The sequence below is a fragment of the Pituophis catenifer genome, unplaced genomic scaffold, assembly GCF_029215685.1.
Source record: "Pituophis catenifer annectens isolate HBS135680 unplaced genomic scaffold, rPitCat1.0.hap2 SCAF_2, whole genome shotgun sequence".
Taxonomy (NCBI): Eukaryota; Metazoa; Chordata; class Lepidosauria; order Squamata; family Colubridae; genus Pituophis; species Pituophis catenifer.
In genome coordinates, this window is record NW_027256882.1 from 278,742,332 (window position 1) to 278,886,510 (window position 144,179).

Here is a 144,179-nt window from a genome sequence, read left to right on the forward strand (position 1 = left end):
CACTGAATTGCATCTGCCTCTTAATAAAATGTTTGCCAGAAAAGATTCTACAGGTCCTTCTAATTTTTAACATGATTTTCATCTGTGTGGCCTTTAGAGAGCACCACATTGGGGAAGACAGGTGTAGACCACAAAGGCTTCTAAGTCCATACACTAATTTCTCAATTGGGGAAAAAGCAGAGACATTGTTGTCCCAGGGAAAAGGTTTGTGATGCCATCAAATGCATCAGACATCTTCCATTTTATCTTCTCTTTTTCGTCTTTTTCAAATGCTTGTTCCTCTCTAACCCTTCTGGCTACAATGCTATTTTTGAAAGTGTGCAAATGGTTAGCTGAAATCCCCAAAGCAAGGAGTTTAAGATTCTGAATGGGGAGAGAAATGCATGGCTCCTTTGCATACTGGAATGAATGAAATCTGCATACCCATTATGCCGTTTCCTCTCATAGAAGAGTGATCTTGTGCAAAATGCAAAATTAAGCCAATGGAATTTTTGTTTTGAAAAAAAGTTAAAACAATTTACCTACATATTATTGCATATTGTGAGAGAATCGTTGAAAACTTGGCAATTTTTGAATGTATGCAAAATACAGTAGCTTCCTTTGTCTTTTCTTTCTGTTGTAAAATTCTGCTTTCCATATATAGGATTCAAGCGTTTATTTATATTTAATAGAACTGTAGAATCCTTATGATTCAATTTCAGAAGTAATTTCAGAGTGTAGGTGCACAAACAGCATTTGTCTGCGGCCCTGTAAAGTAACTGTGTTTTTTCCCAGATCATGAAATTAAGCTAACTACCTCAGAACTTGCTACTAGGTAATAATGTGTTATTTTAAAGCTAAGCGCATCATTCCAATAATTTGTAGAATTGGAAGACTAGTGGAGAAGGGATATGGAGATACCTGCTTGGGATATAAGAAGAGATCATTTGTTGTATTTTTAGAGGTGATAAGTTACTAAAATTCTTTATTTCTGTACCTGCAAGCAAATAAAAAAAGAAAGTGAAGAGCATGTGTTCTCAGACATAATATTGCATGTTTTAAATATGGGATTACATGTGATATACATATATAACCCAGCTAAGAGACTTAGCACAAAACCAACTCCTATAATGTAGGAAAATATTTTCGTAAGAGGCAGTGTAAGGAAATTCCCTCCCCAAAATTCTTTAAAGAAATTTCTTGAGCTTATTTTGATTGGCAAATATTATTTAAAATTCTATAAAGTCAATTTCACTCAAATCTGAGATATTTTCAACTTTCTGGCAACATCACCCACCATTAACCATGCAACTCAGAAGACCTCCGATAACATACTTATTTTTAAATTAAATTTAATTGCAATGTAATATTTGCATCTCATCGGGGACAAACACATTTTCCCCTACTCAAGCCTCCTTGTAAGATGCGGTTACAACCCAATTCTCTGTAGTGCACATTTTACTCATTGTTTAACAACTGCTTTGTAACTATTTGTATAAAACATTATTTTAGTGTCCAAAGTACATAAATGTTTCATGATTTTTAGGGTTTTTCCCCACTTTTTCTAATTTTATTGTTTCCCTTCTTTTTTAGACTCTTTTAATACTGTTTAACCTTTTAGGTATATAAAATACTTAACAATTTATATAAAATACATTTTCTCCTTTATCATTATTCTTTGTATTGTTTGTATTTTTACTTGCACTAATTGAATGATTAACTGTATTGATCTAAAATATAATAAAATCACTACCTTTCAAAAGAAGACTACAGCAATAACAAAAGGGCCAATTGATACTGGCAACTGTTCCCATGTCAGAAAACAACATATGTTTTGCACAAGTTGCTTTTTTGAAATAATCCTCAACATTAACTACAGAAATCCAACCACAGAAAAAAAAATAGAATCCAGTTAAGTTATAAAACCAAGACACCAATGTTTTAATGATATTATTGCATAGCATGATAAAACAAAGAGAGATGGATGTGTGGGCATCACATTTATTAGTACAGCTCAAGAATTGACAACTTGTTTTTCATTTTTATTCTTTGTGGGTCTTTTCATAGAAATCTGGCAAGCCTTTAAAGCAATTTACTTTAAAAAAAAAACAAGACAAAGGACTGACACATTTATTACCATGAAATTGCAAGACAGAAGTTAAAACAAAATAACTCAGATTATTCACATTTTTAAAGTGATTTCCCTAAGGCCACAAAAGGAATTTAAAAGGCCAAGAATAAAGTTGGAGGGGCAAGTGTTGGGCTTTTAAACTAGAATCTGATCTCGGGGTAGAAATTTTACACTACAAACTCTATTTCCCAGCCCCATAGGAGTAGAGTTATGGCAATTACAAAGGATTATGCCCACAGCATAGATAAAATAAAAGATTTTAGGTCAAATTTTCCTTGTTCTAATATTAGAACTTATACATTGTTGAGTTCATGGTGAGCTGAGCTTGGTAGTTTTCTTGTGGACAATTCTATACCAGGATAGGATGTATCCCTGGTGCATATGGCCACTAATGAGAATGGCAGAGGTCATTCTAACATGCACTGATGATGTTACCCAAAGTACTAACGAAATGTCTGCAAGAATATACCCTCTAACACCAAGAACTCAAAAGTACTGTAGAGAATAAAGATGACGACTTTGATGGAGATATGCAAGTTCCATTGCCAGGACAACGAACAGTAACACATATTTTAAGTCCACAACAGGCAGATAATATTCAGAAGAGAAAACTTTCTAATTCTCTGAAGTAGGAAGAAAAGGTATAACATAAACAGACTTGCAAGATTTTGTTGTTATTATAGTTTTAGCGGTCTGGTTTGGTCTATCTAGTGGACAAATATCTTGCATCATTCATGTACTTTCAGCAGTCCCATTTTTATTTCAAGGCTGGGTAAATCCTATAGCAAGGACATTTTTTCCACCTTTTTCCAATGCTTACAGAAGCAGCAATTTCAGGCAAAACATCCAAGTACAGGACCATTCTTCATTATAATAAAGCTACTTTGGGCTGATGGATCTTCATACATACATACATACATCCAAATGGCATCATCAAATAATTAATGATTTGATGTGACCAAAATGTCACATTGTACTAAACTATTGTTCTATTAACTGTCACTTTACTGACTGCAAATCCTGGCTTCACAATACACAAAACCAAAATAAAGGTACGTTTTACTTTTATTTACTTTTACTTTTATTTAATTTATATACCACCCTACTCCCGAAGGACTCGTTTTAACATTTTAACGTTGCGATATGTGAACCCAGTCAGTGATAGGACTTTTTCACGGTTGCCAATTTAAATGTTTATAGCATTTGGCAGTAAAGTGAATATTAGGTCTCTGCAGCATTGCAGATGCAAAACGCCACTTCAGGATGTCCAGGGAACGTTCGTTTTCCTATGACTACCAACAAAAATAAAGGATTCCCCTTTCCAGTCGTGTCTGACTCATCTCTGTTTTTTAGCTAAAGGAGCCAGCGTTGTCCGAAGAAAATTTCCATGGTCATGTGGCCAGCATGACTATATGCCAAGGTGCACGGAACACTGTTACCTTCCCACCAAAGTGGTACCTATTTATCTACTTTCATTTGCATGCTAGGTGGGCAGGAGCTGGGGCAAGTAACGGGAGTTCACCCATCACGTGGCGCTCAAGTCTCGAACCCGGGCTGCCAGCTTTCCAGCTGACAAGCTCAGTGTTTTTAACCTCTAAGCCATTGTGCCTACCAATAGAATTGGATGGCTACTAATTCTACTGGATGACTACTAAAAGAAGAGCTTATTTGTAGTTGGACTGTGGGATCCTTGGTGCTCTCTGAGCTTGGTTGTTTTCCTGCAGATGTTTTATTATCAAACTAGGCAATCTTATCAATGCTAGAAGGGAGTGAAGTTATAAGAAAACAATCAAGCTCAGAGAGTACCAAGGATCCCACAGCTTCCTACAACTATACAGTAACTTTAAAGGTCAAATGTACAATCTGGGAAAAGATGCAGCTACTTTAAAGAGTCAAACTGGAGTTATGTTAATGTCCTGTCATATATTCCTGAACACGTTTTTGCCTGTGTCTGAAACCACCACACAGCCTTAATGAATAGTTTCCCCTTCTCAATATAGCTGGATTCATGGTTAGTCAAACTCTGAGTTTAGTTGGTTTGCCTGACATTGTGAGAAATGGAAGTGACTCCCACATATTTATTCAATTAGGAGGGGGGAAAAAAAACAGTAGCCACAAAAATGGCATATTTTGCTTGTCGATTATATGCTGTGAAATCTAAGCTATGGTCGCAAATTCTGTAAACCTGTTGCTTTTATTACAGGCTATACACAAAACCATGAGGGTTTAAACTATTGGTATTTAGGAAAAATGAAACGGTACATTACTGGCACAAAAAAGTGAGTGTCAAATATATTGTATCAGATGTGTAGGCATCATGTGCTTTCTAATATTTTACTGAACAAGGGAACTGGAACTCCTCTATAAATATTAAATTTAAAAAGCTGCAAAGCATATCATATCTTTTTAAAAACCATCCTCCTTACTTTTCATAGCAGTGTTTCTCCCCCTCAGCAAATTTAGGATGTGGGGATTTCAACTTCCAGAATTCAAGCTAGCTAGGGAATTCTGGAAGTCGAAAGTCCACATATCCTGAAGTTGCTGAAATTGAGAAACACTCTCTATAGTTTTCTTAGACTGCAAATCCAAATCAACAGAACATTTGGGACTGACTGATGATTAAGGGAATTTAGCAGGAGCATACAGTTAGTTCTCGATTTACAACTATTCGCTTAGCAACTATTTGAAGTTACAATGGAACTGGAAAAAAGTGACATATCCGTTTTTCACACTTACAACTGTTGCAGCATCTGCTTAACAACTGTGGTAGGAAAGGAGTAATAAAATGGGACAAAACTCACTTAACAATTGTCTTGCTTAGCAACAGATATTTGGGGCTCAGTTGTGGTTGTAAATTAAGGACTCCTACATTTTCACTCAAGCTAGGCTAGACAGCTAAAGGCTTTCGTCCTCCATGTTATTACATTACAGGTAGTTCTTCCTTAACAGCCATTTTTTTCCGCAACTGTTCAAGGTTACAGCGATGCTGAATGAGGAGACTTAAGACCACTCCTCAAAGTTCCATCTGTAACAGAGTTCTCAAGGTCACATGATCATGTTTTTTAGGCACTTGACAAACTTCTCACAGTTCTATTGCAGCATCTCACAGCCACTTGATTGCCATTTGCAACCTTCACCGCTGGCTTCCAACAAAGTCACTGGGGAAGCCAGCGGGAAGTTGAAAACGGCGATCACGTGATGTCGTTGCTTGATGACTGCGTGAGATTTGCTTAACAACCCCAACTACACAACTGCCATTGGTTAAGTTGGCACAATCATGTAATGCCGTGCTTTACAACTGTGTTGTAAAGCAGAGTTGCCAGTCCCCAATGAGTGTTGTTAAGCAAGGACTACCTGTATAAGTGCAAGGCACTAACTCAGATAATATCATTGTGGGTCTTGATTTTCAAGCTGGTTTGATAAAGCAATGCAGCTAGAACACCACTGTTGCAGAAAGGTGCATCTTATAACCTTAATCAAAACTACATTGTTCAATTCTTCGTTAGAAGCATTTGGCTGTCTTTGTGAAATCATTCGCAAGAAGGGACTTTTTAACAAATCATCAGTAACTGTTTGAACTGCTGCCCAGGTAGGATGGGTGGGAGATGGGAATAATTTGAAGGTGGGTACAAATTGGGCCAAGAGGTCCCTTGCACGAAAGGTGTAATAAAAACTAGAACTCTCAGTGTAGTCAAGATTCACAGCTATGAAACTATTCTCCAAAGTATTTTCAAAATAAGCAGATCCATTTTTGTCACTAATGAGAAAAAGTGAACACAAAGTAGAAATTAAAACAATTATTTGCTAACAAAACAGCCAAGAGAATCTTGTCTTCCCTAAACTGGTTTTAGACCATAATTCATGTAATCTCCACCCAAGATGCCCAAAAGACATTTTTGGCTGAAAATTTGAGGAGATGAACCAGGTTGGGGAAAATGGATATAATACAAAAAAAATATCAGTGTGACTCAATGAAGGCAACTGGGCTGCCCACAGTTAAGATTGTAACATGAAGGGGAACAAAACAAATAAAATATGGTTTTCACGTGTTATGTAATATTATCTGCAGACAGGGAGATGTTTCAAATATATTAGTATCTCTTCATATAATTATGCTGACGAGTTGTCCGAGGCAATTCCAGATTCTTTTATGATTCCCGTTTCAGAAGTACATATGCCCCCATGACAGCTAAGAGAGCATACTGTGAAAAAACAAACACATGGAATATTACTGCGTGTAGGCACCACGTTCCATAGCACATCTCATAAACTAAATATGTTTTTGAGGAACGCTATCTGAAACGTTTCCTGATGGCTTCTCCAGAAAGTCAATGGGGAAGCCAGTGGAGAAGGTAGCAAATCACTGGTATCCTCCACCTGGTTTCATCTCCCTACACTTATGTCACACCCAGTCACTCATGCATCCATATACACCCTGACTCGCACTGTATCCCCACGCAATGTCCCTGACCTGCAAGGGGCCACTTGTGCATCCTCCTGTACCCTCCACAACTTTTTCCTTTTGTATACCCTCTCTTAACCTGCATGACACCCCTTGTGCACTCCTGGCACCCTTGTCTACCCATGCCACATCTCCCATGCACCCTCCCTGATCTGTGCCTCTTATACACCCCATCACATCCTTTCCGACCCCCACAAACCCCACCTCTGACCAACAGTGTCTCTTATGCATGTCTTCACACCTTCCCTGACCAGCACCTCCCACCCACCGCCCCAACTTATGTGTCACACAAATTTCTCCCAATCCGTGTAGTGCCTCTCACACACACCCTTGCACCACCTCCCATGTTCCTCCTTGCATATTGGTGCACCCTCCCAGGCCTTCTCTGACCTACGCAGCACCTCATGTGCACCCTGCATTCTTGTGCGTCCTCTCCAATCCACATCTTACACCCTCAGTGAACCACCAAGCATCTCTCACACACCCTTCAGTAAACTAGTTTCAAATTGCTGACAATGTGCAAAAACTATGTTCTCCTCAAATCTACCCTGTTTCCCGCAAAATAAGACATCCCTTGATAATAAGCCCAATTGGGCTTTTGAGCGTATGGCAATAAGGCCAAGCGCTTATTTCAGGGTTCAAAAAAATATAAGACATGGTCTTATTTTCGGGGAAACACGGTATTTGTTTAACTATTAAATTAACATACAGCCTGACTCCTAACATCCCTTTTGGTCCCACCACATGGGTTGAAAATATGACTCCCATAATTCTCAGCCCGAAAGAGAAAACTATGTGAATGGTAAACGTCAAGCAACAGGATAAAAATTATTAGATATTATTTTCTCTTCTTGCCTAAACAATAATGTTCATTCTAAATCTAAAGATCATTTCATAGATTCTCAGCTAAATCTGTACCCACCTTAAATTTTGGATAGTCATTCATGATTATGGTTACCATTCCAACATATGGCAAAAACCTATTTGAGAGAAATTAAACATAGTTGTCTTATTAATCAATACAGTCATTGACTAAACATTGGTGAACAGTAAATGTCAGGCATGATTGATTTAATATATTTGTAACTGAATTTAGATCCTGTCACTCCATATGAATAGTATCAAGGTTGCTAATATTAAATATAAGATACGGTATTAGGGTAACACATAACCACAAAGAGTTTAAAAAATACACAAGCTAAAATGTTACTTTAGTAAACCTCTTAAAACACTGAAAGCTACAAATGTTGCTGCCTGCATGAAGCCACATACAGTTAGTCCTCGACTTACAACCAGTATGACGCTTAATGGCTTCAAGGTTTGCTTAACAACTGTAGTGTTCGCTTAGCAACATGGTGATTTGCTTAATAACTGCCAGGGGGAGGAAAAAGGCACCTGAAGGCCAGAAAAGGAATAATGGATGGAAACTGATCAAGGAGAGATCAAGGAGAAATAAGGAGAAATTTTCTGACAGTGAGAACAATCAACCAATGGAACAGAAGTTGCCTTTGGAAGTTGTGGGAGCTTCATCACTGAAGGCTTTCAAGAAGAGACTGGGCTGCCATTTGTCAGAAATGGCGTAGGGTCTCCTGCTTGGGCGAGGGGGTTGGACTAGATGATCTACAAGGTCCCTTCCAACTCTGTTAATCTGTTAATGTGATGATCCACTTTATGACCATCACAGGCAGGCTCCATTACGTTTGTAAGTCAAGGACTACCCATAAGACTGTATTATTAGCCCTGTTAAACCAAACCAAAACTCATCTTAATTCACCATTTTGTTACACCAGATATTTCTGGGGTTCTTTTGCCACTATATCCCCTGCAAACTGCATTTAGAAGCAACTTCCTATTTCCTCTTTGTCTCTCCTCCAACTACCAAACAGATTTGAAGCAGATTAACTTTCTGAAGATCTGCCAAGATCTGGAAGGCGCCGCTACCTGCTGCGATTCTCCCTCAAGCTAGACATGACTTCTGGGAACTCCTGGACGTGTCCAAATATTTTTTTTTTCTTGGAAACAGTATGGAGGCTATTGTATTCTTTCTAGATTTTTTTTTTTCAACTTCCCAATCTAGACTTCGGGTCTTGGATTTCCTAACTGTTTCTCATCTAGAAATACTGTTATTTGCTGTGGACATCAAAATAATAATTTAAACCAGTGGTGTCAAATTGGCGGCCTATGGGCCAGATGGTCAGGCGCAGGCCACGCCCACCCTAGCTCCGCAAAGGGGAAAAAGGTCTCAACGTCACATGACAACAACATGACGCGGCGAGTTTGACACCCGTGATTTAAACCCAAGTTAGGGTGACAGGCAGTGGGGGCATTCAGCCAGTTCTATCCGGTTCAGGTGAAGCGGTAGTGGCGGTGGCGGGAGGCTCCGCCCACCCACCCGTATGTAATCACGCCCCATTTTTGATTCTCTGCATCATTTTTGATGGAGATGGCGCGTGCGCTCACATTTGTGAACCAGTAGCGAAGGTAAGTGGATACCACCCCTGTTGAGAGGTATTTCCAGCTCAAAATGCTACCAATTTTCAGACAATCCTTGTTGTCAAAAGGGGCTCCCGGTGCCCTTCAAAATAATTTGGAGGATTGTACGTGGCCCCGAAGCCTCTGGTGACTCATCCTGAAATAAATGTATTTTCCAGATCAGACCACGATGCTAGCAGGGGAAAAACAAGGAGAGAATTCCATCTGCGTAAGTCACTGATATTCCGGCGTTGACAAGATAGGCTGCTTGCATAATTCAAGTTTACTTACCCTCGTGCTCTGCCTACGACATCCTTCTTTTCTAGCCAGTTCTGTCCTTCTTTGTACAAACCTCTGTCATCGACTTCATTATTATCACCTTTGGTCAAAAATTTGATGTTGCCATTTTCTCTGCAAGCAAGCAACAGGACAGGGAATGGATTAGTTGATAGCAACTAACTGTTGACAGCAATTTTGAAACAGCTCACTAACCACCTGAAGGTAGGGTCAAGTGATAAGATAGCAATAGGTACATATTGTCCTTCCTGTATTTTCAATAAATGTCCAGGTGTTTTAGGACTCCTGCTATCAGAGCTAAACAAGTATTTGGCTCTCCCCAGGGCCCATTACAGGTAGTCCTCAACTTACGACCACAATTGAGCCCAAGATTTCTTGGGTCGGGTCCTAAGTGAGACATTTGTTAAGCGAGTTTTGCGCCATCTTACGACCTTTCTTGCCTCAGTTGTTAAATGAATCACTGCGGTTGATAAGTTAGTAACCTGGTTGTTAAGTGAATCTGGCTTCCCCACAGACTTTCTCGGTCAGAAGGTCGCAAAAGAGAATCACATGACCCCGGGATGCTGCAAAAATCATAACTGTGTCATAAGTCACATTTTTCATAAGTCACATTTTTCAGTAACTTTGAACAGTCACTAAACAAACTGTTGTAAGTTTGTAAGTAACTGTTGTAACTGTTGTCTGTTGTAAGTAAGTTGAGGACTACCTGTATTTACTACAGATAATCCTTGTTTAATGACTGGTTACTTAGGGACTGTTTAAAGGTACAATGGACCTCCACAGAGCTGCTCGCGACCTATTTTCAAAGTTCCAACAGACATCCAATGTTCACTTGATCTCATTTTGAGCCTTCCACCAACTCCATTTACGTTTGCAGCATCCCACAGTCATGTGACCGCGCTTTCTGGCATTTGTTTTTGCTGGTTTCCAGTCTTCTGGTTTCCACCCATTGAGGAAAATGGATTTATTTAACAACTGTCGGGTTCACTTAACAACTGCCACAAACAAGATACTGTAGTAAAATCGGGCATGATCATGTAAGATATAAGTTTATTGTCATTTTTTTTACTGCGAGCACACCGGCCCACATTAAAAATGAAATTCTGCACTAAAGTGTGTATCTACCCAAACACATACTTAACATACATATACACATGTGTATGTTATACACATAACATACATATACACATACTTAACATACATATACACATAAATACCGTATATACCTGCACCAGATATACACCTACACACACACACATATCTTAATGAGTACAATCTGCAACCATAATCCTGGGGCTTAAATTGTTAAAACAAGGACTACCTCTTTAAGCCAAACAAAAATGACAATGCTGTGTAACAGCCAAGACAAAAATGAATATACTGTGTAACGGCCAAAAAATAAAAAAGAGTATGCTGTGTTTAACAGCCAAACAAAAATGGTTATGCTGTGTAACAGCCAAAACAAAAATCGATATGCTGTGTAACGGCCAAGAAACAAAAATGAATATGCTGTGTTTAACAGCCAAAAACAAAATGGTTATGCTGCGTTTAACAGCCAAGAAATAAAAATGATTGGTTTAACAACAAAGATAAAGATAAAGATGCGGGGTAGTATAGCAAAAATAAAATGTGGTGGGATAGCCAAAATAAGGAGGAGTATATTGAGATTAATAGTTAACATGAAACGAATAAATTAGGTTTAATAACAGAAATAAAGATTATAAATGTTGAGCTCAATAGTAAGAATAAAATGATTATGTTGGAATTTAATATTTTATGAATGTTTATAACGATTGTATGATTTATACTTTAAAAATATATCCATCTAAGCAAATATAAGAGAAAAAGGGAATGACAATGGGTTAAGATTTAAGATTTAAGTAACGGGTTTTTGGGGATAATGGCATAGATAAATAATAGATTTGAGGGAAATAACTGAGTAAAATAGTTGTATTAGAGTAAAAGTTGTATTAATTGAAAATTAAGATTTGTTAGTGATTTGTATGAATTTGTGACCGGATCAAGAGCTTTGTTTTGAAAAGATGTGTTTTATGTTTATGTTTTAAAATAATAAAAAACTTTTTTTTAAAAAAAGGACTACCTGTTTAGCCATAGAATTACCTTAAAGAACAACAATAAATGACTAGATTTCTCATGTTTACTTGGTCTAGAAAGAGGTTATCTGGAAAAAAAGGACTCATTATATGTGAAAAAAGATTAAGTTTCTAAATAAGTTATTCTGTTATCAAGTAAACTCCTTTATGCCATTAATCTTTCCCAGGTGCTTAAAACCAGAAGCTAATTCTTTGAGCCAGATTGAATGGTGGAGGCCCAGGTTTTATCAGTGATTATCAGACTATCAGTCTTAACTGCCTATCAGTGACTATCAGTCTTAACTGCTTTCAGTAACTCGATATAGGCAGCAAAGCTTTTGGCCTCCAGTTGTTGCTGAACTGCATCTCAAGACTGCATTCCTTCCACCACATCGGCTGGCACTGCTGAAAGCTGAGGTTCAGCAATGCCTGGAGGGCCACAGATTCACCATCTCTGGCTTTTGGTGAGAGCTTAGGATCTGGCAAAGAATATGTCAATGAATATTCTCAGCCATCCCGACAGGGCTGTCTGGAAGTTTGAGTCATGGGAACTGGGCTTCTTTTTTGGTTTGAAAAGTTTTGCTAGTATCTACTTGGATAAACAGCAAAACGTTTCAAATCAAAAAAGAAGTTCAGTTGTCATGACTCAACTTCCAGAGATCTGACAAAGAATTTTCTAAACTAAATGGGTCAGGTAGCTAATTATGGAAACTACCGTTACCTATTATCCAGAAATGCATCAAAATGGACAAGCAATCCATTATATACTGTATTTTTCGGAGTATAAGACTCCTAAAAGGGGGTGAAAATTTGGGTGCGTCTTGTACACTGAATGTAGCTCTCCTACCCACTGGCCTCCACCCTCTGGTCTCTGCCTCACAGCAATTTACCTCCTTGCAGCAAGCAGCAAGAAGAAACAGCCCATTTCAGCTTCAGCACAGCCTAATTTTTTTTTAATTTTATTTTTTTTATTTATATGCCGCCCTTCTCGGGAGACTCAGGGCGGCTTACAATGCGTTAAGCAATAGCCTTCATACTTTTGTATATTTTATACAAAGTCAGCTTATTGCCCTCACAAACCGGGTCCTCAAGTTGATTGTCAGGCTGCAGGGATTGCCATTGCCTATTGCTGCGCGGGCCTCTGCTGCTTGCTGCAAGGAGGTAAATTGCTGGGAGGCAGATTTTTTTTCTTGCGCTAATCAAGCTATGCTGAAAACGAAAACGAAAGTAAAGCAGGCTGTTTGCTGCAATGAGGCAAAATTGTTGGGAGGCAGAGGCAGATTTCTTTTTCTTGTTTTCCTCACCATAAAAGGTAGGTGCGTCTTATACTCCGAAAAATACCATATTTATCAGTATAAATTGTTGGGGAGGTTTGCATTAATCTACGGTGATCCAAAAACAGGAGTTCGGTGGCACTTTTTCAGACCAACACTTTTCATTAAAAGGAGAAAACTTTTGTGAGCTACAGTTCACTTCCCCATTAGTTTTGCCATTCCACGCGTCAGATGAAGTAAGCTGTAGCTCACAAAAGCTCAAGTCTTCTATTAAAATTGGTTAGTCAGAAAAAGTGCCACCAAACATCTTGATTTTCATCTAATATGGAGCAGAGAGGTCTATACACGTCTCATTTTAAAGCTGTCGCATCACTCTGGAGCAATGTTTAAACAGTCATGTTATAAAAAATAATCTTTTGAAAATGTCACAGTGTTATAAGGGCAATAACCCACTAGAAAAATCAGGTCTGACATTTGTACTACGAAGGATGCTTGGAAAACACCAATTTAGGTATTCAAGATGCAGAGGAAGGAAGGAAAACAAAATTGAAAGTGGCACTGGTGGCTCAGCAGACTGATAGCATTGTGATTAACACCAGCTGTCTGCAATTACTGTAAGTTCGAATCTCACCAGGCTCAAGGTTGACTCAGCCTTCCATCCTTTCTAAGGTAGGTAAATTGAGGACCCAGTTTGTGGGGGCAATAAGCTGACTTTGTATAAATATACAAAAGTATGAAGGCGATTGCTTAATGCATTGTAAGCCACCCTGAGTCGGAGAAGGGCGGCATATAAATCAAATTAAAAAAAAAAAAAGAGCACAAAGAAAAGCCTGCCATACAGCAGTTAAGATAATGTGGATGGTTAAATTGCCAATGCTTGCTTTCTTCCCCATCCCCCTTAAATGTGTGTTCTATTTCCTTTTAAACCCAACACTCCCTAAAAGTTTCTGCCAGATTAGGAAAAAAAAATTTAAATACACAGAAGCATATCAGCAATTCAACTTTGCTTTACTAAAATTTAAGTTCCAATGTCTATGGAGATGCTCAGTCATCCAGGTCATGGTTGTCCCAAATGTGTTTTTTCCAAGAGGCAACTGGACTTTCTGGTTTTTCTTTGATGACGTTTTGCTTCTCATCCAAGAAGCTTCTTCAGCTCTGACTGGATGGTGGGGAATTAAAGTTCCCACCATCCAGTCCTTTAATCCTTCCATTCCCCACCATCCAGTCAGAGCTGAAGCAGCTTCTTGGATGAGAAACGAAACATCTTCAAAGAAAAACCAGAAAGTCCAGTTAAGTCCAGTTGCCTCTTGAAAAAAGCAGTACCAGTATCCATCGGTATTCATCTGGCTAGTGTCCTGTCAGTGTGTGAGACTGTTTGGAAACTGAAACAGTATTTGCTGTGTGAGCAACAAGGAAGGAGACAGCAAGGAGCCTGGGTGTGGCTCAGGTCAATTGTTCTAAAGCTGCATGCTGTGCTGATCTCTGAACTAAACTAAAACTAAAACTCTTCTCCTCTGCTTGTGTTTTGCTTGCTGCTGCAAACTCTTGAATCTTTGCAGCAAATAGCAAACAGCCAGGTCAACTTCAGCACATTATTGCAGCCTGATTCAGCATGAGCAGCTGATTGGCGGGTGGATCGGCCTCCCGGAATACCCCCAATCAGCTGTTCCAGGCTGCAGGGATTGGCACAGACCATCGTGATCTCCGTGCCTCGCGTTTTTGGCTACATTCGGTATATAAGATGCACCCAAATTTTCACCCTCTTTTAGGGGGGTGAAAAGTACGTCTTATACTCCAAAAAATACGGTAGTTTTATTTTTTAATATTGTAAGCCACCCAGAGTTACCTAAACTCAATGAATAATAAATAATTCATTTTTGTCCTGATTTTGTCCTGCTCATTTCCTCATCTTAACGCCACCCACTAACTTGGAATCCAACTCTGAAAACCCTCAGCTACCCAACACAGGCCTTTCTCTGAACCATTTTATCGACTGTACTTTGTGTGACCAGCATTACTTTTCATGAACTTTAATCACTCTGTGCACGATTGGAATATCTCTTCCTTCGACTTTGAAAACCACAATTTCTCCGGCTCTGATGGGGTCATCTCGGAAATTTGTCAAGAACAAGAGGTCTCCTCTGTGGAAGGCTGGTTCCATACTACCACTAGAAAAGGAGAAGAGAAGAATGTTTACGATTAACACAATCATCATCTTTTAATGACCCCACAATCCCTTGCGGGGTGGAGTCTGGGCAACTGAATGGAGCTGAGTGTTTACTGGCTGGATGCCCTTCCTGTCACCAATGCAGAGCTATATTCAGTAAATATATACTCATCGTGCCGAGAGAGAGAAATATCTGCCTCTACCTAGGATCGAACTCACAACTTCCTGATTGTGAGGCGAGAGTTCCACCTCTAGGCCACCGCATCACTCAATGAACACAATGATTACCAAAAAATAAATAAGCACAGGATATTGGATGTGGTTTTGTGTTACAAGCAGGGTGGATAAAAATCAATGATTTTTTTTAAAAAAAATAAAAAAAAAATTGGATTTATTTGATTTAAATTGGATTTTTTTGATTTAAATCAGATTTTTTTTATTTTTATTGAATTTATTTTAATAAAAAACTTTTGGGGTAAAAATCTATCGTAAGATAGTTTTCTATTTAAGATACATAAATAATTTAGTTTATTCAGCATGAAATGGAGCTTAGTTATGTAGCACACGGCTGTATATTCTGCAACACTGGGACTATCGGTGAGTCAACAACGGGTCAAAGGAGTAGCAGAGATGACAGTTGCTCTTTAAAAATTATGATTTAAATCGAGTTGATTTAAATCAAGTCTTTTTACTAGTGATTTAAATCATGATTTAAATCATGATTTAAATCGACTCGATTTAAATCAAATCCACCCTGGTTACAAGGCCTAAAATGTTTCCAAAGTTTACCCACAACAGATTTAAATGAATCAAACTATCTCGACAAAGGAATTCTGTAAAATTTTATCAAAGGTTTCCTCTGTCCAGTCATTTCCAACTCTAGGGAGTGGTGCTTATCTCTGTTTTTTAGCAGAGGGAGCCAGCATAGTTTGGAGACACTTCCGTGGTTATGTGGGCAGAATGATTATATGCTGAGGCGCACAGAACGCTGTTACCTTCCCATCCAAGTGGTACCTATTTATGTATTCACATTTTCACACTTTCAAGCTGCTAGGTGGGCAGGAATTGGGCCATGTAATGGAAGCTCACCCTGTTACATAGGGTCTTGAACCTGGACTGTCCGCTTTCTAGCTGACAAACTCAGTGTCTTTAACTGGTGAGCCATTGCACCCCCGTAAAAATTTTATTTATAGGAGCCCAACATCATGGTATGTTATTGGAAAAGTTCAATAAATACTTATTTCAATAGTAAGGAATATATGTGGAACTGGATTAAACTGTTGGGTTCTTGAGTGTTCTCTCAGTTTGGACACTTTCAACCAACATCAATGATGATGTTATCCAAGCTTGTAATGAAATCTCTGCAGAAAAGCAACTAAGTTCAAAAAGTACTAAGAATCCAACAATACTTATTTTTAACATGTGCAAATTAGGGTGTAGGAATAATCTATAATCAATAATTACCCATGGTTTCTCAGTCTGCCATCATCGTATATAAAAGAACACACATATGTTATTAATTATTAAGGCTGCTTAAAGCTTTTTATAGAAAGAAGATCAAAAAGGAATAGGTAGGTTACTATGACCTAGTCAAATTTCATAACACAGTTTATCCTAGATGGAATTTACTAAAAACAAGGGAACATATTAAAGAAATGATGGTTATAAAAATCACAACCTCCCACTCTCTCTCTCTTTCCCTATTCCCAATTCGGGACAGGAATGAGACAAAAATTGAGGGCTGCAGACTACCCCAGCAAACAAATTCTTGATAAAGAGACATACCTGAGCACTACTACAATTGGACTCTCGCTCCCGGTGATAACAATAAGGCCTTTCCATATCATTAGGGCTGAAGACACGATCATGGCAAAATTTAAAACTTGGTAATAGAGCTACAAGAAAAGGAAGAGCAGAATGAAAAGAACAAATCTCATATAAACTCTTTGATCATGTAATCACCGCTGTTGCTGTTATTATTTCAAGAGTCATTGTACTCATTTTCGGCTTTTACAGGATGCATCGCTGAACATCTCCAAATTCAAATATTAGGCACAAATTTAATTTTCACCCACACAACGTCAACAAAAGATCTTAATAACTTTAGATAAAGGAACTTCAACTAAAATATTAAAGAATATTAAATTGGATATGAAAAGTAGATCCAGTGGATGTAAATGGGTTTTGAGAACAGGGAAGCTGGTTTTATTTGGTGTATTGTCCTTTCAGGTTTCTAGTGGCTCTATAAGTCAAAAGACCATGTATTGCATCTATCATAATTAGAACTGATCAGAAAAAAAACCCTGCATTGTCCATAGATAAAGGTTTCCCGTATCCAGTCATGTCTGGCTCTAGGGAGTGGTGCTCATCTCAATTTCTTAGCCGAGGGAGCCAGGCTTGTCTAAAGACATTTCCATGGTCATGTGGTCAGCATGACTATATGCCAAGGTGCACAGAATGCTGTTACATTCCCACTGAAGTGGTACCTATTTATCTACTCGCTGTCAGCGTTCCAAGTAATGCACCCATAGAAAGCAGCACTCCGAAGCAGGTAGATTTCTTGAAGACCAGTTTTATTGGATACATCATATTGGCACAACTGGTGAAAACCGACTCTGAAATTCCCGTGGTTTTCATCTAATTAAAGAGAAAGTTTTCCCCCTTTCCCCAAGTCATCAGTCACATGATCCAATAGAGCAGTGATGAAATCTCAAATTTGTTACTACTGGTTCTGTGGGCGTGGCTTGGTGTGGGGGAGGTAATGTGACTGGGTGGGTGTGGCCAATTTTTTTTTTTTACTTTTAAAACCATTTTTTCTACGATCTCTTTGGCGAAGAGGTTGTAAAAAAATGCTTTCAAAAGGCTCTGACGATCCCAGCTGAGTTGCCTGATCGGCAGAGACTTTTTTTCTTTTAAATGCCTCTGACGATCAGGCAACTCAGCTTGGATCGTCAGAGGCATTTAAAAGAAAAAAGAGTTTTTTTTCTTTTAAATGCCTCTGACGATCAGGCAACTCAGCTTGGATCATCAGAGGCATTTAAAAGAAAAAAACCCCTTTTTTCTTTTAAATGCCTCTGACAATCCAAGCTGAGTTGCCTGATCGTTAGAGGCATTTAAAAGAAAAAAAGGGTTTTTTTCTTTTAAAAGCCTTTGATGATCCCAGCTGAGCCGCACGATCATCAAAGGCTTTTTTTTACTTTTAAAAGCATTTTTTCTGCCAAAGAGGTTGTAGAAAAAAATGCTTTTAAAAGTAAAAAAAAAGCCTCTGATGATTGTGCGGCTCAGCTGGGCATGGGGGAGGGGGCAAGGATTTTTGTTACTGGTTCTCCGAACCACCCGCCTCCATCGCTACCGGATCAGGCGATCCGGTCCGAACCGGGAGCATTTCACCCCTGCAATAGAGGTGCTGGCCAGTTGCTTGGTTACTTCGCTCCTCCTCTCCCAGCCACCTGTTGGAATGACCTTGGTTCCCACAGGAAAACCTTTTGTTTTGACTGCAAAACCCCAGTTAATTATTTCCCTCCCCCTCCCATCTAGTGGCAACCCGGAAGCCTCAAAGATGACCCCAGCCAGGTTCGCTTCAGGGTTGACACTCGCATTTGCATGCTTTCAAACTGCTAGGTGGGCAAGAGCTGGGGCAAGTAACAGGAGCTCACCCCATCACGTGACGCTCGGGTCTTAAACCTGGGCTCTCAGCTTTCCAGCTGACAAGCTCAGTGTCTTTCACGTGTTTTAAGGAGTTACACCTGACTGCCTCAACAGAACGAAGAGCAAGGGGTTGAATGACAAAGTGTTTCAGGCAGAACAGGGATATGTATATGAAATCTTATTCTGTTCACTGCCCTGAGTCCTTCGGGGGAAGGGCGGTATAGAAATTCAATCAATCAATCAATCAATCAATCAATCAATCAATCAATAAAAATAGATAATTTTTAAATAATCTTTACATTCAATCGGCACCTGTTTCTTTCCTCAGAATAGTCACTCTTCCCATGATGCTGCATTTGAATAATGAAGGCAACAGTATGGCAGGTACACGGTTTAAGTAGGGCAATCCAAAACTGGTGAACAAGAAAAACAGCACAGCAGCTGGAGAGCCATGAAGTAGATCAGCACATGGGAAAAACACGACATTAAGCCTTTCTTGTCCGCATGGGGTAGCACTGCAAAGCTGCATGCCAAGAGGTGGCCCAGTTTTCCATTTGTTTAAAAAACAAATGAATGGCTAATAAGGGAAACAGATTTATTTGTTCCTATTTCTATATTTATTTGTTCCTATTTCTATATTTATTTGTTCCTATTTCTATACCGCCCTTCTCCAAATAGGACTCAGGGCGATTTATTGCCTTCCGGTACTAGCCCAGTAGAATGACTAAAGCAGACCCATTGATTTACAATAGCAATATCACTTAGACTTATATACCGCTCCACAGTGCTTTTACCGCCCTCTCTAAGCGGTTTACAGAGTCAGCCTACTGCCCCCAACAATCTGGGCCCTCATTTTACCCACTCAGAAGGATGGAAGGCTGAGTCAACCTTGAGCCTGGTGAGATTTGCAGGCAGCCGGCAGTCAGCAGAAGTAGCCTGCAGTACTGCACTCTAACCACTGCGCCACCGCGCCACCGCGGCTCTTATCAACTTGTTAAAAGGTTATTTAGGACCAGCTCATGCCATGTATTTGTACCCATCCATAAACAGGTTCACGATCCTCCCCAGAACTGGCTCTGAAAATTTTAAAAAAACCCTCACACTTCCTAGAGTGAGAGAGACCTTTGCAAAGTTAGAAGTACTACAGCAGACTGCTTGATTCACACTACTTATTACCAACAGAAAGAATACATGCAGCTCAGAGTTGGAATCCATGGTGCTCTCTGGACTTGGTGATTTGCTGGCAGATGTATACTACAGGTAGTCCTCAATTTACAACAGTTCATTTAGTGACCGTTTGAAGTTACAAAAAAGTGACACTTTTTTCACACTCATAAACATTACAGCATCCCCATCAGAGGTGGGTTTCAGCAGGTTCTGACCAGTTCTGGAGAACCAGTAGTAAAAATTCTGACTGGCCCTGCCCCCATCTATTCTCTGCCTCCTGAGTCCCAGCTGATTGGGAGGAAATGGGGATTTTGCAGTAACCTTCCCCTGGATTGGGGAGGGAATGGAGATTTTACAGTATCCTTCCCCTGCCATGCCCACCAAGCCACACCCACAGAACTGGTAGTAAAAAATTTTGAAACCCACCACTGATCCCCATGGTTATGTGATTAAAATTTGGACACTTGGCAACTGATTCATATTTACAACCGTTGCAATGTCCCGGGGTCATGTGATCAACTTTTGCGACTTCCTGACCGGCAAAGGCAATGGGGAAGCCAGATCCACTTGACAAGTGTGTTACTAACTTAACAACTGCAACGATTCAGTTAACAACTGAGGCAAGGAAAGTCGTAAAATGGGGCAAAAGTGACTTAACAAATTCTCACTTAGCAACAGAAATTTTGGACTCAATTATAGCCATAAGTGGAGGACTACCTGCACAACCACAACCATCACCATAGCACACAAGCCAAGCTCCCCCTTTCCCCTTCCCCCAAGCCAAACATTTTAAGTAAACCAAGACACTCAGTAGACCAAGAAGACAAAGAACAGGAGTCGTCATAAAGTGGAAGGACCATAACAGCCACTGTGTAGGACAAACTAAAGACTAGTAGAGCTCATCCATGAACGTCAATTAGCAGTCAGAAGAAACAATGAAAATTCCTTAATTTCATAGCAGATGGACAGTTTTAACCATAGTTTCAAGTGGGAAATTGTGAACATCCTAGAGACCTAAACCAAGCTAAATCGAAAACACTAGGGAAGCTTATCACTCAGACAAATCAGCCATCAATAGACACATAGAGATAAACCATATTTACACATCATTCAAAAGAGATAATAAAGAAGTTAAGAAGTAAACAAAAAGATCACAGCCTCTTCAGCAGCTAACACCCAGATAAGCGGAGAGTAACACCAGACAAAAAGAGAGAAAACAATTACCCTAATCAAGAAACTATCACAGAAACAAACAATCAAGCAGAAAACAATATCTTATCAAGGAGAAAACCACATTCCCACCAACACAGGCAGCATATAAACGAAGAGCAAACCTCACGCTCACTAGTTTATTAACTTTCAGTGGAAATCTGTGTTGCCCCAAACAGTGCTGATTCAAGGATGTTCAGGCAGCTGTGCGCATATGCCCGGGGAAAACATGAAGTCCGCAGCCTGCCAACTTTGATCTAACGTTAAGGTCATTCAATCTTTTAGAGAGAGTCAGGGGGAAGGATAATAATGACAGTGGATGAGGCCAGCATGTATTTTCCCTCAGCTTTGGCACAAAGTATCAGCATCTGCTTAGGGAATCAAGATGGCAGACGCAGCACTGTGATCCTTATGTCATAACGCCACTTCTACCACTTCTACCATCTCACCTTTGGACTCAGCCCTGTGAAATGCCACTGGGAATTCTTGAAGTTGCCGGTGTTTGAGAAATACTGGATTTAAATTGTTTTTGCTTTCATTTACATTAAAAGACAAGTGCTTTTTAAAAAAAATAAAAAGGCAAACAACATAGGACACGTAGACTGTAAATGTGGGAGAGGGGGAAAAAAAAGGGGGGGGATTCTAGAAGCATCCAAAATCTGATCTTTTTCAATTTACAGATTTTCAAGACATCAAGATTTATGTAGGGCCGCGATGGCGAACCTATGGCATGCAGAGCCCTCTCTGCAGGCACGCAAGCTGTTGCCCCAGCTCAGCTCCACCGCGCATGTACGCGCACTTCCCACTGGCCAGCTGATTTTTGGGTTTCTGCTGCGCATGCATGGGGCGCATGTGGGAGACACTTGCTCATGCATGGGGGCGGGGGGGTTGCGCATGCATGGACGGGGTGGGAGAGCGTGGGGGGTCACCTGCGAACATGCAGGGAGCAGGGGAGCACAGGGGGTCACCTGCGCATGCGTGGGGGTGTGTGGAGAGCACGGGGGTCACCAGTGCATGCGTGTGGGGTGGGGGGAGCGTGTGGGGTGTGGGGGTGTCACCAGTGCACGCGTGGGGGGGTGGGAGGAGCATGGGGGGTGGGGGTCACCAATGCATGCATGGGAGGTGAGAGGAGCATGGGGGGAGCATGGGGGTCACCAGTGAATGTGTGGGGGTGGGAGGAGCGGGGGCGGGGGAAGCATGGGGGGTCACCAGTGCATGTGTGGGGGGGTGGGGAGAGCATGGGGGGTCACCTGCGCATGCGTGGGGGTGGGGGGAGTGCAGGGGGTCACCAGTTCCAATGAGCAAAGCCAATGGGGAAGTGGCTTCCTTGCAAGAAGTGGCAAGACATGGTTGGCTCACAAGCAGGCCTTTGGCCGAGTAAGTGGCTGTAATACCTTTGTGCTAGTGTAGTCAGACTGGGGGTGGCTGTTGCCAGAGACAGGAAGGGGTGCAACCTGTCCTAGGTTTCTGCTGGCCATTACCCCCAACTGATCTTCATTTTCTTCTTCTTCCCATTGCTGATGAGAATACCCAGTCTGGCACTTTATGAAGCTGCAAGCGCCCCAATCCAGCCCAGCACTGAGGTACAAAGCTGCAGCGGACTCAGCCCAGTTTAGCGCCATAAAGTCCAGCATTGCAGCACGAAGCCCCAGCTGCAGATGCCCTCCCAATCCTGCCCTCCATAGCCTGCAGCTGATCTTCACCATTTTCTTGCTCCTGCTACTGCTGAGACCTGCCCAGCTGGGCTCTTCATGAGGCAGCTGCTGGCCGCACAAGACTTTCCTTCCTTCTTCCATGCCACTGCCTCATGAAGGACTAGTGTGTCTCATCGAGAGTGGAAGCAACAAGATGGCATAGGTCATCCAGGTGTCAGAGCACAGGGTGGCAAAGGTTGTGGAGTGCAAAGGGTCCACATGCAGGGGTGAGGAACAATGACCCTTTTATGATTTGTGAACTTCAACTCCCAGAATTCCTGACCCAGCCATGCTGGCTCAGGAATTCTGGGAGTTGAAGTCTACAAGTCCCACAAGGACCATGCTGGCTCAGGAATTCTGGGAGTTGAAGGCCACAAGTCACACAAGGCCCATGCTGGCTCAGGAATTCTGGGAGTCCAAGACCACAAGTCACACAAAGGCCATGCTGGCTCAGGAATTCTGGGAGTTGAAGTCTACAAGTCACACAAGGGCCATGCTGGCTCAGGAATTCTGGGAGTTGAAGGCCACAAGTCACACAAGGCCCATGCTGGCTCAGGAATTCTGGGAGTCCAAGACCACAAGTCACACAAAGGCCATGCTGGCTCAGGAATTCTGGGAGTTGAAGTCTACAAGTCACACAAGGGCCATGCTGGCTCAGGAATTCTGGGAGTTGAAGGCCACAAGTCATACAAAGGCCATAGTTTCCCTTCTCTGATCTAAAGCGAAGAGATGAGGGGAGCTACTTGAGTGGGGATTGTTAAAGGGTACCCTGTGGTCATAAATGCAGGTGGGCTGCCAAGTGCCTGAATTCTGATCATGTGACAACAGGGGCATCCTAACAGCTGTAACTTTGAGGACTGGCTATCAATGCCATTTGTTCAGCACTATCGTAACTTCAAAGAGTTGCTGAATGAATGGTCATTAAGCAGGGACTACCTGAAATTGAGAAGACATCAATTTCATTAAATTGATTCTGACTGTGGATACAAACAATTGTGAAACAAACAAGCTCAGTCATTGTTCACAAGCCAACATTGCATTAACAAACTGTAACTCCTCTTTTACCTGGCGTTTGTTCATTCGCCGCAGGTCTCCAAAAATATCCATTTTGAGAGCTATGAGGAAAGAAAACAAAGATCTTATTCTTAAACTGGAGTGAGTGTGAAAATGCCAAGCGTTTTCTCACACAATCAACGGGTGGTCCCAATCCAGAATGTAATAAACAGGGCACGAGAGTTGGCACCAACTTAACAGTTGTGTTGGTAGAAATTCAGTTGTATCGCTCCGTATCAATCCACTCCACCTATTTTATTATTTTTAGATTAAGCTGGAAATAGCCTTATTTGTTACAGTAGTTTCTTCCAAGATGCTGCCCTACAGATATATTTCCTATAAAAGCTCCAGTCAACACTTTTCTGCTCTTAACGAATCCACAGTGTGTTGCCCAGTGGCCCTGTTTAGGGTTACCCAGAGTCTTTTCAGGAAGGGGAAGGCCCATCTATAAGGCTGTGCAGAGGAATTTTCTGTGCATCTGGAGGATAAAATTGCTTTGATTTGTTCCCAGTTGGATACCAAGCATGGTGGAAGAAGCTCTGTGGAGATGCCTAGGGAGCGGACTACCCCGGGTGCCAGTTTGCTTCTGGATCCATGCAAGGTGTTGGTTGTGACTTATAAATCCCTATGTGGCAACTGGGCCAGGTTATCTGTAGAACCATCTTTGACCCATTATATTAATCATCCCACTTGGTCAGGCAGGGAAAGTATGTTGCAGCCCCCATCAGTTAAAGAACTCTGACTGGTGGGAGCCGTTGCCCTCTCCTGAACTTCCGTAAAGGAGTTAAAACATGGCCCTGTGGGCTCATATGGGGAGCCCAGAGGAGCATCCAGACATGTGGCTGGTTAGTCCTCTGAAAGCCGTCCCCTCAACTTTTCACTAGTTTAATAATATTTAATCACTCTTGCCTCCTCCTAAATTTTTAGAATAGAGAGATAGAGAGATAGGTAGGTAGGTAAGTAGGTAGGTAGATACTGTGTTTTCCCGAAAATAAGATCCTTATATTTTTTGAACCCTGAAATAAGCACTTGGCCTTATTGCCACGCTCTCAAAAGCCCGATTGGGCTTATTTTGGGGGAAACAGGGTAGATAGTTAGTTATATATTTTTTAACATTGTAGGCAGCCCAGGGTCTCTCTTTGAGGGTCATGGGCCATTAAGAAATGTGAAAAATAAATAAATAAAATAATAAATAAATAAAATAAAATAAAAAAACACTGGCCATGCTAAGTACAGAATTATTCAGGAGTTATGTATAAAGGGCCAGACTGAAGAAGGATTTTTACAGCAGTTCTTTTGGCCATTACCACATACCACGTTGAACAAAAAAGTAATACTTTGTGGTCATATAACAAGCTTTATTAGTACTCTGGCTAAAAAGGAATATATTAACCCTTTGCAAGAGGAAGGAGAACAGGGACAAATTGTAATGCTCTTCTGAAGGGAAGTACACTTCATGGTGTGGAAGCAATGAGAAGGCATTATGAAGGACCTAAAATCAGACATTCAGCTTTGACACAGAATTTTCTAAATGGATATATGAAGTCACTTTATACCATGAGAGACCACTGTGGCATATCCCAGTATTATTTTAATTGCTGCCAGCTCTTTAGTTGTTTCCCAAATTTGTTGCATGGGAACACTTTTAATAAGAGATATTACATGGCAAAAGGAGCTCAACCAGAAGGCAACTGCCTTTGCAACATATGCTAAAACAAAGTTATGAATACACACAGATTCAGAAATTAGCAACTTTTTCTAACATGAAGCTAAGCAGCCGGAAAAAGCTGCAGAAATAATTCTGTTCAGAAATCAAATCATGGTTTCCAAAGACCTCAATGGATTGAATTTAATCCCAATGGTTGTAAAAGAAATTCAACTGTATATCTAAAATGCCCAGTTAATGCATACCAGTGGTGGGTTTCAAATTTTTTTACTACTGATTCTGTGGGTGTGGCTTTGTGGGCATGGCTTTGTGGGTGTGGCAGGGGAAGGATATGGAAGGATAGGGATCGGGAGGGAATCTCCATTCCCTCCCAATCAGCTGGGACTCGGGAGGCAGAGAATAGATGGGGGCGGGGCCAGTCAGAGGTGGTATTTACCGGTTCTCCGAACTACTCAAAATTTCCGCTACCGGTTCTCCAGAACTGGTCAGAACCTGCTGAAACCCACCTCTGACGCATACCCGAATCTTTTTAATGAATTGCATCTCACAATCAACCATATCAGGCTTCCTACAGGTTACACAACTTAAGTGCGGTGTCTGATGTAACAGATACAAATACTAATGGTGGTATGTATAGACTGCGAGATAAGGCTTGCTTAATCCGTTACTGAACAGTTGCTAACTGGCTGAATTCACAACTTGCCATAAGCAAACCACAGTACAAGTAGTTCACTTTTTTGTACCCAGTCAAATCTTGCAAGGTTCTCAGCACTGAACACTATGGCTGGGTTTAGACTAATGCATTTAATTTGGTGATTAGACCATCAATTTCTTTAACTTGCTTAGCTTGAAGCTTAATCTTTATTCAGGTTTTCTGTGGTATAGCATGTTGTAGAAAACCAGTGTGAAAGTTTGCAAGAGAGACTGAGAAAAAAAAATGGGAAGAACAATCAACAAAAGGAACAATAGTTTGTTATCTCACATTCTGTCTCCATTTGATGGGGCAAAAAAATAATAACTAAATGACAGCTTAATCTGGGTTACAAGAAACTCAAGAAAAGATTCAAAACTTAATGAACGCACCAACAAGAGAAGCCTGGAGATTCCTGAAATTTTGGAAGGGAGAAGCCTTACCCTAATTTCTTTAAAACTGCAGATGGATGTCTATGGAATTGTTGCTTCCTTCACCGTGCTCTGTGGGATGGGGCCAGGTGCCCCACCTGTTTGAGAAAGGTATGAGTCTGTCCCTTATACAAAGCCAAATATTGGGTCAATCCAGTCACCTGCTTCAGTGAGTTGCAATGGGTTCCCAGAGTGGATTGCACCCACTTGTTTCAATAGAAGAGAATATCTGCAGCTCAGGGTTTTGAATTGTGGAGATCTTGGTGCTCTCTGAGCTGGGCTGTTGACTTGCAGACATTTCATTACCCAATTAGGTCATTTCATCAAGCCAAATCCACAAATGCCAGGGAATTCACAGAAGTTTGGCATTCAGACAGATCAGTAAAGAGATGAAACCACATTTTCACAGCCTTCAGTGATCACACATCACATGTGTTTTATTTTGGTCACTGAACTTTTATGGGGTACCATTTAATGCAGAGTCTTTCATGTCCTTGTGAAAAATACGTAAACTGAATTGCATTTTAAAAATAAATGTACATCATTTAATCATTTGATTTTGATATTTTTATTAGAATATGCTTTTTCTTTTTTTGAAAAAATTTCGTAGTTTGCTCCCAGGAACTTCTGGGATCATGCCAGGCCAGCCTTTTCCTATGCAATCAAGTCACAGGTGAGGATGGTCTTATTGCAATCCCACCTGAGGTTCAGCAGCAACATCCAAAGCCTGGACCGCTGACCATTTGCAGGTGTATGTGTGTGTAGCACCAGAAAAACCCCTAGTTATCAGGGCGTGATCTATTGGGGTAGACTGAAAGGTGCTTTTTTTCAAGAACAACTGGACTTTCTGGTTTTTTTCCTTTGAAAACGTTTCGCTTCTCATCCAAGAAGCTTCTTCAGGGGTAATAATAATAATAATAATAATAATAATAATAATAATAATAATAATAATAATAATAATTATTATTATTATTATTATTATTATTATTATTATTTTATTTCTATACCGCCCTTCTCCCGAAGGACTCAGTACAGCCTATTTAAAAACACAAGACAAAACAGCAATTAAAATTTAAAATGATTAAATAATTTGGCTCAATTAAAACCCCAGAAATTTAAAATACCCCAATTTAAAACTATTCTGTTGATAGCCCGGCCTGGCGGAACAACAGGGTCTTCAGTGTGCAGCGAAACACGCAGAGGTCGGAGATCTTACATATTTCCGGAAGCAGTTCATTCCACAGGGCTGGGGCTCCCACAGAGAAGGCCCTCCCCCTGGGTGTCGCCAGCCGACATAACTTGGCCAATGGCACCCTGAGGAGACCCTCTCTGTGGGAGCGGACTGGTCGGTGGGAGGCTATTGGTGGCAGAAGACGGTCTCGAAGGTACCTGGGTCCTATGCCATGGAGCGCTTTAAAGGTGGTAACCAACACCTTGAATCGCACCCGGAAGACCACCGGGAGCCAGTGTAGCTTGCGCAGGAGGGGTGTCACGTGGGCACAACGAGTTGCTCCCATAACCACCCGCGCGGCCGCATTCTGGACCAGTTGGAGCCTCCGAGTGCTCTTCAAGGGGAGCCCCATGTAGAGAGCATTACAATAGTCCAACTGGGAGGTAACAAGGGCGTGAGTGACCGTGCACAGGGCATCCCGGTCCAGAAAGGGCTGCAACTGGCGGATCAGGCGAACCTGATAAAAGGCCCCCCTGGCCACGGCCGTCATATGCTCTTCTAAAGACAGCCGTGCATCCAGGAGGACACCCAGATTGCGAGCCCTCTCCATGAGGGGCAGAGCTCACTTTAGTGCCAAATCGGAATTTAAGCACACCCAATGGTTGACAATGCAAGGTCTGCAAGCACACCACTCAGCTCGGGGAACACCAAGGACTAAACACCCACGAGCTTCTCATCATCCCAGGAAGAGCCTTGGTGGCTACTTTAACGTAGCACCAGCTGCCTGCAATTACTGCAAGTTCAAATCTCACCAGGCTCAAGGTTGACTCAGCCTTCCATCCTTTCGAGGTAAGTGAAATGAGGACCAGGACTGTGGGGGCAATAAGCTGACTTTGTATAAAAAAGAACACTGCTTAGAGGGGGCCGAAAGCCCTACTAAGCAGGTATATACAAAAGGTATGAAGGCTATTGCTTAACGCATTGTAAGCCGCCCCGAGTCTCCAGAGAAGGGCGGCATATAAATCGAACCAATAAATAAATAAACAATAAATAAATGATTAGGGGACTGGAGGCTAAAACATATGAAGAACGGTTACAGGAAACTGGGCATGGCTAGTCTAGTGAAGAGAAGGACCAGGGGAGACATGATAGCAGTCTTCCAATATTTGAAGGGCTGCTACAGAAAGGAAGGGGTTCAAGCTATTTTTCCAAAGCACCTGAAGGCCAGACAAGGAATAATGGATGGAAACTGACCAAGGAGAGATTCAATCTGGAAATAAGGAGAAAATTTCTGACAGTGAGAACAATCAACCAATGGAACAAAAGTTGTGGGAACTTCATCACTGGAAGCTTTCAAAAAGAGACCTGTCAAAAAATGGTGTAGGGTCTGCTTGGGCGGGGGGTTGGACTAGATGACCTACAAGGTCCCTTCCAACTCTGTTAATCTGTATCTACCTGTATCCCCAGCCAACCTCTCCAGAGGGTCCCATGGACCGCTGCCCATCCCGTCCCAAAGACTCCCACCTAAGGAAGGCTGAGCTTGGGCAGTAAAGGCAGGCAGAGTTTAGCCCAGAGAGATCCACCCCCACCCCAAACAACCCCTGCTGAAAGCACCCCCCGACCCTTCATCCCCAGCCCAGCCAGCCACCTGCTCTGCTCACCTTTCTCCCCCTTCCTCTTCTTCTTCCACCTGCCACAAGGGAAGGCAACCTAGGTCGGAACTTCTACGCGTCCCCCTAGCCCAAGACTGGGGGCAGCCCCACTTCCCGCCTCCTGATCCAGCCAGCCGCGGTCAAGCAGGTGCCACCGCCGCGGACGTCGCGCTTGCCGCCTTCCGCTTCTCAAAGCCTATTCCCATTCCCCGGGGATGCTCGCCAGGTCCAACGGAGCCACAGATTCGGCCTAGTAGGCATCTGGGAGTTGTAGTCTCCTCCCCTGCGCACTCGCGCCCCTCGATGATGAGCGGTGAAGTTTCGGAGAACTACCCGTCCCAGAGTGCAACGGGAAGCACAAGGCGGGCCTTTCCATTTTCCATTTTGGTGTCCGACTCAATTGCCTGAACTATTATCCTTTCGTTAGGAGAATCGCTGCGGTGAGGTGCGATTTTAAAAAAAACGTCACAGAAGTCTGATAGAAAAGGAACGTGGGAGAAACTTTTCCGAGCTGTTTGCGGGGAGATTAACTCGAATTCTTCTGTCAGGCTATTGGGACGCCAGCTAATTATTTGTGAGGTTCTCCTACCCGTGTACATTGTTGATTGGAGAAAAGAAGAAGAAGGGGTGGGGTTTAGTCGAGATGAGTGAAGGGAGAGGAGGCGTGGCAAAGATGTGGAAGGCTGAGGGGGTGGAGCTAAGAAGTGGGCAAAGAAAATGCTATATATAGACTGAGTACTTGAACTTGCAAATTTAGGATGGTTTGTTGTGAGTTGTGGAAAAATCGACCTTTGTCCTAATAAGTTAATAAGTTAATAGTCTTAATAAGTTAGTAATGTGTGTTGCATTATTTCATTATTTCATTTATTTTATCGTTTAGCATTTATCCTGGCAGTAGTTAATCAAGAACACGAAGTGTCTTTAAGCATAACTCAGAAAATTTTGATTTATAACTCCTTTTAATTCCTCCACTCACACCATGATTATGTTTCCTTGTATACTTCACTTGGGCAGTGAGTTTATCCATTTTCTGCTATTGCATAAGAACTTGAATCATAACTGGATGAATTTTATAGATCATTGCAAGTGACACACCTACGAAAAAGTTGTAGCCATGTCTAACAGTGATTTTCGGTGACTTTGAACCAGTGGCACTTTCTCAGCCCAACCCACCACACAGGGTTGTTATTTTGGGGAGTATTAGGTATGTTCACTGCTTATATATATAAGGGCAAGGACTTGAACTTTCTTTTGGGTGAGGAAAACCCGGAAGTTCTCAAATTGATATGTATATTGTCAGACCTGGACATATACATATCAATCTGAGAGCTTCCGGGTTTTCTCACCCAAAAGAAAGTTCAAGTCCTTGCCCAATCAGGTACCTTCCTCATTCTTCTCAGCACAGCTGCAGTGCACAACGACCTTGACTTTCTGGAAAGAATGTTATTTTGACTACATATCATCTTCACTTTTATATACATAAAAGTGGGATAAAAAATCTAATAATTACAATAAAAATCTAATAATTGCAACAAGGTGAGAATATAACTGGAGATTTGATTCACATGAATTGTTTTGTGTCATTAGTTTTTTAAAAAATTGTGTTTTTTGATAGGTTTTTGCTTAGTTCTGCTTATCTTATTCTGTTGCCTGATTACTTTCCAGAAGTGAGAGGTTTCCAAAGGAAAGACACATTGTATTTAAAACCACAGACATATAAGGTCAAGGGAATGTTTTGTATGCCTTAAGGCAACCGGTTTAAATTTTCCGGAAGGGAAACTCTATTAAGCAGCTGCAGCCAAACTGATAAATAGTGACAAGGCATTAACTATTGTGGACTTCAATGCAAAGGCTATTGAAAGGCTAACGTTTAAGAGGTGAAATTCTAAAGGATTTTCATCTTCATTGCATAATATAGCATAAATAACTGTATATGGGAGTTGAACACCTGTGTCCTACAACACCTGCTACTCCATTTTTTTAAGCCTCTGGAGACTTTTAAACATATTTCTCTGTGTTTCTCTGTGTTGTAGAGATATGAGAATCCAAAATTGGCAGACAAAATGATTTCTTCTCATTTTGAGGTAGAAAGTAAACCAAAACTATAATATGCTTCCAAAAAAAAAAAAAAGATCCAGAACATTACTGTCCTTCCAGAGAACAATCTGGATTGATTTCCTTTAGGATATAGACTGATCTAGACTAGCACCACAGTTTGAAAGCATCAAATCTTCAGCACTCAGCCTTCCTTATGGCCCAACTCTCATAGCTACACTTTACTACTGGTAACTGACTGACTAGGTGGCTCAGTGGCTAAGACACTGAGCTTGTCGATCAGAAAGGTTGGCAGTTCGGCAGTTCGAATCCCTATTACAGGTCTCCTGTGTGAGCAGGGGGTTGGACTAGATGACCTCCAAGGTCCCTTCCAACTCTGTTGCTGTTAAACTGGGTTGCAAAAATCCAGAATAATATTAGGCAACGATATCAAGCTATTCTCTGTCTAGCAGAGGATTTGTATGGCATAGTTAAGCAAGTTCAGGAAGGCTGTTCTACTGGATCCAGGTTCACCTTTGGCCTGTCTCTTGGTACGTGTTTCTGGTGGAACTTTCCCAGTGCTAGGGAATTTGTTCTTCTAATTTGTCCTATTTCCACCTGTTCCATATGTTCCGATATCTCAGGGGCTGCCACAAAGAAGAGGGAGTCAAGCTATTCTCCAAAGCACCTGAAGGCAGGACAAGAAGCAGTGGGTGGAAACTAATCAAGGAGAGAAGCAACTTAGAACTAAGGAGAAATTTACTGACAGTTAGAACAAGTAATCAGTGGAACAATCTGCCTCCAGAAGTTGTGAATGCTCCAACACTGGAAGTTTTTAAGAAGAGATTGGACAACCATTTGTCTGAAATGATATAGGGTTTCCTGCCTAAGGGGGTTGGACTAGAAGACCTCCAAGGTCCCTTCCAACTCTGTTATTCTGTTAAAAATGGAGAAAAACTGCTGATAGATTGACCCCTCTCTTCTTTGTGACAGTGCCCTAGATATTGGAACGCTGCTATCATGTCACTCCTAGTCCTTCATTTCATTAAACTAGAAATTAAATTATCAAGAGCCTTGATAGTACAGGGGTTTAGTGCACCCTGTTATTAACACAGCTGCCTGCAATTTCTGCTGGTTCGAATCTCTCCAAGGCTCAAGGTTGACTCAGCCTTCCATCCTTTCTAAGGTAGGTGAAATGAGGACCCAGTTTGTGGGGGCAATAAGCTGACTTTGTATAAAATATACAAAAGAATGAAGGCTATTGCTTAGCGCATTGTAAGCCGCCCTGAGTCTCCGGAGAAGGGCGGCATATAAATCAAATTTAAAAAAAAAAATACCAAATTCCTGTAACTGTTCTTCATAGGTTTTAGCCAGGGATGAAATGCTCCCGGTTCGGACCGGATTGCCCAATCCGGTAGTGATGGAGGCGGGTGGTTCGGAGAACCGGTAGCAAAACTCCCTGTTTCCCCCCCCCCCCATGCCCAGCTGAGCCGCGCAATTATCAGAGGCTTTTTTTTAATTTTTAAAAGCATTTTTTTCTACAACCTCTTTGGCCAAAAAAATGCTTTTAAAAGTAAAAAAAAAAAGCCTCTGATGATCGGGCGGCTCAGCTGGGATCATCAGAGGCTTTTAAAAGCATTTTTTCTACAGCCTCTTCAGCCGAAGAGGTTATAGAAAAAATGTTTTTAAAAAGAAAAAAAGCCTCTGCTGATCAGGCAACTCAGCTGGGATGTCAGAGGCTTTTAAAAGCATTTTTTTTACAACCTCTTCAGCCGAAGAGGTTGTAGAAAAAATGGTTTTAAAAGTTAAAAAAAAAAAGTTGGCCACGCCCACTCAGTCATATTACCCCTCCCCACCAAGCCACACCCACAGAACCGGTAGTAACAAATTTTACATTTCATCACTGGTTTTAGCCTACATTTTAGCCAGCCATTCTTCCCACGTTTTGATCTACACAAGCCACTGGAGGGTAGAGGAGAATGGTGGACAAATGTAAACACGCAGCGCCTGAAGTTCTAATTCCATTGTGGTCTTCATGGATCTGGACAGTTATTGCTGCCCATCTATCAGTAAGTAATGTTTATCTCCAGGCTGTTTGCCTTCCAAAACACTGCTTGGTTTTGAACGCCCAGCAACTGCTTAGTTGGGGGGGAAAAAAAAAGATTGACAGACAAGCTATACAAACACTACTTATTACATTTTGTAGCTGAGGTGAAGAGAGAAAGAGAAGGAAAAAAGTGTCCATGATTACAGAGAGAACATTGTAGAGAGCATTTTCATTTCCACCCCATTGTGCTGCCTTGGTAACTGCTGATAGAGGTGTATAAATCGAAAACGAAAGGGGCAGTAGTGGGTTGCCCCCTATTTGGACCGGTTCGCAAGAACCGGTAGTAAAACTGGCAGGAGGCTCCGCCCACTGACCCGGACGTCATCAAAGTTGATCTGCGCATGCGCAGAAGAGCGGGCGTGGGCGCGATGCGAACCAATAATAAAGGTAAGTAGAACCCACCCCTGGAAAGGGGCTTCTTAGCCTTGGTAACAAGATGGCCACAATTCTCCAATTTGCTCTTCTGGCCTTCAAGCAGGAGAAAAGTTTAGAGGTTTGTGTGTCTGTATGTGTGACTTATTCATCATTTATTAAACTTATGTAGGGAAACAATAATAAAGATAGAAAATAAAATACTGATATACTAGATTTAGTAAAAGCTTGTTATTCTGTAATCATTAAGTTCCTGTAACATATATATTGTGCTTTTGTATTTGTATCACATATATTATTCCTTTCTATTTGTATCTCCTGTTACAAACATATTGTCATTAGGCCTCTGAAATGTATCTGATATTTGTCAAACGTATGTCCCTGCCATTTGACCTGAACTCATATCAATCTCTTTCTGTGCCATCTAAAAGCATGATACGTATCTCAGTTGAAACTAGCCATCAACAAAGAGATAAACTACACCTCAGTCCTAATTTATGCCTGATCTGGATAAGATCTGGTCTTCCAGAGCCAGGGGCTAAGTAGCCAATTAAGTAAACAAAGAAATGCTTAAGATAAGACTAACTGGAAGTTTAGATTCCTTTGCAGGGCAACAAAGAATACACAAACATAAATTAAGGGGCCAGAGTTGGGGACCTAACTGGTGCTTTAAAGGTATAAAAAGTGGTTACATCTTCTCTGAAGGTGTGAACCCTCCCATATACATATCTCTTTGTATGTGTTTGGAATGGTTTTACCCAGCCTTTTGTCTTTGATCAAAGATTAAATGTTGATTCTTATTCAAGCCTCCTTTTAAGTCTTTCTTTTTGGTTCACTGAGAGCTTAAGCGTATAGCCGGACCTTACACTTAAAACATAGTGTCAGGGCATTTATTAAACCCATGTTTGGCTCTGGGACTAATTACCCTGGTTTAGAGGAGATGAATCGAGGCTTATTCCTTGTTGCAATAATCTGAAAAGAAACGCGAGAAAGGTTTCTAATAAAACTCATTTATTTGTTATAAAGAAAATAAAACACCTCACTAACTAAGAAAAGTTAAATTGTTACATTTTGGCAAGTGAGGTCTCCTGCCGGTCCAAGCTGGACCTTGCTGGCAGGAGAACAAAGGAAAGAGTGAAGGATTGGAATGTGGGTGGATGGACATGCGCAGTAGCTTTTGATAACAATTCTTGGCAAAGTACGGAAAGTCAGATAGTCCAGAAATAATGAGCTCAGCTGGTAAATAAAATAACACAGTGACACATAGAACACAGAATAATAGGGTTCGGAGGGGCCTTAGAGATCTTCTAGTCCAACCAGTGGTGGGCTGCTCCCAGTTCTGTCCGGTTCTTTAGAACCGGTAGTAAAAACGGCGGGAGGCTCCGCCCACCCGCCCGGACCTCATAATTAATGATCTGCGCATGCACAGAAGCTTCTGCGCAGGTGCGCACCTGTTGCGAACCGGTAGTAAAGGTAAGTAGAACCCACCCCTCAATCCAATGCTTACCCATAGCAGGAGATCCTACACTATTCCAGACAAACGGCAGTCCATTGTCAGTCCAAACTCTTCTTACACCTTCCTTTCTCAATTCAACACTTAAGGGGATTTACTGCCATTATTTCAGGTATTTACATGCTGCTTTTATTATTATTTTATTTAATTCCTAGGACACATTGACTTTAAGAATGAGCTGACTGGACTAGAAGAAAAGCATCAGGCCAGGAACAAGAGAGGTACAAGACTAGTCCCCATCAGATGTTCTTCCTGGTTAACGAGTAGATGCTCCATTTTCCCTGAATAGTACGGTTCAGTGGTGAAATCCAATTTTTTTTATTATCGGTTCTGTGGGTGTGGCTTAGTGGGCGTGGTGTGGCTTGGTGGGTGTGGCAGGGGAAGGATACTGCAAAATCTCCATTCCCACCCCACTCCAGGAGAAGGATACTGCAAAATACCCATTCCCTCCCCACTCCTGGGGGAAGGATATTGCAAAATCTCCATTCCCACCCCACTCTGGGGCCAGCCAGAGATGGTATTTGCAGGTTCTCCGAACTGCTCAAATTTTCCGCTACATAAACACTACATACAAACACCCACGAAAACATCAGAAAACAAATATATATATATATATATATATATATATATATATATATATATATATATATATATATATATATATATGTATAATACTTTTGTAGTCAGGGTTTTTTCCTATGTAGATCAAGTTGTTTACATGGCCATAGTGGGGTGATATCTCAAATCACCACTTTCAGGCTTTGTCAGACATATTGTGTTGTTTGTTCTGAGACAACACAATATGTCTGACAAAGCCTCCTCTGCATTTTAACTTGCAAAAGAAAAGATACATATATATTGTTGTTGACCTCAAATACTAATATGGCCTGCCTGGCTTACAAGTAATTCAGCAGAAGTTCGAGCCCAAATCTGCAGCTAATGTGTTAAGAGCATCTTTATCAGCTGAACAATACCGGAGTCAGTAAATACAAAGTAAGCAGGCTGGGAGATATAATCATGGCAAACTGGGTGAAAGCTTCTGTAAAATTACATTAAAAAAACCCATTTATGGACACGAAATTCAAGTTAAGTCAAGTGCGTGATCACTCAAAATCTTTTATATAAGGAAAATAGCATCAAAAGAACACTAAGAAATTAGGTGATTCACAACAATTTCACTGACTGATCCTTTATAAACTCCCCTGAGATGGCAAACATGTTTCTCTGGAAATTGACTGCCCTAGACTTAAGCAGGATTTATGTCTCAACAAAGTGGTGAATTTTAGATCATTACATTGGCCTGGGTGTGGAGTTGTCCTGTTGAATGTTGTGAAAATCTCAATCTTGGGGTGTTGTTAATGACTTAGAAATCAGTGTTTTCACAGAGTATTTCATGTGATGCATGGAGTATCATCCAGATAAAGGAATACAGATTACAAAGAATCTGTACATTCTGTACATTACAAAGAATCTGTACATTACAAAGAATCTGTTACATTCCTAGGATCATGTGATCACCATTTGTAACCTTCTCAGCCAACTTCCAATAAGCAAAGTCAATAGATTCACTCAATGATTGGAAGATTTGCATTTTTTCTACAACCTCTTCGGCCGAAAAGGTTGTAGAAAAAAAAAATGCCTTTAAAAGCCTCTGGCGATCCTAGCTGCGTTGCCTGATTGTCAGAGGCTTTTAAAAGCATTTTTTTCTGCAACCTCTTAAGGTTGTAGAAAAAAATGCTTTTCAAAGTAAAAAAAAAAAGTTGGCCATGCCCACCCAGTCACATTACACACACACACACCAAGCCACGCCCACAGAACCAGTAGTAACAAATTTTAGATTTCACCCCTGATTTACAACCAAAATTTCCATTGCTAAGCAAGACAAATGTTAAATGAGTTTGCCATCTTTTATGATGTTTCTTGCTGTAGTTGTTAAGCGAATCTTTCAATCATTGAGTGAATCTATTGACTTTGCTTATTGGAAGTTGGCTGAGAAGGTTACAAAAGGTGATCACATGATCCTAGGAATGTAACTGTCATAAATGTCATGCCAATTGTCAAGCCCCCTAATTTTGTTCACAAATCGGTGACAAGTCACTTTTTTCAGTGCTGTTGTAACTTCAAATAGTCTCTTAACAAATGGTTGTAACAAATGGTTGCTACTTGATTAAATATGTTGTGTGAATTTAGCCAGTGTCAGCAAACCAGTAATTGAATATGACATGAACATTCCTGCACTAATGAATCAATTCTCATACATGTAGCCCCAGGTCAAATAAAAGCTGGAATTCTACAGCACCAGACAGATTGCAGTATGGTTTCATATCTCATGATATGTGACTCCTGTATTGTGACCAAAAATCTTGGTTTCTGTTTGAGAAAGAGGTTAACCATTATGGGAAGACCGTTGTCTGCTCATACAACCTGCATCTGGTGATATGATTGAAAAGCAGAAGTATTGAGTTTGATTGGCATAGAAAGTTTGCTAGAACGGATTCTTGTTCTTTTTAATCTTTTGGTGCTTCTCTTCCTCTTTTCTTAAGGGAACTAAGACAGATAACCTTTTAATAGTAATCTGAAATTCAAATAGAGTCAAATCCATTCCTCGCACATCGCAATATTTGTGAAAGATTTTTGAACAAACCAGTTTTTAAAACGCCCCCATTATTGGTCTGGAATCTAAGTGTGTGTATTTGAGTGCTCATAGGGAAACAATATTAACAGAATGAAAAGGTCAGAAAATTATAAGAAATACCTTTTCAAAACTAAATATGCCCTGGCAAATCAGATTCCCAGCTGACATCATGCCCGTAGTTTTAAAACTGGCAACATGGGGCCTCTGGAGAAATTGAACTCTATGTGAGTAAATGTCCTTTAAAAAAAAAACCTAATGGTGTACATATCTCTATGGATCAGGATATAGATTAACACTTTGACTCTTCAACTAGACTCATTACAGATAGTAAAAGTAGATTCTGTACCTTTCACAACACAAGTAAGTTGACCACAAAGTAAGTTACCAGATTCAGACAATACGCTTAACTAGGTCAGTGAAAGATCTAGCATGCTAAACTTGTTTATTCTGAATATAAGTTTTGGAACATTCCTGGGTTCAATATGCTTTGTGAATGCAGTCCAATTAGTTTATGGTTCAATGTATTATGCAAATTCACAATGTTGATTAATTCATAACCAGATTAACTGTATTTTGTAAACACCTTCAATATGTCACAAAGGAAAATTGGATTAAAAAAAAAACTCTGATAGCCTTTAACATGACTTTGTGGAAATTTCGTTTGGTTTTTGCCGTTCAATAATCTTCATTTTCTTCCTCATCTGGCTCTGCTTCTTTCGACCTGCATCTCCAATGAATCAAATCACAGAAATTCCAGCAGAGGCATCTGCTAAGAATATAAGAGGAATCTGTCTGGATGGTACCAATCTAACTAAAACAGGTGATCACCAGGCCATCCTATTCAGAGGACAATCCTTGGCATCTAAACTAATTTCCATCATCCTCTCTTCACATAATTCTCTTCTGCATAGCAACATAGGTCCATATGGCCACAGAATCAGCAATGGGTCCCTTAAGACTTTGAGACACTTTCTGGGATAGAAAGTGGAGAACAGAATCCCATGAATATAAGGCCCTGAAAACGTTATTAAAGTTGCAGATTAGTCTTCTATTGGAGCTCTTTTATATAGTTCATTTAAGTAGCTGTCCATGGTCCTGAACAGTTGTTAGGTGTACCATGACTAGCTAGTATAAACTGATCTACTGGTACCTTCATTAGTAGATTATACTACCATGTTTTCCCGAAAATAAGACCCTGTCTTATATTTTTTTGAACCCTGAAATAAGCGCTTGGCCTTATTGCCATTTGCTCAAAAGCCCGATTGGGCTTATTATCAGGGGATGTCTTATTTTGGGGGAAACAGGGTAATATACTTCAGTTTTCTTCAGTCATACTTTGGTTTTTTTTCGGTATGATTGCCTTTTCCAATCTATGTCAATTAATTTCATGCATCTGCTTAACTGTCCTTATGTGTTTTGATGTCATTTGGTCCTATTCAGTATATCTATTACTTGTGGCTACCAGACTTCAAAGACATAGGGCAGTTAATATATTGCTTGACAATCATGGCTAGCCAAATGCCATGATAAGGAAGCCAGAAACTATTGTTATCTCATTGTTCCTGCCAACTAAAGATAAACTCTCCTGTCCCATTAACATCAACATCTGTTGAACTTTAAACCTGAGAATGTACACTTGAAGTTTATCTCTTCCAGTTCAAGATCAGTTCAGAACTACAAAATAGAATGATTACAGCCAGGAAATAAAGGAATAGAAAAGAAACACTGTAGTTAATGCTGTTTCTTAGTAACCACCACAAAAAAATGTCATAAATTCAGGTTGGTCCCATGATGACCTGCTTTACGACCGTCATGATTTACAACTTTTGGGCAAGCTTCACTATGTTCATAAGTCGAGGACTACGTGTATGTATGAAAGGCATACTTCTATTTACTTACAAAACAGAGAACTTTTCCCTACTTTGTGGAATAAATTTTATTTACATACTAGACTTACGAGGCAATCCAACTCAATGTGACTTTAATGCTCGGCTAGTAATTGTGTGCTGCAAAATGCACCACTTCTAAAACTCATTCGAGATCATCTTAAATGTATTCAGGGCCAGGAGATATCCTGCAGTGGGTATGAATTCATAGGTCAATATTGTAGATTTTCTAAAAGCAGAGTGAGCAGAGCTTTTCCTTTGTTTCTTTCCTTAGTTATTGATGATGTCATAAAACCAGGTTCTTCCATCACACTAAAATTATTTTTGTATTAGCATGATTTATGCTAAATCTATGATGATGATTATGCATAAAAAACAAGCCAGGAAAGAGAGTTTGTTTATCTGTAATATAAAACAGATGTTATATCTGTAAGTAGTAAGTACCATATTTTTCGGAATATAAGATGCACCGGAATATAAGACGCACCTATCTTTTTTGGTGAGGAAAAGAAGAAAAAGAAATCTCCCTTTGCCTCTGAGCAATTTTGCCTCGTTGCAGCAAACAGCAAACAGCCTGCTTTACTTTCATTTTCATTTTCAGCATAGCTTGATTAGCACAAGGAAAAAAAAATCTGCTCCAGCAATTTCCCTCTTTGCAGCAAGCAGCAGAGCCCTGCGCAAAACAGCTGAGAGCAAATCAGCTGAGAGTCGGGAGGCCGATCCAATCAACTTGTGCTAATTAGGCTGTGCTGAAGCTGAAAGGAGCTGTTTTTTCTTACTGTTTGCTTGCAAGGAGGTAACTGCTGCGAGGCAGAGGCCAAAGGGTGGGGGCCAGTGAGTGGGCGGGGCTACATTCGGTGTATAAGACGCATCTAAATTTTCACCCCCTTTTAGGGGGGAAAAAGGTACATTTTATACTCCGAAAAATACAGTAGTTTATCTGTAAGTAATGTTCATGTACAAAGGCCCTCTACATACAGAATGGCCAAAGGAAATTCAGACTTTGTTGGACATTGATGTAGTAGCTTTGTAGAAAACTAGGTCACTGTCATTACTGAATCATAGAATTATAGGGCTGGAAGGGATCTTGGAGGCCTTCTAGTCCAACCCTCTGCTTAAGGTAGAAGCCTTATACCATCCCAGTCAAATGGTTCTCTGGTCTATTTTATTTTAGTCTTTTATTATATATTGTTTAGCAAGCAAACCTCATAGACCACATTTTTTATTTTTATTTTATTTTTATATGCCAGCCTTCTCCGGAGACTCAGTTCGGCTTACAATGCGTTAAGCAATAGCCTTCATACTTTTGTATATTTTATACAAAGTCAGCTTATTGCCCCCACAAACTGGGTCCTCATTTTACCCACCTTAGAAAGGATGGAAGGCTGAGTCGACCTTGAGCCTAGTGAGAATTGAACTTGCAGTAATTGCAGGCAGCTGGATGTTAAATGCTGCCTTAGTAGGAGGCATTAGCCTCCTACGCCACTCAGGCACATAGACAACAAGGAACAAAGAAATTAGAAATAAAACTTCCCTTGAAGTTTTATTTCTTTCTCAATGACCATATTTCAACTTTTCTAACATATATGCCCAATATATATGCCCAACATGTCTCAAAAAGGACTTAAGAATCTCAGAATAAGGGCTTCACCATTTTTAAAAAAAGTAGGGATGATGTCAATTAAAAAAATGTTTTAACACAGATCCTGGAAGAACTTTTTTCTGCTAAATCTTCTTTCCTGTCTTCTAAACCCTGTGATATGGAAAATTGTAGGCAGAAATAAGTTTAAGAAAGGCATCAGAAGGTCTCCCTAGCGTCTTTCATGGTTTATTACTTTCCCTATCCAACTTACAGTTGATTTCTGTACACAATTGTTACCATACATATTGCATACCATGGATGTTGCATACTATGTTCGGTATATTATATATATTATATATTATATGTTGCAAACAGCTGCCCTATTTTATTATAGTATATTTATTATAGTGGTTATCGAAGTAACCACAGAAATATTCATCCAGATAGTGAGATGAAAGTAACAGATTGAATGTCTGAATCGCAAATGAGAATTCTCTGAAAGTATCATTTCTTTGCCCCCAGAGGCATACTTGGAACACAGTTATTCTCTGCCAGGCTACGTGGAGAAGTGGTCGAAACTTTTATCCATGGGACTTAATTAAAGTTGGAGGCAAACCTCCGGAGATGTCATTAAAATTTGGAGTCTTCAGGGACAGAGTTACATGCCAAAGAATATCAAAGGACGCTACAGGTTTTCTGGATGAAGAGAAGGAGCCAAGCTGAGAGAAATTTGGGGTGTCTAGGTTAAGCCTACTTTTGAATTACTGTGCAAATGAAACTATATGCTGCTTGGTGATCATGGGATATACACACATGCGCGCATGCACACACATACACAAATGCAGTGCTAATTGTGTACAGAACTGCAACGAAATGGATTCAGTGCAAAGAAGAAAGAAGTTCAGAAAGGCTGAATATTGCACTATCGGGACATAGAGGCAATGTTGTTGCAGTAGTTGCAAGATCCATTATGGTCATAACTCGAGAACTATCCATAATGTGCGAATATACTGCAAGACATTGTTCTAATAATGTATTTGTAGTAGACAGTCCCTTGATTGTTCTGGGGTTTTTGGTTGACTGGTGTGTTTTTTTTTTTAATGCTGTGTAAGCCACCCAGAGCAGAGGGGGTATTCAGCCGGTTCTGACCAGTTCTGGAGAACCAATGGAAATTTTGAGTAGTTCGGAGAACCGGCAAATACCACCTCTGACTGGCCCCGACCCCATCTATTCTCTGCCTTCCGAGTCCCAGCTGATCGAGTCCCAGCTGATTGGCTGGGTCTTCTTTTGTTGCCCTGCACACAGAGCTGGAAAGCAGGTTAGTGGGGTGGGGAGGGAATAGAGATTTTACAGTATCCTTCCCTTGCCACGCCCACCAAGCCACACCACACCCACCAAGCCACACCCACAGAACCATAGTAAAAATTTTTGAATCCCACCACTGAACCAGCATCATGCTGTTTGAATTGGGTGACCTTATATTGATCTTGTTAGTCATCGTCATCTTGTGTATTCTTATTCTATTTTTGAACCATTTATTTGCTCCATATTCCATTCTAACTGTTGCTTCCTCATCATCATAGAAAAAGACTCAATAGGCAGATGAGGTTGCCTGGTAACCCCATTTTTAAAGGCTTTCCGCAATTTTCAAGTACCGTATTTTTTGGAGTATAAGACGCTTCGGACTATAAGACGCACCTATCTTTTTTGGTGAGGAAAACAAGAAAAAAAAATCTGCCTCTGCCTCCCTTCAATTTTGCCTCATTGCAGCAAACAGCAAATAGCCTGCTTTACTTTCATTTTTGTTTTCAGCATAACTTGATTAGCACAAGGGAAAAAAAACCTGCTCCCAGCAATTTACCTCCTTGCAGCAAGCAGCAGAGGTCCTCGCAGCAATAGGCATGGCAATCTCTGCAGCCTGAAACAGCTGAGAGCCAGGAGGCTGATCCAAGGGACAATCAACTTGTGCTAATTAGGCTATGCTGAAGCTGGAATGCAGCAAGCAACAAGCAGCTGTTTCTTCTTGCTGCTTGCTGCAAGGAGGTAAATTGCTGGGAGGCAGAGGCCAAAGGATGGGGCCAGTGGGTGGGCAGGGCTACATTTGGTGTATAAGACACACCTAAATTTTCACCTCCTTTTGGGGGGGGCAAAGGTGTGTCTTATACTCCAAAAAATACGGTATTACTTTTTAGATCTTTGACAGTTCATACCTATGGTCACCATACTTATCTGTATCTCCAAAGCAAATATATTCAACAACTGGAACAGGAGAAGACCACTTCTAGTTAAACGAATACATGTGAAAATAGAAATATCTAAGTGTAATCTAATCACACCTGATATGTGGTAAAGGGAATATATAATCTTTTACTGTATATGGATCACATATTGTAATAATGTTATACATGTTTTAATTTTATTTACTCCAAAATAATGCATGCTTACATTTGAATATTACAGTTTCTAGCTTTTATCCATGTGGATAGTGGAATCCAGGGTGTTGAAATACAACATCTGGAGGCACAATTCCCCCCTCCAAAAAACCCCAATTTGGTTAGGTTCAGAAATTCCAGAGGAGGTCTGCATGATACCCCATCTTTCTACCTTGCTTTTCTAAAGCCTTGATCCCTGTTGGTGCATGGAGCCCAAAGACGTCTTTAACTTTTGAAGAGGAGTCTCAACCATTGCTGTTAATGCCACTCCTACCATGAATGTCATCAGGCAGTGTCCAAGGAACAAGTAGAACTAAACGGAGAAGCACAAACAAAATCAAAGCTGTTTAGTACGGTAAGGTATTAGCGGTTCTGAACGTTCAGCCATTGGAAGGGAAGCTTTAATTAAATAGTTGCCTTGAGGTAAGATGGGCAGCCTATAAATTTTATCAATCAATCAATAGTTACGGTCAGCACAGGGAAACTTAGCTATAGGCAGTGCTGAATCAAAACAAGAGGATAAGAACAGGGAAAAGGAGACCTATTTCCAATATGCATATTTCATTCTTGAAATACACACATATACATATACATACATGCACACACACACATACACACACACTATCTCTCTCTCTCTCTCTCTCTTCTATCTATCTATATCTATCTATCTCTATCTTCTATCTCTCTGTCTCTTTCTTCTATCTGTCTAGCTATATCTATCTATCTCTATCTCTCTATCTCTATCTTCTATCTATCTAGCTATATCTATCTATCTATCTATATCTTCTATCTATCTATCTATCTATCTATCTATCTCTATCTATCTCTGTCTATCTATCTATCTATCTCTATCTTCTATCTCTCTTCTATCTGTCTAGCTATATCTATCTATCTCTATCTCTCTATCTATTTCTATCTTCTATCTCTCTCTCGCTCTCTCTCTCTCTCTCTCTCTCTCTCTCTCTCTATCATCTATCTATCTATCTATCTATCTATCTATCTATCTATCTATCTATCTATCTTTACACAATATATATATAGTTCAAGAATGAATGGGAACAGATTGAAAAGAGGAATTGAACCTATGAAAGCTACCCCTTGGAAAGTCAACATGTACTGAGTTCCTTCAGAGAAATCATACACATGTAAAGGCTTCAATCACCCTACCCAGTATTTCTCAACCTTGGCAACTTTAAGATGGATGCTTTTTTTCAAGAGGCAACGAGACTTTTTTGAAGAGATGTCGCTTCTCATCCAAGAAGCTTCTTCAGCTCTTTCAGAGTGCGCACATTTGCGAACCGATAAGGAAGGTAAGTGAATTTCATCCCTGCCCAGGAGTGCTGCAAAGGCTGTAAATTCAGGCACAGTTCGTAAGTCCATTTTTTTCAGCCATGTCGTAATTTCAAACTATTGCTTAACAAATAGTCTTAAATTGAGGACTACCTGTACCAAAATGGCTACAATGGGAAATACATTTGTTCACAAAATGGCTCCCATAACGGGCACAGCGAATCCCAAAACATCAATTTATCAGAAGGCAAACTATCTCAAAAGAATGCTCTTTACCCTCCAACTAGACCTCTGGGGAGCATCAAAGCTTTTGGGCAGATCAATATGATGTTGGAAGCTGGTGCTTTCCTTCACATGTGTTTCTTGCACACTCACCATATTGATGTCTGAGTAATGTATCAAAGTTTCTTGAAGTCCATTATATAATAAGATCATCATTGGATGCACCAAATAGCAAGCATAGCTAATTCTTGCGACCACAGTCCAAACACTCCATGAAAGTATTGTGTTGATGAATCCTGCCAGGGGAAACCAACACAAATCTGTAAGCAACAAGCTTTAGTTGTTTTCCTAATGTCAGATTATTCATGAACTGGCAGAGACATGGTAACAAGGTCAACCAATGAATAGGCATAGCAACTAAGTCAGCCAATTGGAGCTGAGACAGACTGGAGCCAGGGTGTGTCTTAGTCTGCAGCTTCTGAGTCTGTGCAGAGAATTGAAACGGAATTTGTCTGCTCTGCTGAAATGAAACTAACTGTTCTCTCCTACCTTGTGTTTTGCTTGTAACTGTTGAAGAAGAATCTATATTGGTATTGTACATTTATCTTTGTGTATTATTATGTATATAAAGAAGTTAATGAATCCTGCTGCATCAGTCTGCCTGTGTGTGCTTTCTGGATTTGATTTTTGCAACAAACTCCGATACCTCAAATAATAAAATAATTGTTTTTTGGCTAGCTGGGGAATTCTGGGAATTGGTGTCCACATATTTTAAAGCTGTCAGGTTTGAGAAACCATGATGTAAATGTTAAACAGGAATGGGAAGAGAATTGAGTGCTCCCCTAATATTGATGGTTATCCTCTGTTCTAGGCAGAATAGTTTAAATACTTGTTGCAGGTAGCAGTAATGGGGGGAGGATTCTTGCCCCTCCCTTCTGGTTTGTGAGCTTCCTAAATGTATCCGTTTGGCCCTTGGATGACAGAGAATATGGAATGAAACCTATCTGTGGTCCAAAGGTGGGTTTCAGCAGGTTCTAACCAGTTCTGGAGAACAGGTAGCAGAAATTTTGAGTAGTTTGGAGAACCGGTAATAAAAATTCTGACTGGCCCCGCCCCCATCTATTCTCTGCCTCCCAAGTTCTAGCTGATCGGGAGGAAATGGGAATTTTACAGTATACTTCCCCTGGCGTGGGGTGGGAATGGAGATTTTACAGTATCCTTCCTCTGCCACGCCCACCAAGCCATGCCCACAGAACCAGTAGTAAAAAATTTTGAAATCCACCACTGCTGTGGCCTGATCCAGAATGGGTACGTTTATATCTCTTAAGCTCTTAAAGAACAACAACTTGTTTCCAAGGTGTCCTTGTAAATGTTCTCAGTTTTTATCCGTGGGCTGTCAGGCTTCTGAATGGAAAATAACTTTACAACAACATAGTACGATTGATTTGTGGGGCCAGCACAATGTGCAATAAATTCACATGGTGCAGTAGTATTGTGTGTTTGTTAGTAGGACTCACTGGGTTAGGGATTTTTCTTTTACTGTCTTTCGCTGTGAGTTGTATTGGGTTGGGGGGGTGCATGAAGGGAGGCTCAGCCAATCTCATTGTATACATGTTGTACTCTGACAATAAAGGTTCGAATTGAATTTGAGCTAAACATCTAATGGTAAAATACATAGATTCTTTCATTTGGGATCACAGTACAATGTAATTTGAACAATTGATGGCCGAGTCTACATATTTTCCTCTTATCTCTGGTACTTTGTATCCTTTACAATGCAAGACTGTAGAAGGGTGTTTTTTTTTTTTTTTTTTTTTTGAGGGCATGAAAGTCATTCTAAGAACCTTGGTAACTGAAGAGAAGACCAAAAAATGCAAGAGAAAGAAAAGAAACTCTTGGAAAGTATTTCTGAAGAACATATAGGAAGAGGATCCCGTTATTTTAATTGCTCCTTATTTTTCCAGTTCAGCAAGCCAGGTTCTAAGGTTCAACCTCAAGAAACCCACTCATAGCGCTGGAAGGATATAAATGCACCTGCTCTCATTCTCAGCACCAAGCAAGATAAATCTTGCTTATGCTGATGTTTATTTGTTTGTTTTCTTTTTTTTCTTTAATTTATATGCCGCCCTTCTCCGGAGACTCAGGGCGGCTTACAATGTGTTAAGCAATAGCCTTCATACTTTTGTATATTTATACAAAGTCAGCTTATTGCCCCCACAACTGGGTCCTCATTTAACCTACCTTAGAAAGGATGGAAGGCTGAGTCAACCTTGAGCCTGGTGAGATTTGAACTTGCAGTAATTGCAAGCAGCAGATGTTAATCTGTTAATAACAGTGCTTTAGTCCACTGTACTACAGGCTCATAAATGTTTCAGTGGAGCAGGGGAGAAAAAGAACAAAAGTTGTTCTTAAACAACTTTTACGGAAAAAGTAAAGATTTGCCTTGTCCACAGTTATGCCTGACTCTAGGGGGCGGTGCTCATCTCTGTTTCCTAGCCAAGGGAGCCAGCATTGTCCAAAGACACTTTTGTAGTCATGTTGCCAACATCACTCTATGCCAAAGCACATGGAACCCTGTTACCTTCCCACTGAAGTTGTATTTATTTATCTACTTGCATTTGCATGCTTTCGAACTGCTAGGTGGACAGGAACTGAGGCATGAACTGGAGCTCACCCATTCACGTGGTACTTGGGTCTCGAACTACTCACCTTCCGGTTGAAGGCCCAGCGTCTTAACTGCTACGCCATTGCTAGCAGTTTCCATGTTTAAAAAAGGCCCCTTTCTCCTTGGATATCATACCTCCATAGCCTTCCTCACATGCGAAAATGATCCATCCTACAGCAATCGCCCAAACCGTCCGATGAACAGCTTGATAAATGGCAAGTACAGGTGAATAGAAGCTGTGGGAGTCTTCTAAAGTGTAGGCCAAAGCAATCACCATCGACATGGAGATCAGGGCGCAGAGCCAACCAATACAAGCCTGAACCTGCAGGAAGATGAGGAGAATGTATGGTACATTTGTGCTCACTTTGGTTCTTCCCTAACACTTTGCAATACCTTAATTTCAAATGAAGGTTGAGCCAGTCTCTTCTCCCTCTCTTTAGACAGTTTCTTCTGCCCTCCATTTTGTCAGCCTTTTTGCTTCCCACCCTCGACTCTACAGATTGCTTACCTTCTATGTAGACCAGGGGTCTGCAACCTAAAACACTCAAAGAGCCATTTGGACCCGTTTCTCACAGAAAAGAAAACACCGGGAGCCACAAAACCCTTCCCATGCCTGACTATTTCTTGAGCGGCCACAAAACTAGCATATGTAGTTGAATTAAACCTTCTGTTTTCTTCTGAAACTTTTCTTTTCTTGGATTTATCCATGATTAGCCTATCGGGGGTAGGTTCAATAAATCGCGTGCCGGCAGGTGTTGCACATTGGTGGTTGTGACGCATATTTTGAGTGACAGGGAGTGGCAACAGAGGGGTGAAAGAGCCACATGCGGCTCCAAAGCCACCAGTTGCTGACCCCTGATATAGACTCTTCCTTTTTGATGTCACTCCCTTTAAACCTCCCAAAAATTGCCATTGAATTTAAAATTTTAATGTGATAATAGGAAGACATTCTCAGATATGTGGGGAGTAATCATACAAGCACAATATTAATTTATTTCTAATTTAAATTAGATATAATAAATTTTGCTATCCATGTGGTCAAGATAAGAAGAGGGCTGACACTTTTGAACTTGGACATTGAAGAAGATTCCTGAGACCACCATGGACAGCCAAGAAAACAAAGAAATGTATCATAGAACAAATCAACCCAGAATTCTCACAGAAGAACCATGAAGGTCTTGGAAAAATTACATGCTGTGATGTATTTCTACCTACAAAGTTCAGAATGGTGCAAGGCATAGCATTTGAGAAAAAAACAAATACAAGTAGTCCTCGACTTACGACCACAATTGAGCCCCATATGTATGTTGCTAAGTGAGAAATTTGTTAAGTGAGTTTTGCCCCATTTTACGACTTTTCTTGGCACATTGGTTAAGTGAATCACTTCAGTTGTTAAAAGTTAGTAACATGATTGTTAAGCCAATTTGGCTTCCCCATTGACTTTGCTTCTCAGAAGGTCGTAAAAGGGATCACATAACCTCAGGACGCTGCAACCGTCATAAATGTGAGTCAGTTTTCGAGCATCCAAATATAAATCATGTGACCGTGGGGATGCTGCAATGGTCGTAAGTGTGAAAAATGGTCATAACGCACTTTTTTCAGTGCCGTTGTAACTTCAAAGTCACTAAATGAACTGTTGTAAGTAACTGTTGTAAGTTGATCACTATCTGTAGATCATTCAACCTAGACGTCTATGGAGATTCTCTCAGTCATCCAGGTCATGGTTGTCCCAAAGGTGCTTTTTCAAGAAGCAACTGGACTTTCTTGTTTTTTCTTTGAAGACGTTTTGCTTCTCATCCAAGAATCTTTCCATTCTTCCACCACCCAGTCAGAGCTGAAGAAGCTTCTTGGATGAGAAGCGAAAGGTCTTCAAAGAAAAAACAGAAAGTCCAGTTGCCTTTAGAAAAAGCATCTTTGGGAAAATCAACCTAGAGTTCTCACTCAAGGTACAAATGACCAGTCACAAATTATGCTAATTCGGACACATTATGTGATAGTACACAGTTTTCTGGAGAAAGTTCTAATGCTGGAAAAGATGGATGGGAAGATAATATTGTAATAAAAACTACAGATCCCTGCTTCAAATCCTGCTTAGGTTTTAGTTTTTATTACCATCCTTTCTCCTGACGGCTCCGATCCCCATATTGATCTAGGCTACTTTTCTTTTTCAAATTCCTCCTTAATTCATAACATGCCTTCAACACATCTTTATGAGATCAAGAAGACTTTGCCCCAGGTAAAGATTCACATATCGTTTTAAATGACTCCAATATCAGGAATCAAAGGTACTTTTCTTATTAGACAAAATAGAGTCCTCCAGGCATCTTCAATTAGTAGTTCATGCCAGTAAACTTCTATACACCTGACTCATCCTTCTTTTGTTTTGCACAGGAGCGAGGTAGACCCAGGAGAAATGCACACCATGTAGAAATACAAGGAGCATTCCAGGAAAAGAAAAAAATAATTGGAAATGATTCCATGAAAACAGTCAGTGCTTAGAAGGCAAGGAATGCTGTTTGACCATTGCATGGTGGAATAATGGAAAGGTGAGACCAGACAATGGAAAGGAATAGCTTAGAAGATACTTTGTAGGAAAATATTCCGTATATTTTATTGCAGACGGCACTTCTTGTTCTTGGTTTTCCCGTATTGCAAGGAGACTACCATATGAAAGTTGGAGAATTTCTCTTTGACCCAGACTGCACGGTGAACCAGAAGGAAGCCATAATCTACAACAGGGGTGTCAAACTCGAATTCATTGAGGGTTGCATCAGGGTTGTGTTTGATGTTGGGGGGGGCAGGGGGCATGGCCAACTCAACATCACTCATCAAGGCTCCGTTTTCGGCCATGACGGCCTCCTGCAGCCCTCTGCCAGTGAAAACGGACCACGCGGTCCTCCCAAGCTCCATTTTCACTGGGAGAGGGCTGCAGGAGGCCGTCACGACCAAAAAACGGAACCCGGGAGGCCTGCACATGACCCTCCCGAGTTCCGTTTTCACTGGCAGAGGCACCACGGGCCAGTCCTTCGCTCTTTCCAGGGCAGGCCTGTGGGCCAGATCCAAGCACCTTGCAGCCGGATTTGGCCCATGGGCCTTGAGTTTGACAGCCCTGATCTACAATATTTGTACATGGCATGGATAATACTACAGGAATGTGGGAACAGGAAGAAGGAAGGCCCTCTCATTTCCACATTCTGGATAGAGAGGACTATTGGTTTGAAAGACTGGTAAAAGAGGCCATTTATGTTAACATTGAGCAGCCCTCTCCCCAGTGGTGGAATTTAATTTTTTTTACTACTGGTTCTGTGGGCATGGCTTGGTGGGCATGGCAGGGGAAGGATACTGCAAAATCTCCATTCCCACCCCACTCTGGTGCCAGCCAGAGATGATATTTGCTGGTTCTCCAAACTACTCAAAATTTCCACTGCCGGTTCTCCAGAACCTGTCAGAACCTGCTGAATGGCACCCCTGCCTCTCTCAACAGAGGGAGAGGGATAAGACCCCTCCTATCTTCTGTCTACAATGCAGTCCTTTCAGCAGCTCCAAGAAGGTCCCCTCCCCATTTGCACTCTGATACAGGTGACCCTGAGGGCACAGATAAACCCACAAGTGGCTTCAAGAGCTCTCAGGGAGAGTGCTAATGACCAGATGACTGCAAAGAAATATGATCCTTCCAAGCCCCCTCTTTTTTCCTTCAGGACTAATTCTTCCATTGCCCCTGCTATCCTACCAGAACCGATGAAGCTTCTTGGATGACAAGCGAAACATCATCTTCTTCCTCGAGGAAAAAGCAGTCCAGTTGCCTTTTGAAAAAGCACCTTTGAGAACTTCTAATTTTGTTAATGCATTTTGAAGATCCTACCCTTAAGGATCAACTCTGTAAACCAGAGTATCAATTAGTCGTGACTATAGATAAGCAAATACAGAATGAATCAAAATTTATTCAGAGGCATGAGACTACACTACACTATCCTATACTATAAATTACTGAGACAGAGAACTTACGATAGGCTCTCATTCAAAGCATTCCTTCCTCAATAAACATGCTGAAGACTGAAGACTGCAATTCATTCTTGACCTCAGTAACAATAGTAACCTGCCAACAATAGGACAAAGGTTCAGTGATGGGTTGCTACTGGTTTACCCCGGATTGGCCAAACTGGTAGCGGCGGCGGTGGTGTGAGGCTCCGCCCACCCGCTGGGATGCTCTGCGCATGTGCAGAAGCATTGTGCAAGCTCGCAAGTGCACCAGTGGTGGGTTCCTCCCGGTTCTGCCCGGTTCTCCGAGCCGGTAGCGGTGACGATATGATGTCACTGAACTGGTTCTCCCCCCTGCCCCCGGGCCCCCCTGCACCCCCCTGCGTTATTCTTACCTTTTATTTGGCCCCACCCCCAATCTATTGCTGCCTCCTGAGTCTCAGCTGATGGCTAGAGGGAAAAAAACTGTTTAAACTCTTGCCGCAGTGCTTCAAAGGGCCACCTTACAGCTGATCAGTGTTAAAAAAAAACAAATGAGTAGACCAGTGCCTGCAAAAATACATAAGTAGATCAGTGCCTGCAAAAATACATGAGTAGATCAGCGCCTGCAAAAATAAATGGGTAGACCAGTGCCTGCAAAAATACATGAGTAGATCAGTGCCTGCAAAAATACATGAGAAGATCAGTGCCTGCAAAAATACATGAGTAAATCAGTGCCTGCAAAAATAAATGGGTAGACCAGTGCCTGCAAAAAATAAATGGGTAGATCGGTACAGCTCTGCAAGCAGTTAAAAGCCTGGTAGACCAGTACCTCTGCTAAATCCTAAATAATTGTCACATGACCATCAAGCCACGCCCACAAAATAAGCCACGCCCACAGAACCGGTAGTAAAAAAATTTAGAACCGACCCCTGAAGCGCACCCATGAGCGAACCAGTAGTGACGGGTTTTGAAACCCACTCCTGCAAAGGTTCCAGGGAGCCCAATTTTATTCAGGCCATTTTATTTATTAATTGTTTTGTTAAGCAGATCTTTCATTTACCTTGGTTCTTAGGACTGGTGGTTGGTGGCGATTCATGAACAGTCCAAGAAATACACCAACTAGAAATGGACCATATCGGCAGTAAGGTTTTGAGTAATACTCTAGAAAATACATCACAGTGGACCTTTGCCTGAAAGCAGAGTAGAACTTCTTTTGGTGAAACTTAAACGGACAAAAAGGAATATTATGAACTAAAGCTTGTTTGGTCAACGATTGTTGAAATTCTTTGAAACTGAATAACAATAAACAAATCTAATTAATATTATTGATGTTAACTCACAAATTGGCAAATGCTATAATACTGTTGTGAATAGAAAGACTTGACATGGTATACTTTTTAGAGATTTAGACTGAAATAAAAAAACAATAAAAACCACCTCTTTATCGGCTGTGGAACATTCACATTTTTTGTCTTTTAAAAAGGTAATTAAGAGAAAAGGATCTCAGTCAACTGTGAATTAAATGGAATAAATCTTCAGGCATGCTATTTCTCATCTGCTGATCCAGTTCTACATTGGAATTATTGAGTCTGTAATCTGCACCTCCATAATTGTCTGGTTTGGCTCTGCAACCCCACAAGACAGACAGAGACTTCAACGGATAATTAGAACTGCAGAAAAAACAATTGCTACCAACCTGCCTTCCATTGAGGACCTGTATACTGCACGAGTCAAAAAGAGGGCTATGAAAATATCTACAAACCCCTCACATCCTGGACATAAATTGTTTCAACTTTTACCCTCAAAAAGACTCTATAGGGCACTGCACACCAAAACTACTAGACACAAAGACAGTTTTTCCCCGAATGCCATCATTCTGCTAAACAAATAATTCCCACAACTCTGTCAAACAATTTACTAAGATAGTATTACTATTCTTCTCTTCCTTACTAGTATCTATCTCTTCCCACTTATTACTATAACCTTGTATCTTTTAATTTATATTGTTTTTATTTGTTTCCTAGTACGATTTGATAGCTTATTAGTAACCATAACAAAGTGTTGTAACTTTTTATTCTTGATGAATGTATTTTATTCTCCTTATGTACACTGAGAGCATATGCACCTAAAACAAATTCCAACACTGACTTCCAGGCCCAAACCCCTCCCTTTCCGTTCCCCACTCCCCTGCACTCATTGGCCATCTTCCAAGTCACTCTACCCCTAATCTACTGCTCCAGCTCAAAGGAATTTCCCCCCTCCCATCCCATCTCCTAGGGGATATTATCTCCAGGGAAAAAAAGTAGGTGAAAAGTCAAACGTCCCTTTCCAGATGCCTCCGCTTCTCCTTCATATGTCAGCACTAAAGTAAATGCAGCTTGAAGTGCTGACAGAATTCTCTTCTCTTCTCTTCTCTTCTCTTCTCTTCTCTTCTCTTCTCTTCTCTTCTCTTCTCTTCTCTTCTCTTCTCTTCTCTTCTCTTCTCTTCTCTTCTCTTCTCCTCTCCTCTCCTCTCCTCTCCTCTTCTCTTTTCTCTTCTCGAGATGCCAATTTTTGTTTTTTAAAAAAATCTGAACGATTAGTTCAGACCAAGCAACTAACTTTCCTAGAAAACTTTCTTTCTTAGTAAGGATCAAGGGTTGTAAGGCTGTCCTGAATATTTTTTTTCTTTTCTCTTTCTTAGGAACTATCCAAGCATTTCGTGGTTCTTGGTTCTCAGACCTTAACTTTAATTATTACTAATGATAGTGAATGTTTGGTAATTGCCTCTTCTAAGATTAAATAAACCCTTTGGAAGAGGGTGGATAATTTAGACTAATTGCCTCATCCGTGAGTCAATTTCATCTCCTCACAAAATTCTAGTTTTCTTGCAAATAACATCCAATTGTGTTAAAAAATAATGATTTTGCAAACAGTTCCACATTCTTCAATTGGAGAACTTTTGGGTCTCACTTTAGATTTGAATGTAAATCAGATTGGGGCACTTTAGTTGGAACCAGTTCAAATCAATTGTCTTCCAAATTCCTAATTGCGGTCTGCATTTAATCTTGAAGGTTATGAATAATTTAGAACTAAGGAGAAATTTCCTGACAGTTAGAACAATGAATCAGTGGAACAACTTGCCTCCAGAAGTTGCAAATGCTCCAACACTGGAAGTTTTTAAGAAGAAGTTGGATAACCATTTGTCTGAAGTGGTGTAGGATTTCCTGTCTAAGCAGGGGGTTGGACTAGAAGACCTCCAAGGTCCCTTCCAACTCTGCTATTCTATTCTATTCTATTCTATTCTATTCTATTCTATTCTATTCTATTCTATTCTATTCTATTCTATTCTGTTCTGTTCTATTCTATTCTATTCTAATTAGTTTATGAGTGAGAGTTAGAGAGAGAGAGAGAAAGCAAACAAGAGTATTTGTGCCCTGTTCTATTTTGAATTATTTCAATTTTTGCTCTAATGATATTCAGTCCTAACCAAACCTCTGACTTGTTATAATGTTAACTTTTGTTCAGGTTCAAGAATGTCTTTTAACCCCAGCCATAGCAGCTCTTTCTTTATTTTCTATGTCCCTATTTCTTCCTACCAACTTTCCCCTTTTCCCTTTTCCAGGAAAGATTCAACTCAAGTTCACAAACAAATTTTGGATTCTTCTCAGCCTGTCAGTCAGTGAGCAACTATGAAGGAAACCATTTTAAAGCTCCTTACCTCATATCATGTGGGTTTGCTACAGGAAGCCGATAGACGAATGAAAGCAGAGCTGTAGTTGTAAACGTTGCCAGGAAGAGAAAAGTTCCTGCGATGACAAGCCAGCATTTCCTTCTGCCAAAATAAAAAGAAACAGAAGCAACAGATGGAAATGTTTCATCTATGGACCTAGAGCCCGTGATGGCGAACCTATGGCACAGGTGGCACACGTAGCCATTTTGGTGGGCACATGAGCTCAGCTGATTTTCAGGCTTTCTGGACAAGTTGACAAATGGGCCATTTCCAGCCTCCGGAAGGCCTCCCGGGGGGTGGGGAAGGCTGTTTTTGCCCTCCCCAGACTCCTAGAAAGGCTCTGGAGCCTGGTGAGAGAGAAAAACGGGCCTACTGGGCCATCACGTGCCAGGAGCGGGGGAGGGGAGCATGGGGGGGGGGCTCACATGCGCATGCACAGGGACAGGGTGCATAGAATTATGGATGTGGGCATGCGCACGTGCGATCCTCCCCCTTGCTCCTGGCACGTGATTATTATTTATTTATTATTTATTAATTCAATTTGTATGCCGCCCCTCTCTGAAGACTCAGGGCGGCTCACAATGCATTTAAAATCATTATAAAAATATTTAAGAATTAAAAACATTAAAACTCATTCACACCATTCATGGCCGGATCTCACCGGATCGCAAGAGCGAGATCAACAGCCCCAGGCCTGCCGGAAAAGCCAGGTCTTCACCGCTTTTCGGAAGGCCAATAGGGTGAGGATGGTCCAGACCTCAGGAGGTAACTGGTTTCAGAGAGCTGGGGCAGCCACAGAGAAGGCCCTCCCCCGCGGGCCCACCAGCCGGCTTTGTTTAGCTGACGGGACCCGGAGGAGACCAACTCTGTGAGATCGTACCGATTGTTGGGAGTTATGTGGTAGAAGGCAGTCTCGAAGATACCCTGGCCCTGAGCCATGTAGGGCTTTAAAGGTAATAACCAACACCTTGAATTGTGACCGGAGACCAATAGGAAGCCAGTGCAGCTCGCGGAGAATTGGTGTAATGTGGGTGTACCTAGGTGCACCCACGACAGCTCGCGCGGCTGTGTTCTGGACCAACTGTAGTCTCCAAACACTTTTCAAGGGGTAGCCCCATGTAGAGCATGTTGCAATAATCTAACTGTGAGGTGACAAGGGCATGAGTAACCATGAGGAGAGCCTCCTGATCCAAGTAGGGTCACAATTGGTGCACCAGGTGAACCTGTGCAAAGGTCCCCCTAGCCATAGCTGTCAGATGTTGCTCTAATCTTAGCTGTGAGTCTAGGAGGACATCCAAATTTGCGAATCCATTCTGAGGGGGACAATTTCTCTCCCCCCCCCAGAACCAAGGATGAACAGTCAACATAGTCTTTAGGAGGCAATACCCACAGCCACTCGGTCTTGTCTGGGTTAAGTCTGAGCCCGTTGACTCCCATCCAGACCCTCACAGCCTCCAGGCACCGGCCCATCACATCCACCGCATCACTGAATTGACGCGGGGTAGAGATATACAGCTGGGTATCATCACCCTAAAGGCTTACTTTCATGCTTTTTGAATGTGGCTCTTAATCCAGAGAAACATGATTATTCATTTTTCTGCTGTGAATAGAATGAGGTTGTACACTTGGTTGTTTTTTTGTTTTGTTTTTGCAATGCAGAGAATATGGACCCAAATGAGGCCTGATTAATGAAATGTTCATTTGTCCCAAAGGTGGTTTTCCAAAAGACAACTGGACTTCCTTGGTCTCTACTCAGAAAGTCCAGTTGCCTTTTGGAAAAACCATCTGAAAAATCATCCATGACCTGGATGATTGAGAATCTCCACAGACAAAATGTGCATTTGTTCTAAGAGAAATGCATAGAAAATCACACAGGACCTTCACTCATAACCATTTCCAGTAAATAGGGTGGGGATTTCCTACCCACCAACAGAGTCACCTTGAGGTGTCCTTAGCGCTCTCTGAATTTAGTTGTTTTCTTGCAGATGTTTCATTACCAAACTAGGATATCGTCATCAGTACTACTAAGGAATGGGATTTTCTCTCACTTTATATTCTAATAGATTGCCCTATTGGCAGGAATAGTTTTGGGGGTTGTTTGGTTGGGCTGTTAGCTTGTTTGGCAGTTCCTTGATTTGGGAATTGTTACTGAGGGGGGCCATTTCCACCCCAGATATTTCTAAACAACAAGACAACCAGATATTTATATATTTACATTTACATTTATTTCAGTATTATGGACAGTGGCAGGTTCTCACAAGATACTCACCTGCTGGAAAGAAAGACTAGCAGGGGTGTTATGAAATAAAACTGGAAATCATTTGCAAGATACCATGTCCATCCATTACACTGAAAAGCACATAGAAAACGTACGTTTTAAAAATAGGCAGCTATATAAATAAAGACAGACTATATGCACAAAGGACATTTTTGTTTCTATGTTTTAAGTTCCTCAATGTTGATTTTCCAGGATTATGGTGAGAATCATGGGATAGCCTTATAGCTATTCCATTTTTAATTTTTAGAAGAAAGGTTGCTAGGTCCGAAGTCTCCCTAGAAAGGATAACCTATTATTTGGCAGCCCTTTCCCTTAACATGGGGATGTCCAACCTTGCCAACTTTAAGATTTGTAGACTTCAATTCCCAGAATTCTCCAGCCAGCGTGGGAAATTCTGGGACCTGAGGGCCACAGGTCTTAAAGTTGCCAAGGTTAAACACCCCTGCCTTAACAGATGATTTCATTCTTTGTTTAAACTTTTCTTGCAAAGGGTAAGCAATATTTCTTAATACTGTAGTTCAGTGGTGGGTTTCAAATTTTTTTACTATCGGTTCTGTGGGTGTGGCTTGATGGGCATGGCATGGCTTGGTGGGTGTGGCTTCGTGGGCATGGCAAGGGAAGGATACTGTAAAATCTCCATTCCCTCCCTCTCCAGGGGAAGGTTCCTGCAAAATCCCCATTTCCTCCCAATCAGCTGGGACTCGGGAGGCAGAGAATAGATGGGGGCGGGGCCAGTCAGAATTTTTACTACGGGTTCTCCGAACTACTCAAAATTTCTGCTACCAGTTCTCCAGAACTGATCAGAACCTGCTGAAATCCACCACTGCTGTAGTTCAAAGTACAGATTGGTCCACCCAATTTTTCTTCAGCTTGATTCATAAAAAACTTTTCTCTGTGCACGTAATCAACATTCAATAGATTTATTAAAAAAACATCCCCACAGTTAATTTCTAAAGCACATTTCACTATGCATCTTGAGGCATTAGACACGATGAACACATTCAGGGCTAATTCTATGACCTAAATTTTACATTATATAAAAGCTGTAGTCATCTGTTCAGCTTTTGACCATCCTATATGTATGAGTGTTGTGTTAATGGCTGATGAGTCACTCGCAATTTTTTCTCTTTTCTGCCCACAACCACAATCAAGAGGACTGGAGAAGAAATTCATGGAAACCAGGACAAATTGTTGGCATTCCAGTGTTGAAAACTTACCAAGTCGGGTCCAGCAATGAAGTTGTTTATCAACAATAAGTTGGTCCACCACATTCTTCTACAATTCTCCACCTCAAGTTTCAAGAACTCCCACAGTGCTCCCCACGGAGTAACAGAATACAACCCAACCAAAAGACACACAGAATACATATGGAGTGGCTGAAGTCTACAAATGCAACGACAGTAAAAAGAGTCAATTTATCAAGCATTGTGAGCTTTATAGCTGAGTCCCCTTTAGAGAGGTGCCTGTGGGATGTGGTTGAAAAAAGTCAAGAAGCCTGGTGTGTATTTTTATGGGCACTGTAAAGCACATAAAACCAGGTGAACTTCAAATTGCACCACTGTGATGGCTATTTTGACTTTTTTTTAACCACTCTTTCAACTTTTTCAATACTCCCAACCCTTTAGCAATAGCACTTAAACTTATATACCACTTTACAGTGCTTTACAGCCCTCTCTAAGTGGTTTACAGAGTCACCATATTGCCCTTAACAATTTGGGTCCTCATTTTACCCACCTCGGAAAGATGGAAGGCTGAGTCAACCTTGAGCCTAGTCAGATTCGAACTGCCAAATTGTAGCCAGCCGGCAGTTAGCAGAAGTAGCCTGCAGTACTGCACTCTAACCACTGCACCACCGTGGCTTTAACTTATCTCCATATACCAAAGTGGATTTATTAATTTAACTTTTTAGATTTAGAATGTGTAAGTTGGTAGTATGGTGGCCTAGTATACCATAATGTATCAGAGTAATATATGTGTAGATTCAAGCAGTGTGGATGGAAATTTGGTCATTTTTCTAAGTACTGTCCAAATTTTTTTGGTGTGACATCCAGTGTGCCGATAACTCCTGGAACCAGATCTTGATATTTTGTGAACTTCAATTGTCTGCCTTCTATTCTACTATCCCCTAGAATTGCTACATCAATTAATTACACTTTCTTCTTTCAACCACAGTTATATCTATTATGATCCAGAACTTTATCAGTCTGTATTCAGAAATCCCCACAGTATTTTAACCTCCTCATTTTTTATTACTTTTTCAATTATATTTTGCAAATGAAAATTGTTCTCCCCAGAATTTTCCAAATGAACATGCTAATACACTCGTGCTTCCTTTTATAACATTCCCAAATCATGTGTGCTGTCTGTCAGCATAACATGCAAATGAAAAAAATGACTCCATGTCCACTTTGCTAGGCAAAAACAACCCCTCTTTATCCAACCATTGCAAAAGAAAATTTTGGTAGCGTGTACCTGAGAAATCGATTCCATAAGTACTTCAAAGCAATGCAAAAGTTAATGTCTTTTCCTGAGCAATTTACCATCTTCAGAAATGACCAGGAGCTTAATAAGCCACTAGAAGGAAAGGAAATCATATTAAATTTACCACTTTATTTTTCAAAGCTTGTTTCTTCCTCATGCTTTTTTATGTAACTGTATAGTTGATGAAAACAACACAAAATTAGTCACGTGCTATCAGAAAGAACCTCTTGAAAAGCAAATATTCTAACTTCATAATGCCAGATATGCCAGAAATAATTTCTCCCAAATTTATTCAATGCCAAAAAATAAGAGTGGGTTTAGAAGAATTTCTTTTAACATTAATTCATATTCCTCTGATAAATATTACCGGCAATTTTAGAACAGACCTTTGTTGAAATTAGACTGTACACAGGGTGTTGTTGAAATATAAAAATGGTGGCCATGACAGTGCAGTTGAAACTCTGGCCAGTTTGTGTGAACGTTATGCAACACACATTATAAGTAGGAGGAGCTTCAGTCATATCATTGTATCTGCCATCTTGATTTTTTTAAAAAAATATCCTATGGATAAAAAGGTAAAGGTTCCTCTTGCACATATGTGCTAGTCGTTCCTGACTCTAGGGGGTGGTGCTCATCTCTGTTTCAAAGCCGAAGAGCCAGCGTTGTCTGAAGATGTCTCTGTGGCTAGCATGACTAAACGCCAAAGGCGCACAGAACGCTGTTACCTTCCCACCAAAGGTGGTCCCTATTTTTCTACTTGCATTTTTTACGTGCTTTCGAATTGCTAGGTTGGCAGAAGCTGGGGCAAGTAACAGGAGCTCACCCTGTTATGAGGCACTAGGGACTTGAACCGTTGAACTGCAGACCTTTTGATCGACAAGCTCAGTGTCTTAGCCACTGGGCCACCGCATCCCTTTATCCTGTGGATACTCCTGGTCAAATTATGTGCAGAGACTTATCTGATTTCATTAGCTAATGAACTGATATTTTAAGTAATGAAACTGCATAAGCATATTAAATAGTTGGACAATTTAACTCATTAATATACAAGAAAACTGAAAATAACCCTTTTGGAAATTTGATAGAGAGATTCTCGATCCCCCCCCCATTCTACAAATTCATGATTAATTTGTATCATTTAATCAATGGAACCATTGGTACTAATATGTTTTTCTTTGCAGACAATGCAAGTTATCTTGTTATGAGTTACTAGGACACTGAACGCACACATATCCACACGGGAAACTGAAATGTGTCATAAATAGGTAGGCGTAGGTGTGTGGAAAGGTGGAAATTGCTGCTAATATTTGACTTACCTAATGATGAAAAATGTGTCAACACCTAAATAAAATGGACCACTTCGAGAATATATGTAGATAGGGTTTGTTAGTACTTTAGCCTCCCATTCCAGTGTATTATCTGTAGCAACACACATAAAAATAAAGTACAGGTAGGGATTTTATCAAAACCTTTTATTTTTAAACCTACAGGGACTTATAGATATAATCATAACAATCTTCACAACATCAGGTGTAATCATTTTTAAAAAAAAAAACTATTTATTTTAAGCATTTTTAAAATCTCAGATGTCATCTATCTTTAAGCAGCTATGTCTGCTTGGAAAAGAAGCCAAAGCTGGATGAATTCTGTCTCTGGAGCTTAATGGCCCCTTTGAGAAATAGGAACATATAATAATATGGCTGGAAGGGACTTTGGAGGTCTTCTAGTCTAACCCACTGCTCGAGCAGGAAACCCTACACCATTTCAGACAAATTGTACAATCTCTTCTTAAAAACGTCCAGCAATGGAGCACTGTTCTGCCCCAACTTCGGACTCCACAACTTTTGGAGGCAAGCCATTCCACTTTTTCATAGGTATGTCTGTTCATAAAAGATTGACATTTAGTAATCAAGCCAATTACAACTTAAAAAGAGAAATGCTGGAACTGCCTGTTTACTGCTGTTTATAAAATCCCAAGAACCCAAGCTGTCTTCCGATGTCACCTGAGCTGCAATTGTCTCATATAATAGCACTTTTAGAACATTTTGTTCTTCCTCTTGTCCCTTTTTTTGCCCGGAGCAGGTTTTAAGAGCACATAGAAATGGTGGCAACATTGGAATAAGTATAACCACTTCTACATAGCCAAATAAATCATTGGATTCTGCCCTGCGTTGTTTTTTCTAAAAAGGTAGAGGTGTGGTTCAGTTGTATTATTTTGAAATTCTGATATAAATCTTTTTAAGAATTTTAAAAAATATATATATTTTCTTTTTTTATTAAACATTTTTTTTAATACGAGCAAACAAACAACAACAAAACACACAAACAAATAAACAAAGATCCATCTTTACATCTTCTTTTCAACATTCAGCATCAGTAATCTATATTTATATTTATACATTTTCTCTTTCTTATTTCAATATATCTCGTATACATATATTCCTAGTATATCATCTATATTCTCTTAATCTAAATATTTAATTTACAATTAGCATAAACTGGTACCTAATTTCCTTTCCACAATTTATATCTTCTCATTTATTTCCATATCTTTTTTCCCTTTTCTGAATGGAAACAATATACAGGTCTTAAAGCAGTAACGTTCCAAGCCCAGCTTCACCTGTATGTGCTGTAACACAGCCACTTCATACCCATCAGCATCTCCCTTGAATATTTATGAATGGCTCTTGGTTACTAAAAATTTGCTTACTATCACCGGGAGATTGAATTTCTTTTAAATGAGAACTAGATTTGCTTTGGCATCTCCAGTTCGTACCTAAATTCTGCCATGCTGTCATTTGGCTTGTATGTCCAGAAATTATCCACAAAAGACTTAAGGATCTAAGACCATTTAGAGCCAAGGAGACATCCTGAGGAGATTGGGTCATCCAAATAGCTGGAAGATTGTTTTGCAGGGAAAAACACTTCATAATGCAATCCAAGGTACCTAAAATACCAAAACACAAAATATTAATTGTAGCCAGTGGTGGGATTCAGCCAGTTCGCACCACTTCGGGAGAACCGGTTGTTAACTTTCTGAACAGTTTGGCAAACTGGTTGTTGGAAGAAATCATTAGGGCAGAGAACCAGTTGTTAAATTATTTGAATCCCACCACTGATTGTAGCACAGGTTGTATTCATTCCTCAGCAACCTACGAAAACATGATAAACTTAAACACGCCAGTGGAAATATAATAAAGTATCAACATTCAGAACAAAATTATACTTTGGGAGGATGTCCTCAGGTTCTTCAAGCAGATCAATGTTTCAAGTAGATCAATGTTTTTCAATCTTGGCAACTTTAAGATGGGTAAACTTCAACTCCCAAAATTCCCCAGCAATGAATTTCCCCTAAGGAAAGCAACTTTTAGGCACAAAAAAAAGCTATTTTGCAGAGCTGGTCTTTCAGATATGATGCTCCCAATCCACTAAGAGCTTTAAAGATAAGCTTAATTGTAAGCTTGAGTAAGATCAATAAATACATCTTAAATTGACCCTAGAAACAAATAAGCAACCAGCATTATTCTACTGAAATTGGAGCAAGAAAGACGACTATTCCAGAAAATTTCTGACAGCCGAATCCTGCATCAATTAAAGCTATGGAATTGTCTCCATGGGCAATATCATGTGTAACATCCTGCAGTAATCCAGCTAGGAAATTATCAACATATGGAGTACATGGCCAGACTACTACTACTATTATTACTACTACTACCAGTACTATTGTCATATTTTATGGCCTAAAGCTTGCAGTAAGGCTTGAAGGTCAATGACCTTGAGTAGAGCAAGTAGGAAACAAGATAGAGAATCAACTCAGAGGGCACAGTCCATAAAGTTGGAAGATTTATGGTCCTTAAATCATACTTGACATTTTGTCATTTTTATTTCAAAGTATAAAAAAGCTAGCTACTCATAACTTGGAGACAATGAACTAAACTATGACAACCTTTTTGGAATTTACACATAATGTTGTATGCACATTGTTCCTGAATATACCTAAGTTTTAGCAATTTATATTAAGACTCCTACTTTGTTTTAAACCATCTACCAGTGGCAATATCTCTGATATGGATTCGTCGGTCTGTGCCTTCTCTGTTTTTGATGTACTAGTAGGTTTTTGCATTGAAGATGTGCTGCCATAATTTGCATCTGAAGGCTGTTGGTTGTCCTTAGCTTTCCTCCAGAGATCAGCACTGTAAATAGTTCCAGCAACTGGCAGAATGATGAATAAAACACTAATAAACCTAGGGAAAACAGAAGTTCATTACTGCAGAAGTTTTGATACATTGAGCAGGGGTCAGCTGCTGCTGGGGGTTCGCAGGGGTTCGGGAGGACCTCTAGCTAAGATTCTATGCAGTTCGGAGAACCCCCAAATCCCACTCCTGGTTGGCCCTGCCCTGCCCTCCCCTCCCAGGAGTCCCCATGAGGCCTGTTTTGGATGCAGGTAAGTGCAGGGCATGTGCGGAGCTCGGGGAGAGTGAAAAACGGGCCTACTGGAAGTTCGGGAAGAGGGCCTCCAGAGCCTGGGGAGGCAGTTTTCATCCTCCTGGAGGCTCAAAGAAAGCTCCAGAACCCGGGGAGGGCAAAAAACTCCCCTCCCGCTGTGGCGCAGGAGGCCAACTAGGCCACACCCACCATTGCCATGCGCATCCAGCAACCGGGCAGAGAACCCCTTGCTAAAATTTTTGAAGCCCACCCCGGCTTTGAGGCAATGGTTGGAATATCCTTTTTGACACACATTTACATCTGGACACCCAGTACTTACAAGCAGGCCCCTGTGAATGCATCAATGGTAGAAAGGTCTTTGGCACACCTGGCCACCGTGTTAAATGAAATTGTTGCGTTGAGGGCAAAGAGGGACGGTAAAGGCAACAGGAAGGAGGTGGACTTGAATTTAAATATATCTGTCAAGAAAGAACAACAGTAATAATGTCAGATCAAGAGAAGAGAGCATGTCGTACTTAAACATTTTCATTGCTTCTGAAAGGGCAGGCATAGAAACATTTGCTTTCTTGGGGTACAAAGAGTACTTGTGTGTCTCGTTCAGAGAGTTTTTATTGCATTTCTATTTGAAAAGTGGAAAACTCATGAGTCTTTTTTTTTAAAAAAAGGATCACTCACTTTTTTCTCCTGTTTTTAATCATCTGTTTCAGGGAGAGGAAAAAGAGGGATAGCTTGGTGCCCTCCAGTTTTTTTGTGCTTCAGTTCTCACAAACTCCCAACCCAGGGGCATCCAATGAGTATGTTTGTGTGTTTTTTAAAAAAATCAAGATGGCAATTACAACTTCTACCCAATCCACCCTTCCTTATGTAGATCTGGATCAGTGGTGGGTTTCAAATTTTTTTACTACCGGTTCTGTGGGTGTGGCTTGGTGGGCGTGGCATGGCTTGGTGGGTGTGGCTTGGTGGGCATGGCAAGGGAAGGATACTGTAAAATCTCCATTTCCACCCCATTCCAGGGGAAGGTTACTGCAAAATCCCCATTTCCTCCCGATCAGCTGGGACTCGGGAGGCAGAGAATAGATGGGGGCAGGGCCAGTCAGAGGTGGTATTTACCGGTTCTCTGAACTACTCAAAATTTCCACTACTGGTTCTCCAGAACTGGTCAGAACCTGCTGAAACCCACCTCTGGTCTGGATACATGAGAGGGATGGCCTATTTAAAGGTTTAAAGGTTTCCTCTATCTAGTTCTGGCTAACTCAAGGGAGCAGTGCTCATTTCTGATTCATCATTTCAATGATGATGGAACATGGACAGTTCCATCATCATTTCGCCAGCATGAAAATATAGAATGCAGTAAGCTTTCTTGACAAAGCGGTACCTATTTATCTACTCACATTTTGCATGCTTTCGAACCGCTAGGTTAGCAGGAGCTGAGGCGAGTAACGGGAGCTGACCCCGTTGTGCTTGGGACTTGAACCTGGGCTGTCAGCTTTCCAACTGGTAGTGACAGATTTTATTTTCCTGGGCTCCAAGATCACCGCAGATGGGGACTGCAACCAAGAAATTAAAAGACACTTGCTCCTGGGGAGGAAAGCTATGGCAAATCTAGACAGCTTACTAAAAAGCAGAGACATCACCCTGCCAACAAAGGTGCTTATAGTCAAGGCTATGGTGTTCCCAGTTGCAATGTATGGCTGTGAAAGTTGGACCATAAGAAAGGCTGAGCGCCAAAGAATTGAGGCCTTTGAACTCTGGTGCTGGAGAAGACTCCTGCGAGTCCCTTGGACTGCAAGACGATCGAACCAGTCAGTCCTAGAGGAGATCAACCCTGACTGCTCTTTAGAAGGCCAGATCCTGAAGATGAAACTGAAATACTTTGGCCACCTAATGAGAAGGAAGGACTCACTGGAGCAGAGCCTAATGCTGGGAACGATTGAGGGCAAAAGAAGAAGGGGACGGCAGAGAACGAGCTGCCGACCTTTCGAGCGACAAGCTCAGCATCTTAGCCACTGAGCCACCGCGTCCCTGTTATCTGTATCGTATAGCACTTAAAAAGCTTCATGGCAGCAGATATGCGTCTCTCCCTTTTAAAATGAAAAATACTCAGAATCGCTTTGGCACTCTTGTTAGCTTTGGCAGAAGAGGATCTAATTTATTTCTCCCAAGCTCCAGAGGCTTGGGAGAAAAAAATCACACTAAACTCTTTAAAAGAACTACATTTGCCTTTTGTGTGGCAAATAGCCCCAACTATTCTGGCAAAGCCCAGAGAAACAAATTAGTGAAGTAAGGCACAAGCAACACTGAGTTTACATTTACATTTAATTAATGAATTAAACATGGTTAACATGATACCCCACAGTAATGAACATTCTGTGTTTGAATAAATTATTAGGTGATTCAAAATGAACTATAATCCGTTGGTGAAAAGGTAAGGGGCTTGGATAAAAGATAACATAATGTTATGTTGGGTGGATGAAAGGATCAAAATGAAAAACCGTTGATGTGATATTTGATATTTATTTTTGCAGCAAATTAGCAAGTTTTCCTGGGACCTATAATTGATTTAATCTGCAAGGTTTAATGTACTGTACTGTGTTTGTATAGGGCACAGCCTTTATTGCACAATGCCAAATGTGAAATGTCTCTTAGTTGTAAATAATCTATCAGTTAGTAATAAATGGACAGGGTATATTTTCAGAATGAATGAAATCTGCACTATGAGCAAATAAAGAAATTTATATTTTTCCCTATGACTTACTATTGTTTTTACTGTTCTTTTTCAGCCATGAAAAATACGATTCAAAAATTAGGAAAGGAGGAGAGAGTTAGAGATTGAGTAAACTAACTTAATTTTTTATTTAGTAAATACACCCAGAACTGAAGCTTTACAAGTTTGGAAGAACAGTTAGTAGTAGCAGGTCACTACAGGTAGTCCTCAACTTACAACCACAATTGAGCCCAACATTTATGTTGCTAAGTGAAAAATTTGTTAAGTGAGTTTTGCTTACGACTTTTCTTACCATATTTATTAAGTGAATCACTGCCGTTGTTAAATTAGTAACAGGGTTGTTAAGTGAATTTGGTTTCCCCATGGACTTTGCTTGCCAGACGTTTGCAAAAAGGGATCAAATGACCCCAGGATACTGCAACGGTCATAAATTGAGTCAGTTGCCAAGCATCCAAATGTAAATCACATGACCATGGGGATGCTGCAACGGTCGTAAGTGTGAAAAATTATCATAAGTCACTTTTTTCAGTGCTGTTGTAACTCCGAATGAACACTAAGTAAACTGTTGTAAATCAAGGACTACCTGTAGTAAGTTACCATGCCTGTAAGGTGTAGCAAATGAGCACAGAACAGTCCTTCAAGAATTATTTTCTCATCTGAAAGATTTATATATACTATGGACCAAAATAAATATAATCCATTTACCTAATGTGGCTAATGCTGTGATTTCTTCTTCTTGGCAGGAATCAGGAACACAGATTCCATTATAGTAGTCAATTCTGCCCTAGGAGAATAATGGTTTTAACCCTGTTATTGAAGGATCTGGCAAAAACAGGCAAATTAAGTGGATACTCAAAATGCGTTGACTTCAATGGGACCCAATCAGTGGTGGGTTTCAAAAATTTTTACTACCAGTTCTGTGAGTGTGGCTTGGTGGGTGTGGCAGGGGAAGGATACTGTAAAATCTCCATTCCCTCCCCAATCCAAGGGAAGGTTACTGCAAAATCCCCATTTCTTCCCGATCAGCTGGGACTCGGGAGGCAGAGGATAGGGGCCAGGCCAGTCAGAATTTTTACTACCGGTTCTCTGAACTACTCAAAATTTCCACTACCGGTTTTCCAGAACTGGTCAGAGCCCGCTGAAACCCAACTCTGGGCCCAATGAGAAATCCTATGTTTATAGGTCTATCAAAGGAGCCATCAGATTAATGCAAGGGGGTGAGATTTTGGAGATTAAAAAATGGCTCTAGTTAGAGCAGGGGTGTCAAACTCAAGGCCTGGGGGCTGGATCCGGCCCACGGGGTACTTAGATCTGGCCCGTGGGGCCACCCTGTAAACAGCGAAGAACTGGCCCGCGGTGCTTTTGCCAGCAAAACGGGCTCCCAAGCTCCGATTTCAGCTGCCACGGCCTCCTGCAACTCTCTGCCAGTGAAAACTGAGTGGCCCTCCCGAGCTCTGCTTTCACTGGCAGAGGGCTGCAGGAGGTCGTGGCAGCTGAAAACGGAGCTAGAGAGACTGTTTTCGCTGGCATAGCGTTCAGGCCACCACAGTCGTCCCCGACAGGAGTGACGTCAAGCTAGCCACGCCCATCCTGGCCCCCTGAGGTTAAATGCAACCCTCAATGAAATCGAGTTGGACATTCCTGAGTTAGAGCAACAGACAATATACTATAGGTCCGTGATGGCGAACCTATGACACGTATGCCATATTGGTGGGCATGCGAGCATTGCCCTAGCTCAGCTCCAACGCGCATGAGCATGCCGGCCAGCTGATTTTCGGGCCTTCAAGGCCTACAGGAAGTCAGGAAACACTGTTTCTGGCCTCCGGAGGGCCTCTGGGGGTGTGTGGGGAAGGCCGTTTTCGCCCTCCCCAGGCTCCTAGAAAGCCTCTGGAGCCTGGGGAGGGTGAAAAATGGGCCTTCCGGTCCCACTGTGCCATCGTGTGCCAAAAGTGGGGGGAGTGCAGGGAGGGATCACATGTGCATGTGCGGGGGGGCAGGGAGCATTGAATTATGGGTAGGGGCATGCGCGTGCGCGACGCCCCTGCTCCCCCCGCTTTTGGCATGCGACGGCAAAAAGGTTAGCCATCACTGCTATAGGTAGTCCTCAACTTATGAGTACAATAGCAACTGGAAAATTTGTTGTTAAAGAGGTGAAGTCACTAAGTGAAGCACCACATGCCCGCACCCAGTCTTACAATTTTTTCCCCATAGTTGTTAAGCAAGACTTTACATGACCATGACTTGTGTCCTTCCCTGCCGGCTTCACCCACTGACTTTGTTTGCCAGAAGACATTTAGGAAGGTCAGAAATGATGATCATGTGACTGTAGGACATAGCAACCATTTTGAATGCATAATGGCTGCCAAGCATCGATATCATGACCGTATAACCACAGGGATGCTGCAACAGTCGTAAGTGTGAGGCCTGTTTGTAAGTTACTTTTTTCGGTGCTGTCGTAACTTTGAACTGTCACTAAACGAATGTTTGTAAACTGAGAACTATCTGCATTGCCTGCTTCTTAGAGCTGAGAGAGAATGATGGTCCAAGATCACCCAACTGACTTGGTGCCTAAGGCAGTACTAAAACTCATTGTCTCCGGCAACTTTTTTTTTTACTTTTAAAAGCATTTTTTCTACAACCTTAAGAGGTTGCAGAAAAAAATGCTTTTAAAAGCCTCTGACGATCAGGCAACTCAGCTGGGATTGTCAGAGTAAAAAAGTAAAAAAAAAAAAAAAGCCTCTGATGATTGTGCGACTCAGCTGGGCATGTGGGGGGGGCAGGGATTTTTGCTACCGGTTCTCTGAACCACCCGCAGCCATCACTATCGGATTGGGCGATCTGGTCCGAACCGGGATATTTCACCCCTGGTCTCCGGGTTTCTAGCTCGGTGGAGAGTTTGCAGTAGCATTATCAATATGGCATACTTTTTATTATATGTTCAGGCCAAACAGTGTACTCACTTGTTGCAACTGAAGTTTGCAATATTGTCCACGGAATTTTCCAGAAGGAGCCTCTGCAGAAATGCATTCAGTGTAAGATCCCAACCTGTCCACATTTCCATTTAGGATGTTGCTGCTATATTTCCCGACTGAATCATACACTGTGATATCAAAGCAAAGAGGCTGAATTATAGAACATCTCCACCCACAAACTGATTAGAGCAGAAAAGGTTAACTTTTATATTCTAAGTGGTTGCTTGTTCCTCCAAATAATCTGAAATTCAAGGCCATTACCAAGCACCAATACAGGAATAGTTGGGCCCTCTTGTCTATGGAAATTCTCAGACATCCAGTTCACAGTTATTCCAAAGGTGCTTTTTAAAAAGGCAATTGGATTTTGTTTTCCCTTGAAGATGTTTCACTTCTCATCCAAAAGCTTCTTCAGTTCTGAACCGAAAAAAAGATGCTTTTTCAAAAGGCATTCAGTTCTGGGTGAATGAGAAGCAAAACATCTTCAAGGAAAAACAAAGGCCAGTTGTCTTTTGAAAATGCGCCTTTTGGTTGTGCCCTCTCATAAACTTTCAGCAAATACAAATTTACAATCAAATGACAAAATCTTTGATTGAATTATATTTCCAACTTTGAACAGTATACATGGTTTGAACACGGGTGCTTCATAAATGCATAAGCCTTAATTTAGGGATAGGTTTCCGCCTTTTGGAATAAAAATTCAAAAGTACATCCACATTGTTAGACCATATTGAAATTTCTAACATCATATTAACAAGCATATAGATTTTGAACTAAAATAGGGCAATAGTAGGACAAACTCACAATCGTATGTGTCTCCTTACAATGTAGTAACGCTCAAAGCTAACCTTTCAAAATTCTTCTCTGAGGTGCCCAGTAAACATGAAAAAGAATCTTTAGTTCAATTTGTCTCATCCCAGAATGTTTAATAATGTACTTATGACTTAATAAGACCCTTACTCACTGATGTTCTAATATGTAATTTAGTTTATTGGTTCGATTTATTTATTGGTTCGATTTATATGCCGCCCTTCTCAGGAGAATCAGGGCGGCTTACAATGCGTTAAGCAATAGCCTTCATACTTTTGTATATACCTGCTTAGTAGGGCTTTTGGCCACCCCTAAGCAGTGTTCTTTTTTATACAAAGTCAGTTTATTGCCCCCACAATCCAGGTCCTCATTTTACCTCGAAAGGATGGAAGGCTGAGTCAACCTTGAGCCTGGTGAGAGTTGAACTTGCAGTAATTGCAGGCAGCTAGTGCTACTTAACAGCACTTTAGTCTGCTGCGCCACCAAGGCTCTTATTATTCGTTCAGCTCTAATTATTGCAAATAAATAATACTCTTCTTTGTAGCAGCCCCTGAGATATTAGAACACTGTTATTATGTCTCCCCTAGTCCTTCTCTTCATTAAACTAGATATACCCAGTTCCTGCAACCGTTCTTCATATGTTTTAGCCTCCAGTCCCCTAATTTGAAGCAACCTTTTTTCAATCATTTATCTGTAGACAACTTGTCACATTAAAAATGCTAACATCTTTGGCAGGGATGTTTCTCCAAAGATTTGCCAGATATTCCACTGCCGAGAACCTGGAAAAGCTGAGAATATTTTTGCCCTCTGTCTGCAGCCCTTACATTCATCTGCAGAAAGGAAGTTTGTAATATCTCATTGGTCGCCTGGTGAGAGACTCTCAACTCTAACCTTAAAATTAATTGCAAGACACTGGAACAATTTTGTTCTATAGGTAGCGGATAAATATTTCAAGCCAACAAATAGTCTTAAGTTGAACATTGTAAACTTATGATCACTTCTACTTACTTTTGATTGCGTATGGTTTGGGTTTTTCTGCATTCAGGTCAGACAGGAATTCAGTGACGTCTTCCCAACATTCATGAGTTATATTTATTGCAGGAGAAGTTGAAATCAGGAAAGAAAACAGGAAGAGTTTGAGGAGGTAGGTCACCATTTGTCCACTCTTCATGTTTATCTCTAGGTCCTTCTGCTGTTTTGGATGTGCGGCAAAACAGTACACTCGCTTTGGGGGTAGAAAGACAAGCTAATCCCCACAAGATAATTAGAAATGCTCAGTGCTCTTTGAATACACAAGCAGCACAATGGACGTTGCACCAGCGTGAAAAACCTATTTCTGCACCAGGATTGTCTTGCTTTACATGTTTGGCCCATTTTCTCTTTAACCACCTGCTGCCATTCGTTCCAGAGATCAAGCCGCTTGTTGTTTGCCCTTTGATGGTGTTTCCATCACAGCTTTGTATACATGTGTTCTCTTTGAGAGTCGGTTTATGGAAAATGTTGTTCTATCAGGATATTCTAGGATAGTTGTGTGCAGAGGTGGGCTTTATGTAATTTACCAACCGGTTCGCCCAGGACTGAAAGTATGAGCGTGTGCACCTTCCTTGCATGCGTGTGGCCTTCCGTGCATGTGCTTTGTTTGTGCGCGTGGCTTACACGCATGCATGTGGCTTAAAAAACGTGGCTATCATTGTGCCAGGGTGAGTGGGCGAGCCCACCCGCAGGTCGCAACAATAGATTCGCCCAAACCGGCTGAATCCCACCACTGGTTGTGTGCAACTGAGTTCTTTTGCGCTTAAATGTTGTAACGGCCAAATTATGAACAAGAGTAAGCACGGTCAATGCAAGCAGAAGCAGAAGAGACCGTCCGGCCTGGAAGATCATTTTTGCTAGAGCTTCAACAGAAAGAATTAAAGCTTTCTAGACCATCGTTTTAAATTATTTCATATTGTAGACTATCCATAAATTTTTAAGAAAAATAGATGAACTCACCACTCAGGATTTGAATAGTTGTACTTTTATTTTTTATTTTTATATTATTTAGATGTTTTGTTCCTTCGGAAATCTCGGTTTCCAAGGCTAATGGCAAAATGAACAAAGAAGGATGTCTATTTCAGTGAAGCAGAAGAATGCCAATGTTATGAAATAGTCTCAAGGTCAGCTGAGAAAAAGAAAGACGACAGAGCTTGAGAAACTATGAAGCGTCAATGAAAGCTTCTTAGCTTTTTCAGTCTTCTTGCCTTGCATGTGACCCTCTTAAGAACCTCTGTTTTCTGCATCCTTGGGGGGAAACGGAAGCAAACTTGCTTAAAGCATTTTCCCCCAGCTTTCAGATATCTTGGAACACAAGTCTCATAGCTATATTGTCTGGTCATTTTGGGATTTGTAGTCTCCAAGACTACTGTCAGGGTTCCTATGGATGCCCTAATTAAATCATGAGCCTCGAGCCAAGCTTCAAAAGAAATCCAGTTATTTAGTAGGAGCTTCATGTCAGCACGATCCCAAATGAAGCCAACTTTGACCCCATATAATTTACAGCTCCAATCATGACCAAATTTCCCCCCACCTCCCTCCAGAGTGTGTCAATGGAATCACATTCGCCAATGGAGCAATTTCATGGGTTGTAGAGATCACTCCCCTCCAGCCGCTGTGGGTAACCCTGGGAGACCGTCTTGAGAAAGATATGTCTGGAATGTGCTCCTGTCTTTAGCTGCCGTGCTGCTTGGTTGGTTTCCCGTACCCCTTCCCTATGGCAACTGGAAAGCAGGCTAGGATGCTTTGCGAGTTGACAACTATAGGAGGAGAACATCAATTTAAGATGCTGATAGTAAGAGCCAAGAAAAGACATACAGGGAAGTGGCTCCACTACTAAATAGAAATTACAATGGGGTGTGTGAGAAAACCAGAAGGAAAAAAATGTGAAGGCAAGTCTCATATTTCTCTCAGGGTTAAAAGCAATTACACAACTGTCTACAAGACAGGATCAACTGGAAGTTCCCCTTCAAGCTATTATTAAGGTAGATTTACTCTGGGGTTTTTTTTTGTTATGGGGGTAGATTTTTTGTATTTAAGGTAGATTTACTCTGGGTTTTTGTAGGCAATTCTACAAGCAGGAGCGCGGTGACTCATGAAGGTTAGGACACTGGGCTAATGATTTGCAGGCTCGCATTTGAGACCCGGTTTCTGCCACAGGATGGGGTGAGCTCCTGTCAAACGTTGCAGTTCCTGCTGACCCAGCAGTTCGAAAGCGGGTGACCACGAGTAGGTAAATGGGTACCATGTCAGGGTTCCTAGTAATACACCCATAGCAGACAAAACTCTGAGGCAGGTAGACTCCTCAAAGTATAGTTTTATTGGATATATCATATTGGCATAGTTCTGGTGAAAACTGACTCAGAAGATTCCTGCAGTTTTCACCTAAATAATCATAATTTTTTCCCCTTCCTCAATCAGTCATATGGTCCAATCAGGGTGTCATCTGGTCACTTGGTAATGTCGCTCCTCCTCACTCTGACCAGGTGTTAGAATGTCCTTGATGTCAGGTTTCGGTGCTATCTTAAATGAGTTTCATTTTCAAGCGCAATCTCTATAATGAAACATTTTTATTTAAGAACATAAAAAGCCGACAATCCTGATTTCATTTTTGCAGCCAAACTGGCCCCTCCTTCCAACCCCCTCCTCTTCCGCTCTCCAACCCCAATATCCCATTGGCCATCATGCAGATCCATCTCTACCTCCCGGCACGTTCTTTTCACAGGAATGTAGCCCCCACCCTCGTCTCCCAGGAAACACTATCTGTACATACAAAACTAGGTAAAAGTTCATCTTGTTATGTCAGCGCTGGAAGAGAGCCTAATTTGGAACGCTGACACTTGATTCCCAAGAGAAAGTATTTTATTTTGGCTACAAAACCCTAGCTATCTCTATTCCCCCCTCCCTATCCCTCAGCTCTGGTGTGACAACACTGAAGCATCAAAATGGCTTCTGTCCGTTTCAGGGTTGACATACCACTTTGGTAGGTAATTTAACGGGACTATGAAAGGAGCCCCCCACTAGAGATGCCCCAGGCAACAGTGATATCACCATTCAATCTTTTCAAACTGGAAGCACTTCAGTGCTCCCAACACTACAAGCTAAAATAACTGTGGTGGCTTGGTATTAAAGACAATTCAATTTCCATATTTTTCACAGAAATATGAAGGACTGTGCATTAAATAATACCATTTGTATGGTAAAAGTTAAATGACCAACATAAAGAACAAAATGTGGGGACCCTAGAAAGAGTGCAGAGAAGAGCAACAAAGATGATTAGGGGACTGGAGGCTAAAACATATGAAGAATGGTTGCAGGAACTGGGTATGTCTAGTTTAATGAAAAGAAGGACTAGGGGAGACATGATAGCAGTGTTCCAATATCTCAGGGGCTGCCACAAAGAAGAGGGAGTCAAGCTATTCTCCAAAGCACCTGAGGGCAGGACAAGAAGCAATGGGTGGAAACTAATCAAGGAGAGAAGCAACCTAGAACTAAGGAGAAATCTCCTGACAGTTAGAACAATGAATCAGTGGAACAACTTGCCTCCAGAAGTTGTGAATGCTCCAACACTGGAAGTTTTTAAGAAGAGGTTGGATAACCATTTGTCTGAAGTGATGTAGGGTTTCCTGCCTAAGCAGGGATTGGACTAGAAGACCTTCAAGGTCCCTTCCAACTCTGTTATTCTATTCTAAAAATGAGCTTTTGAAAAATAAACCTAAAGGACAACTTTCTGAAATAAAGGTCATATACCAGATGTTTAGCCTGGATTTGGCATTTTTATCCACCTATCAAGTTCTTAGGATGTTAGGATATCTGAATGATATCCTAACATCATAAAGATGCTTATGTCACTAAAGCAATGTCGACTGGTGGTTCCCAGAGAAAGAGCCTTTTCTGTGGGGGCACCTACCCTTTGGAACAGGTTACCCCCAGGGATACGAATGATCCCAGATCTTCGTACTTTCCGTCGTGCGCTTAAGACCTTTCTATTTCACCAAGCCGGGCTGGCATAAATCTCTTCTAATTGTTCTAAATCTTTATGCTGAAGATTCTTAACCCATGAACCAAATTGGCTTAATCATCTTATATTCACATTTTATATGTATGTTATTTTAACTGTTCACCGCCCTGAGTCCTTCGGGAGAAGGGTGGCATAAAAATTAAATAAATAAATAAATAAATAAATAAATAAATATGCTTATGGAACCTAACAATATAGCCTTAAACAAAGACCAAGAACAAATTATCAAGTATAGTTACTAATAACAATTACCGATAGTCCTCGACTTACAAGTTCATTTAGTGACTGTTCAAAGTTACAACAGCACTGAAAAAAGTTACTTGTGATTATTTTTCACACTTAGCATGATCATGTGATCAAAATTCAGTGTCCCAGGGTCATGTGATCCTCTTTTGCGAACTTCTGACAAGCAGTCAATCTGGGAAGCCAGATTCACTTAACAACAATGTCACTAACTTATCAATCGCAGTGATTCAATTGTGGCAAGGTCGTAAAATGGGGCAAAACTCACCTGACAAAGGTCTCGCTTAACAACAAAATTTTTGTTGGCTCAATTGTGGTCATATGTCAAGGACTACCTGTATAGCATCATAATTTCAGATGGCTCCGAAAACAATGCCAAAAAGGGGTAAGAAATTCTCAGTTTGAGATCTTTTCTTCCTATCTGTAGTTGGCATGATACAACTTTACTAATGAGTGAAAAAAGCCAGCAGGAGACTGCAGTAATGTTAAACTGTACTTCCGGCTCCAGTTAAGGACCATTTTGAGACAAGTTACATTGCAAGGTTTGTTTTCTAAAACGGCCTATGTGCTGATACCAAAAGCTTCGGCATTTGACCTTGCAAGCACAACAAGGTCATGCGATTACACAGAAAATGACAACCGATCCAAAAAAAACCCCATATCCTGTAATAAAAAGGTAACTTTATTATTCATTCACACTGTACAAAAAAACCCCCATCATTACCGCATGGCGACAACTCATTTGTTATGTTGAAAAGTGCACATCAACAAACATGAGGCTTTTGAGAGGTACACAGGGTTCTTTTTTTTTTTCCTTAAAAAAGGCAGTGATAAGCTTTTATACATCACTGACAGAAGAGTAACAGGGGTCTGCAAACTTTACTGCAGCTTTAGAGAATCCAGAAGCTCTTCAGATCCGCCCAACCCTTGGTGAATACAAATGGAGGGAAGTTACAATGAGCATTTAATGGTTATCAGAGAAATCAAGAGTAATTAAAGTCAAAAGCTGGAAGTTCTCTCTACTAAATATCCAGAAGAGGGGTCTCCAACCTTGGCAACTTTAAGACTCGTGGACTTCAACTCCCAGAATTCCTCAGCCAGCAAAGCTTGTGGACTTTTAAGAGTCGTGGACTTCAATTCCCAGAATTCCTCAGCCAGCAACGCAAAGCTGGCTGAGGAATTCTGGGAGCTGAAGTCCACAAGTCTTAAAGTTGCCAAAGTTGCTTCCCTCAATCCCCAACCCACATGAAGACTCATAGGTTGGGGAATATTCACCTCAGAGAAAGAAGTTTTTTACTCCTGCGTGTTTAAAGTTGTCAAACAGTTCATCAATAAATAACAGTTTTTCATAATTCTTTTAGGGGCAAAGCAAAAAAAAAAAAAGCCCCACATTTATTTATTTACATCTGAAATGTGTTTTAATACAATAACTATGGACAAAATGGGTACTGTTCAAGAGTGTCAACACCTTCCCTTCCCTTGATTTTTTTTTAAAAAAAGAGAACATTGACTATGCCAAGATCATGCACAAGTATCTTTCTCTCTGAGCTATACATATTTACATACATTACATACATTAGATAGAACGTTTGTTTTTGCGTTTTAAAAAAGTACAAAATTGGTAAAGGGAATACAGATGTGGGAAAAGCAAAAACACAAAACAGAAACAAAACAACGAAACGAAATGAAACGAAGACCTTTTTTTGAGAACAGGGTGTGTAAGGGATAACAATCAGTACCTTTTCCTGTCCTTTCTGAAATTCTTCTCCAGCAATAATGGGTGCGACCTGAAATGTTGTTTCCTAACCCCTCCCCTCCCACCACAAAAGGAAAAAAAAAAAAGCACCAGAAGAGGGTGGAGGAGGTTTGGAAGAATTTAAGAATTAAATGATTCTAAATTAATAAGCTCCTGCCAGAAGAATACGGGTAAACAATTACACAGTGAAGAAGTGATGATCTGCAACAGTGGTGGGATTCAACTGGTTTGCTCTGCGCGCGCTTTGCGGATCGCCAAATGGGCGATCCGCGTGCGCACAGTACATATGAAAACAGCACCTTCTACTGCAGCTCTGGTGAATAAAACAGCTGAGGGACATCAATCCGCGCTACCGCGCCGATCAGCTGAGCTTCAAGCAAAGGAAATAAAGGTAGGTATAGTGCATACCAGCTGATCGTCAGAGCTACCGATACACTTGAACCGGCAGAATCCCACCCCTGATCTGCAACCTCAAAACCTTCACAATCTTTTTTTAAAGTCTTCAGTGTCTTTCAACAACTTTGGTGTAAATGGTAATACTGACATGTACACACCCACAAGCACCTTAAATACATTTCCCTTCGCAATTCAGAGACAGCTTCCTTCAGAGACAATTCCGTGCCATCACTCAGCAAAACCCTGTCTGGGTATCTGATCTCAGAAAACATCCTGGCCAGACTCACCACCTGTTTTTTGTGTTTTTTAAAAAATGTTTTGCAGTTATCCAATTTTGGTCACCACAATATAAAAAAAGATTCTGGAAAGATTGCAAAGAAGAGCGATAAAGATGATTGGTGGGGCTGAAGGCTAAAACATATGAAGAACAGTTGCAAGAATTGGGTATGTCTAGTCTAGTGAAAAGAAGAACTAGTGTTCCAATATTTGAGGGGTTGCCACAAAAAAACTATTTTCCAAAGCACCAGAAGGCAAAACAAAAAGAAATGGATAGAAACTGAACAAGGAGAAATTTCCCAGCAGTAAGAAAAATCAACCAATGGAACAACTTGCCTTCAGAAGTTGTGGGTACTCCCAACACTGGAGGCTTTTTAGAAGGTACTGGACAAGCATTTGTCTAAAATGGTATAGGGTCTCCTGCTTGAGCTAGAAGACCTCCAAGACCACCTTTCCAACTTTTATTATTCTGTAATCTCTAGTTGAATGGACCTGATTCAGAACTGATTTCTCTTCTGATTTCTGATTCAGCCTGATTTCTAAAAGGCCTTAATGTGAAAAATAGGGCTTCAGCTACCTTCATCTTATACCTGTAGGTTATTTGTACTCTCATAACCATCAGAATCACAATCCAGAAGAGTGACCGAGAGCCAGTTTGATCTAGTGGTTAAGGCACCAGGCTCAGGAGGTTGTGAGTTCTAGTCTCACATTAGGTATAAAAAGCCAGCTGGGTGATTTTCTTAGCCTGTGATGTCAGGTTTGAGGGACAGCTGGTCAGTCAATTGGATGAACACTTGGTCGTAGACTAAAGCAGACTGTGCCCTTGTGGGAAAACACTAGGAAGAAAAAGAATCTAGAACAGTGACCTCAATTGGTCTAAACACTGTAGTCCACCACACACTGTACCATATTTAGGAACTGAATTCCTGCATGGGAACTGTCTAAAAGGCAGGTTACGCTTTTTTGGGGGGAAGGATTAGCTTTGCATTATGCATCCCATAAGATTATCATCATCATCATTTAACGACTTCATAATCCTTTGTGGAGCAGAGTCTGGGCAACTGAATGGAGCTAACTGTGTGAGTGCTAACAATGCAGAGTTTTGTTCAGCAGATATATTCTCATTGTGCCCAGAGGGAGAAATATCTGCCTCTACCTAGGATCGAACTCACAGCCTCCTGATTGTGAAGTGGGAATGCATCCCATGAGATCTGGAGCATGAATTGGTAAAGGATCTGATGTGAATCTGAGGGATAGAATCCGAATCAGCTTTGACAGTAATGATGGAAGAACTGAGAAATCCCAGATTCATATGTAACCTTGACTCTGAATTCCTGGCTCAGTAGACAAGATGCTGGCTCTGGTTCAATGCTCCCCACCTCAGCGGCATAATAGGAATAATCGCTCTTATCTCTAACAGGAATGCAAGAAATATCGAGATAATATATACGAAGCATTTGGAATAATCTAAAGCACTTTATAACTCCTAATATTATCTAGAATCTTAATCTATATGATATATATATATATATATATATATATATCTGTACATTGGAATGTCTTTTTAAAAAGAATTTATATCATATTTCCAAATTAAGAGGCCACCGGATGGCTAGAACTATTTATTTATCATTATTTATATAACAGCTTTTATATTTCAAGTGCTTTTGTGGTTCTCATTTCTCTTTCTATGATGCAATACGATGCCTGCATCACACAGTCCTATGACTAACGTTTATTTAATGTATAGCCCGAAAAAAAATCATTATTCTAAAATAGCAAACATTTCATCCATCAACCTTGGCAACCACACAACTTCTTTCATACTTTAGCCATTCCTTAAATGTGCATAAATCTCTGCCTTGTTCACATATAATGGGAGATACCCAAAGGTCTTGGATGACCTTCTTTCTAATTAGTGCCACGCTGAAAATTTCTACTGCATTTCCCTCCACTGTTCTCATTAAATCTGATGAAAAAGAAACAAGGATTCTTATCGTCATCCTGGTCAAAATAGTTGGGTGAGCTTCCCTGCCATCCTTCTGCAACTGTTCTTATAAGAGTCTTAAGCCGTCTTACTTCCTACACTTGACGCAATAAAAGCCAAGGCAAGACACCTGGAGGACATTCCTCCAACGGGAGGTCAGAAGACTGGAGAAGAGATATCATGGCAACTTCTGCCACTTAATGCAATATTAATGCAAGCTCAAAAACACCACCAAAAGAAATGATAAACCAGCCTAAGAATAAAGCAGAAATACTGCTGTGGAGGGGAATAACACTGTCAGGAAACTGGAAGACATTTTCAGCCAGGGTTAAGTTTTATCCAAAAAGTTAACCTCCATGGAAACAGCTGCATGGAATTACTCTAAATTCAAAGCATGGTAGCAATAACCTGGATGTCCCTAAGGCAGGGGGTCTCCAAACTTGGCAACTTTAAGACTTGTGGATTTTAACTCTCAGAATTCTGGAAGTTGAAGTCCACAAGTCTTAAAGTTGCCAAGTTTGGAGATCCCTGCTCTAAAGGATCAGAAGCAAGGCAGGAGGTCATGTGAGGTTCAAACACTCTGAATAGGCTGGAATTATCTAAACACAGCCAGGTTTCGAATGGGCCGCAGCCCGGGGATTGGTGACCTCTGCCTTTTACAGGATAAATTTGCCAAATATTTGCCATGAAGAGCAGGCCACACGACTTCGATTTTATAAGCTGAATTCTAGGAAATCTGAAAATCATACTCAGGCCCATGGTCCTCTGATCTTAACATTCAGCGCTTCTTATGAGAGGAAGAAACTTGCTTAAAATTGCAAGACATTTTATCTTGTTTAGTGATCTTGCATCTGTGATGAGTATTTGTTAACTCAAAGAACCGTGTGTGCGTTTGTGTGTGTGTATGTATGTATGTGTATCAGTGATGGGTTGCCCCCGGTTCGGACCGGTTCACAAGAACTGGTAGAAAAACTGCCAGGAGGCGCCGCCCACTGACTCGGATGTCATCAGAAAGCTTCTGCACATGTGCAGAAGAATGCGTGCGCGCAAGCGAAGCACAGCCCCATTGCGAACCGGTAAAGTAAGTAGAACCCATCCCTGATGTATATATATACATATGCACACACACGTAAATAAATAAAACAATTAATCATTAAATTCTTTCTCTTTCCCATCTATGGCCAACTGGACTTGTCCTTCAGAGGGTCTGAGGGCCAATGGCAGCTACCACCCTTGCAGTAAAGGTTTCTTATCATTATGGTGTCCAATTATGAGTGCATATTTTAATAAGCAATTAAATTAAATCTTTGTGAGACAGTCCAAAAATCAGCAGTATTGCATGCAGATGATCCCCAATTCAAATCTCTATTCAAGATCCAATCTGGGTCAATCACTGAAGTTTTCGGACTTCTGCTGGAGCCCATCCTCAGGGAACTTCTCTCTACCAGAATGTGTGCTTTGGGCTATTCTAGGCATTATATTTATGTGGTGCCTTCCTATTGGTTGATTGGTGTGTTTGATGGCCGGCGATTGGCTGTTGTTTCCTTGTGTTCAAAATCTCTATGATTCTATTCATATCTATGATTAAAAGAATGCTTGACATCCTATAAAAACTGCTGCTCAAGACTGACTTGGCACATGGCCTTCTTTTATCCCTCAACTTGATTGACTGTGGATACCACACATTTAAAATAATTACGCTTATTCTGCATCTTACATACCGTAACAGACAAAGACAAACTTAAAATACTGAAAAGCATCTTCAAGTGGCCTTTAAAAGGTCCTGCAACATTCAATGAGGTCTCTCAAAGCTCAGCAGAGGACTGTGAAGACAGACAAGGATTAAAATGACACATAGCAAAGTCCTCCAAGACAAAAAAAATCAAACCCACTGCTTTGATTCAACTCCGCTTCATTCCAAATGAGCTCTTGCAAAGTAGATTAACCCTCATGGGCTAAATACTGTACTCCGAATTTTCTCAATGGAGAAATTCTCAAGTTGAGTAGATTTTTCCCAAAACACCTGAAATATTTAAGCAAGAGATCGTATTAAATGATCCTTAATCCTCCTAGTCATAAGAATCAGGCTACTCATTTGCAGGTCCAACTACCACTGCTCCTTGAGTTGCAACAAAAAACATATTTGCTTTTTAAAAACCCTTCTCTGTTCAGACACACGATTCTTCTGACTTTTCATTCAGAAATGTGGGAGCTGCTTTTTCAGCACAATGTTGGCAATATCAAACATTTCTGGATAAATGGAATCCAAGGAGATATATATATATATATATCCCATGGCTGTCTTTTCCTGGGTTAACATGACCTAGTTTTCTGGAGGGGTAATGCTGGTTGGGAAGGAACTATTTCATTGGGGTTCTTCTTCCCAGGGAACACGAGAGCGAAACACAGGGGGAATTTTTCCAAAGCTACTCAGGCAATCTCAGAAAAGGATCACATCTGAATCAGCTTAATACATCTAAAGTATTGCTCCAACTTTTTAAGAATTCTGCTTCGAAATAATCTATTGGTTAGAAAAGACGTAAGCAAGAAAGACAAACAAAACAGGAAAGAAAAAAAATCCCACTAAATACAAATACAAACACGTAACAAAGACTATGAAATTCCTTTTGTTTAAATATATACAAATTCTTTTAGACTCAAATACTGGTTTTTTTTTTTTAAATGCTGTCTTTCAGGCGAGAGTGAATGACGAATGACTACTTATAAATCTCTATAGTGATATGAGGTGAGGAAGATAAAATTGAAATATAGAATAGAGTGGAATCTATTGCAACAGCCTGGGGGAGAATTGTTAAAATTTACGGTATGGTAAATCTTTTATATTCCCCCAAAGAAAAAAGTCAACTCCATTCTGAAGTAGAAAGGTTGATTTCTCCCCCTCCCCCCCCCTCCAGGGCTCTTGGAAGATGCTTATGGGATGAAAGACAGGAGCAGGTCATTTTTCAGCCGAACTCATTCGTTTGGATTTAATAAAAGCCATCCCGTGTGTCCTCATGTGGGTGTTTAAGGCAGCTTCCGTTTCAAAGGTCTTTGCGCACACTTTGCATTTCCTGTCAGAGGTGGATCGATCCGTGGATTCCTCCTCGTGGCTGGGCTTGTTCTCCTGCTGACTGTCTTCTCCAGAGCCATTCTGTTTCGAAACAGGCTGAGGTTCCTTCAGCTTATGGACAATGAAGAGATGCCTAGACAAAGAGACATGGGACGTATAACAAAGACCGCATTCCCTGCACTGATAGGAGGAGCCGTCAGATTTGTGCTGGGGAATATGTTCGTGGAACTGAAGCAGGTTCTCGGTTGTGAAGCCACAGACGGCGCATTTGTGAACTTTAAAAACATTGATTTTCAACTTCTTCAGCGGCTGGGTGATGGCCCCTCGAGGGGGCCTGAATTCCAACACGGGCTCCTCTAATTTACGCTTTGGACTGGGAACCTGAAGAAGTTGAGAACAACATTAAACATGTCCATTAAAGAAATCAAGTACAACACGGCCAGTCACTTTCATACAGAGTTCTTTGTCAGTGAAATGCAATTTGAGACAGAAGTTCAAATCCGCAGTATCATGGATGGAATGAGCTTTCCTGAGGCGGTGTTGCTAGTTCGCCTCCTCGTGGATAGCACCCTGGATAGCACGGTAGTGTGAACCAAACGACTAGCAACAACTGGCAGTCAGGCTACATTGAAGAATTGGCAATTAACAACAGTTGGTAGCCAGACATCTTTGTAGAACTCCTGTCTCTCTATATACATGGCAACGGAAACGGGCCTTTTCTGGCCCAAAGGACAAAATATCCATCACATTGTGTCCATGTATTTGCCATACGCTAAATAGCAATAGCAACAGCACTTAGGACTTATATATCGCTTCATAGTGCTTTACAGCCCTCTCTAAGTGGTTTACAGAGTCAACATATTGCTCCCAACAATTTTGGGTCCTCATTTTACCGACCTCAGAAGGATGGAAGGCTGAGTCAACCTTGAGCCTGGTGAGATTCGATCTGCCAAACTGCTGGCAGCTGGTGATCAGCAGAAGTAGCTTGCAGTACTACACTCTAACCACTGTGCCACCGCGGCTCTTTATCTATCTATCTATCTATCTATCTATCTATCTATCTATCTATCTATCATCGTCTGTCTGTCTGTCTGTCTGTCTGTCTGTCTGTCTGTCTGTCTATCTATCTATCTATAAATAAATGTGCTTTCCTATGTTATGGGTGACTTTAAGAAGGAAGTCATAGTGGATTAAGACAGGGGTGAAATCCAGCAGGTTCTGACGGATTCTGGAAAACTGGTAGCAGAAATTTTGAGCAGTTCGGAGAACCGGTAGTGGAAATTTTGAGTAGTTCAGAGAACCGGCAAATGCCACTTCTGGCTGGCCCCAGAATGGGGAGGGAATGGAGATTTTGTAATATCCTTCCCCCAGTAGTGGGGAGGGAATGGGGATTTTGCAGTATCCTTCCCCTGCCACGTCCACCAAGCCACACCACGCCACACCCTGCCCACCAAGCCACACCCACAGAACCGGTAGTAAAAAAATTGGATTTCACCACTGGATTAAGAGGATAGGAATGTCACTAATTATTAGACACAATAATGTCTATTTCTATCTTTACAACATAGGATTGTATCCTTTACAAGGGTAATAATAAACACATGACACCAGACAGCAAAGTGAAGCCAGAACCTCTGGGCCCCACTTATAAATACCTAATATAAATAGGGAGGAGCAACCTTTTTCTCAGTCCACGAGTCTGCTAGATCAGGACAAAAACAAATAGAAGGGGCCAGGAATAAAGCTACATTTGATTTAATTTTAATTAGATGCAGTTCATATGATCATTCCCTATGGACTTAATTTCTTTTCTTTTTTTTTTTTTGCTGTTCCCAAAGATGAAAATTAAGTGGAAACGTTTTGAAAGAATTCTTTGGGCTGTACCAAAAGCTCTGAGGTCAAGGTATACGATTCAGGTTGTTGAGAGATAGAAGCATGGACTTTGATGGACCTTCAGGACAACCTTTTTAAACCTCAGGTGCCTGTACCTGCGGAGTAGACTTGAGAGACATCTGTTTCTAGCAAAGCTAGTTCTCAAAGCACAGCTTGCCTCTGGCCCCTTTCCAGAAAAAAATGGAAAAGAGGCACAAAATATGGCAAATGCTCCATCATGCAGATATTTAACAGCTATATACTGAATAGGAAACCCTTCCCACCTGCAGACTTATATGATTTCAACCTGCCTTTTAGCCTTCTGGATAATCTGAAAAAGCCATAAAGTCCCAAGGGCCAGTTCTGTGCTTGATATATTGTGCTTGGAAGGGAACTACGGACCTTTTTAATCCATGGGGCTCAGTTCCAAGGTTAAATCATAGTTAATGAAGCCACAAATAAGAACTAAAGCCCACACCCTCCTCACCTTGTCTTGGCCCGTGGTGGCGGCAGTAGCCAGATGTAGAGGTGCAGGGGAAAGGGACACGGACCGGCCTGATGGCTCCGCCAGGCAACCATCTGCCCTGTTCCAGCCACATGGAATGGAGCAGGAACATCCGGTGTTGTGCATCACGTGCCTCCCCCCACCCTCTGCCTCTGCTACCGCTGCGTCTGCTTCTTGGAGGACCAGCTGTGGAGCCCCTGCTGCCGGACACCTCCCCCCCCCTGTGCACACCTGAAAGGCCAGTAAACAGCGGCTGTCCTGGAAACAGTAAGGTGCCAGACGGTGTTGCTTTGACCCGGCCCATCCCATCCCATCCGGGCCATACGTGCGAAGAAGGCAACTGGTGGACGTGCGCACAGGCCTGGCCCATGCCATCCCAGCAGGCATGCCTGAGCACAGGAGGTGGCGGGCATACATGCGCACAGGCCCAGCCTACCCTATCCTGGCATGTGCGTGTGAGCCTGGCTCCTCCTGTGAGCCTGCATGCCTGCCAGGATGGTGTGGGCCGGACCTGTGCACGCATGCGCCTGCCGCTTCCTGTGCATATACATGCCTGCCGGGAAGGCATGAGCTGGGGTGAAGCAACACGGGCTGAGCCCTTACCGTTTCCAGGACGGCCGTGCAAGCCAGATCCAACCACATCGCGGGCCGCATCCAGCTTGTGGGCCTTGAGTTTGACACCCCTGTTCTAGAGCCTTTGGCTATCCTTTTACCTTCCATAAAGGATTCCTCCCACAGAGTTTGTCTTTATGATCCATGTACAAAAGGGGTGCACTACTATGACCAATGTTTTGATTACTGACTTCCTGTGGATGCTGCTAGAAAGGGGGGGAAAAAGATATATGCTTCTACAGAAATATGACCCACATCAATGAGAAACGTGATAGCTCACCTTTGTGTCTTCCTTGACTGAACTTTCTCCCATGTTCGTTGATTCTGCCATTTCTTTCACGTCGGGTTCCTTAATGCCGTGCATCAGCTGAATATGTTTTTCTAGCATTAATCGCTTAGTAAAAGTTCTTCTGGAATCCGGGCAGTGCCTGAAGAAAACGCAGAGCAGGCTATGAACGGATAGCTTCAAATGTGCAGTATTATCCAAATGATACTCAAAGATGAACAGGCAATCAATATCTAGCCAAGATGCATGAAAGGTGAAAGCTGTCCTTCTCCATAACTTTGAAGTAAGCCCGGTAGGTAAAGATCTGACAGACTCACTGGGGGCGGCATCATACGAATGACAGCCGCAAATGATTATTCAAAGACTTTGCAAATCTGAAGGTCTACGGGAAATCTTTAACTCTTGCCTGGCCTGTTACTATGTGATACTGTCGAATATTTGTCTGCTGACGTAAATGAAAACTTTCAAAAGCAGAACTTACGAGCAGGTGTAAACTTTCCTGATGCCTTTGTGCTTGATGCGATTGTGACGGCAAAGGCTGTGCGATGAACTGAATGATTTGTCACACTGTCGGCAAGGATGTTTCTTCATTTGCTTTAACGAAAGGGAAAAAAAAACATTGAAGAAGGAGCAGATACCTTTAGATGTCAACAGAGGGATTCAGACTGCAGTTTTAAGAAGAGCATTCTGAACACCAGGGACTCTTTGAACCAATTTAGCAACGCTATGCGGATACCATTGCAAAGCAATCAATTTGTGCGCAGAGTTTAAGTTCTGCAAACTTAACACAAAACTTCTGAAAGAAATGGGAGTGAAGTTAGTCACGTCTGTGTCCAATCCCACCATGTCCACTAGAGGGAGATGCACACAGATAATTTTTAAAAATCATAAGAATAACTTCTCCCTTACCTATAATAACCTACAGAGAGTCCTCGGTTTATGCTAAGCGATTAGTTGGAATTTATGATGGACCTCCCCAGGGCTACTTAAGACCCAAATTCAAAATTCTGATGGCCATCTCCAAGGTCACATGATAGCATTTTGGGCACTTGGCAAGTCGCTCACATTTATAATTGTTTGTAGTGTCCTGCAGTCACATAATTTAAGTAGGATGTTTTCAATAGAAAACAATGTTTACTTCTGATTTCTGGCAAAACAAAACAAAACAAAACAAAACAAAACAAAACAAAACAAAACAAAACAAAACAAAACAAAACAAAACAAAACAAAACAAAACAAATACCCTGTCCATTGCAGACAATGGATTCATTTAAGTACTACTACATCTGCTTAACAAATGCAGCTTTTTTTTAATGACAGGGATGACCCATTGCCCAATTTCCAACTGCTTCCCCAGGCCCATCGAAGTCAGGGAGAGGTAACATTAATATAAACCAGATGTCAAAAAGCAGAGGAAGGAACACATAAACACAAATCCCACTTGTTAAATACAGGCCAAAACTATCCTTCCCCCATTCTTGGCAGTGAGATCTTCTGCCAGAGTGGTTTGTAACCCAGATTCCTGTAACCAATTGTCTTAGGCTTATAGGCAGAGTGCTTTAAATTCAAGGGTGAAAAGACACTTCTGAACACATGCAGCACTTTTCTCTGTAACTCCCTGAAACAGCTGCATCCTTTTCCAGGTCCCACCTCTCCAGCTGTAGCTAGGAGTGAAAAAGGAAACTGGGAACCAGAAAATGTGCTGTCAGACTTCTTCTATGTGGCTTACTAGCTTAATATCCCTTGCTCTGATACGAAACTATGTGATCGGGTTTGATAAATCGACACGTAGAGTTTGAAAATTAATGAGCAGTTATAATCTGGCCTCTACTCTCCCCTCCCCTTCCTCAGGCTGGCCGCACAGAAGCCTCTCCTGTCCTGTCCTCTTCTCTTCCTCAGGCTTGCCCCACAGAAGCCTCTCCTCTCTATCCCCTTCTCTCCCTCAGGCTTGCCCCATAGATCCTCTCCTCTCCCCTCCCCTTCCTCAAGATGGCCGCACAGAAGCCTCTCCTGTCCTCTCCCCTTCTCTCCCTCAGGCTGGCCCCATGGATCCTTCTATCTAATGTATGTAAATATGTATAGCTCAGAGAGAAAGATACTTGTGCATGTAGTAAAAAAATTTGGATATCACCACTGATCCTAATTCATGAAAATACCCTTGTTTTTTTTTATTATTATTCTAAAAACGTGATTGGTAATAAAAGCTTTCTCCATGACTACAGAGGATTACTTCCCTCCACTTCCTCTCTATAGAAAAAGGACTGCATTTGTCTAAGAAGGAAGAGGCAGAGAAGAAAGACATCTGAAGAAAAGCAAGACTGAAGGTTGGGTTCCGTTCAGAAGGAGAGGCTTTCACTCCTTAAAACTTTGCTCACTGAGATACAGTGGCCCTTCAGGGACAACTCAATCCATGTGCAGATTACATTTTAAGCCCTGTTTCAGATCACATCACCACCACCCTCATCTGTCCTAGGGATGAGACCTCCATTGATCCCATTCCTTGATTCACATCAGGCATCTTCCAGGCCTTAAAGCAACGTGAAAGCAGAAACATTTTCTCTTTCAACAAACCACTTGCAAGCAGAGCACCTTACAACCGAAGGTTGGAAACCACTAGTCTAACTGTCTATGAAGATTCTCAGTCATCCAGGCCATAGTTGTCCCAAAGGTGGTTTTTCAAGAGGCAACTGTCAGGGTTCCAAGTAACACCCCCAACTAAAGAAGACTGCAAGGCTCGTAGTTCCTCAAAGTTCCATTTTATTAGAGATGTCATATTGGCACACCTGGGAAAACCCCAACCTGAAAGCTTCCAGGTTTTCCCACCCAAAGGAAAGTCCAAGTTCCTGCCCAGCACCCACACGTCCATCACCTCGTCCAATCAATGCACCATCCCAACTGGAGATGCCTCCCAGTCACACCACTCCAGGTGCAGGGCAAGATGTCCTTGACCCTCAAAGAAAGGAATGTTATTATGACTATATATCTCCCCAGCTGCATACAATACTCCCTCCCAGTTTCCCACAGCACGAAATGTGGCAGGCCTGAAGATCCAATGCAAAAGATGGCTTCCAGGCCTCACAGCAACTGGACTTTCTTGTTTTTCTTTGAACATGTTTTTCTTCTCATCCAAGAATCCTTCCATTCTTCCACCATCCAGCCAGAGCTGAAGAAGCTTCTTGGATGAGAAGCAAAACGTCTTCTAAGAAAATGTCTATGGAGATTCTCAGTCATCTAGGTCATGGTTGTCCCATAGGTGCTTTTTCAAGAAACAAGCGGACTTTCTGGTTTTTCTTTGAAGACGTTTTGCTTCTCATCCAAGAAGCTTCTTCAGTTCTGACAGGATGGTGGGGAATGGAAGGATTTATACTCTTTGCAGGCAGCTGGTCATTTGCATCCTTTTAGAGGGTCATTGAAGCACTTGGAGGTTTATCTGTGTCATCAGGGTCACCTGAGTGGTGCAAATGGGTGTGGAGTCCCAGTCAGAACTGAAGAAGCTTCTTGGATGAGAAGCAAAACGTCTTCAAAGAAAAACCGGAAAGTTCAATTGCCTCTTTAAAAAGCACTTTTGGGACACAAAGCCTAACACACCATATCTTCTACAGCCAGAGTGGTACAGTAGTTAAGGTGCTGGAGTATAATGTGGAGACAGAGATCCAGGTTCATTCATACCGCCCTCAATCACAGAAACTCAAGGGAGGACTTCAGGCTGGTTCCCTCTGCCTGCTCGGCCTACCTCCAGGACTGTTTTTGTGAGAAATGGAGGAATACTATAAATGTTGCTCGAGTTTATGGAGGAAGATGGATTTGCTTGCTAGCAAATCAACAAAAACGTGCATCTTCAGCCATCTGCCTTCCGATGTGCAACCCTTTTCACTCACAGCTTTGGAAAGAAAGTAAACCAGCATTTTATTTATACCAGCTGGCTTCAACCAATTATTCTGGGAAGTAGTTGGGACAGCAATTCTGATAATAACCTGGCCTGATCAGCAAAGGTGTACGAGCAGAGGATGACGAGTCCAGCCTCTCTCATCTAGCATCTCAGGTCTGTAGGAAGCTGGGTTTTTTTTTGTTACTGCTAACTTTTTGGAGCCAATTTCATTTTCACAAGATTTCCCACGGGTTCATCTGCTGCTTTCTTCCTCCCATACCTCCTCAACCCTCTCAGACAGCAAAACTAGCATCATTTTTATTATGTTTACTTTTGCCTAGGGGTTTGCACTGAGTATCAGACACAAAAAAATATGAGTCAGCTCCCCCACACCCCGCTTGCTCAGGGAAAGGGGGAAATAATTTGCTACTCCCATTCAGCATTTGAATCATACATCTTTGAAAAGTATTTGTGCTATACCTAGTCTTTCTACCACCTCCCATGACCTTCTTCCAGCACTCAGCAAATATTCCCTAATCCTTGCACATGCTTTGTCCACCCTAGCTTTGACAGTGGAGACGTGCAATTCAGTGGTGAGTTCCTCCCGGTTCGGTCTGGTTCGGCCGAGCCGGTAGCGGTGACGATATGACATCACCGAACTGGTTCTCCCCCCCCGGCCTCCCACCCCCCCCACGTTATTCTTACCTTTTATTTGGTCCCACCCCCAATCTATTGCTGCCTCCTGAGTCCCAGCTGATGACTAGAGGGAAAAAAAACTGTTTAAACTCTTGCCGCGGGGCTTCAAAGGGCCGTCCTACAACTGATCAGTGTTAAAAGCAAACAAATGAGTCAGGTCGTAAGTGCGAGGACTGTCGTAAGTGCGAGGACATTCCAGAAATGACTCTGACCAGCTAGCCACGCCCACCTAGTCACATGACCTTCAAGCCACACCCACAAAATAAGCCACGCCCACAGAACCGGTAGTAAAAAAATTTAGAACCCACCTCTGGTGCAATTGGATTTCCATAGATGGAAAGGAACCTTGTTACTCAGGGGTGGGTTCTAAAATTTTTTTAGTACTGGTTATGTGGGCGTGGCTTATTTTGTGGGCGTGGTTTGATGGTCATGTGACAATTCCTTAGGATTTAGCAGAGGTATTGGTCTACCAGGCTTTTAACTGCTTGCAGAGCCATAATGGTTTACCCATTTGTTTTTGGAACGTTCTAGTCTACCTATTTGTTTTTGGAGCGCACTGGTCTACCACCACACTGCTTTTTACCGCTGATCAGCTGTAGGGCGGCCCTTTGAAGTGCTGCGGCAAGAGTTTAAACAGTTTTTTTCCTTCTAGCCGATCAGCTGGGACTCGGGAGGCAGCCAATAGTTTGGGGGTGGGGTCAGGTGGTATTTGCCGGTTCTCCAAACTACTCAAAATTTCCACTACCAGTTCGCAAGAACCGGGGAGAACCGGTAGCAACCCACCACTGTTGTTACTGTATTTTTCGGAGTATAAGACGAACCTTTTTCCCTCCTAAAAGAAGCTGAAAATTTGGGTGCGTCTTATACTCCGAATATAACCCCGTGTGGTGCCCAAAATGGCTACCAAGAGCAGCTGCTGCCTTCTCTTACCCCTTCCGCTCTTCGCCTGCTTTAGTCACCGGACTCCCTCTGAGGATCAGCTGTGCTTTCAAAGCTGTTTTTCAGCCCCAACGCGAGCGAAGCATCTTCCGTGCTTTCCCTGCTTTTCTAATTGCTGCAACTGGAAAACTGCCAGAACTGTCGTCACAAGTCAATGCGGTCACATGATTTTTCATGTTATGACTGCATTGTTTAGCAGCAGAGTTCCAGTCCCAGTGACGGCCATTAACTGAGAACTAACTGTATTGTGATAGAAACCTTGCCCTTTCATGTATGCATTGGGTTGTAGCATGCGGATTACAAAAGAGCTAGAACTTGGGTTTTGTCTATCTGTTTTTGTGATGTTTGCCAGCCCACTATTTGTTTAAGATGGGTGGCCATAGGAATTTAAAAAATGTATATAATTATTTTTTCCCCATAAGTGCAGGATCACAAAATCATGCAACCAGCTTTCATGCCTAAGGTGGGACTAGAACAGCATCCTGGTTTTTAGCCTGGTATCTTAGCCACTAGACCATATGTGCTTTCTATAACAAATATTCATTCATTCATTCATTCATTCATTCATTCATTCATTCATTCATTCATTCATTCATTTTCATATTTCTTAACCTCCCATCTTCTTGGATAATATCATTAAGTGTTGTACCTTATGATTCTTGATGAACGTATCCTTTCTTTTATGTACACTGAGAGCATATGCACCAAGACAAATTCCTTGTGTGTCCAATCACACTTGGCCAATAAAAAAATTCTATTCTATTCTATTCTATTCTATTCTATTCTATTCTATTCTATTCTATTCTATTCTATTCTATTCTATTCTATTCTATTCTATTTAAATGCATCCCTACCAAATCCCACTTAGTATGCTGGAGAGATATTCTGTAATTCAATACAATTTAATGTAATTTAATGTAATGGAACTCGTAGCCTCAGATTCTTAAAAATTGTGAAAGGCTGGTTAACTGCAGACTTATTTCTGAAGCTATTTTATTAGTTGTGCATTGCACTAATAAGGAATGCACGAGAAAAATGCACAGGCAGATTGTTTTAACAAACAATTAATTTCATTTTCTGAATGGTAGGTTTTCACACTTTATTCAATGCTGCCAAAAGAGTCATCTTCTAAGGCTTTGGCAACACACAGGTTGTAATCAGTACATTTCACAGATAATTCAATTCAGAAAGAGAGAGCTGCTAAGAATAAAATATAATTCACTAAGGCTAATTCAGCACCAACTTAAAAAGCAGCTTGACTCTAATATTCATACTGGTTGTGTTCATGCAACACAAACACCCTCTAGCCATCCACTCACCAGTCAACAGACTCATTGTGTTGCGTGCTGGCATGAAACAACACAAGATGTCTGCCTCTATCACTCAGCAATTTTTTTCTTTTAGCTCTTACAACTGCTACAAAGGAAGTTGTACTTGCCTTTTCACTTCCTGTCTTTTCATGTTTTTCCCCACCAAAGATATTTTAAAATCCAATGATATAAATGTGGTCAGCACTGCTCAGACATATCCAGCAGGGGTGAAATCCAGCAGGTTCTGGAGAACCAGTAGCGGAAATTTTGAGTATATTTTGAGAAATACCAACTCTGGCTCAGAGTGGGGAGGGAATGGAGATTTTGCAGTATCCTTCCCCTGTCATGCCCACCAAGCCACGCCCACCAAGCTACACCATGCCCACCAAGCCATGCCCACAGAACTGGTAGTAAAAAAAATTGGATTTCACCACTGATATCCAGGAGGGTCCCCCTCCCCTCCTGATCTGGCTACAGGGAGAGGGTGAAACATACGAGACAGATGGGAGTTCCCCCCCAAAATTCATTCATTCCCCCCCCCCCCCCCCGGCTCCAATTCATCCTCTTGTAATCTCAGGGAATGAAAAGAGCCAAATAATATTCAGATAAGTCACTTCCTTCATATGGAGAGATTTAGTTGGAAGGAATTTGTTTAGTCAAAACAAGGTCAAAGATTTTGGGGTGAATCTAATCCTTTCTGGATTAGGTAAACAGTTCATCTGTGCAGACTGGAGTTTTTTCATCACACATGTACCCTGCCCCATGAGTCTGTTAAGCATGTCATGAAATATAGGTAGTTCTCAATTTACAATCACAACTGAGCCCCAAATTTCTGTTGCTAAGTGAGACTAAGCGAGTTTGTCCCTTTTTACAATCTTTCTTGCCACAGTTGTTAAGCGAATCACTGTAGTTAAGTTAGTACAGGTAGTCCTCGACTTACAACAGTTTGTTTAGTGACCGTTCAAAGTTACCACGGAAAAAGTGACTTATGATTGTTTTTCATACTTATGGACCATTGCAGCATCCCTATGGTCACATGATTCAAATCTGGATGCTTGGCAACTGATTCATATTTATGACGGCTGCAGTGTCCCGGGATCAGGCGATCTCCTTTTGTGACCTTCTGATAAGCAGTCAGTGGGGAAGCCAGTTTCACTTAACAACCGTGTTACTAACTCAACAACCTCAGGTGATTCACTTAACGACTGTGGCAAGAAAAATCGTAAAACTCACTTAACAAATGTCTCACTTAACAATATAAATTTTGGCTTCCCCATTGACTTGGCTTGTCAGAACATCACAAAAAGTGATCACATGACCCCGGGACACTGGAGCCATCATAAATCCATGGCAGTTGCCAAGTGTCCAAATTCTGATCACCTGACTATGGGGATGCTGCAACGGTCATAAGTGTGAAAAAATGGTAATTAAGCCATTTTTTTCAGTGCCGTTGTAACTTCAAACCGTCACTAAACGATCTGTTGTCGGTTGAGACTACTTGTAGAGCTCACAAATAGAAGGATGTAAGAGCTACAACTTATCAGCACTTACGATGTTACCTAGTTTGGTGTTGTGGCCCGCCAGCGGCCAGCAGAGCTGGTAGCAGATTCGGACAGTGAGTAGGTTGGGGAGGAACATGGGCCAGTCCTGGAGTCTGGGGAGGGCTCTGTGTCGGAGGCAGAGAGGGGACCAGGGCCGCATGCCAGTTATCAGCTGCCTTTGGCGTCAGACATCAGTAAGGTAGACGAACAGCTGGAGCCTGTTCCCAGTGTGTACATGTGCAGAGTTGCCAGACGAAGGGAACAGCTAATGAACAAGGGTCGACTTGGAAGTAAGGCCACTGGTGGATGATGAATGGCCCCTCCCAGAGAGAATAAAAGAGGAGCGAAAGGGGAGTGGAGTTTGCAGGAGACAATTAGTTCATTCCTGCATTCTTGCCAAGTATTGCGGCATCTGAAAGATATCGGCCTGGCCACTCTCCAAGCCTGATAAAGGTCAGTAATTGTGAACTATCTTGAAAGACTGTGGGAGAGGAAAGACTTTGCTGGAGAGGAATTCACTGTAAATTAAATAAAAGGGGTTTATCGGGACGAGGACTTGGCTTCGTGCTGCTGGGGAAGCCTAGATCAAAATATTTGTGTATTCAAAAGTCTGCAAGAAAACAAGCAAGCTCAGAGAACAACCCAGGATCCCACAACAACTTACTTTTCCGTGCTCTTTCCTCATGTGGGATATATAAACATCTCTCTGAGTAAACAGCCGATCACATTCCCAGCATGTCCAGCCAGGATTAGACCCTTTTTTGGGCTCTGCCTTCTTCACAGTAGTCGGGGAATTCTTCTCTGCTTTATCCGTCCCATTGATGGATTTCGAGTCCTCTTTATTGTGGCTGACTGAGTTCTGGATGGAAGGCTTTGTACTCAACGGCAAATTGATACCGAGGTTCGGTGGCCCTTCAACGCTTTTCAACGTCCCGTGCATGGACTGTGGAAGGAGGAAAGGAAGGCCATTAGATTGTATCTGCTAATTAGAGCAGGGGTCTCCAACCTTGCCAACTTTAAGACTTGTGGACCAACTCCCAGAATTCCTCAGCCAGCAAAGCTGGCAGAAGAATTCTGGGAGTTGAAGTCCACAAGTCTTCAAGTCCACAAGCTTTGCTGGGTGAGGAATTCTGGGAGGTCTTAAAGTTGGCAAGGTTGGAGACCCCTGATTTAGAGGGAATGGAATATTCAAGATTCAAGCGAGCTTTTTTTTATTATTGTTATGGGCTTGTGTGCAAAAAGTTAGGCATTCAATCAATCTCATGTGACAATCAATCACATGGGACTTTGTGTGAGAACACTGAAATATTACACAAGATTTGCATAAGGTCTTCTAATATCATGGTATATAGGATCATCAAAATCGTGACACTAAATTGTCTCTGAGGTGTCACACCATTTGAATTTTTGAAATCGAAGGCATTCAGGACTTGAAACAAAAATCACAAATTTCACCACTGTTCTGGAACAGTGCATTAGTGGTTGACATAGTAATGAAGAGGGACCCTCATCCTTTTTATCTAAAACAGGGGTGTTAAACTCAAGGCCCAGGGACCAGATCTTGCCCATGGGGTCCTTATATTTGGCCCGCAGGGCTGCCCTAGAAACAGCAAAGGATCAGCCCGCAGTGCCTCTGCCAGCAAAAATGGAGCTTGAGAGGGCCACGCGCAGCCCTCCCGGGCTTCATTTTTGACTGCAACGGCTTCCTCCTGCCCTTTGACAGCAAAAATGACGCTCAGAGGGGCCGCATGAGCCTCCCCTGAGCTTAATTTTCACTGGCAGAGTATGGCAGGAGCCTGTGGTGGCTAAAAACAGAGCTCAGAAGCCCATTTTTGCTGGCAGAGCACGGCAGGAGCCTGCTGCGGCTGAAAACGGAGCTCAGCAGCCTGTTTTTGCTGGCAGAGTGCTTGGGCCACCACTGAACGAGTGACATCAAGCTGGCCACGCCCACCCTGGCCCCCAAGGTCAAACACAATCCTGATGTGGCCCTCAATGAAATCGACACCCGATCTAAATGTACTGCTAAATTCAGGTGTTTGCTGAGTACCTCCCACCTATTGACATCTACTCTTAATAATTTCCCTATAATTAATTATCATCCCTGATTGTTTTATGCAATAGGGCTGCTTCCAAGTAAAACCGGATGACTTGTACCTTGATATGATCCATCATGAGTTGTTTCTGTGCATACAAAAGCGAGCAGTCCGGACACTTGAAGACAGATACTTTCTGGTTTTCAATGTGCTGGTCAAAGTGACGATACAGCAATGGCTGCAGGGTAAACACTGTGTCGCACATGGAACATTTGTATATTATTCTAAAAACCAAAGAGAGTTGAGGAAGTAATGACTGCCCACTGCAGTCATTTAGTTCATAGCATGACTAAGCGAAAAGTGTTATTGGAACAACAATAAAAAAACACATTCAACATTGTACAGTATATTCTTTGCCCTCAAATCGATGTATTACAATTTATTCGGATGCATTTCTCCAAGTAAGAGATACTTAAGGAATATTTGGATATGACCCAAATGTTCTCACTTGTGGCTTGTTACAGTATATTAGGATTCATACTGACAGAAATTCACTTGGCCTCCAGAGTTGGAGAAATTCATGGAGGAAGAATGGAACCCCACCTTTCACTCCTGCCTCAGTATGGACCCTAACTTCTGTATGTTAGTAATAGCATTTTAGGCTTATGTACTACCGCATAGCACTTTACAGCACTCTCTGGGATGTAGAAGCATTATTTGCATATTGACCCCCAACAATCTGGGTCCTAATTTTACCAATCTAGGAAGGATGGAAGGCTGAGTCAACGTTGAGCCCATCAGGATCAAACTCATGTTTGTCTGCAATAATGCAGTTTAACCACTGCGCCACCAAGGCTCCATATTAGCTCCATAGATACACAGCTGTACTCAGACAGACATTCCTTACAGGTCTTTCAACTCTCATACAAAGGCCAGGAACATGTCCGGAAGGACACAGTGATGTTGGTTATGAGGCTAACGAGTGTGACCTATTCCCTGCGTTATAAATTCATTTTAAGGAAATTTCCGTGACATTCAAAGAGCCTCAATGTGGATTGCCAGAGGCAACAAAGCAGAAACTGTTTTGCTGTTAATCAGGAGGTGTCATCAGCCATTTACCATTAAGGCGCAGACTGATATTTTGCCTGAAACAACCTCTGGAGCAGGCGTTGTTCCTCAGGCAAAACATTTCTACAAGGTCAAGAACTATCAAAAGTATTGTGAGGGTTCCAGCAAACATTTTTAGGTTTCTTTTCCAAACCCTAAGTTTTTTTTTGTTTTTAAATGAAAAAGCATTCTAAGTCAAGGGGTCCCCAACCCCTGGTCAGTGGCCAGGACCGGCCCATGGCATGTCATGCAAACAAGGGAAGTCCCATCTGCGGGATGCAGGCAGCATGCAAAACCACTTCTAACTGAAGCAATAGATTCTAGTTACTCAAAATGTTACCATCATTTTAAAGTCGCTTTTGATATCATAAAGGCTATCACTTCTTTGGCCTACAGAAATATGGGCTTCCTTTGTCACACTCAGGTTCAGGGGCTTTTGGGTCCACACTATTACTAGTTTTAAAGGTCTTTGTTAGCATTTAATTCACTTCCTTTGAACAGGAACTGATGTCTAGGGGCATCCGTGAGACAGTAGTAGTAGCAAAAGCAATCAAGATGATAGCTTCCACTGTGAGCTGTGTGTTTTCTATGTGTATAAAAATGGCTGGCTGGGGAATTCTGGGAGTTGAAGTCCACGAGTCTTTAAGGTTCCATTCCCAACTATCATGTCAGAGCTGAAGAAGCTTCTTGGATGAGAAGCGAAATGTCTTCAAAAGAAAAAACAAGGAAGTCCAGTTGCCTCCTGAAAAAACACCTTTGGGAAGTCTTAAAGTTCGAAATTCCTGCTCTAAAGAATGTCATTTGTCCTCCAGGCACAGCCGTTTCCTGTTCTTTGGTTCGGTGGTTGCCACCTGTGTAATTCAGGATTATCTTTCTCTTCAGTCCAGTGATTTGGCCATAACAGAATTTCCGTCTTTCTACCTACTCTCCAATTACAACTGCAGCTAATAGCTAAGCCAGGGATGGGGAGTGGGGAACAAGGGTAAACACTCCCTTAACTGATTCAGCAGGATATAAAATAGTTCACTGGAATTTAACTCCTGCATTATGGTGGAAACATAACCCAATATGTCAGAGCCAAATGTCAATTTTAAAAGGGCATCCATACCCAACTGAAAAGGAAGTAACAATTCTGATTTAACGGAAATTCTCTCAAAATAAAATAAAATAAAATAAAATAAAATAAAATAAAATAAAATAAAATAAAATAAAATAAAATAAAATAAAATAGACCCGGTGGCTCAGTGGCTAAGACCCTGAGCTTGTTGATTGAAAGGTTGGCAGTTCAGTAGTTCAAATCCCTAGTGCCACGTAATGGGGTGAGCTCCCGTTACTTGTCCCAGCTTCTGCCAATCTAGCAGTTCGAAAACAAGTAAAAAATGCAAGTAGAAAAATAGGGACCACCTTTGGTGGGAAGGTAACAGCATTCTGTGTGCCTTTGGCATTTAGTCATGTCAGCCACATGACCATGGAGACTTCTTCAGACAGTGCTGGCTCTGCGGCTTTGAAACGGAGATGAAAACCACCCCCTAGAGTCAGGAACAATAACACATATGTGCGAGGGGAATCTTTACCTTTACCTATGCATTGCCCTGAACCAGAATCGAAGAATACTTAGTGCAACTCCCCAAAATTGGTTTTTTTTCCATCCAAAATAATTTTCAATTTTCCCATTTGTAGAATCTAAAATGGAGGGGGGAAAAAATCTTCCAATTCAGAATTCAAATTTAATTTTTTTTTAGCTAGAGGTAGATTGCTCCAACCTTGCAAGAGGAGCTTATTTTCAACTCGAAATATCTTATACATCTTATGTTACAATTGCATTGTCTAAAACAATGTTTCTCAACCTTGGAAGCTTGAAGATGAGTGGACTTCAACTCCCAGAATCTCCCAGCCAGCAGTGCTGGCTGGGGGATTCTGGGAGTTGAAGTCCACTCATCTTCAAGCTACCAAGGTTGAGAAACACTGGTCTAAAAGGCACAGCCTGCTCCCTTCAGCTCTAGCAGTATGAATTACAGATTTTCCTCAATGTAGTAACATTTACTAAGTTCATTTAGTAACCATTCTAAGTTACAACAGCACTGAAAAAAGTGCCTTGCCGCCGTTTTTCACACTTAGGACCTTTTGCAGCAGCCCCATGATCATGTGATTAAAATTCAGACAGTTGCTTGGCAACTGACTCATATTTATGACCGTTGCTTTGTCCCAAGGTCATGTGATCTCCTTTTGCGACCTTCTGACAAGCAAAGTCAATGGGGGAAACAGATTCACTTAACCACCATGCTGCTAACTTATCAACTGCGGTGATTCACTTAACAACTGTGGCAAGAAAGGTCATCAAATGGAGCAAAACTGACTTGACAACTGGCTCACTTAAGCACGAGAAATTTCAGGTTCAATTATGGTTATAAATCGAGGACTATCTATATTAAGTGCTTTTGCCTCTTCCTGCTTCTCAAATGGCTTAGGGGGGTGGGGACCATTTTATACAGGATGTACTTCTTAAGAGAATAAGCACACTGTCTCATCTGAGCTTCAATAATTTCTGGAATTTGACAAGAAGGATACTTACTTGGGCTCTCCTATTTTGATTCCAGGATGTTGGGTATAGGCATGGGAATGGGTGCTGGGTGCTGATTTGAATGCCATTGGGCAAATAGGACACTTGTAGAAGACTTCACAATGAGAACCTTGAATATGGGACTTGAGTGCAGCCACGTCAGAATATACCACGTTGCAATGGACACAGCTGTAAGAAAAATAGAGAGTTAGAGCCTTGATGGATGTACTGGCCAGTTTTTTTTCCCTCCAGGACAGAGGTTATAAACGATATTGCAAAATTCGTCTCCCTAGATTTCTAACTGGGCACATTAAACAGAAACAGAAAAGCAAGCATGAATTCCTCGATAAAGACTGGAAAAGATTCTTATTGTAGTTGAAAGGAAAGCAACGAGTGATGTTGTAGGGCAAAACCCAAAGGTGCTTTTTTTCAAGAGGCAACTGGGCTTTCTTTGTTTTTCCTTGAAGACATTTCGCTTCTCATCCAAGAAGCTTCTTCACTTCTTCACAATTGAAGAAGCTTTTTGGATGAGAAGTGAAACATGAAGGAAAAAAAGAAAGAAAGTCTAGTTGCTTCTTGAAAAAAAAACACCTTTGGGACAACCATGACTTGGATGATTTGAGAATCTCCAGAGATGAATATGGCCAGAGTTTTTACCTTCCTAAAATAATAGGCCACCATGAAACACCGTTCTGAGTACAGAGACATCCTGGAAGTGAAACTAATTCACAATGAATACTAATTTTTAAAAGATCTGCAATTGCCTTTCCAGCAGTACAAAAGAAGAGACAGCCAAGACATCTGCTCTTTGGCAGCTGTATGACATGGGAGAAGTTCCCTAACATTCCTTGTGAGGGTGTAAAGACACAGCTGGGTGACCGAGGCCACGCGTGATGAGAGGTTTGATGAGAGAATCCATAGCAGTAAGGAAAAAGTCACATATCTCAGGCCTCCTAGGACATGTGCTCTGTTGGTTTTAAATATTGCTATTTGGCTTTATATCTGACAGCAGGGCACAGCTAATAAAAATGATTACAACTTAATAAATACAATATTGAAAATAAATATAGTAGAATTTAAAAGGGGGAGGGAAAAAAAAGATAAAATAGTACATCTTTCCTTCCATATCAGGAAACTTCTTATTGAAATTCTGAGCTATTCCCACATGATACTAAACTATGGCTTAGATTTCTTTTTTAATTTAGAGTATGGCAAAATAAAGTGTCAGCAAATATATCTGTATCTGTATCTGTATATCTATCTATCTATCTATCTATCTATCTATCTATCTATCTATCTATCTATCTATCAATCATGTTTTCCTGAAAATAAGACCTTCTCTTATATTTTTTTGAACCTCGAAATAAGCACTTGGCCTTATTTTCGGGGAGGTTTTATTATTTTGGGGCGCATGGAGCAAGATGGGGCTCCTCTTGCCATTTTATCTGATTTTCAACTCTGTCTCCCTAATCCTAACCAGAGGAAATGTCGGGGATGGCTGCACATGCGTTTAAATATTTTTTGGGGGAGCTTATTTTTTTTTTTAGGGGGGGGCTTATTTTAGCGCATGTGCTCAAAAGCCAGATAGATAAAAAGAAAGAAAGAAAGAAAGAAAGAAAGAAAGAAAGAAAGAAAGAAAGAAAGAAAGAAAGAAAGAAAGAATGAATTGCAATGGGATAGATGTTACAATTGGCTTAGATTCAAACTATGCAAAACTTGTATTCCCTGTACTCAAGATGTAGTATGAGACAATGGAAGCGTCACCATATTTTACGTGATGATCAAGCAAAAAGAAACTAGCTTTCATATTTCCCTTTCTTGGCAAGATCAGTCCATATTACACATGGAAAGCTGCTGAACATTTATTCCATCCTGTGTAAAGTGAGGTAGTGAAAACCAGTGGTTCCTCCTACATCAGTGTTTTCAAATTTGGCAACTTTTCAGATATGTGGACTTCAATTCCAGCCAGCATGCCCACCCCTCTTAAAGTTGTGTTTGAGAAATATTGCTTTACCTACTGGAATTATTTGCCTTCTGAGATGCAGACAGCCCTATTTTTATTGCGTGGAAGTTGGAATTGAACGCCAAAATTTTCCACAGAGCATCTGGGCAGTGATTTATGATACTTTAGCTCAGTTGGAGAATTGTGATGCTTTACCATCATTTACAATCATCACCTTAAATCTTAAGCAGTGTGTAAAATGCTGTATAATTGTGTAAGTGTAGAGGGCATAGAGGAAGAACAGGAGGAAGAGTCCAAGGCTGTGATCAAAAAAGCAGCCCTTGGGGCTGTTCCAAGAAACTGACTTGAGTAAACATCTCCCCTCCCACCCAAATCACTATTTAACAAGCAAAAACGAAAGTTATAAGTACAGATAATCCTCGACTTACAACCACAATTGAGCCCAAAATTTCTGTTGTTAAATGAGACATTTGTTAAGTGAGTTTTGCCCCATTTGACAATGTTTCTTGCCACCGTTGTTAAGTGAATCACTGCAGTTGATACATTACTAACCTGGTTGTTAAGTGAATCTGGCTTCCCATTGACTTTGCTTATCAGAAGGCCTCAAAAGGTGATCCCATGATCCCGGGACCCTGCAACGGTCATAAATATGAACCAAGTTGCCAAGCGTCCGAATTTTAATCATGTGATCATGGGGATGCTGCAAAAATCATAACTCTGAAAAACGGCCGTAAGTCCCTTTTTTTCAGTGCTGTTGTAACTTTGAACAGTCACTAAATGAACTGTTGTAAATCGAGGAATACCTGTGCAACCTGATCCTCTGTGAGACAGCAGTTAGTTTGATATGGAAGTTAAAAAAATATTTTAGGATGAGAAAAATTCCCCATGATGCTCCTACCCCCCTTAATCAGCAAGAGAGAGAGGATCAAGATGTGACAAAGGAGAGGAATATTTCCTTTCCGATCCCAACGGAGTGTGATTTTTGTATATATTTGAATAGTTTTAAATCATCGTCATCATACTAACCGGAATCCAACTCTTCTTGTATAATGCAGGCAATTCTTTGTGACATGAGTTTGGAAGTGGACTGATCTGCAAATGGCCCCACATTCAGGACATGTATATGGAGATTTATGCTGATGTATCCTCTGATGTGATGCAAAACTGCACAAATTTGGAAGCAACATCTGGCAGATACTGCAGGTCTTCTACAGAATTGAAAAAATTGTGACAATCAGCCATTGGACATAGGCACAAATACTCCACAGTACAGAGTCGGTTACGACCTGCCACAAACCTTTGAAAGAAAATCACATTATGAAATACCAGCATTCGAAATAAGAACAATAAAATGGCCATTAGCTACCACTAGCTTGCAACTGACTGAGCCTTTGTCCTTTCACACATCCAGATTAAGAACAACTTGTACATTACAATCAGTAAGATACAAGTGTGTATCTTACAAGTGATACAAGTGCCTTCACTTCTTATTCTTTCCTTTTCTACCTTCTTTTCTCTCTTCCATTAAGATGAAATTAGATTGTAAATTCCTAGGAACAGATCTCTCTTCTTCTGTTTATATTGCTTCCCTTTGATTGCAACCAATAAAGTGGTATCTACCACTTTGAGGGTTGGGTTCCACTGCTGAATTGCTCTTACTGTCAAGATTTTTTTTTTCTAACGTTCAAGGAGAGTTTGCCTTCTTCTAAGGTAAATCCATTATTTTGCATTCCCCACTGTGGAACTACAGAAAACCTTCCTTGAATTTCTTCTGAGCAACCTTCTTTCAGACATTTGAACAGTCCTATCATTTCCTGCGATAGTTATCTTTTCTTGATACCAAGACTACACGGTTCCTTGAATCTCTCTTCACAGGATTTAGTTTCTGGTCTCCTGATCATCCTCAGATCCCAAAGCTATTCCAAGTTTGTCTGAAATCTTCTCAAAGTCTGGTGTTTACCAAAGCAGAACAGAGTATAATGGCTATTCCTCAAGTTTTAAAATTTGTTTCCTAGTAATACTGTGTTTGCTTTTTTTAGCAGCAGGATCATATTGTGTAAAGGGCTGTGAGGATAACCTTGGGAGACAGGGGGAGGAGGAGCTCCAGCCTAGGGGTTTTCCAAACTTGGCAACTTTAATACAGGTAGTCCTTAACTTACAACAGTTCATTTAATGACTGTCTGAAGTTACAACAGCACTGAAAAAAGTGACTTATGACCATTTTTCACACTTACAACCGTTGCAGCATCCCCATGGTCATGTGATAAAAATTCAGATGATTGGCAACTAGTTCCTATTTATGACGGTTGCAGCATCCCAGGGTCACGTGATCATATTTCGCGACCTTCTGATCAGCAAAGTCGATGGGAAAGCCAGATTCACTTTACAACGATATTACTGATTTAACAACTGCAATGATTCATATAACAATGGTGGCAAGGAAAGTAGTAAAATGGGGCAAAGCTCACTTAACAAATTTCTCACTTAACAACACAAATTTTGGGCTCTAGTGTTGTTGTAAGTTGAGAACTACCTGTACTGGTGGACTTCAACTCACGCATGGCTGGCTGAAGAATCCTGGGAGTTGAAGTCCGCAAGTCTTAAAGTTGCCAAATTTGGAGACCCCTGCCAGACAAGACATATTAGATATTTCTTCTATCAGCCCATATAAGAAATAGTGACAGAGACAGCATCAGATACTTTCAACATGCGTGTTCATTTTAAGTGTTCATTTTTCATTTTGTGTTCATTTTACTATTGCAATTCACAATAATCTTTGTTAAGCAAATAGACAGTAATTGGCTTCAGAAAGGACTAGCTTTTCTGGAAAATAAAGGCAGGGAGGGGGAAAGGCCTTTCAGACTTGTAGTATACTGTTACAGTACTCTAACCTTACAATAAAGGTAGTGTTAGGACAAATGGTTTTTGGTTTTCTGTTGGATGACATCCAGCTTGATTTAGAAAAAAAAGAAAATAGACTTCTTAGGGAAAAAGTAAATTCCTCTATGGATTTATAATACTGTACAACATTTTTTTAAAAAAATCAGTTTAGAACCTTTTGAATCATTTGCCATAATTGGCAGCGATATTGTAAAGCTGAACAATTCTGAAAAATGATCTAGGCTACAATGAAACTAATGCTGAAACCTGAATTCCCATTTCGACTTGCCCTCTTTTAAATTGAACTTCACTAAACCATACATCCCATCAAAGTATACTGAATTACTATACTTCCAGTATGCTTTAGACTGGAAAAATTGTTTGATTTCCTCTTTGGAAGAATGGTTAACAAAGTTGTAGGAGTAAGAGTGAAGGGCTAGAATAACTTCACACCTTAAAAATAAAGCTGACCTAGAATTCAATTCAAAATAGAAACCATTTCTAGAGTGTAACTTAATACATGGATTTGTACCTAATCCAAAATGTGGAGTTCTCTGTATACACAGTCTGTAGTATTTTAATTTCATGAGGTATTTACATGAGAATAGATTCTCAATATCAATTCCATTTATTATAGCTTATTTCAATCTGTGATTTATACCATACTGGCCATAGTTCTTTGTATTTATTTTCAGCTCAAAGTTTAACCATCTCCGAAAGTTTCTTAAACTTTTAAAATGATATAATATATTCAACTATTCATTGATAATTAATGATACATTGGAAACTGAAACCTCCATTATATTTTTAGACCCCACCTTATTCCCTTCAATCACTTACTCTTTTCAGAACTCTTTTACTTGTGCTTTTTTACACCCTATCTCTAAAAAAAAGGGGAATCTGATAATCTAAACCAGGGGTCCCCAACAGTGGTGAAATCTGAACCGGTTTGCTGGCCGCAGATGCGCCCTGTGCACCAAGCGTGCACATGTGCAGTACATGCCAAACAGGTGCTGCATGCGCCCTGTGCACTAAGTGTGCACACGCATGTGCAGTATGTGCCAAAAGGAGGCTTGGGAAGGTAAGTAGAACAGCGAGGGGGGGGGATCAGCCTTGGTGGCACAGCAGACTAAAGTGCTGTTAAGTAACACCAGCTGCCTGTAGTTACTGCAAGTTCAAATCTTAACAGGCTCAAGGTTGATTCAGCCTTCCATCCTTTTGAGGTAGGTAAAATGAGGACCCGGTTTGTGGGAGCAATAAGCTGACTTTGTATAAAAAAGAACACCGTGGGGGGGGGGGGTGTCAAAAGCCCTACTAAGCAGGTATATAAAAAAGTATGAAGGCTATTGCTTAACGCATTGTAAGCCGCCCTGAGTCTCCAGTTTATCTATTGGTTTATCAAACCAATAAATTTAAAATGTTTCTGGGTCATTTTTTTAGAACAGTCCCCAACTGATGTACCAAACCAACTGATAAAAATGACTTACAGATATGTCTGTTAGATATTTTTTCCCCCAAAACAAACATTAATGACATGATTCCATGTCATTTATAAAAGAAAGGATGGTGTTGATCTAGTACAGAGAGTCCATTGTTGGATTGCACTGCATAGGACCAGATGGGCCAATCTTGTCCAGAAGGAGAGTATAAAATGACTAACAGATGGAGGTCTCTGGGCAATAATAAAAAGTACCCAGAACAGCAATGTTAGTTTACAGATTATGGGTGTCTGTATTTCAAATGTGGTTCTTTCTGTTTGGATTTGCCATCATGACTCAGTTTTAGAGGGTTCAGAAATTATGATGCAGTTAGGGTAGACGTCATCGACATTCCCCTAATTTCCCATTCATTTTTCATCTTAGACCAGAACTGTTAACATGCCTTAGCTACCTAGCTAGTTGGCTTCTAAGACAACTTTTATTAATAGTGAAAAGGCATTTGGTAGTTTCTGCCTTGAACTTTTTTTTAACCAAAACCAAAGAGTTTGTAAAACTTTTCCAGCTGGGCGAAACACTTGATGCAGGTATTTCTGCAGAGGAGGGAAGGAAGGAAGGGAATAAAATGGGCAAGATGATGGATGGAATATCACAATGCTAGCCCTACCTACTTTTAACATGCATTCAACGTCAATGCACACAAAAAGGGGTGACGGTTGCATCACGAAGATCCACATCATCTTGCAGATTTTGTCTTCTTTCTGAAGACGCACAACAAAACTTTTCCGGGGAGAAGAAAGGATTGTTATCTCCTATCCTTCTTAACCAATCAACTCTCCAGTTTTATTTAGTTTTATTTAGGAAGGTCTAGCTACAAAAGGTCTAGCTACAAAAAGGAGTGTGAATATTACCCAGGCTGTCTTTATGAGAGATAGGCGCTCAAGTCAATATCCCCAGTATAGTTGCTTAATGGCTAGTTTGGCAAATAAAAATTTTCATTGAACTAACGTGGACTAAATAACATGTGAACATCACAACCCAGAGAGCCGTGGCCAGGAAAGTTAATTTTAATCCAAAGATGCCCTGGGTTTAATTGGGGTCAATCATGTTGTCCAAGCCATAACCCAATGGTTTTAAAATCCCAACTAAATCACTCTAAGAAAGATGGAGAGTAGTTTTAAAAAGTTTCATTACACAACTCACTGGCAAAGTCCTGGCAGCCACAAAACTGTCTGTTGTAACACCAAACCTGGTGTCATTGACCCTGCTTAGGCAATGGGGCGGGAGCTAATGTTAGCATGGAGTTTGCCAGCTTTCTTCTCAGGGAAGGTCTTAGGAGATACTAGGTGCCTTCTGGACTGAGCAGAGACATATTCATCAAAATGGTGATCCAACCCATGTGGCTAAATGCAGGGGTGGGCTGCTGGGGGTTCGGGAAAACCTCTAGCTAAGATTCTGTGCAGTTTGGAGAACCCCCAAATCCTACTCCTGGCTGGCCCCCTCCCACCCCACCTCTCCTAGGAGTCCCCATGCGGCCTGTTTTGGATGCAGGTAAATGCAGATTGCACGTGGCGGCTCTGGGAGGGTGAAAAACGGGCCTACCGGAAGTTCAGGAAGGCCAGAAATGGGCCTCCAGAGCCTGGGGAGGTCGTTTTCACCCTCCCGGAGGCTCAAGGAAAGCCTTCAGAGCCCGGGGAGGGCAAAAACGCCCCCTTGCCATGGTGCAGGAGGATGACTAGGCCACGCCCACCCAGCAACCGGGCACAGAACTCCTTGCTAAAATTTTTGAAGCCCACCTCTGGCTAAATGCTACCAGAATCAGTAATAAGTAGCTCTGACTCGGGTAGTGGTTGCCTGCATGAAATGTACTGTGCAAGAGAAGCCACTCTTCACACAGCAATCCAGAAGAGGATAGTTGATGTCACCCATCTCTCTCACACACAAACTCCTTGCACCCATCACTGCCTCTTAGCTCAGAAGAGGACAGCAAGACCAAGGAACAGCAGCAGAGCCAGGAACCTTGAAGGGCCAAAACCTTCAATCCATACTACCCGATCATTCTGGAACAGCACCATAAGATCGCAGGAACAGTGGAAATGGTTACAAATATATGCTACACAGGGAAGGAGGCCATCTTTGATTTGATATACTGAGTTCACTGCATGAAGACCTCCATTTTTGACATAATTTGGGAACAGGTCCTTTATCCATTAAGGCTGGTTCTTCCTAAAAAAAAATTCTCAGATTGTTATGCCACTAGGAGCTCCTATCTCTCTTGTCTGATTGTTCCCTAGGGCAGGGGTCTCCAACCTTGGCACCTTTAAGACTTATGGACTTCAATTCCCAGAGTTCCTCAGCCAGCTTTACTTTGCTGAGGAACTCTGGGAGTTGAAGTCCACAAGTCTAAAAGTTGCCAAGGTTGGAGACCCCTGCCCTAGGCAATATCTCTTTCCCTCATTCCCGAAGGCGATACGCATGTTTACATTACTTTCACCTGTAGACACATCCTCCTCTCCCAAATCCCCAGGAGAAATAGGTTGTGGGTTGTGAGAACATAACATAGCTGTAGCACTTCTGTCTTCTCTGGCAACTCCCCACAAGCACACCAGGTGTCCTGTAAAGCATCTGCCCGAATTGAGATGACAGCTGTCCCTCCTGCAGGAATCTGCTGATCTCCACCTCTTCGTGTTTTGTATCCTGATCTGGGTTGCTTTCTTTAGTTACTGGAAAGGGACCAATACATTCTGAGTCTAATTTCTTGGAAGGTCTCACAGAATTTAAACATTTTGAAGAAAGGCATATTAAATCTCCTTCTGTACTTCTAGTCTTCTTTTGTCTATGTGCAACTGCTGCCTTTTTTGTACGTATCTTTGCCAGTTTGACCTGTTCTTTAGAGAGGCTTTGGGCTTCTTGCTTCTCACAGAAGAAATCTGTGGTGTGAGGGGCAGCACTTTCTTGTCTGGATGTGGGTAAAACAAATAGGTAGAATTCATGTGTTGCCTGGAATGAAGACGCATCAATAGAGTGTGCAGCATTGTTGTAAGCAATCCAGTTGTCTTGCTGGTAAGAAACGTAGCATTTTAAATATTGCTCCTATATTTGGAGCTGGTTCATCTTTTTAGTTTCTCTGTTGAAAGCCAGAAGATGGGCAGATGAAAAAATGAATTTTAATATTTAACAATTGCAAGAGGGTCTTCCAAAATTTGGAAGTAAATTGACTACTGGTTAGTTATGACATGATTGACTAATCCTCTATATCTAAAGACATTAAAAAAAAATCGAGTTATTTTTTGGGCCATTGGGAGACCTTTGCAAGGAATGAAATGGGCCAATTTGGTAAATAAATCCACTATTATCAGTATGGTAATATAATTCCACATCATCTACTGATACAAAAAGAAATCAAAAGTACTAAAAAAAATCTTCAATGACGTTGGGAGCAACGATTGTTTATTGCAACGCTTATCTCTGCTTATAAATTACTCCATAAAAAAATTCAATAAAGCTATGCAGATTTAACAATCCTAACAATAAAAAAAAAAAGGGATTATATCCCAGCCTTTTGCAATCTGATAATTTACAGAGGATGGATTTCGGCCTTCCGACTTCCTAATCAGGATGACCAAATGGGGATCTTGATTTAGGGAATAAACAGAATGAACTGAATATTCTAATTGTAACTAATGAGAATTTTGTGAAATATGGATTTCTCATTTAGCAGCACCCTAACTAGCCAGCATACCAGGTCCATGTGCATTAACAAAATTAATCATACAATCTATTCCACTAACTAAAATACAGCCATGCTAATGAGACTTATTTAATTATCAGGAGTTATAGTTATATCAGTCTCCTCTGAATTATCGGAAACATGTAATCCTTTGAGGGATTAAGTATTATATTGTTATATTCTCTAGTATGTTACTGTTCTGCCTCTTTTAAGGCAGAGAAACACAAACAAGGATCTGATTATTTACTGAAGATATTTGTATCCCACGTTTAAAATTAATCTTCTTTTAATCTGAATTTGTCTTAGAAACTTATTTTTAATCATAAAGTATAATATTAAGAAAATGAAGAATGCAAGCCGGATTGCCCATAAATGACCTTCCAGCTTTCATGTGTGATCAGCAGCATTTCAGAGCTGTCCAGAAACAGAAGTTTACAATTCTGGCACCACCACTAAAATAACTCTGTCAATGTCAATAATGAAATTCAAGAGCTTCGTACAACCCAAAGTAGTCTTTAAGATAATTGTTAAAATCCTGAATAGCATGGGGCCAGTTATTATAAGCATTAATGCTCGGAAATGAAATAGTATTGTATCATAACTTCTAAATCTCTCCTTTAAAAGCTTTAAAATTCTAAATGAGTTTCCATAACTTCATTTGAGAGTGAGGGTTGTAAAAAGCCTTCTAGTGAAGAGTCCCATGTAGAATTGATCTAAACCAGCAGTCCCCAACTGGTGGTCCATGGACCACTGGTGGTCCGCGAGAAAATTTTGGTGGTCCACAGGAAAATTATTTGCATTTTTTAATACTGCACTAAATCAGGGGTCCTCAAACTATGGCCCCTGGGACAGATACGTGCAATGAACGTTTGTGTTGCTGGCTGCTTGGAGTCTCCCCCTTCGGGGTCTTTTTATGTGGGTCGGAGGGGGGCAGAAATTCCAACTCGGGGTCTGCTTCAGCCTCCTGGTGTGGGGCTTTGGGCGAAGTCTGGAGGGAAGTGCCGCTGGTGGCAAAGAACCGGAGGGCCTTCTTCCAGTGGGACTACATCATGACCTGGAACTGGCTAACCATCTCAGCCCACTGAGCCTCCAGGTGCTAGTACCTGGCCTTGCACTTCTGCAGGTCTTCCCTTTGCTTGGAAAGCCTATACTCCTAGTCCTCAGTGAGGTGCTTCTGCTGAGCCTCCTTCTCGGTCAAATCCAATTTGAACTGAGCCAACTATTTTGCCAACTCTTTCTCGTGGTGGCTGCTTAGCTTCAACAACTGCTTCCTGTTGGGGGCCTAAGGAGCCTGGGTGGAGAGGTGAGGAGTGGCTGGCAGGAGAGGGGTGAGTAGAGGCCGGCGAGGCGCCCCTCGATGTAAGTGACATCAAGTTGGCCACGCCCACCCAGTCACATGACCACCTAGCCATGCCCACCCAGTCAGTCATTAGGCAGATCATATTAATGGTCCGTGGTATTTAAAATTATGAATTTAGTGGTCCCTGAGGTCCGAAAGGTTGGGGACCCCTGATCTAAACGCCCTCTTTTCATACATTATGAGGCCCTTTTTTTCAATTTCTCTTCATAGTTGCACATCAATCAGCTCAACACAGTTGATGAATCATCTGAGCAGGCTATCAGCATGTCTGTTTGCTTTCTTTTAGCTTTCTGGAGGATCACGTTTATTCAGGAATTCATCCCTTGCAGAAGATGGATGGCTGATAAAGCAACTATATGTCTGTAGATAGGGGTGTTAAACTCAAGGCCCGCGGGCCGCATATGGCCCGTGAGTGTTTAAATCTGGCCCATGGGGCCGCCCTGGAAGCAGCAAAGGACCGGCCCACAGTTCCTCTGCCAGCGAAAATGGAGCTAGAGGCCGCACCTGTGGCCCTCCCAAGCTCCATTTTCACTGGCAGAGGATTGCAGGAAGCCGTCACAGCCGAAAATGGAGCTCAGGAGCCCGTTTTTGCTGGCAGAGCGTTCATGCCACCACAGGCGCCCCCGACATGAGTGACATTGAGCTGGCTATGCCCATCCTGGTCACACCCACCCCAGCCTCCCGAGATCAAACACAACCCTGATGTAGCCCTCAATGAAATCGAGTTGGACACCCCTGCTATAAATGAAGCTCCAGCTCAAGTTATACAAGTGTAAAAAGAGAAAAATACAGGTGGTCCTCACATAATGACCACTTGTTCAGGGACCATTTGAATGTACTATGGCACTGAATGAGTGGTTACTTACAAGCAGTCCTCATAACTATGTTGATCACAGCAATCCCCTCCCCCAACCACATGATTACGATGTCCTTTGATAGCTTCCTACAAGCAAAGTCAATGGAGAAGTCGGCAGGAGATTACCAATAGTGACATGGCATCCTCACTTAATGACCCATGGGATTTGCTTACCAACAGCAATTGGAAATGCTGGAATTTCTGTCACTAAGCAGCATGGTCACGAGATGTTGGGCTTTATGACTGCATTGCATAGTGACAGAAATTCTGATCATAATTATTATTACTACTGCTACTATTACCATCTACTAGAAGGAAAAATGTAAGCAAAATATTATAGGCAAGGCTTTGTTGGCCATGAGTATAATCACTAGTGATGTACCAGAATGCATTCCAAAAAATAATCCTCCTTACCCTAAATATTTAGCTTTTAATTAGTTTATAAATGCTTTTCCCCAATGCCAAGCTGCCCTATGATGTTTATATAAATTTTATTTATGTTATATATCAGGGGTCTCCAACCTTGGCAACTTTAAGATTTGTGGACTTCAACTCCCAGAGTTCCTCAGCCAGCCAGCTTTGCTGACAAGTTGGCTGGTTGAGGAACTCTGAGAGTTGAAGTCCACAAGTCTTAAAGTTGCCAAGGTTGGAGACCCCTGATACATATTAATTGGAAACTGCCCAGAGTTGATTGATAGATGAGTCGCTATGCAGGTAGTCCTCAATTTACAACAGATCATTTAGTGATCGTTCGAAATTACAACAGCACTGAAAAGAGTGACTAATATTGTTTTTCACAATTATGACCATTGCAGCATCCACATGGCCATGTGATCAAAATTCAGACACTTGGCAACTGATTCATATTTATGACGGTTGCCATGTCCTGGGGTCATAGGTGATCAGCATTTGAGATCTTCTGGTAAGCAAATTCAATAGGAAAACTAAATTCAGTAAACAAAACATGTTACTAACTTAACAACTGCAGCCATTCACTTAACAAGTATGGCAAGAAAGGTTGTAAAATGGGAGAAAAATTCACCTAACAAATGTCTTGCTTAGCAACAGAAATTTTGGGCTCAACTGAGGTCGTAAGTCAAGGACTACCTGTATAAATGTTTTAAATAAATAAATATGAAATCAAGGGATGCTAGTGAAAAATTGCAGGAACGTTTGTTTTAAATGGAATTGTTCTCATCCTTCCACACTTGTCACAAGCTGAATTAAAAACTAAGCAGAATGAGAACCTATGTTTATTCTTTTTCGTCACCAGGAAGAAACATAAATGCCTTTGAGGCATACAAGAGGCCTTGGATAGTTTCACCCCCCCTCTGCATATACCATCCAACCGTTCAAAGTATTTTCTCTTTTTAAAACTTGTGCCACATTTTTTACTTGGACAGTCAACTGCCAGAGAAGGTTTAAAGAAATGAAGTACAGATAGATAGATAGGCTTATCTCTTCTTTTGTTGTCAGTAAGTGGAAAACGTCAATTATTTGGAAGAACATATATTAAGCATTTGGGATGTTTCGTTTGTATTGTTGCCACCGCTGTAAATCCTTAATGCAAAATCCATGTTGGTAGAGGATATAGAGTTATTCCATCTATCCCATTAAAACCCATTTAGTATAGAAGATGTTGAGCCAAGCACAAAATCTGCCATGTAAAAGGAAACAGTAACTATTAATTGCCCACTTCACCCCCCCCCCCCCCCGCCAAAAATGTGACAAGCCTATATATCACAGCAGACATATTGTTACATGGACTTCATGCAAAAATATTGCTGAGAAGACTAAAGGCCAAAGTAAGGAAACTTTGTAGAAAAAGCTTAACTGGGATTTTTAAAAAAGGGCATGGTTACATCAGTTGATTGATGACTTAGAAAGTTCCCATAAATAAGGTTGCATTATGCAAATTGAGTATATAGAAAATTTGCCAACATTAATTCAAGTACTTATAAAAACAGAAAATGTGTTAAGTAACTCTTGATTGTCAAAACCAAATGTCACATGTAAAAACCCTTTAAATCTCATCAAAGAATGAACTGTCTTTTGCTGTCACTTTGCTTTTCGTTCCCTATTTATCCATGTTGAAAATGTCCAGCATGGCATATTCAGGAATGATGCCAACAAAACCTCTAACACAGCTATTTCTCAAATAGTGTCTTTCTATTGTGTGTTTTAGGATTTATAGGAATTGTTGCTTTCTGCACTTTTATTTTTATTTATATATTCCCTTTGTTATTTTTATAAATAACACAAGGTGGTGACATATCTAATACTCCTTCTTCCTCCTATTTCTCAGTAACCACAACCCAGTGAGGAAGGTTGGGCTGAGGGAGAGTGACTGGCTCAAAGCCACTGAACTGGTTTTCATGCCTAAGGTGAGACTAGAACTCACAGTCTCCTGGTGATTGGCCCAAAGTAACCATGCCGACTTTCATGCCTAAGGAGAGACAAAAATTCACTGCTTTCCATTTTCTAGCTTGATGCCTTAACCACTAGACCAAACTATATTTTTTATCTAATAATCTAAGATTATCATCCTGGAGAATGTTATATGTGAACTTACTAGTCATATAATGGGGCCTGACCTGTAGTTTACATAATGCTTATTCCCACCATTGTCATCCTTTTTTTTTTTTTTAAACTTGCTTAGAGCAACAAGAACAATCTGCAGAAATGCAGAAAAGGGCATGGAGAGAACAGTAGCATCTTTTTTCTAATTCACAGAGGATTTCCAGATCCTAACAAAACTCACAGAGACAAGGAAAATGAGTCAGTTATGTGCTTTGTTTATAACTTTCATTAGGAGATTCTGCACTAATCCTGCAGAAATGCTTTACTGCAGTGCTTCCCAACTTGGTCACTTTAAGATGTGTGGACTTCAACTCTCAGATTTCTAGGAGCTGAAGTCCTCAATTCTTAAAGTGGCTACGGTTAAGAAACACTGTTTTATTGTTTTATAGTTGACTTTACCTTTTGTTTCTGGGCTATTATAACTCAGTTCTGACTTTTCAGTATAGATCTAAAGCGATAACTATATCTTTATATTCTAAACGAATAAAGGGCTAAGTAGGAATTCCAAGCCACTTTTGTTCTTTCAAAGCAGTAACTACTTTTCAAACAATTCCTCCCAATTTAAAATCATCCTTCCACTGCTTTGCTATAAAGACAGTTAACGCTTATAAGAAAGCTAGGAAAAAGCCCCCCCATCCAAAGGTTTTTTTGCCCACGGCAAAAATACTGGAATGTAAACATAAGATACTGTACTTGTCCACTTGAGTCTGCAGCCTGCTGGAAGTGGGTGGCTAAAGACGTTTCATCTTGGAAAACTTCATTACATTCCAAACACTTCAGACTATGCCTGCACAACTTTGAAGAGTCTTCATCTAGAGGCATGGCTGGTGGAACAGGCGTACTTGAAGGAGCCGATATGACTGTCCCTGTTATGCTGGACTGTATCTTTGTTATGGTGTGGGTGCCCACTCCGGTGGGATTCTGAAGAATGGACGCCGTAACAGAACTATTGCTGGTGGGAGAAGCTATCATCTGATCGGCAGGAACTGGCTTCAAAATCAGATGAGAACACTGCATCACCACCCCTTTCTCTTTGTGACTCCGTGCATGAGAAAGAAGGCTGCATTTGTTATAGAAAACCAGGTTTTTTGTGCAATGGTTACAGGTGACTTCGATCCGCACGCTCCTCCTGTCGTAGTGTTGAGCCAGGCTTTTTTCAAGGGCAAAGGAGTCACCGCATTCCAAGCATTTGTAACCACGTGTGGGTAAAGCGATGCCCGCGTTTATAGGAGGGCTGAGATTTGGGATATAGACTGGGACGGGGTTAACACTGCTGAGCACCTTGTTGAAAGCTTCAACGACAGAGCTCTGTAGAGAGGACACCACCTGAACCCGAGACACTTTTTTCGAAGGCTGAGAAGCTGCTGCAGAGATTATTGCCTGCTTGATCTGTTGCTGAGGTTTCGTGAGCACTTGGCGGAGTTCGGAGGTGGTCTGAGCACTTTGAGGCAGTAGATTAAGGTTGGCAAGGTGGACCGTCTTTGGCACAAGTTTCGCACTGGCAAGGCTCGAGGCGGGTACCACAACTGTTTGCTGCTGTATAGCATTGGCGGCTTTGATGATGGCACTGCTGGCGCTTTGCACCGAAGCAGCGGATATGACGGTGGCTTTCACCGTGGTGTTATTTGCGAGTTTCAGATTGATCACCTGTGATCCTGCTGTCTTGACAGCCGATACGGGGAGAAAAGCAGTGGCCACAGGCTTAATGGTGACTTGTTTGGGAGTGAGCTCTGCGGAAGCCACCGCGTTGGTGACCACTGTCGATTGGAGAGGTGCCCTGGGGGGAGAAGAAAGAACTGCGGCAGAAGTCGGGGAAGACAGCAACGATGTCACAGAAGCCACCATGGAAGCTGCTTGCTCTGGTTTCCTACCGCTTTCCAACAAATCCACTTCAGGCAACACACGGGTGACCGTTCTCTTGATCTCCCCCGAGGACGTCTTGATGGTTTTGATGCGCACTTTGGGGATGGCTGGCGTCGAGCCTGCAGGCGATGGCGGAGAGCCTTTGCTGCTGTTTTCACTTGATATACTCCTGGGGCTGTCAGGTTGTTTGACAGGGGGCTTTTTTGCACAGTCAATGAGACTCTGAGACTCGGGGGATTTGTCCATGGCGCGGGGGCTTTCGCTGGTATCTTTCTGCAAGGGAGAGGATCCCCTTGAATTGGATTGTGGGTCTTTGCCAGGGTCCGTGGCTGCTTTCTTAGCACTTAGAGCTGCAATTGCAGCAATACAGGAAGAGAGTTTTGCTGAGGATTTTGCTTTAGCCTGGGAAAGACTGGTAAGGGTTGCTTCTCCTTTTTCCGGATTTATTTTCCCATCGACCGCTCTGTTTTCAAGGAGTTTCTCCGAGTTTTCTTTAAGCAGCTTGTCGTCTATCTTCCTAGCTTTAAAGGGTTCATAGTGACCTAAAGGTGATGGGTTTGTTTCCGAGTCTCTTTTAGACACCTTGGGTTTCTCAGAATTACCTGGACCTGCAACTCCGTGTTTCATCAAGTTTTCTCCTCCGAGTACTTTTAACTTCTCATAGTCCTGCTGGGAGACAGATCTTGTTAATACGTTTGTTCTGAAGTTCCCACGCATGTCCTCTTTATCCGGAGGGTCGTCCACCTCGATTTTTTCATCGTCGTCGAACTCTTCAGCACTTGAGATAGGACTAAATTGGTTAAAGGCAGACTCTTTCAGTGTATTTTCTGAGACTGAGCCCTCGTCTTTGAGCGATTTGCCTTCCTCTTTATTATAACTTTCTAGAGCTGATACCGTCAAGAAACCGTTGTGTAACCCGTTGCCTGTGGAATGGTGGTTGTCTTTCTCCGCTCCTTCAGAGGAATCAATTGTCCGCACATTTTTCACAATGACACTTACACCGACGTCAGATGAGGATGGTGCGTGGGAATCATCCTCCGGGTGGACATTCTGCTTTATATGGCTGTCGTGATCCTCGTGGCCAGATTCAATAGCCGCTTTTGGGTCAACCATATCTGGTATATCAAAGGCTGCAAGCAGATCATCAAAGTCTGGAGTCTTCATATCTCCCATGGTCACGTTAGCTTTTTAGGAGTCAATCTGCAAAACAAAACAATTTTTTATGTCAGCACCTTTTCTCTCAAAAAAAAATGAAACCCATTTTTAAAACTATCAGTGGAAATAAAGCTTATGTGTTTTTTTAAAACTGGCTATTCTTCCAGTCCTTTGTCTCTAATTTATGTTGAAAATTCACAAATATGGAAACTGCTACAATTTTAACTAACCATACCAGAAATATTTAATATAATATACAGATAAAACGTATCAGTACATCATCAAAATTATCAAAACTACCAATTTTAGCTCTATTTAATGAGTTCACCACATTGCATTGAATGAAAAAGATAATTAGCATAGAGTATCTGAAAAAAAAATACTTTTCAACATTTCACTGAAAAATTCTTCTCCATATTCTTTACTAAGCTTAATATTTTAAAACAATATCACAAAAGTTCCATTACAACATTTAACTCAATCTCAGTACTCAACGTAGCTCAATTTGTTCAGCATCCTAACACAAAAAAGAACTTTGTGTCCCTCTCTAGGGATAGGAGACAAGAAAATACCTATTGGAGAATCATAATTAGAATGTCTGATTTGTACAGGAAAAAAGTTTCAGGAGCAAAATTCTTAACAGAAACAGAAATTAAAATAATAATTCTAAGTAAGTATATTCAGGGTTCAATGAATACAAAAGAAAGAATGATGATGTAAGTATGTTTCAGTAATGGGACAAGAATTTTTTTTAAAGATTTTCCTCTGTTAGATGAAGGGGGAAAGAAATTAATTTGTATGTACCTAATCCTCCTTACACAACATACAAAAATGGAAATTATTATATTTAAATATGGATGCATTCAAATTATACCAACATGTCTACAATGAAAAAAAATTACAATTCTCCATGCTGATGATTTAAAAATAAAACGTAGCTAGCTAGCTAATCAAATAAGAAGTTTATATGGGCTAACTTAATACATGCACATGTAAAAAAGCACCATGCATCCAATTCTAATTTAATTTTAGGATTATATGGCCAATTTCAAAAGACAATCTTAGTAGTGGGCAGCAAAGTGTTAAGTAAAAAGGAAAAGATTTCCTTGTCCAGTCATGTCCAACTCTAGAGCGCAATGTTCATCTCTATTTTTTTTGGCCAAGAGAGCCAGACTTGTCCAAAGACAATTTCTGCGGTCATGTGGCCAGGATGGCTATACACCAAAGGCACACGGAATGCTGTCACCTTCCCACCAAAGTGGTACCTATTAATTAACTATTAATCTACTCACACTTGTATGCTTTTGAACTGCTAGGTATTACGTAAAGTAAAGGTAAAGGTTCCCCTCGTAGATATGTGCTAGTCATTCCTGACTCTAGGGGGCGGTGTTCATCTCCGTTTCAAAGCCGAAGAGCCAGCGCTGTCCAAAGACGTCTCCGTGGTCATGTGGCTGGCATGATTAAACACCAAAGGAGCACGGAACGCTGTTACCTTCCCACCAAAGGTGATCCCTATTTTATTACTTGCATTTTTTATGTGCTTTTGAACTGCTAGGTTGGCAGAAGCTGGGACAAGTAACGGGAGTTCACCCCATTACGCGGCACTAGGGATTCGAACCGCTGAACTACCGACCTTTCAATCAACAAGCTCAGCATCTTAACCACTGAGCCACCACATTCCTTAAGGTATTACCATATTTTTCGGAGTATAAGACGCACCTTTTTACCCCCCAAAAGGGGGTGAAAATTTAGGTGCATCTTATACACCGAATGTAGCCCTGCCCACCCACTGGCCCCCACCCTTTGGCCTGTGCTTCGCAGCAGTTACCTTCTTGCAAGCAAACAGCAAGAAAAAACAGCCCCTTTCAGCTTCAGCATAGGTTAATTAGCACAAGTTGATTAGATCGTCCTCCCGACTCTCAGCTGATTTGCTCTCAGCTGTTTTGCGCAGGGCTCTCCTGCTTGCTGCAAAAAGTGCTGGAGCAGATTTTTTCCCCCCTACCTGTGCTGAAAAAACAAAACTGAAAGTAAAGCAGGTTCTTTGTTGCAACATGACAAAATGAGGCAGAGAGAGATTTCTTTTTCTTTTTTCTCACCAAAAAAGGTAGATGCAAACAATGGGAAATTTAGGGCAAAAGAGGAGAGTTCAAGATTTTAAAACACAAAAGAAAAAAAGCTCTATTCAACTAGGGAATTGTAATAATTGAGATACTATTAATTGTATATTGTGTTGAAAGCAGAAATGGTTAAGTTGTGGTTTGGAGGAATATATGGGGGAAATTATTTGGTTTATTATTATTGGTAAATATAATTAATTGATTTGTAAGAAATTGGATTGCATGGAAATAATTGGAATATTCATGTTCATATTGATTAATATAGAAAAAACATAGTTATAACTAATTGATTTATATAAAAATGTTGAATTTGTATTGAACAATTGTAATATTAAATAATTCACCAATGTGAGGATGGATATAAAAATAGATGACAATGGGAAGGGGTATAATATAGAATAGAAGGGAAAATTGAATTTGATTAAGATTAGAGATGAGAATGAAGGGTAATATTGGTTTTTTTAAAAAAATAGATGAGGAATAAATATGGCAAAAAGGAAATATAGAAATTGTAAATTTAATTGAAATGACTAAACACTGTTTAAATTTGTGAACCAGACAAACGCTCTGTTCAAAGAAAATACATTGTATGTATGTGTGTTTGTCTAAAAAATAAAAAAAAACTTAAAAAAACAACAACCAAAAAAGGTAGGTGCGTCTTATACTCCGAAAAATATGGTAAGTAGGGACATGTAAAATATCATGCAATGTTCCATCCCTAGACTGGACTATTCCAACCAGGGAATGAACCAATCTGAGTGTCCCACGAAGTTGCTGACCCATGGATTGGTTGATTTTGAGATCTGACCCCTTCTGTAATATAGATAATCCTCGACATATGACTATGACTGGGACCAGAATTTTAATTGCTAAGGAACACAATTGTTAAGTGAGTCATGCCTTATTTTATGACCTTTTTTGCCCTCACTGTTAAGTGAATCATTGCAGCTGTTAAGTGAATAACATAGTTGTTAAATGAATCTGGCTTCTCCCCTCCCCTCCTTGACTCTGCTTGTTGGAAGTTGGCTGGGAAGGTTGGAAATGATGATCACACAAAAGTAATTAACTTTTTTCAGTTGTAACTCTGAATAGTTGGTAAACAATTGGTTGTAAACTGAGCACTTCCTGTACTTGGAATACAGTAATTTATTCCAAAATCAGAACAGTTTATTTTGGGGTAAAAACATTCAACGATGGGACATTTTGCATGCCTATTTTGTTTTAACACACATAAAGCATTTTTAAACCACAACAAGGAAGTAACTCTAATGCCTATAATCACTGTAATCAGGATTAGTAAACCAGGATTTAGCAGAATATTTCAGAGATGAGTGCCAAAATACTAAACACTAACAAGGGTGAAACTGTTGCAAAATCTTTAAATATTGTGAGATTTTGGCAATGCACAGAATCTCATGTATGCACACACAGTATCTTGAAAAGCTTGATTTTTCACTTGAAGTTTGCAAAACTTGCCTGCTACGGCTATCAAAAATAGTTTATATTTAATTTGGGGGTACCACGGACATGATCATGCATTGTGAATGCCTCTACTTGATGATCTCTGCTGTAAACCAGAGGGAATAAATGGTGCTTGGAGATGGGAACAAATCAAGAAAAATACTGGTGTCTCAAAACATCCCTTTCTAAAACCTCAGGCACGTTTTAAGTTTTGCTTCTATTTTTTTTTAATTAAAAAAATCCTTGTTTCAAACTAATCGCAATCCATCTTAATCATAAAGTTCAGTATAATGCTAAATCAAACTAGAAGCAAAGATAGTAAGTAGGGAAGAGGGAAGACATATAAACAATCAGTTTATCTCCTCTCTTTCTCTTTTATCTTTATAAATCGCAGCTCATATACGCTCTGAAAACACCTACTATGGAAAACAATTTGCTAGTAAATCAGTGAAATTTTAAATTGGCTTGGCAAAATTATTTGAGCAACCTATTTAGATCTGAGGTATAAACATCTGAATATCATAGGCAAAATGAAGAGCTGGAATGGAGTGAACAGCTTACATACTAGGTAACTCAAAAATCCTATTAACAGCAAATTATGAGGCTCTATTTATCCGCCACCTCCTCTTGCTTCGTCCAAATTTTCCATTACAATATCTAACAACAAAAATATTTCCTCCAATATTTTTGCCTTTTTATTGAATTTGCTTCCCCCAAATTAGGTAAACTGACAAAACCAATCGGTAATCTTGAAAAACTGAAAAAGGACTCCGCTTAGTTTGCATTGCTGCAGTGGGTATGTAACTCGCTTCTCTCCAAATATTATTGCAAAACAGAGATTATCATAATTACATTTGCTGAAGGATGATCACAGTATAAATGCCAAAAAGATAAAATAACCCATCAAATAAAATCCTTTTATATACCCACATGCTAGTCATTTGCATGCGTGTATATTAAAGCTGTGCAGCAGTTTAGATTCAATTCCAAAAATTGTACCAATGGCTGCAAACGGCACCTGTCTGAGCCTGACTCACTTAAAGAGTTTCAGACGCATGCTACGTTGATGAATCACTTTTTCTGAATCAAATCCAAAACACCGTACATGTGGTCCTCGACTTACAACGGTTCGTTAGTGACCTTTCAAAGTTGCAACGTCACTGAAAAAAGTGACTTAGGACCATTGTTTACACTTAACAACTGTTGTACTATCCCCGTGGTTCAAATGATCAAAATTTGAATGCTTGGCAACAGATATGCCTGTGTGACGGTTGCAGAGTCCCAGAGTCATATTTGTGACAGCCCTTTTGTGACCTTCTAACAAGCAAAGTCAGACGGGGAAGCCAGTTTCACTTGTGTTACTAACGCAACAACTGCAGTGATTGACTTAACAACTGTAGTAAGAAAGATTGTCAATAGGGCAAATCTCATTTAACAGCTGTCTCACTTAGCAACAGAAATTCTGGGCTCAACTGTGGTCGTACATTGTGCACTATCTATACAATGCCCAGATACCTTTGGATACTATTCCTCCCGCTCCTTCCAAAATACTATTAACTGATATAGAATCAGATGATGTTAAGACCCAAAGTCACCCGAGGTGGGAGTCAGTGGATTCTACTACTGGTTGCAAGACATGATCTTTCACTCTCCACTTTCACAGTTAGAAAAAAAATAAGGTGGAGGGAAGAAATCTGTTTTACTTAATGAATCCACATACCGTGTTTCCCCGAAAATAAGACCCTGTCTTATATTTCTTTTGAACCCCGAAATAAGCACTTGGCCTTATTTTCGGGGAGGTCTTATTATTTTGGGGCGTGTGAGCAAGATGGGGCTCCTCTTGCTGTCTTACCTGATATCCAGCTCTGCGTTTAAAGGGGAGGGATTATTTTTTTGGGGGGGAGGCTTATTTTAGCGATTGGGCTTATTATCAGGGGATGTCTTATATTCAGGGAAACAGGGTATTAATTGGATAAATCTTTAAATGAAGGTTCTGCAGTCTACATTTAGCTAACATTGAAGGAATTCCAGATTAATGTGAAGGAACAGTGGTGGCGCAGTGGTTAGAATGCAGTAATGCAGGCAAATTCTGTTGACTGCCAGGAGTTCGATCTTGACCAGCTCAAGGTTGACTCAGCTTTCCATCCTTCTGAGGTCGGTAAAATGAGGACCCAGATTGCTGGGGGCAATAGGTTGACTTCGTAACCTGCTCAAAATGTTGTAAAGCAGCGGTCCCTGACCTTTCTGGTTTGGCGGCCCAGCAGGGAGAAAAGGGGATAGTTCCCTGAGAGTGGCAGGACCTTTGTGTGCGAGGGGAGCCACCGATTACACGAGGGGAGCTTCCCATATGCGCTCGCCCGCCATTTGCACGGCCTGTTTTTAAACAGGCCGCAGCCCAGTAGTGGGCTGTAGCCTGGGGATTGGGGACTCTTGCAATAAAGCACTATGAGACAGTATGTAAGTCTAAGTGCTATTGCTAAATGGACAGAATCCAATCCATACCAAATTCAACCAATCTTTGTTCTCAATGTTGTGGCCTGTACGCGACCTGTGCGGCTGGTGGCTGATTCGGACAGCGAGGAGGCTGGTGTGGTGCTGTGGCAGCAGCTTGTGCAGTTGGCACTCGAGTCGGACAGTGAGGCTGGAGAAGATGTGGTGCCACAGGCGGGGATTCAGCCAGGGGCTTAGAACCTCCAGAAGCTCCCTTAAGTGAAGAGGACGAAGAGGAGGAGCCTCTTCTCGATGCACAGGCGCGCAGAGTTGCCAAAAGGCAGGAGTGGCTCCTCAGGAGGAGGTCTCCTTGAGAGTAAGGCTTGGGGCTAATTGGCCACTCCCTTAGCCTATTTAAGGAGGAACGCCGACTGAAGCAATTTGCAGGGAACAACTTAGTTCACATACCTTCGTGCCTTGATCTTAGTTCTCTGCAAATTGCTTCTGGGCTTTCTGCCAACCATAGTAAGATTAAGATTATTCTTTGGATTCTTGTAGGCTGTTAAGAAAGTTAATTAACAGCCTTTGTTTGGAAAAAAAAACTGATTTAATTTAGTAAACTAAGGTTTGTACAGACTTTGTGTGTGCTGCGTTCTTTGGGGTCCGTAGCTGGGGCAGAACACTCAAATATCAGTGGGTTACTTCATGACTATGGAAGATCTCACACCTCACCAATGTACTGTGACCACATACAGTAGAACCTCTGGTCATGAAGGCTTCTGACCACGACCAAATCAGGTTCCGACCAAAACGTTCACAAATTTTTTTTCCACGGCCAATTTCCCCTTCTGCGCCATTTTTTTTTGTAAGCGACAAATTTCCAAAATTAGGTTCAGGTCATGACCAAATCAGGTTGCGATGAAAGTTATGAAACGAATTATGGTCATAGCCAGAGGTTCTACTGTACAAGAAATGCAGAAAATATTTCCCCAAACAGAATTTCCAAGTAATTGCATCAATACACAGGTAGTCCTTGATTTACAACCGCAACTGAGCCTAAAATATCTGTTGCTAAGTGAGACATTTGTTAAGTGAGTTTTGCCCCATTCTTGCCACATTTGTTAAGTGAATCAGTGCAGTTGTTAAGTTATTAACAGGGTTGTTAAGTGGATCTGACTTCCCCATTCACTTTGCTTGTCAGAAGGTCGCAAAAAGTGGATCACATGACCCAGGGACATGGTCATAAATATGAATCAGTGGCCAAGGGTCTGAATTTTGATCACATGACCATGGGGATCCTGCAACGGTTATAAGCGTGAAAAACATTTGTAAGTCCCTTTTTTGAGTGCAGTTGTAACTTTGAACAGTCACTAAACGAACTGTTGTACGTTGAGGATTACCTGTACTCAATCTAACAGGGAGAAGTAAATAATTGCTTTCTTTTTTTCTCCCATAAAGACAATATGGTCTGAAATGCATTATCAATGTACAGATCTAATTCTACAATTCTTCCTCAGTTATATCTTTTACAACTTGCTGTGGAAAAGATGGAAGCTTTGTCACATTGGCAAATAAGAGTTGCTTAGGCAACAGGCCTTAAGCAACTTAATTTGCTTTGTAGTCCCATTCTTCCAATGTAGAAATATGCTCTGTTAATTCCAGAGCATAACTTCCTACATCTCTACTGTAGGAAACCATGGCAATAATTTTGTAATCCCCCAACGATTTCCTACTATTGCACCTATCTTCCGCAATCATTGTTTTAAAATTGTTGGTGAAGAGGGCAAGAAACAACCAGCAATGCAAACACTGACCTGAAAATATAAGCAACGGGAATGGAGTGAGAATTGTTTTTAGAGAAACAAAATGATCCTCTAAGAATGTTCTTTCTAGTGCGATATTCAATTGCAAAGGATGGACACCTCTGGAGGACTTTGTGCCACGTCACAAATAGTTTTCTTTTTGTTTTACATTAAATAGATATTCAATTAAAAACAGTCGATACTTCAGAAGATCTTACAAAAGGCTACAGAGATTATGTGGCTCTCTCATGACATATCAAAGGATTTTAAAACATTTTAAAAAACAGATTTGTTTTAATTTAGAACCTCAGTGGAGACTATGTATTTTCCCCAGCAAAGTCTCATGCCTTCTGCAACCAAGTATTTCCCCTTGGCCTAGCCTTCTCTGAGCTTGCAAAATAGGAAATATGCCACAGAACAGAGCAATACATCTTACTCAAAGTAAGCAGGATCTAGTTATAAATGTTCTTGGTTGCTTCAAAGCACAAAAAGGTCAGATTGCAATAACACACACACACACACACACACACACACACACACAGAGAGAGAGAGAGAGAGAGAGAGAGAGAGAGAGAATTTTTAAGTATGCTTTAAAATGAACACAACAATCAATTTCAACCACTGTTTACTCTTCTTTCTTTGAAGAAACAGAGTTTAAAAATAAGGAATCTGGGATTTCCTTCATAGGGCATCCAGCATGCCACTGGCCTCTCTTGGTGCCTGCCAGTCTTCCTATCCACTTGCTTTTTATTTTTTTCAAATTAAATAAATTCATTTTTTTAAAAAAATAAATAGGAAGCCAACATATTCAATAGACAAGTATGATCTTCTAGGAGCCTTATTTACAAGAATGCCCTCCAAGCCCATGATATTAAAATATTTTTTTTAGAAAACAAAAATGGTCTGCTTGCAAGTGTGCCCACCTGACCTGGAAAAAGATAAACGTTAGCCAAGATAGCAGCCAGTATCTTTCTCCAGAAGGCATGACAGAGAAGCGGCTAGGCTTCTGGTAATCAGAAAAACTAATCAGAAAAAGTCAAATTGTACAATCTTATTGCAACGAATAAAAACAAAGGAATATCAGAGTACTCAAGTCTCCCAGGTTACTGTATGGCAAACCTCAAGGTTACAATTTTGGAAAAAATTAGGCTTTAACAATTGGGAGGCTACTGAAGCGCACAACGTTTAAGGCAATCTAAAAACGGCTGCAACTGCCGCAGTGGGTTTTTAACATCCTACAATTGTTAATTGGTAATGTACGTGTCACCTGTCTCACACAGAACATGCATCTGAATTACCAACCTGCCTTCTCTTTCCCTTCTACAAATGTAAAATATCACTAGTTATGGCAAACCTCCTTCCCAGGCAACTGGCAGATGACCTGAATGTGTTTTACTGCAGGTTTGAAAGGAAACTACAGCCACCTATCTCCACAACCCCCATCTCAGACACACTAACAACAGCCAAACCTCCTACAACTGACCCCATCCCATTGGGTTCACAACCCCTAGTGATCATAGAAAAAGAAGTGCAAGACCTATTTCACAGACAAAAGCCAGGAAAAGCTCCAGGCCCAGACAAGATAACTCCTTCTTGCTTAAAAGTCTGTGCTGACCAATTGGTCCCCATCTTCACCTGTATCTTCAATAAATCGCTAGAGATGTGCTATGTTCCTTCTTGCTTCAAATGCTCTACTATCATCCCAGTGCCGAAGAAGCCCACCATCAAGGAAATGAGTGACTACTGACCAGTTGCTCTAACATAATTACAATTATGTTAATTATGATAATTAGAACTACAGAAAAAACAATTGCTACCAACCTGCTTTCCATTGAGGACCTGTATACTGCACGAGTCAAAAAGAGGGCTGTGAAAATATCTACAGACCCCTCGCATCCTGGACATAAACTGTTTCAACTCCTACCCTCAAAACGACACTATAGAGCACTGCACACCAGAACTAGACACAAGAAGAGTTTTTTCCCGAACGCCGTCACTCTGCTAAACAAATAATTCCCTCAACACTGTCAAACTATTTACTAAGTCTGCACTACTATTAATCTTCTCATCCTTCCTATCACCCATCTCCTCCCACTTATGACTGTATGACTGTAACCTTGTTGCTTGTATCCTTACGATTTATATTGACTGTTTCCTAATATGATTTGATTGCTTATTTGTACCCTATGACTATCATAAAGTGTCGTGCCTTATGATTCTTGATGAACGTATCTTTTCTTGTGTACACTGAGAGCGTATGCACCAAGACAAATTCCTTGTGTGTCCAATCACGCTTGGCCAATAAAAAATTCTATTCTATTCTATTCTATTCTATTCTATTCTATTCTATTCTATTCTATTCTATTCTATTCTATTCTATTCTATTCTATTCTGTGTTTGCCTTTTAATAAAATGTGTTAATCAGAAAAAGAACCCAGACAGTGGGATTCGTAAAGCATATGCTACTGCAAAGACTGTCAGGGGTACAAAATTCAGGTTCATGTTGATTTATTATAAAAGTTGACGGTGGGCTTGTCGGCTGGGAAGCCAGCAGCCGACTTTCAAGATCCGAGTGCGACACAACGGGAGGAGCTCCCATCCTTGCCCCAACTCCTGCCAACTTAGCAGTTCGAAACCATTCAAATGCAAGTAGACAAATAGGTACCACTTCGGTGGAAAGCTAACAGCGCTCCGTGATGTCATGCTGGTCATATCACTGCGGAAATATATTTGGACAGCACTGGCTCAATGGCTTTAAAACAGAGATGAGCAATGTGCCCTCTAGTTGGCAGAGTAGCAGAGTAAAATCCACAGGGACTGCTTTCCCTTTACTTATGTACTGTACAACCTTCTGCCAAGTTTCATTTTTAACTTGAAAGAAAAGGTTGTTAATGAACATATACTAAGGATACATCTAGCACTGTCATGGAACTAAAAATTAGGGTCTGGCAGCTCAGGCTGGCCGATATACTTAATAATGGATGCTACTCTATCTTATGAAGTTGTAAGATCCTGCAATGCAGTACTAATGCACAAATTTTGGGTTGTTCTCATGTAATGCGTTCAACTAGGGATCTTGACAAGAGTACTGTACATGTCATAACACTACATGAAATGCTACCGAATTGGAACTGTTTTATTTATAAAAGAAGATTAGAAAATATGTAACTGGACAGGCAGATGAAATCACATAACACACCAAACCAGGTTGAGGTTTACTTGGTTTTGGTTTAGCACACTGTTTGAATTCAGTCAAACAGCCAGTCTCAACAACCTTTGCTTTGTGGCGAAGGTTGTTGAGAGTGTGGTGGCACGAGTGTTTCCCTGGTTCCTGGAGGAAACGGTTTATCTAGATCCGTTTCAGTCGGGTTTCAGGCCTGGGCACAGCACGGAAACGGCATTGGTCGCGTTGGTGGATGATATCTGGAGGGCTCGGGACAGAGGGGTTGTTCCTCTGTCCTGGTCCTATTAGATCTCTTGGTGGCTTTTGATACCATCAACCATGGTATCATGCTGCGCTGACTGGAGGGGTTGGGGATAGGGGGCACCGTGTAGCGGTGGTTCTCCTCCTTCCTCTCTGACCGGTCGCAGTTCGTGTTGACAGGGGGACAGAGATCGACCTCATGGCACCTTGTGAGAGAACCGCAAGGGTCGGTTCTCTCGCCCCTTCTGTTCAACATTTATGTGAAGCCGCTGGGTGAGATCATCTGTGGTTTCGGGGTGAAGTGTCATCTGTATGCTGATGATACTCAGCTGTACATTTCCACCCTGGACCACCCCAACGATGCCCTTGATGTGATGTCCCGGTGCCTGGAGGCTGTGCGGATCTGGATGGGGAGAAACAGGCTCAGGCTCAACCCGTCCAAGATCGAGTGGCTGTGGCTTCCGGCATCCCGATATAGTCAGTTGGTAGCATCGCTGACTTTTGGGGGCGAGTCGTTGGCCCCCACAGAGAGGGCTCGCAACTTGGGTGTCCTTCTGGATACACGGCTGTCTTTGGAAGAGCATATAACGGCTGTGGCCAGGGGGGCTTTTTATCAGGTTCGCCTGATCCACCAGTTGCGTCCCTTTCTGGATTGGGATGCCTTAAGCACGGTCACTCATCCCCTCATCACGTCCCGCTTGGACTACTGTAATGCTCTCTACATGGGGCTCCCCTTGAGGAGCACCCGGAGGCTCCAACTGGTCCAGAATGCGGCGGCGCAGGTGGTGATGGGGGCAACTCGGCGCTCCCATGTAACACGTCTCCTGCGCGAGCTGCACTGGCTCCCGGTGGTCTTCCGGGTGCGCTTCAAGGTATTGGTTACCACCTTTAGAGCGCTCCATGGCTTAGGACCCGGGTATTTACGAGACCACCTTCTGCCGCCAGTAGCCTCCCACCGACCAGTACGCTCCTACAGAGGGGCTCCTCAGGGTGCCATCGACCAAACAATGTCGGCTGGCAGCCCCCAGGGGGACAGCCTTCTCTGTGGGGGCACCTACCCTCTGGAACGAGTTGTCCCCAGAGATACGGCGGATCCCAGACCTGCGCACTTTCCACTGTGCCTTAAAGACGTTTTTTGTTTCATCAAGCCGGGCTGACCTGACCATACTTTTTAAATTGCTTTAATTTTAAATTGCTAAATTATGGGTTTTAATATGGGGGTGTTTTAACTGTGGCCAAATTAATTTAATTGGTTTTTAATATTGTTTTAATTTTTGTATTTTCTGTATTTTATCTGCTGGCTGTTCACTGCCCCGAGTCCTTCGGGAGAAGGGCGGTATACAAATATAATAAACATAACAAACATAATAGTCATAAATTAAATAAAATAGATTAGATAGACTAGAATTAGATAAAATAAATTATGACTTAAGCAAGGGTATAAACCCAGCTTCAGAAATGTCTATGGCTCACTGCTTAACTTAGCAAGAAAACAAGAAAAAAATACAAAGAAAATAAGTGAACATAGTATATGATAAATCAAAATTAAGCAGAAGAATTATTGGGAGCTTTGATTTCAGCATTCAAAATATACCTTGGGGAGAATCTTCATCCAGTTAAAATTTGTGATTTTTCTCCAAAGTAAGCCCTGCAGATGAATATAAGCAATGAAAAGATATTTGTCTTTCCTTTAAAAACTAAGTAATCAAATTGTAATACTGTAATTTTATTGATATGTTTTTATGCTATTTAGATTATTATTTTTAAAAATGAAACTAACAGAACAGCAAAGTTTGTGAAGGAAGAGTCAGATCTAATGGTCTAAACTGTACTTTCCAATTTTGTATTTTAAAAAATACTTAAAAGCAAAATCAAGTTTTTCTTAAAAAACATTATGCTTCTTTATTACTTAAGATGGCATATGTACAGATGAATTTTTTTCTTTACTAATATACCTAAGAAATGGTATTAAAATATCCTTAATTACTTTTTTTTCAAAAATGAAATGTTAATTTTTCAGTCATTGCAATTTCCCTTATTTTCAAATGTAACTAATCCAAAGAAAATATATGCTTTAGTTTTTCAGTGCTCTTCAATGGAAAATCTGGAATTACAGAAATTAGTTTAATTATGTACAATTCAACCTAATATGAACACATCAACTGTTTTAAAAGTAATATTGAATTAACCAAAAGCAGATTTTTATTTTTTTTAAATAAAGACAATTGTTTATTTATTCATTTATTCAAAAAATTTTGCAACATCGGTAACTAACCTGAAATTGGTTTAGTTTTCAAAGGGGTTGAATTAATCAACTGTGATCTAGTAACACGGAAAGATATCTGTGAGGGATGCTTTAAATTTAGAAATCAACACTAAGCAGGAGGTTGGATTTGATGCTCTAAATAGTCTGTTCCAACTCTAGGGATTTGATGATCATTTGCAACCTTTTTATGTATTGTTTTCCATAGCATATTGAGGCAATATACACCATCAGTTTTATGAACAGCAGGATACACTTCATGTAAATATGGTTCATAATTACTTTCATATCAGCTAATACATCATACCTTAACTAGATGTCTAAGGCTGCCTTTGCAATACAAATCTTAAGCAATAACCATGAGGTTTAAGTTTGAACACTAGAATCATAATATTGGAAGGAGTTACCCTTCTGTTCAGGGAGAAATTCAAAGGAAAGCATCTGTGACAGATGGCTGTCCAGCTCCTGCTTTAAATAACCGTCCCCATAGAAAGAAGCCCATCAACTCCCTCAACAATTAGTTCCACTGTCAACCTGCTTTTACTATTTCTGGAAGTTTTTCTTAACATTTAACTAAATGAATCTCGTCCTGTAACTCAGGGTTTCCCAATGTTGGCGATTTTAAGATGTGTGAACTTCAACTCGCAGAATTCCCCAGCCAGCCATGGGGAACATCTTAAAATCAACAACACTGGGAAACCCAGCTCTAACTGAATCTGTTTCTTGCACTATACAACAACAGAAAGGTTTTTTTTTTTAAAGTAAGGATAATTTTCTTCTATGCAACACTCCTTCAGGTTCTTAAAAAGTGATTTACAAGCCTGCTTCCCAGTCTTTCTTCAAGCCCGTTTCCCTCAATTGATCCCTGATCATCCTTACTGTTCTTCTATTTGTTCCAGTTTCTCTGAATCTATCTTAAAATGTAAGGATCTATTAAATCTTAATATACTTCTTGAGGCAGAGTTTGACCAACACAGAATAGAGGGGTATTAAAAATAAAGTCCTTGACTTCTAACCATTCGATTAATAATTATTCAAAGTGACTTACAACTGGTTCTTGCACTTATGACTGTTGCTGTACCCCCACAGTCATGTGATCAAATTTCAGGCACTTGACAACTGCTATGTATTTATGATTGCGGTGTCCTGGGGTCATGTGATCACCATTGGCAAATTTCCAACCAACTAAGTAAAGGGGGAAGGCAGATTAAACTTAACTACATGATTCACTTAATGACCACAGCTAAGAAACAATTCACTTAACGACCACATTACTTAGCAATAGGAAGTTCTGATCCAATTGTGGTCATAAGTCAAAGACTACTTCTATTTTCCAAATTCCTTGAGATACTAAGGGCAGACATACCTCCTACCTTGGTTCTGCTTCAGCATATTCACCTATTCTAAGAATTAGAGTTCTAACACACCAAGAAATTGAAGATGGCTGGACATAGGAGCCTTGGTGGAGCAGCGGACTAAAGCGCTGTTAAGTAGCACTTAAGTAGCACTTAGCTGCCAGCTGCCTGCAATTACTGCGAGTTCAAATCTCACCAGGCTCAAGGTTGACTCAGCCTTCCATCCTTCCGAGGTAGGTAAAATGAGGACCCGGATTGTGGGGGCAATAAACTGACTTTGTATAAAATAGAACACCGCTTAGGGGGGGCCAAAAGCCCTACTAAGCAGGTATATACAAAATTATGAAGGCTATTGCTTAACGCATTGTAAGCCGCCCTGAGTCTCCGGAGAAGGGCGGCATATAAATCGAACCAATAAATAAATAAATAAGAAATGAAATGAAATGGTTCTAAGCCCTATAGGTTCCTGGATGTGCAACAGTGATGTCAAAACAATACTTAAATCCATCTTTCTGAAATATTATCTCATTTCTTCAGGTGGTTTAAATTCCTAACTGGGTTATGGATCTAATCAAAACAAGTCAAGATCTATTGATATGATAGCAGAGGCATCAAAGCAGTGTTCCGATATGTAAGGGACTGCCACCCACAAAGAACAGGGGGGTGGGGGGGTCAAGCTATTCTCCAAAGCACCTGAAGGCAGGACAAGAAGCGATGGATGGAAACTAATCAAGGAGAAAACCAATCTAGAACTAAGGAGACATTTCCTGACAGAACAATTAATCAGTGGATCAACTTGCCTCCAGAAGTTATGGGTGCTCCAGCACTGGAGGTTATTTGTCCGAAATGGTGTAGGGTCTCCTGCTTGAGCAGGGGGTTGGACAAGAAGACCTCCAAGGTCCTTTCCAACTCTGTTATTGTAGTATTATAACTCATATTTATTCAGCCCTTGCAGGAGGGGCTGTCAAATGACAGAAGCAGTATTCTCACCATCCAGATGCAGGCCATACTCCTTTTGTATAGTCATAGAAACATCGCAAGCATGAACGAAAGTGGCGAAGCTCATATGACAATGATATAACACTGCTTTTGTAATTTTGGACCCTGCACAGCATTGGACCCTGTGGATGTCTGTTTCAAAAAGCTGCAAAGGTAGCATAAGCCAAGTGTTTTTCTCACTGTGGCGGATTTGTATGCTTAGTTCATTCTCCCCAATCCTAATAAAGTTGTTACATCTCTACACCCATAATTTTGGTATGGGACTATGAGAGTTCTATAAATTGGGAACATCTAGAAGAACTGGCCTGTAGAAACTGAGCATGCCCATATTTGTAGATTTCATCTTCTTCCTCTCTATCCTTGGTCTCCATGTTATTGATAGATGAGACAGCTCATAAGGCATTTCTATTTCCCTTTCAGTCATCTGATCCACGTCCTCTGTCTAACACAACACTTTAGCTGTTATGTTTTCAATATCTCTTTCATTAATAGATCCTCACTGAGGTTCCCAACTCCACTGGTTCAGATATTGGGTGGTAAACTTAAAATTTAATCAGTGGGAGGATCCCAAATTAAATTCTTCACTTTAAAAATCTTAAGTAATGAAACAGATATCTGCCAGAGATTGCAGATTTCAAGAATATACAGTGGTATTTAGTACTCATAGTTAATTGGGTTCAGAAGGCATGATGAGTACCAAAAATGATGAGTACTGAATGAATTTTTTCTCATAAACAATAATGTAGTGAGTTACAAGGCAGCCGACATCGACAAGTTTAGCTTGTGTGTTGGGTATCAAACAAACAATAAGTACGGGGATAAAATTTTCACGTCAAAATACATTGACTACCAAATTTGATGAGTTTCAGAGCAGTTGTGTACCAAGATACCATTCTAGATGGCATGGAGCTATAAGCAGGTTGATATTACCTAGACATTTAAAGTGTGCCAACGGTATCAGTACCTGTTAAATGACAGCTAAATATGACCCTCCTCACCAGGGACAACATGAGTCTGAAATTGGATACCATTACTGGGAAACATTCAGCAGGACCCTAAGCTTCGGCTCATCATGGGTTGCCCACCCTGGGCGGCCTACCATGGGGGTGGGGGAGGTTGGAAGTGATACAGCATATAAATATCTAAGGTTTCGATGCCTTAGCGGTTAAGACGCTGAGCCGGCTAGCTGAAAAACTGACAGTCTGGGTTTGAGACCTGAGTGCTGCGTGATGGGGTGAGCTCCCATAACTCATCCCAGTTCCTACCACCCTAGCAGTTTAAAAGCATGCAAATGAGAGTAGATAAATAGATACTGCTTTAGTGAGAAATGTTACTATGTTCCATATTTTCATGCTGGCCACACAATGAAACAAACATTTTTCCCTCGGCTGAGAATTGGAGCACTGCCCCCTTGAGTCAGTCACAACTGAACAGGGGAAACCGCTGAACGTTTTTGAATATCTGAATCTTTTTTTGAGAGGGGATCTCAACCAACGGGTTCCCTCTATACAGTTCCAAGGCTATCCTGGGTGGGGAGTGTCTGAAATATAGTCTAAGTCATCTGCACCAGATTAGGGCAAATGGTTACGATGATTTTTTTGGTCTTCATTTTTTAAGTCACTTCAAAAGCTAACTATTCTACTAATCAACTAACTGACAAATGTAATTCATTACTTATTGATCTATTTCACCTCAAATGCAGATGTTAGTGAGCCCATGAAGAGCTAAGGGATGTGATTTTTGTGTGTCTTAGCAAAGACCAATCTTGAATTTGACCGATTATTTACCCACATCTTATTTACCTTCAGCACAACAAATGAAACAGGATTGCTTCACTTTGCTTCCTGACTTCAAATCAACCCAATGAATAGTTTGAGGGGAAAAAAGAAAATATCAAGAACCTTCATCATGAAAGTAACAGTATTACTGATCAAAGCCCAAACCAGCAGAAGCTGAAACTAACAAATGCATATTTAATGAAGAAGATAAAAGCAAATCAAAAATAGCATTTCTCCTTCCCTCTTCAGTGTCTTCTCTCCAGTTCCTGGAGCTTATAAAACATTTATTCAAGTGTTGTGATTAGGTAACTCAGTTTCCCAATAAGCCCTGTAGGCAAAGTTGTTGAAGACTAAGGCAAGGAGTCTTAAAAGGGGCTGTGTGTTATTCAATCAAAATACCCAAGAGTTTCCAACTGTATACAGATAGTCCTCAACTTACAATCATTCAGTTAGTAACCATTCAAAGTTACAATGGCAGTGACTTATGACTGTTTTTCAAACTTACGACAATTGCAGCATCCCCATAGTCATGTGATTAAAATTTGAAGGCTTGGCAACTGGCACATATTTATGACGGTTCCAGTGTCCCGGGGTCATGGTATCACCTTTTGCAACCTTCTGACAAGCAAAGTCAATAAGGAAGCCAAATTCACTTAACAACCATGTTGGTAAATTAATAACTGCAGTGATTCACACAACTGTGTCAAGAAAGGTCGTAAAATTCGACAAAACTCACTTAACAATTGTCTGGCTAGCAACAGAAATGTTGGGATCAACTGTGGTTATAAGTTGAGGATTACCTGTAGAGGCAAACCATAGATGGGAGAAGACTGCACATTTAATTTGACTGCTGGTACTCATACATGAAGGGGAGTGATGGCTCAGTGGTGAAAGATACTGAGCTCGTCAGCTAGAAAGTTGTTGACAGACCAGGTTCAAGACCAAAGATCTGTGCAATGGAATGAGCTCCTGTCCTTGCCCCAACCAGCAATTTGGAAGCATGCAAATGCAAGTAGATCAATAGGTACCACTTTGGTGGGAAGGTAACAGCATTCAGTGCGCCTCTGGTGTGTAGACATGGTATGTAGCTAATGAGTAGGCTGGCTTGGATGCTAAACAGAGATACTAGTGAAGCAAGCTGAACAGCACTTGCATTTTCTGCGTTGCATGAGAAAAATACATCTTCCTTCTCTTTTCCTTACCACTTTCTATAAAGGGACGATCAAGAGCATCCTGTCATATGGCATTACTGTCTGGTTTGGAAGCATTACTGCTTCAGACAGAAAGGCGGTGCAGAGAGGGGTGAGGATAGCAGAAAAGATTATTGGCAGTTCACTCCCTTCTATCCAGATTCTATATGGCATATAAGCGTTGCTTGAGCCGGGTCCACAGTATTTATTGTCTGGGAAGATACACATCCTCTTCACAACCTGTTTTCCTTGTTACCTTCCGGGAGGAGGCTTCTTGGTATCCGAAGCAGAACATCCAGATTCAGTCACAGTTTTGTTCCATACAGTATCAACCTTGTGAACTCTCAAGCTTCCTCTTTCCGCTAGGTATTCAAGATGGAGAGTGATTAATATTTATATGTTATGTTAGGATGTAGGTATATATATAGGTATGTATAGAGCATATCTACATGTGCTTTTATGTATGTGTACACTTTTGAGAGCAGGCAACAAAATTTCATTTTTTAACGTGTGCCAGTGTGTCTACATTAAAAAATGACAACAAAGATTATCTCATGCTGGCTACATGACCACGGAAAATGTCTTAGGACAATGCTGGCTCCCTCATCCAAGAAACAGAGATGAGTCAGACATTATTGGACAGGGAAACTTTTACCTTTTTACTCATATACCAAGCTGCACAACGAATATTAAATTAAACCATAATTTGTTTAACATTGGCTTGTTTTTTTTTTTTTTAATTTGATTTATATGCCGCCCTTCTCCGAAGACTCAGGGCGGCTTACAATGTGCTCAGCAATAGCCTTCATCCTTTTGTATATTTATACAAAGTCAGCTTATTGCCCCCACAAACTGGGTCCTCATTTCACCTACCTTAGAAAGGATGGAAGGCTGAGTCAACCTTGAGCCTTGGCGAGATTCGAACCCTGCAGTAATTGCAGGCAGCTGGTCTTAAGCAGCTTAATAACAGGGTGCCTTAAACCCTTGTACTACCAAGGCTGTTAAATAATTCACAGGTACCACTAAGCTATGTACTGTAGTTTACAAGTATATTGGCCAGATTCACACACTATTATTAAGCAAAAACCAAACTAATCACAATATTACGTATTACATCTGATTAATATTTGGTTTCCTTTCCTTTTTCTGCTGTATTTATCTCCAGTCTGTTTGTTGCTATGGTCTCCTTCCTCATCAGTGTGTCCCTTCACATCATACCTTTCGGCATCCTATTTCGGTTTCAGGGCAAACCAGTTGTTTTTCCCCACCCATAGCAACAGTGTTGATCACTGACTATCCTTTGCATTTCTAAAAATAAAATGCAGGCATTTAATGCATCTATAAATAATGGCTTCTCAATGCAATTCCCATTGATTGGAATGCTTTCCCCCTAGAAAGAGCATGCACAATTTTGCTATTAAACTAGACATAGACTAGAAATGATTTTATTCAGTTCAGCATTTCATGATGGGGCAGCAGATAAATGAATAAGTGAGACCCACCCCCTCCCACCCCGAATAAAACATGCTTTCACCAGGATTAGGGTTGGGAAAAAATAAATTCACCACTTATTTTTAAAGATTATATTTTAATCTTTAATTTTTTCAGACCTGCAAGTGCCTGCTGTAAACATGAACAGACAGAACAGGAAGAAAAGCCCAGAGTGAATTTTGACAATGTTTCCACCTTCCTTTCACAAACCTAACTAGGTTCTTTTAAAACAAAAATCATGATCCTTCTCTGAATTGCTTGTAACCCCACCAGGGGTGCTTACCTATAGTACCTCCTGGTGTGCACACATTTTTTACTGTATTTTATGTGTTCAGTTTAAATGTACTGTTTAATTCTGTACGCTGCTTGGAAAGGCCCTGCAAGGGAGGCGGTAATATAAATATTTTGTGTATACAAAATAAATTCACAAAATTAAATTTAGGGCTTAGCTCAATTTAAATTTAGCTCAATTTTAAGGCTGTCATTCTAGTTCTTCTATAATCTCTTTATGTGTTGTAATAATAATAATCCCCAGAATTCTTGTCTAGAAATCTATAGAGGACATCCAGCAAGGTAAAGGTGTTCTAGATCATCCAGGATGCACATAATGCTCAGTGAGTTTTCCACAATGCTAATCTCATTGGCCACCATATTATAGAGGAGGAGTTCCCAACCCCCGGAACCGATAGCAGTCTGTGGCCTGTTAGGAACCAGACCACACAGCTGGAGGTAAGCGGTGGACGAGTGAGTAAATAAAACCATCCGCCTCCCCCGGGTTCGTGAAAAAATTGTCTTCCACGGAACCAGTCCCTAGTGCCAAAAAGGTTGGGGACCACTGGATTAATTTAGATTTAGGGTTGATTCAGCAGAACAGTCTTTAAGTTCTTCCTTGCTGAACCCTAACCATGTATTACTATAGCAATAACCAAATTGGCTGATAAGCTTCATAGAAATTCTACATACCAATCCTAAGCAAATCAAAGCTGTCGACAGAAATATTACTATTTTTAAAAAACTCTGTTATCTGCTTAAATGCAATCCTATCATCAATCCTATCATTTTAACGATGAGCAGAAGAAAGTCACAATCATCCTAGGTCCCCTAAACATCTTAACTCAGTTGTGAAAACAGCTGGATATAGACAGAATAAAATACAAACAAGATGGAGAAATGAAGGGTTATATCATAGCAGCAGCCATAGGTTGGATGCCCTGAAAAGCTGAGAAGTGAGCTAGATGCAGCCAGGTTTATCAGTGATAATAACGAATAATAGCAAGGCCACTCAAATACATCTTCAATATTCAGAGCCTTTTTTTTAAACGTGATGGAATGTCTCAGCAGATGGCAATGCCATAAGACCTTCTCTTGGTTTGGAACGTAAGCAGAATTGGGTTGGGTGTAGCTAGATGGAAGAACCCTGGGCATACCTACCCAGGTATGCAAGAGAGACTGGGAAAAGAAAAACAAGGAAAGCACTTCTGTTCTCTTGCCAAGACAATTACAGGGTCCTCTTGTCACCTTATAATAGAATCCTAGATAAAGGGCAGATCAACTCAATAGACAATAGATTTTTATGGCTGCAAATATGAAAACATCTGCCAGGGTGGAGTCATATCACTAATTCTACTTTTATCTTTTTAGTTTTGTTTTATTTTGATATGCTAATTTGTGATTACAATAATTCAATCTGAATTGAGATTGGGTACCCTAAGAGTAGGTTTCTAACCTTCCCTTAGGAGCTGGCAGGCTATAATAGCAACACAATTCAGGGTTAGATGGTAGACCATAGCAGTCTTACTATTGTTTAGCAAAAACAAGGGATCTCCACTGAATGCAACCTTCAATAGAAAAGTCTGTAGAGATTCTCAGTCATCCAGGTCATGGTTGTCCAAAGGTGCTTTTTCAGGAGGCAATTGGACTTTCTTGTTTTTTCTTTGAAGACGTTTCGCTTCTCATCCAAGAAGCTTCTTCAGTTCTGACTGGATGGTGGGGAATGGAAGGATTTATATTCCTTGTAGACAGTTGGTCATTTTCATCCTTTTAGAGAAGCAAAACGTCTTCAAAGAAAAAACAAGAAAGTCCAGTTGCCTCCTGAAAAAGCACCTTTGGAACAACCATGACCTGGATGACTAAGAATCTCTACAACTTTTAGCTATGCAAGTTGGGATGAACACACTTCGAATGGTGTGGGAGTATGAGCAGATTTCCAGAAAAATTGCAGACTACAGGAACCATTAAGCACTACTCAGGTGACCCTGAGGACAGATAAACCTCCAAGTGCTTCAATGATCTTCAGAAAGGATGCAAATGACCAGCTGTCTGCAAGGAATATAAATCCCTTCCATTCCCCACCATCCAGTCAGAACTGAAGAAGCTTCTTGGATGAGAAGCGAAGCGTCTTCAAAGAAAAAACAAGAAAGTCCAATTTCCTCTTGAAAAAAGCACCTTTGGGACCTCAATAGAAAACCAAGACTTCTCTCCTGTTTGGATAGTAAGATCTCGGAGATGTTGCTCTGAAGAAACATAAAGCAGATATGAGTTATACCCATCTCCAGGTTCTAGATATGCTTGGCCTCATCCCCCGTTTCTAAACATATTTTTCATATTAATTAAGAAACCAGCATGCAGACTGCTAAACAATATTTCTATTATCTGGATATCAATAGCAACCCTAGCCTTCCAAACAACTAAATTGCCAATGTTGTTCCAATCTTTCTAGGTTCTAGGAAAGTCACTGTTACAAGAAGAATAAAATGTGTTATATTTTAGTTTCAACTGCTAATATAATAAGACTTACATCATGCCAATCTTCTGAGATTCAGTGAAACACTAAAATTAAGGAATAATAAGTAGCTCTGAGAATCTGGTAGCTAAATAAATGCATACAAAGTGGGCAGGGAAAGGAAAAAAGTAAAATCATAAGTAAATGATTTGTATCACCAAAATCATATAGTTCTATGGTACTGCTTTGGATTTTGTCCTTGTTTAACTCTTCCACTTGACCTACTTACATTGCATTAATATGTATTTGGGATTTTTTTTCCTCCTATGGAAACAGTAATCTATGATAAGAGAGCAACAAATGTTTTGTACAATCAAGTTATCACCTCTTATATCATACAGGCAGACATTCTTGGACCAGCTGTTCAAAGTCCTGAACAGAAATTGCAGATTTTTTTTTTTTTTTGCCTTTAAAAATATACAGAAACTCATCTTGTGCAGAATACCAAACAAGTGATTTTCCATTGCTTTCTTTTCTTGATTTTCCGGTCTAACTACAGTACTGTTGGTTCCCCTTCCAAGTACTAGCCAAGGCTGAGCTGCTTAGATTTCTAGATCAATCCGTATCAGTTAGATGTTGTCTCCTAGTTCAGCATTTTGCCTATTTGCCAAACTTAGTTTGGCACAAGGGTCCTAATATACCTCTCCTTTCTAGCTTAGTCAGCCACACCTTGAAACTTAGGGAATGTTCTGGAATGGCCTGCAATGCCATAAGTGTATTTAATATCTCCTTGAGCGCTTTGAAATGCTTTAGATCTTTAGTTAAGAACACAAGACAGACCAAGAAATATTCTGTTGTGGTTCCCTTTTGGTTTATTTCCTCTGCTAAAGCAAAACAGAGCAAATGCCACAGACAATGTTTTGTATAAGAAGGCAAGTCCTGGTAACTTCCCCCCACCCCATCCCAAAAAATTCTGAAATATATAAAGATGTAGGCCTTATAATTTTCATGAATACAATCAAACCTGCTAAGACAAAGAAACATACGTGCCAATCTTCTACCTTTGATTAATGTATTTAGTGAAAAGGAAGCAAAACTATTTCATTTCAGAAAAAGACATAAAACCTGCCTAAATTGGGCCTGCAGGCCAGATTCTCCCCACGCTGTCATTAAATTATTGTGCCTTGCTCAGAATCTGCTACTGGGAAAAGGCAAAAGGCCAGTCCTTAGACATTAATCTGCATTTTCTGCTTAAAAGAATGGCCTACATGGCTGTAAAAAAAACCAAAACCCTCCCCTAAATTTCTTCTCTACAATGTTTGTCAATTTAAATAGAAACAGCCAAAGAAACATAAACAGTATCTGTTCAGTTTTCTACTGTGATATGAAAGAATTCCCAGCATAATGTTTGAATGAAAGGGGGAGAAAAAAACCTTTGCAGCAAGAAAGATCAAATGAAGGCAACATGCAAATAACCCGAAGCATGTATGGTGCAATACTACTTCCAAACCTAAGCTGTCTGAAGGACATTGTCACAAGACAAAGCACTGTTACTCACAATTTTGCAAAAGCCTTCCAAATATATATATATAGGTGAGCATCTGCCCCCACCCCATGGATTGGAGCTGACCCTTAGAAAAAGCCTCAGTGCAGAGCAGCCATCTATTTTCCCCCATCATGTAACAGGGACTGGTAGTTTGTACGACAGACATCCACAGTTAAATACAGAGCTATTGTATATTGGTATTATTAAACACTAACACAAAGATGGTATCACAGCACCCTGGGCTCCTTCATGCAAGCTATTCAATGCCCTGTCAGAATGGAGAAGCACAGTA

The 144,179-nt window shown here is 41.0% G+C and overlaps 3 protein-coding genes across 4 annotated transcripts; all 3 read right to left on the reverse strand.

Annotated features, from left to right (window-relative positions):
* Positions 1-1,964: 1,964 nt before the first annotated feature.
* On the reverse strand, positions 1,965-29,456 carry SEC11C (SEC11 homolog C, signal peptidase complex subunit). Of its 2 annotated transcripts, XM_070938918.1 has the most exons (8): positions 29,267-29,456; positions 26,447-26,532; positions 23,659-23,708; positions 16,661-16,770; positions 14,727-14,876; positions 9,336-9,455; positions 7,495-7,552; positions 1,965-6,312 (listed from the first exon to the last, which is right to left on the reverse strand). In XM_070938918.1, exons 3-8 carry the CDS (start codon positions 23,698-23,700, stop codon positions 6,259-6,261), a joined length of 534 nt encoding a protein of 177 aa, XP_070795019.1. In that variant the 5' UTR covers positions 23,701-23,708; positions 26,447-26,532; positions 29,267-29,456; the 3' UTR covers positions 1,965-6,258. The 2 variants fall into 2 exon arrangements, with proteins under 2 accessions (XP_070795019.1, XP_070795018.1); XM_070938917.1 differs by lacking the exon at positions 26,447-26,532.
* A 14,543-nt stretch (positions 29,457-43,999) lies between these two features.
* On the reverse strand, positions 44,000-72,547 carry LOC139311519 (O-acyltransferase like protein-like). Its single transcript, XM_070935970.1, has 15 exons — positions 72,385-72,547; positions 70,558-70,697; positions 68,303-68,381; positions 65,192-65,330; positions 64,456-64,670; positions 63,203-63,373; positions 61,743-61,845; positions 60,418-60,519; positions 59,163-59,328; positions 57,937-58,016; positions 55,656-55,769; positions 53,016-53,145; positions 48,131-48,317; positions 45,484-45,626; positions 44,000-44,131 (listed from the first exon to the last, which is right to left on the reverse strand). Exons 1-15 carry the CDS (start codon positions 72,545-72,547, stop codon positions 44,000-44,002), a joined length of 2,064 nt encoding a protein of 687 aa, XP_070792071.1.
* An 11,496-nt stretch (positions 72,548-84,043) lies between these two features.
* Positions 84,044-119,327, reverse strand: ZNF532 (zinc finger protein 532). Its single transcript, XM_070935971.1, has 8 exons — positions 116,985-119,327; positions 104,476-104,657; positions 101,499-101,675; positions 97,941-98,103; positions 96,451-96,729; positions 87,914-88,026; positions 87,427-87,574; positions 84,044-84,538 (listed from the first exon to the last, which is right to left on the reverse strand). The coding sequence occupies exons 1-8, from the start codon at positions 119,325-119,327 to the stop codon at positions 84,044-84,046; spliced, it is 3,900 nt and encodes a 1,299-aa protein (XP_070792072.1).
* Positions 119,328-144,179: the final 24,852 nt, after the last annotated feature.

Excerpts from the sequence above, each read along its gene's own strand:
- SEC11C (XM_070938917.1), bottom strand. The coding sequence starts at position 23,700 with ATGGATATTTTTGGAGACCTGCGGCGAATGAACAAACGCCAG. Across the intron at positions 14,877-16,660 it reads CCAATTGTAGTAGTGCTCAG|TGGTAGTATGGAACCAGCCT; the intron begins GTATGTCTCTTT and ends CTCCTTTTCTAG. Across the intron at positions 6,313-7,494 it reads ATGACTATCCAAAATTTAAG|TATGCTCTCTTAGCTGTCAT; the intron begins GTGGGTACAGAT and ends GTTTTTTCACAG.
- LOC139311519 (XM_070935970.1), bottom strand. The coding sequence starts at position 72,547 with ATGAAGAGTGGACAAATGGTGACCTACCTCCTCAAACTCTTCCTGTTT. Across the intron at positions 65,331-68,302 it reads CACAGCATTAGCCACATTAG|ATATATTTAAATTCAAGTCC; the intron begins GTAAATGGATTA and ends CTTTCTTGACAG. Across the intron at positions 60,520-61,742 it reads GACACATTTTTCATCATTAG|TGGCTTATTAAGCTCCTGGT; the intron begins GTAAGTCAAATA and ends CTTTCCTTCTAG.
- ZNF532 (XM_070935971.1), bottom strand. The coding sequence starts at position 119,327 with ATGGGAGATATGAAGACTCCAGACTTTGATGATCTGCTTGCAGCCTTT. Across the intron at positions 98,104-101,498 it reads ATCAAAATAGGAGAGCCCAA|AATAATATACAAATGTTCCA; the intron begins GTAAGTATCCTT and ends TTTGGTTTTTAG. Across the intron at positions 88,027-96,450 it reads TGAGGAAAGAGCACGGAAAA|CAAATGAAGAAACATCCTTG; the intron begins GTAAGTTGTTGT and ends CTTTCGTTAAAG.